The following is a 144,179-nucleotide window of genomic DNA, read 5'->3' as shown; positions in this document are numbered from 1 at the left end:
GTAGATATGAAGTTTATTGTGAGCTCTGAGCCCCTTTCAAAGCTTGACTTCATGGTGGGACTGTGAGCCTGGTTCCCGGAGTTGAAGAAGGTTTTCCAGTCCCATGAGAATGATTTCAAAAACAGCCCTACTGGCACTGAGGATGTTTGCCTCTGCCCATTATGAGGAGGAAACGATTTACCCAGATCCAGGCCTGGTCATGCTCCCTTCTCTGTCAAGAACAGGAGGCAGAGCTTGGAAGGGTGGAGCATATCCATTACCCAGCCATTTTCACATACTGTTCCCACACAGCGTTTGAAAATGTGTGCACTGTAACAGGTTGAATAACACTGGTGGTGTGACACTGTGTCCCTTCAGAATAATAAGCATGATATTTGAGGGGAATTTGCTACAGGCTGAAGCGGCTTAACAAATGGGGGCATATCCAGATGTGAAAATGCTGTGTGGCTTGGAACAGACGCCCAATTATATGGAGTATGAATTTAGATCTCCTTTCTGAAATTCCTGGTGGTCAATTTATTAGTCTCTTCTTACCAATAAACTATGCTATTCTATTCCAACCTTGGACTTCTAGGTAAATTCTGATCATTCATTCACTACACAACTATATATTGAGTACTTACCACATGCCAGGCATTGTGAGGAATTTACTGGATTTTGATTCTGATTCTGAAGAAAGGAGAGAAGACTGTTTTGTAAAAATTCAGAGGCCTTCTCCCTTCAAACATTATTTGTGAGGGAAGTGTGAATGTCCTCCCCAACCTCATATGGAGAAAATAATTTCATGCAGAATGGCTTCGTTCCGGTGTTCACTGGGCTCTTCATCTCATCTGGGGGCAGGCTCAGGAATGGGACTATTGCTATGGTAACTTGGCATTAACACACCTGAGCTCCATTGTGTCGCCCCCAAGTTACCTTTACAGCCAGCGTACATTTTCAGAACATGGGAAGCTTATTTTAATTTCCACACAGCCAGTTTGTAAAGTATTATCCAGGGCGCATAGACAAAGGGAGGGTCCTTTGGTTCTGAGGCTGAGGCTAAGCTGATGCTGTTTTCTAAGCTACAAGTATAGAATCAGGATCCAGACTATCGTTTCCTTTAATGGAAGATTTCACTTTCAAATCCCTTTTACATATGTTGTCTCACATTTTATTGCCATGTTTGTTAACCTCATGCTTAAGCAAATCAAAAAAGCAAAAAAATGACCCTACTTAACATTTATGCCTCACCATGTGAGGTAGGAATTAATATCCCTATTGCACACATGGAAGAAGTAAGACTCAGAGAATTTCCATGGTGTGTCCAGGGTCACATGGTTAGAAATGGTAGGATGAGGAATAAAACTAGGCCTTTAGTTTCCAAATCTGGTGTCTTTCTGTTATATCTCTACCGACTTCCAGTCTCTTGCAGCTTTTGTTGTTTTACAAAAATACAGATGTATACAAAAAAAAAAACAACCAGTTTGCGCTTTGCTTTCTTTAAAAAAATGGCTTTATTGAAGTATCTTATACATATATATTTCATAAAATTCACCCATTATAAGCATACAGTTGAATGATTTTTTAAAAATTTTCTGCAAGAGCTGTATTGAGATATAATTCATATACCATACAATTCACCCACTTAGAATGTACAACTGAATGGTTTTTAGTATATTCACAGAGCTGTGCGGCCATCACCACAATCAATTTGAGAACACTTTTATCACCTCGAAAAAAACCCTGTACCCTTTAGCTATCACCTCCCAGCCCTCCCATTCTCCACCTCACCCCCTAAGCAACCACTAGTCTACTTTCTGTCTCTACAGATTTCCCTGTTCTGGAGCTTTCGTGTAAATCGTATCATATAATATATGGTCTTCTGTGACTAGCTTCTTTCACTTAGTATAATGTTGTCAAGGTCCATCCGTGCTGAAGAATGTAACAGTACTTCATTCCTTTTTATGGCCAAATAATATTCCATTGTGTAGATATATACTGCCTTTTGTTGACCCATTCATCAGGCTATGGACATTTGGGCTGTTTCCACCTCTTGGCTATTACGAATAATATTGCTATGAATATTCGTGTACATGTTTTTGTGTGCATGTAAGTTTTCATTTTTCTAGGAATGAAATTGCTGGGTCAAATTTCATTCCTATATATCTAGGAAAAATTTTAAATTTCCATCAACAATAGGCGAGGGTTCCAGTTTCACCACACCCTCACCATCATTTGGTGTGCTTTGCTTTTTTCACTTAACATTATTTCTTAGATACATTGCTATATCCATGTGGTTGCCAGTTTAAATGGTTATATAGTGTTCCAAAGCAGCTAGCTTGACACTGTTTAAGCATTACGTTAAAGCTGAGGGTTTGTATTGTTTCCAGCTCTCTTCTAAGTAGTGGGAGGAGGCTCTGTATCACTTACTACTTTTTTTCCTTTAGTTTATTTCCTGGCGGTATGCTCTGAAGTGGAACAAAGGGCACACACAGCTCTTTGTTACTGCTTCCCAGATCTCCAGGTGTAAAATGCCACCTGGAGATCTCAAGCCTGCCTACTTCCCCATAACCTCTGTCAACATAACTCTTTATTGCTTTATTCCCGTGCGCTAATAATATAATATATAATAGAACTTTAGAGTTGTTTCTATTTGCATTTCTTTTGTTGTTGGTAAACTCATAATTTTTTTAACAGCCCTCAGTCAGTCTGAGTCCTTGATCCAAAGAGGCCAGGCAGTGCAGGAGAATCTACGGGTCAAAGCAAAGGGTCGCAGATGGAGCTGGGTTTGGAAACATGGGTTCAGTTATAGTCAATAAGGTGTTGTAGCCTCAGCCATAAATGAAAAGAATGCTGCTAGAATGCTGTGCTGACTTAGGCGGCTTCTTTTTCAAACTTTCCCTTCATTTGGCACCTCTCTTAGTTTGCCCCCTCCCTCTCCGACCTTTCCTACTCAGTCCCCTTTGACAGTTTCTTTGCTTTTACTTGCCTCTTAGAGATTGGTATTCCCCAGGATTTCATTCTTGGGATTCTTCTTTTTCCACTTAGTACTCTGGGCAATCTCATCCACTCCCATGGCAGTAATGACTCTGTAAATGCTGACCACTCCCCAGCATTTATCTCTAGCCTAGACTTTTCTCCTATGGTATCCAGATACACATATCTAACTTCCTACTGTACATCTCCATTTGAATGTCCCCTAGGCATCTCAAGTTCAGTATTTCCCCTTCCAACCAACTCCTCCTTTTCTCACATCTTTCTGATGGTGGCAATATCTACCCGATCACCCAAGTCAGAAACCTGAAAGTCACTCCAAACTCCTTCCCCACCCTACATATGCCTACATGTCTCTCAAGTGCACCTTCTTTTCTCCAAACCTATTACACTAATTTAATTCATGTTTTCATTAGTTCCTATTAGTTAGGGTTTTATTGGTCATAATTATGTCATTTTAGGAAGGAAAAAAAGATATACTGAATGGATACATGCGTGGAATGAAAGGAGGAACTGAGCAATCACTGGAAAGTCAGCTTCAGGGCTGTTCCAGGGACCTTGGCAGCAAGCAGGTGGCCCGTGGGCTATCTCTCGAGTAACTGCTATGAACGTGACTTGCTTCTGAAAATGCTTAGCCTCTGCCTCTCTCGGTTCAAAACACTAAATTTCTGGGAGAGTCTGAAGACCGGTGAACATCAAGAGGGTGGAGGCACTGAGTCCCTCACCCCTCACATGAGGGAAACACAGCTGCTGAAGGATACGTGAAGATGTATCGGAGGCAATTATCAGAGAAAAAGAGAGGGCATGAGATGGACAATCTTTCCAGAAGTTGTCTACTACATTGTCACAAGTTCAGGATTGTTCTTCCTGCTCTAGTCTTACCCTTCACCAACCCCCTTCTGCCAGAATGATCCTCCCAAATACAAGTCCGGGAGAAAAGAGAAGTCGTAGGGAAAGTATGGGCATGAAATCCTCATTCAGCACTTACTACGACTGGGACTTTTTTTTGTTTTTGTTTTTGTTTTTTGGCTGCGTTGGGTCTTCGTTGCTGCATGCAGGCTTTTCTCTAGTTGTGTTGAGTGGGGGCTACTCTTCGTTGCGGTGCTTGGGCTTCTCATGGCAGTGGCTTCTCTTGTTGCGGAGCACAGGCTCTAGGTGCACGGGCTTCAGTAGTTGTGGCTCACGGGCTTAGTTGCTCCACGGCATGTGGGATCTTCCTGGCCCAGGGCTTGAACCCGTGTCCCCTGCATCGGCAGGCGGATTCTTAACCACTGCACCAGCAGGGAAGCCCACGACTGGGACTTTGAGCAATAATAACTGTCATCTGTTTCAGTCCCTACTGTTTGCCAAAGCTGTGTAAGCACTTCACATATATTATTTCTTCTCCTTGTGACAACTTTACAAGGTGAATATTATAACTGCTGTGCAGGGGAGAGCAGCCAAGACAGCAGAGTAGAAAGGCCCTGAGCTCACCTCCTCTCACGAGCATACCAAAATCACAACGATCTGCAGAACAACCATCGATGAAAAAGACTGGAACCTACTAGAAAAGAACTTCTGCAAGTAAAGTTCATAAAGAAAGAGCCACAACGAGATGGGTAGGAGGGGCAAACTCGTGATATAGTTAAATCTTATACCCCCGAGGTGGGCGACTGACAAACCGGAAAATAAATATATTGCAGAGGCCTCCCACAGGAGTGAGAGTTCTGAGCCCCCTGTCAGGCTCCCCAGCCCAAGGGTCTGGCACCAGGAGGGTGAGCTCCCAGAGCATTTGGCTTTGAAGACCAGCGGGCCTTAATTGCAGGAGCCCCACAGGACTGGGGGAAATAGAGACTTCACTCTCAAAGGGCGCACACAAAATCTCCCACGCGCCAGGAACAAGGGCAAAACCGTCATCTGATAGGAACTTGGGTCGGACCTACCTGCTGGTGTTGGAGAGTCTCCTGGAGACGCGAGGTGCAGTGGGGGGCAGCTGCAGCTCAGGGGCATGGACACAGGTGGCAGACATATTGGGGGACGTTCAGCAGTGTGAGCACTGCTGCTGCTGGTGACTGCTAGCTTGGCCGGTTAGCACCAAGATGTAGCACCAGCCAACAGCCTGCAAGCGCCAGCGTTGGGACGCCTCAGGCCAAGCAACTAACTCAGGGACACAGTCCTACCCATCAGCAGACAGGCTGCCTTAAAGACTGAAGAGTCCACAGCCGCCTCTGGAAACGGCCCTAGACACAGCCCAGCCCACCAGAGGGTAAAGACCCAGCTCCAACCACCAGTGGACAGGCACCGGCCCCTCCACCAGGAAGCCTGCACAAGCCTCTAGACCCACCAGGAGGCAGACACCAGAAGCAGGAAAACCTCCACCTCACAATGCAGGCCAGATCCTACCTTGGGTCCAGCTGGGCCCCGGCCCTGCCCACTAGCAGGCCTACACAACCTTCGGGGTACCCTGGGCCCCATACCCAACTGTATCAGGAACCACCTCCCACCCCCAACCCAACCAATGAGCTGAAACGAGCTCTGGCATCCCTGGGCCCTGCAGCCGGACTCCAGGAAACAGCTCTGCCTGCCAGCAGTCCAGCACTAACCCCAGGATCTGGCGTCACCCACCAGTGGGGGGACAACAGCCCCAGAGTCTTTAGGACCCTGACTCCACCACCAGTGAGCCAGCACTAGCCTGGAGCCCGTGAGGGTTCCAGGACCAGCTACCTCATGACCAGGTCCCACAAAACAGTGGCCAGCACCATCTGTACAAGGCAGGGTCTGGCAGCCAACCAGACTAGGGGCTAACCAAGCCTACCAGACCGCCCACATAGTCAGCCCGCCACAACAGAAGGACCCACACAGCCCTCTTAGGGGGAACCCCTAGAGCATGCAGCTTGGGTGATGAGAGGGGAGTACGTGGCTGGGACGCAGAAGACACCTCCTACAGAGGGCCCCTTCTCCAAGGTCGAGAAATGTAACCAACTTACCGCATACGTAAAAATGCAAATAGCAACTTAGACAAAATGAGGTGGCAGAGGAATATGTTTCAGATGAAGGAACAAGAAAAAACCACAGAAGAAGAACTAAGTGAAGTGGAGCTAGGCAACCTATCTGAGAAAGAGTCCAGAGTAATGATCATAAAGATGACCCAAAAATGAAAATGCAGGATGGCCCCTTGATAAACAATTATTAGAAGTTTCAAGACAGCACCAACAGAGCATTAAACCAAGGGCAGGTCCCTTCTAAGTGGGGGGGCTTGTATGATTGCACGGGTTGAACACCCATGAAGTTGGCCCTGGGGTTAGCATTAATGTGCATAAGATATTTTGTACAGAATAGATGCCCTTTAAATTGTAGCTATAATAATTGTATTAGCTTCCTATTGCTGCTCTAATAAAATGACTACAGATTTAGTGGCTTAAACAATACAAATGTATTATCTCACAGTTCTGGAGTTGAGAAGTCCAAAGAGATTTTTATGGGGCTAAAATCAAAATGTCAGTAGGGCCACATTCCTTCTGGAAGCTGTAAAGGAGAATCCAGTTTCCTGCCTCTTCCGGTTTTAGAGGCCACTTACATTCCTTAGTTCATGGCCCCTTCCTCCATCCGCAAAGTCAGCTGCATAGTGTGCTCCAATCTCTCTCCTTTTCTGACCTCTGCTTCCTTTAGCACATTCCTTTCTCTGACTCGGACCCACTTGCCTTCCTCTTAGAAGGACCCTTGTGAATACATTGGACCCACCCAGATAATCCAGGAAATCTCCCCACCTCAAGATCCTTACCTCATCACATCTGTAAAGTCCCTTTTTTTCTTTCTTTTTAAAAGGAGGTTTTTATTTTTTTATTTATGAATTTATTTATTTATTTTTGGCTGCGTTGGGTGTTCGTTGCTCTGCGGGCTTTCTCTAGTTGCGGCGAGCGGGGGCTACTCTTCGTTGCGGTGTGTGGGCTTCTCATTGCAGTGGCTTCTCTTGTTGCAGAGCATGGGCTCTGCGGGCTTTCTCTAGTTGCGGCGAGCGGGGGCTACTCTTCGTTGCGGTGTGTGGGCTTCTCATTGCAGTGGCTTCTCTTGTTGCAGAGCATGGGCTCTAGGCGCACGGGCTTCAGTCGTTGTGGCTCGTGGGTTCTAGAGCGCAGGCTCAGTAGTTGTGGCGCATGGGCTTAGTTGCTCCATGGCATGTGGAATCTTCCCGGACCAGGGCTCAAACTCATGTCTCCTGCACTGGCAGGCAGATTCTTAACCACTGCGCCCACATCTGGGAAGCCCACATCTGTAAAGTCCCTTTTGCCATGTAAGGTAGCATATTCACAGGTTCCAGGAATTAGGATGTTCACATCCCTTTGGGGGACCACTATTCAGCCTACTACAATATGATTATTATTGTTATTATTATTTTGTCATCGTTGTGTTGCTCTCCTTTTTTAAAAAAAATTTATTGAAGTATAGTAGATTTACAATGTTATGTTAATTTCTGCTGTACCAGCAAAGTGATTCAGTGTGTGTGTGTATATATATATATATATATATATATTCTTTTTCTTTATGGTTTATCACAGGATATTGAATATAGTTCCCTGTGCTATAGAGTAGGACCTAGTTGTTTATCCATCCTATACATAATAGTTTGCACCTGCTAATCCCAAACTCCCAATCCTTCACTCTGCACCCCCCTGCCCTTGGCAACCACAAGTCTTTTCTCTATGTCTGTATGAGTCTGTTTTTGTTTTGTAGACGTGTTCATTTGTGTTGTATTTTAGATTCCACATATAAGTGATATCATATCATATTCGTCTTTTTCTTTCTGACTTACTTGGCTTAGTATGATAATCTCCAGATCCATCCATATTGCTCCAAATGGCATTATTTCATTCTTTTTAATGGCTGAGTAATGTTCCATTGTATGTATGTATATATATATATCTCACATCTTTTTAATCCATTCCTCTGTTGATGGACATTTAGGCTGTTTCCATGTCTTGGCTATTGTAAATAGTGCTGCTGTGAACATAGGGATGTATGTATATTTTCAAATTATAGTTTTGTTCGGACATATGCCCAGGAGTGGGATTGTTGGATCATATGGTAATTCTATTTTTAGTTTTTTAAGGAACCTCCATACCGTCCTCCATAGTGGCTGTATCAATTTACATTCCCACCAACAGTGCAAGAGGGTTCCCTTCTCTCCACAACCTCTCCAGCATTTGTTATTTATAGACTTTTTATTGTTGTCCGTTCTGACCGGTGTGAGGTGGTACCTGATTGTAGTTTTGATTTGAATTTCTCTAATAATTTGTTGCTCTCCTTTTTAAATCCTTCAGCAATTTCAGGATAAAGTCCAAACATTTGCAGCACATGGCAGCTCACTGTGATCTGACCCATGCGTATCTTTCTAGCTTCAACTCTACTCTCCCACGTGCACGGAACACTCCAGGAACATTGAACCACTTCTAATTCTTCAACTGCAACCTGCTCTCACTTACTGACCAGCCCCTTTCCTACTGTTATTTATGCACAGAATATGCTCACCCATTTCCCCTCTTCAACATCCTTCTTCCCTTTCAATTCTTTTTATTATTATTTTTCAACACTTAGCCCAGATTTTCTCCTTAGGAAATGTTCAATCTACCGCTTACCTTGAGTAAGTTATTTCACTTCTCTGTCTCAGGTTTTGTACCTAAACAATGAGAATAATAAAATAGTACTTACATTATTGTAAGGATCAAATGACATAATCCACAGAAAGCACTTAGCAGACTACTCGACAGATGGTAAGTACTCACAAATAAGTTATCTATAATTGTCATTATAAATATTTCTCCCAATGGGATTTAAGAGCTTCCTCCTCTGTCTTCTATTAGCAACCAGTACATAGAAGGCAGCAGTCTTTCCTATAATTGCCTGTTGATTTGAAAGTCTCTTCTGCTGTACTGACCATTCTTTGAGATCCAGGATCAATCGTTTATTTGCATATCCCTTGTATCTAACACAGGGTTTGTACCTATAGGTTAGCATTTACTGAGGCAAAATAGGGAAATAAGTCTTAGGAGGACACATGCTAATTCTATTCTCAGAATATTTCTGTAAAGCATTCGTTCCATTCTTATCTTCCTGAGATACCAGTCTGAAAATACTTCACTTGCCTAGCTTCAATTTAAATAAAAGTTCAGCCTTAACAAAACTGACCTTGTTACACCAAATTTCTTTTTGTCTTCCTTTGCTTTAGCCACTCCCTCCTTTTTTCTTTCTACTTCCTCCTGGTCAAAGTCATCTCTTTCTGTGTCATGATCCCATCTTTTTATTTATTTTTTTAAATTAGTGACAGTCTTTTTCTTAAGTTTGCTTTATTGCAAGCTCCCCAGAAAGCTGTGGAGTGTTACCCATAACAAGGGAAGTCCATCTTCCTTTCACCTTTTGTACTGCCCCTTCGCCTTTTGTTCTTCAGCCCTTTGAGTCACCTGGGTATCTGGAACCTTAACACGGAGTCAGTACACGCTCCCTGTCCCTGAAGTTTACGGTCATGCTAGAGTTAGACATGGGGCTAGAGTATTCCAGTCACAGACTCAGGAATTATTGTAAAGAACAAAGTGCTCCGTGAGCTCAGATTTGAGGAGGGTGTTGGGACTGTCTCATATATTCATGAAATTATGCTCACAGAACTCTGAATCCCATCCTTTCACCTGGAGGAGAGAAGCTGCATAGTTCAGTGGAAAGAGTGCTGACTTCAGATTCGGGACTTGGCTTTGAGCCCAGTTCTACCACTTACCTGGCTGGCTGCTCTTCTGGCAAATCACCAATATCTGCAAGCTTCTGGATCCTCAACTTGAGGGTAACACAAGACCACACCTACTGTGTCAGGTAGGTGTACATTTTAATTTTATTAATTAATTTATTTATTTTTGGCTGCTTTGGGTCTTTGTTGCTGTGTGCGGGCTTTCTCTAGTTGTGGCGAGCGGGGGCTACCGTTCGTTGTGGTGGGCGGGCTTCTCACTGCGGTGGCTTCTCTTGTTGAGGAGCACGGGCTCTAGGCGTGCGGGCTTCAGTAGTTGCGACACGCAGGCTCTAGGGACCGTGGACTTCGTTGCTCCGTGGCACGTGGGATCTTCCCAGACCAGGGATTCTTAACCACTGCGCCACCAGGGAAGTCCCTCTAGTCTTTAGCCTTTGTGAGCAATTGGGGGGCAGAGCCCGATGGCTGGCTCACCCAACATCTACTCCTAATCTGCTTATCTTTTTGTCTGCCTCCCCTTTAAATGCTAGGAAAACTAAATTCTCTTTTTCCAACCTCCTTTGCAGCTATTAGGACTGTGCGGAAAACCAGTTCTGGCCAGTGAGATATAAGCAAAGGTCTTTTTCTTTTCTCATAAAAGGGCCAGAGGGACTGGTGCAAACTATCTTGCCTTCATCCTGCCTTGAATACCAACGTGATGCTGGAGATGGAGTGGCACCATATTGTAACCATAAGGGAAACCCCCAAAGGATCAATGAGCCTCTCTCTAGATTTTTGTTATGTGAGAGAAATGAACCCCCACTAATTCAATTGCTGTTGTTGGGTTGTCTCTTACTTTTAGCTGGAAACATCCCTAAATAACTGATGAAGTAATAATATTTGTTGACCAGAAGAGGAAATTTCTTATTGAAATGATTTTAAATGCTTAGTTTAGTGTCAGAAACCTCTCCTTAAGAGGACTTTTATATATTATGTGCTCAATAATTAATATTAATCAAAGCAGATGTGCTCTGATTGAAGAAGGTAAGAGACTGTAGCGTGGACTCCCACCTTCTTTCCCCCAGATGACCCCTAAAACAACTGTTAGGAAGCTTGAAGACTTTTCTGGACAATAATCCACTCTCTAACACTGTTGATGGGAGTATAAATTGAAACAGCCTTTTTAGACACAATATGGCAGTTTGAGGGCAATTTCTATCATATTATTAAATTATGTAATTTTTGACTCAGCAGCTCCATTTCTAAGAATCTATCCTATAGAAATACTGAGTTTTTGTACAAAGATATATACACCTATATAATGTATAATGACATATATGCACCATTATAGTTTTACTGCCCTAAAAATGTATATATGGGGCTTCCCTGGTGGCACAGTGGTTGAGAGTCTGCCTGCCAATGCAGGGGACACGGGTTCGAGCCTCGGTCTGGGAAGATCCCACATGCCGCAGAGCAACTAGGCCCGTGAGCCACAATTACTGAGCCTGCGCATCTGGAGCCTGTGCTCCGCAACAAGAGAGGCCAAGACAGTGAGAGGCCCGCGCACCTCGATGAAGAGTGGCCCCTGCTCACCACAACTAGAGAAAGCCCTCGCACAGAAACGAAGACCCAACACAGCCAAAAATAAATAAAAATAATTAAATTTATTTAAAAAATGTATATATGATTCATTACAGAATTTCTTTAAGGTAAAAAAAGAAAAAAAAAAGAGACAAGTTAAATGTCCATTAAGAAACTGATCAATTGCTTTATAGCACCTTCATCCTCTGGTATATTCTGCAGCATTTGCTGATATTGAAAGATCTCCAAGATATACTAAAGGAATATATCTTTAACATATATATATATTTTAATGGATTAATTCTTTTTTTTAAATTTATTTATTTTTGGCTGTGTTGGGTCTTCATTGTTGCACGCTGGCTTTGTCTAGCTGTGGCGAGCGGGGGCTACTCTTCGTTGCAGTGTGTGGGCTTCTCATTGCGGTGGCTTCTCTTGTTGCAGAGCACAAGCTCTAGGCGTGCAGGCTTCAGTAGTTGTGGCACGCAGGCTCAGTAATTGTGGCGCACGGGATTAGTTGCTCCACGGAATGTGGGCTCTTCCCTGACCAGGGATCGAACCCGTGTCCCCTGCATTGGCAGGCAGATTCTCAACCACTGCGCCGCCAGGGAAGTCCCTCTAACAGAGTTCTTTTTCTCAAAGAACTTAAACATAATATGGTGAAGCTATAGAACTACACCATATTATAAAGTAGAATTTCTAAAGTGCTATAATAAAGACATTAAAACTGATTATGAGAGTCCAGAGAAAGGAATGATTGGCTCTATTCTAATTAGGGGGGACCTTAGAATATTTGACTGAGGTGAGAGCATATGTGTTGGGTCTTGAAACATAAATAAGATTGTGTCAGTCAGATATAGAGAGGAAAGAGAACAGGAAGAGCACCTTAGGCAGAGGGAAATAGCACAAGCAAAGACATGGGGGCATGAAAATGTATCTTTTATATGAGAAAAGGTGGCTGCCAGTGTCGATGTAATGTAAGTAAAGAGATCCAGCAGGAAATAAAATTGGGAAAGAAAGTTTGGGTAAAAGCATACAATATCTTGTATATTTCATGCTAAGTTGTTTATGTTTATAGGATATAGGGCATCAGCAGGAATTGGCTGGTAGATTGGGTCCACTGCCCTGCAGCTAGGATGGGGTAAAGAGGTATAGACCTCAGTCCAAGGGTCTGAGCCAGTATTCAGGAAGGATGGGCTCTAGCAAGGCAACACTCAGGAGTCTGCCGTTGGGGCTCCCAGGAGAGAAGCATGGCTGGGGGTGTACCAACAGCCAGTTAAGAACATCTACTGCCTTTTGGCTCAGAGCGGCTCTGCCCTTCCTGCTCAGCCTCTCTCTGGATGGCCAGAATGATTATAATTAAAAATCAGGCTTGGGGGTAGTGGGTGGGTGAAATGGGTGAAGAAAGTTAAAAGGTACAAACTTCCAGTTATAAAATAAACGTCATGGGGATATAATATACAGCATGCAACTACAGTTAATAATATGGTATCACATATTTGAAAGTTGCTAAGAGAGTAGATCTTAAAAGTTCTCATCAAAAGAAAAAGAAAGTATGTAACTATGTATGGTGACTGGATGTTAACTAGAATAATTGTGGTGATCATTTTGCAATACACACAAATATCAAATCATGATATTGTATACCTGAAACTAATATATTGCTGTATGTCAATTATATCTTATTTTTTTTAAATCAGGCTTTCTCATGCTTGGTGTCCTCTTTTAGGGTCACCTTCTCTAGACAGGAGAGATTTGTGGGGATCTCTGGTGAGAGTCTTTTTTCTTTCCTTCTCTTTATTCCCCCTGTTCTAGGAGCTGAGTAAGGAACTTGTAACTCTCTGATTACCTGTAATTCAATCAAGGAGTTGGTACTTTGGAATCACCCTAAAATCTCCTGACTCTAGTCTTCTAAGCTCCTGACCTTAAATTACTATCTTACTTTTTTCTCCAATGTTCTATTTGTGTTCCTGGTTGATTCCCAATTGTTCCAAAACTTATTGGTTTAATGGCTTAGCTCTGCAGTTCAACCTTACTCTGAACTTCAGCCTCAGAAACCTAAAAATAAGGGCTTGTCACCTAATATGGACTGAACTCAATATTCTTAAGCTACTAGTAATCTAATCAGGGATGCATGATTTATAAACATTAAATAAAGTGAAAGACTGGATAGAATTAAACTCCAAAATACATTAGTTGGTATAGAAAATGCACTAAAGTGTAGTGGAAAGAAAACTAAAGCCAGGACACCTGCGTATCTAGTCCTAGCTGTCACTAACTGGTTACAGGATTGGCCAAGTCTCTGAACCTCAACCATGAAATTGGATTCTATACTATTTAGAACTTAGAACTTTGTGACTAAGTGCTATGTGGGTGGAAAAAGAGAGAGAGAACTGTTTGGGTGGAATTTGTTGGGTAAGCCTCCCAAAGGAAGAAATGGAATTTAAGATGAGTCTTAAGGATGGGTGGGGTTTTTGAGTGGGAAGATACAAGTGAGCACATTTACCAAGTTAGAAGTAAAATCATTAATCAAGTAGGGAGGTAGGAATGAGTGGAGCGGTTTATAGCACAGCTAACATGCAGACCTGAACACAAGAGCTGGGAGGGCTGGATGGGCACAATATGGAGGGTGCTGGACATGAGACTGAGGATTAGGAGAGGATTCTTGGGGAGGGAAGAGTGGTCAGGGACCAGTGAGCAGGATGGTCAGGGACCAGTGTGCAGGATGGTTTGGAGGGGAGATTAGATGGTGACAGTGGTCCAGGTGTCAGTTAAGTAAGTTTGGACTAGAATAGCTGAGGTGTGAGCTGAGTGTGTTTTGAAATCTGAGAGGCGTTTTGAAGAAGAGATCAAATAAACAAGAAAAGAAGAGGAAGCAATCTTAGGTCACCACCAAGGGTGGAAGGGTATTTCTTAGGGGGAGGGTTGGTGTGCTGGGGAGTTTCATAGTTTCATTTTTAGACATGAACATGTCTGAATAGTTTTACTGGAAATCCTCTAAGATGAGCACATCTTTGTAGGCAGTTAGAAATGAGAATATGACTGTCAGGACCAGATACATAGAGTCTTTAAAATCATTCACACAGAGGCAGTAGTTGAAACCATAGAAGTGGATGCTGTGTATGAAGAAGAATATTACAAAGAGACAGACATACAGATAAGGTATTAGAAGACAAAAAAGGAACCATACTTTTTTTTAAACATCTTTATTGGAGTATAATTGCTTTACAATGGTGTGTTAGTTTCTGCTATATAACAAAGTGAATCAGCTATATGTATACATATATCCCCATATCCCCTCCCTCTTGTGTCTCCCTCCCACCCTCCCTATCCCACCCCTCTAGGTGGTCACAAAGCACCAAGCTGATCTCACTGTGCTATGCAGCTGCTTCCCACTAGCTATCTATTTTACATTCGGTAGTATATATATATATCAATGCTACTCTCTCACTTCCCTTTCCCCTCCCCGTGTCCTCAAGTCCATTCTCTATGTCTGCGTCTTTATTCCTGTCCTGTCCCTAGGGAACCATACATCTTTTACAATTCCCAGATATTCTAGTTTATCTTTCATTGTATTATTTACATCACTTATGGTACTCCTTTGACTTGTCTCACAAATCTCTTTTCATTTTTTGCATAAATGTTAACAATCTTTTCATCTCTGGGTACTTGTATTAGAAAAATAGGTTAACTTATACTTACACTCAAAGTCTCAGTTGCTGAAAAAGTCTTTCTCATTCCCTGTACATGTTTGTCACTTCTTTTTTTTTTAAATAAATTTATTTATTTATCTTGGTTGCGTTGGGTCTTCGTTGCTGTGCAGGGGCTTTCTCTAGTTGCAGCAAGCGAGGGTTACTCTTCATTGCTGTGTGTGGGCTTCTCATTACTGTGGCTTCTCTTGTTGCAGAGTACAGGCTCTAGGCATACAGGCTTCAGTAATTGTGGCACGTGGGCCCACTAGTTGTGGCTCACGGGCTCTAGAGCGCAGGCTCAATAGTTGTGGTGCACAGGCTCAACTGCTCCGTGGCATGTGGGATCTTCCGGACCAGGGATTGAACACGTGTCCCCTGTATTGGCAGGCGGATTCCCAACCACTGTGCCACAAGGGAAACCCCTGTTTGTCACTTCTACTCACATTTTATTGTCCAAAGAAAGTCATGTAGCCACATCAATCTTCCTAAGAGGTGGGAAGTGCAAAATTCCCATGTACATTAATGGAGAGAGAGAGTAAATGAACAGTTCTAACAATGACCGTGATAACAAACTTTTTTTCTTAGACTTATATCTACAACCATGTCTCCTCTACCGTTTTATGTATATCATCACTAAAATGTTCCTGGTATCAGCATTTTATAACCAGTGGTACCATAGCATAATTCCCATGTGAACAAGTTATTTCTGCTTCGGTTCTCTTTGTTTTCTCCTTATTTTGATGCTAAGCCGTCCTTTGGTTCTATGGTTGGCTCTTTTTCCCTTCCTTTCCCTATTCTTGGAACAAAAGAGATTCAAGAAAATGTTACACCCAGGTTCCTCAAAAAGATACAAGCAAGACTTCCCTGGTGGTGCAGTGGTTAAGAATCCGCCTGCCAATGCAGAGGGACACAGGTTCGATCCCTCGTCCAGGAAGATCCCACATGTCATGGAGCAGCTAAGCCCATGCGCCACAACTACTGAGCCTGTGCTCTAGAGCCCGTGTGCCACAACTACTGAGCCCGCGTGCCACAACTACTGAAGCCCACTTGCCTAGAGCCTGTTCTCTGCAACCAGAGAAGCCACCACAATGAGAGACCTGTGCACCGCAACAAAGAGTAACCCCCACTTGCCACAACTAGAGAAAGCCCACGTGCAGCAACAGAGACCCAGTGCAGCCAAAAATAAATAAAATAAATAAATTTTAAAAAAATTAAAAAAAAAAGATATATGCACCCCTATGTTCATTGCAGCACTATTTACAATAGCCAGGGCGTGAAAACAACCTAAATGTCCATCAACAGACGAATGAATAAAGAAGGTGTGGTATATATATACAATGGAACATTACTCAGCCATTAAAAAGAATGAAATAATGCCATTTGCAGCAACGTGGATGGAGCTAGAGATTATCATACTAGTGAAGTAGTCAGAAAAGACAAATATCATATGATATCACATATGTGGATCTAAAATATGACACAGAAGAACATATCTATGAAACAGAAACAGACACACAGATATAGAGACCAGACTTGCTGTTGCCAAGGGAGAGGAGAGGTGGGGGAGGGAAGAACTGGGCGTTTGGGATTAGCAGATGTAAACTATTATGTATAGGATGGATGAACAACAAGGTCCTACTGTATAGCACAGGGAACTATATTCAATATCCTGTGATAAACCATAATGGAAAAGAATATGAAAAAGAATATATATATATGTATAACTGAGTCACTTTGCTGTACAGCAGAAATTAAACACAACAGTGTAAATCAACCATCCTTCAATAAAATTTTTAAATATATATATAAAAAATAAAAGTCTTTTAAAAAAAAGGAAAAAAAGAAAATGCTACACCCATAATCAAAACAATCTTTACCCCTTTCTCTCCAGCCTGTGGTTCTGCTTCCTTCTTTCACAAGAATAATTCCTTCTCTCTGGGTCCTGCCACACTTCCTTTTTCTACTCACTCACTTCCGTATCACTCAGAGTTTAAGGCCGTCAAAGAGCAAAATAACCAGCTGATGAGTAATAGATATTACTCAGCTGATGCGTAATAGATATTACTCAGTCCACTATTTAGTCTGTCTGACATTAATTAGCGGGTTGCCCTGATTTTCAGTCTGTGCACATCCCATAAATTGCTGACTTGATTAATTCTGATCAGAATTAATCTTGTTTTCCATGAGAATCCCATAGAACGCTGTTTGAAACTCTAATATGATTATCAGTCTGCCTTGTCTCAGGGTTATTTTTGTACATGTATGCCCCCTCACTAAATTGTGACCTTCTTACAGATTAAGCTGTGATTTGCATGTAATAGATACTCAATAATTGTTAGCTTGCTGATGAATCCTGGAATTGACTGAATTGATCATTGGTTTTGGTAACATTTGGATATATCTTGATTCAGCAATGGACACTTATTAGACCCTTGCTCATGTCTAGGGAAAAAAGAATAGACATGGTTTTTCAATTGATGACCTCTCTACCCCTCACCTCTTATATTGAAGTGTAGTATTATTGTTTGTTTACAATTCATACCTACATGTACCTCCTAGAAGGCTTTGAAAAATAGGTGTATTAGGCAGTAAATTCATTTATTCACTTATTCATTCATTGATTTATTCAATAATCACTTAACGAGTGCCTATTATGAGCTAATAAGACATAGTGACCTCTTTCAAAATCTGGGAGAAAGTGGGAGACAGATAAGTAAAACAATTGCTGCAGTGTGATAAATGCTATGGCTTGGAGCAGTGGTCCCCAACCTTTTTGGCACCAGGGACCCGTTTCATGGAAGACAATTTTTCCATGGAGGGGCAGGGGGATGGTTCAAGCAATAATGCGAGCAATCGTTCAGGTAGTAACGGGAGCGATGGGGAGAGGCAGATGAAGATTTGCTGTCTTGCCAGCCGCTCACCTCCTGATGTGCGGCCTGGTTCCTAAAAGGCTGTGAACTGGTACCGGTCTGCAGCCCAGGGGTTGGGGACCGCTGGCTTAGAGGAAAAGCATCTAAATCAGACTGGGACTTCTTCGGAGATGGGACCCTTGAAACTAGCTTTGAGGTTAAGAGAAAGAAATAGCTAGGGAATTGGGGTAAAACGTGAGCTATTTATGAGAATTAAGCATGCCATGTGCCAACACTGAGATGGGAAATTAAATTACTTGCGCCAGAAACTGCTCAAGAAATTCAATATGACTGAAACGTAACATACAAGTTGAAGGATGGCCAGAGACAAAGCTAGAAAGATGAGCAGGTGACAGATCTTAAAAGGGCTTGTGTGCTAAACTAAGGAATTTTAATTTCAAAGCTATGGAACATGTCTGAACTCTCCCAGGCAAGTGGGATCTAGGATGTCATCCTGGGACTGTAGTTCCAGAAGCTGGGTCTGGTTATGGGTGGGGTGGGGCTTCCCTATAACGTACAGGAAATAGAGCTGAGAGGATTTGAAAGTGAAGGCCCGGGGGAAATCCCAGATTAATTCAAAGTTGAGAGGAAAAACCAGGAATAATTAATATGGGACATGAACCAGAGGTACTCAGACCGAGCAAAGAGGTCAAAAGAGAGGACCAGAGGCACAGCCTCGTGTGATTTCTTAAAGCCTCCTCTCTCCTTTCCAGGCTCCTTCAGACTTGGACCTGAGGTCCTTCAAGGATTTTAAACAGAAGAGTGATAGGAAGTGTTGCTCTCTTCTTAACTCTAGGCACGCAGCGTCTTGCGTGTCCTGTGAGCCTCGACCCACAGTAAGTCCTCAATAAGAATTTAGTAAAGTATATGAACTTGCTGCTAATTGTTGAGTACAGGAATGCTCTTGTTTAGATATTCATATGTTACATGAGTATAATGCCACGAGAAAACTGATTTCATACAAACCCAAGAACTCACTCTTCTCTTTGATTTATTTTAATAAATGTCAACTAAAATCATATTATTTATAAGCCATTCAAATGTGAAATGAACTTTTTTCAACAGTGTCTCAGACACACAAATTTAAACCATATGCACTAAGAAATAAAACAATAGAAAAGAAACCCCCAAAAGAAGAACCAAATAAAACATAAGAACAATATAACACAAGTATGACATATACACACTACTATATATAAAATAGATAACAAATGAGGACCTACTGTATATCACAGGGAACTCTACTCAAAGCTCTGTAATGAGCTATATGGGAAATCTAAATAAGAGTGGATGTATGTATTTGTATAACTGATTCACTTTGCTGTACACCTGAAACTAACACAACATTGTAAAACAACTATACTCCAATAAAAATAAAAACAAAAAACACAAGTAGTTTAGGAGTAATGTGGTGTAAGTGTCCATAACAATAGAGACAGTGGCTGAGATGATAGTCAAACATAAGTTTAAACCATACAAAGCTGCTCACGAATTTGTATACACGTATGTGTGAGTTACCAATTTTAACTGAAGATGAGTGGCTAAAGTTAATGGTGGAAATAACAGAAGCTGGAATCTCCTGGGGAGAAGCCTCACTATCCACCTGCCATTCTAAAGTCAGGGGGAATCAGGTAAGCTTTGGGCTGGTCCACCAGGACAGAAGGCTTGAAATACACGTAACAGTTGAACAGGGTGTGACCAGCCTGTACACATGTCACAATGGTGCCATCATGAGACAAGTCCATGTAACATAAAAAGCAAGGGAGGAAATACAGACTCCACGTACAGACTAAACTGCTAAAAGTTGCAGAGCCTCTTGCATTACCCTTTTTCCACAGCACAGAAAGCAAGTATATCTTGTGATGTGATGTGTACCATAAATTGGGTCAACAGACACTGTACTAGGATTTCAGTGATTTATATGAACTTTCTGTCTCAGGTTTCAGGATGATTCCCTCATATTTAACATTACCAGAGAGCAGAAAGCAGTACTCTTTCTCTGCAGTAGTCTCCCTTGTGGTATAATAACAATAATAATAACAACAGCAACAACAATTAAAAAGAAATATTTGGGGCTTCCCTGGTGGCGCAGTGGTTGAGAGTCTGCCTGCCAATGCAGGGAACACGGGTTCGTGCCCCGGTCCGGGAAGATCCCACATGCCGCGGAGCGGCTGGGCCCGTGAGCCATGGCCGCTGAGCCTGCGCGTCCAGAGCCTGTGCTCCGCAATGGGAGAGGCCACAACAGTGAGAGGCCCGTGTACAGCAAAAAACAAAAACAAAACAAACAAACAAAAAAAAATATTTGGTCTTTGTCCCCAGTTCCTGGCACACAGCTGCTTGGAGAGGTGAGTGTCTTTTATATGCTAGTGAAATGACTGGTGTTTGGAAGCCTGCAGAAATCTTCAGGATAGGGGTGGTGGCCAGAAAGACCAAGCCTTGATTAGAAGCTTGGAATTTTCAGCCTCAATCCCCAACCTCCAGGCAGGCGAGAGGGCTTAAGACTGAGTTCAATCACCAATGGCTGGTGATTTCATCAATCATGCCTACATAATGAAACCTTCCTAAAAACTCCTAAACAATGGGGTTTAGATAGCTCCCAAGTTGGTGAGCACATCGAGGTGCTGAGAGGGGCCTCAAACTCCATGGGGACAGAAGCTCCTGCCCTCCGGACACTTTTGGACTTGCGCTATGTACCCCTTCATCCGGCTGTTCATTTGTATCCTTTATAATAAATCAGTAAACAGAAGTAAAGTGATTTCCCGAGTTCTGCGAGCCATTCTAGCAAATTATTGAACCTGAGGAAAGGGTAGTGGGAAGCACTAATTTATAGCCGGTTGGTCAGAGACAGGTGATCTGATACTTGTGACTGGTGTCTGAAGTGAGGGCAGTCTTATGGGACTGAGCCCTGAAACCTGTGGGTCTGACACTAACTCCAGATATGTTAGTGTCAGAAGAGAACAAATCATAGGACACTCAGCTGGTGTCTAGAGGGTTGGTTGGTGTGAGGAAAAAACCCATACATTTCATGTCAGAAGTGTTATGAGTAAAAATAGCTCACCCTGATTAAATATACCTTTCTAATCTTACTATTCTATCTATTTGTTGAAAAGTTAATATCTAGCAGCATCACACAGGTTCTTTGTGTGCGTGTGTAATCATGAGAAGTTTGGAGTAAAGCTTTGGTAGATACAGAAGTGAATCTGAGGATTTTTTTTCCCTCAGACAATCCAGGTCTTGATTTAATGTTGCTCTGTTCCTTCTCCTCCACAGCCTTTATGTTCTTGAAGTAAATTTCAAGTTAACTTGCTGCTTTTGGAAATCAGTACCACCCCACCTCACTCAATTACCTCTTTACTTTGTTCTGCCAGATACTCCATTTCCTAACACATCCTCGAGACACTGGAGAGCCAAGGAATTGTTTTAAGCTTTGAAGACGTGGTAAAATTTGCCATGATTTTAGGGAGTCACTTAGACCAGAGGCTACGTAGAAGATGGATTTGAGGAAAGGGGCTCTGTGGTGTGATGCACAAAAGCACGAGTTCTGGAGGCAGCCAAACTGGGGTCCAAATCTAGCTTCCAACACTTATTGGCTGTATAACCTTGAACAAGTTACTTATTCTCTCCTAGATGGCATTCCTTTATCAAGGGTGACAGTAATGGTTTTCAATTAAGTCATTTTTACCAAGTGCTTAGTGTAAAGGCTGGCGCCTAGTAAGCGCTCACTAACGGCAACCATTCAGTTTAATTGCCGTGTTGTTCCATGAACTTTTTTCAGTTGGGTGGGGCAAACTTATATCAAAGGAACGTAGATCAAGCTGAGTTGATCTTTGACACACGTCTTTCTTTCAGTGCCCTTGAGACCCTATTCCCTCTAGACTTCCTCTTCTGGACTCATACCTCACTTGATGCCACGCACCCACACCACTCTTGTCCTGCCCTTCTAGAAAGAGTCCTTCATTAAAACTCATTCTGCCACATCAGATATTTTCCAGCTCTATCTACTAACTAATTCATTCAATATATTCAACAAATGTTTACTGAGTGCTTGCAACATGCTACGAGCTGGGGAAACAAAATGGAAGCAGTACAGCCTTTATACTCCAGTAATTCATATTCCAGTTATGTTATGATGCAAATAAATGCTATGATCAGATAGTCTCAGCTCCAGAATGAGAACCACTGGTGAATTTTTTAAAACTACAAGTTCTTTTTTTTTTTTTTAAGATTTTTAGAAATTTCATGTAATGTCTGAAACATTTATATTAACATATTTCCATACAAATAACCCAAAGAAAGTTTAATATTAGTTGTTTTTTTTCTTTGTTTGTTTTTTTACACTGCAGGTTCTTATTAGTCATCAATTTTATACACATCAGTGTATACATGTCAATCCCAATCACCCAAAACTATAAATTCTTAGGTCCTATCTAATTTAGTAAATCTGAGTGGGACTCAGATATACAAAATTTCTATAACTTCCTCAAGGATTTTACTGAATAGCCAGAGTAAGAAGAACAAAAATGTGAAAAGTGTGAAAAAGTGTGAAAAGATGACAACAGGGCTTCCTTGGTGGCGCAGTGGTTGAGAGTCCGCCTGCCGATGCAGGGGACTCGGGTTCGTGCCCCGGTCTGGGAAGATCCCACATGCCGCAGAGCGGCTGGGCCCGTGAGCCATGGCCGCTGAGCCTGCGCGTCCGGAGCCTGTGCTCCGCAACGGGAGAGGCCACAACGGTGAGAGGCCCGCGTACCGCAAAAAAAAAAAAAAAAAAAAAGATGACAACAATCTGGAAGTGTTGGGTGGACTTCATGTTGGAGGTTTAAATTGCATGCGTAAGGATAAGTAGTTTTTCAGGGGAAGAAGAGAATTCCAGGAAAAGGAAAAACATAAAGCCTAAACCTAAAGCCTTTGAATTTGAGTCCTATAATTTTTATTAATATTCTAGTAGAAAAGGGTTGTAAGACTCATTTATGAAAAAAATGTATGCACATTAGCTACAAATTTCTGGGGGGAAATGTCCTTACTTTTGTTCATCAATGCAGTTAACACATAGCATAGTAACCCTTTTGTATTCATGGTTAGTTTCTTCTGTAAATTATGAACCCTCTCGGCAGAGGAACATATGACTTAGTCTTTGTAACCCCACAAGTGGTGCACGGTAGGGTTCTCAATCCATGCTTGTTGAATGAATGATGATCTCTATGTCATGATCTCTTTTTCTGGCCACGCAGCACGGCATGTGGGATCCTAGTTCCCCAACCAGGGATTGAACTTGCACCCCCTGCATTTGAAGTGTGGACTCTTAACCACTGGACGGCCAGGGAAGTCCCTGTCATGATCTTAATAATAGGAATTTCAAGTCAAGCAGGAGAGGAGATGTTTGGGGGTAAGCCAACCTCTCAGTTCCATCTTGCAAAGCATGAAATTGATCACCTGTTCTTTGTCTATGGGTTGTGACCCTGTTTTGAAATATCCAAAATTTATACATTTATTTGACAAGAATTTATTGAGTTCCTATTATATATTAGGCACTCTACATACTTAATTTCAAAGACATATGAATTAATTTCTTGTTTTTTTGAGAAAGTATAAGTTAATATTAGGGAAGGGAGGTTTGCATTTAATGAATACCAATCATATGTACTTTATCTACATACCAGATCTATACACTATCATGTAATTTTTAGTCCTCCCATCAGTCTTGAAAATAATCTTCCCTCTACCACCACCATTTTTACAGGTAAGGAGATTGATGCTTGAAGGTGCAAGGTCCAAGATCATGGGGTTAATGGGTAGAAGCACCAGTATTTGGATGTGTTAGAAGGAGTGGAAGTTCCAGGGTGGAGAGACTTTCCCTTATCTCTAGGTAATGACCCAGATGAAAGGACTCTCCTCAAGTCAGAAAAGGCATCAGATGTTCTAGCTCAGTCCTAGCACAGTAGTTGACAATTAATAGGGAGGAATTCCCTTTAGTCAGACACTGAGTAGAGCATCTCAAATATTCTCTAACTCAGGCTGAAGGGAAGGTCCCCCCAGTTCCTTGCCCAAGCTCTTTGAGAAACTGAGGAAATACACCTAATAAAATCTGACTGTAGGGAGGCTATGAAAGCCCAAACGCAAGATTAGCCTGTTTGTGAGGACAGTAGTTATATCTCTGCCTGCCCAGTACTCCCCACACTTCAGGGCAAGCAGCCTCAGCAAGCAGGACTGTGTGGCTGGGGACAGGAGGCCTGAACTCAGTTGGTCAGTGTTAAAGCCCATGACCAGAGAGTGTCACTGGGAGCCACTGCAGGAGAAGAGAGCAGAGCCTTCGAGGCAGTGAAATTGAGAGATGGGCACCCTGGCTTCTGGGCATTTCATGAAGACCTGGGATGAGTGAGTCCACCCTAAGACTCTGCCTGGGAAGGAGAGACTTGGGAGCCAAGGTTCCTGATTTTGGACTGGGTACCATTTTGCTTCCTTAAAGTGACTTTGCATTGACTTGTTCTCATCCATTACATACTAGGTTGCTCTTATTGTTGTTGTTTTTAATCAAATCTGAGTTCTGCTGGTGTCTGTGTTCTATCCACATTTACTCGTATTTAGTGAAGTTGAAAATAAATACTTCAACAGGTATTTATTTGGCGAGACAGTATAGCAAAATGGCTAAAGTTTGCGCTCTGGAGCTAGAAGGGTTCAAATCCCCACTCTACCATTTACTATCTATACGTCCTTGGGCAAATTCCTTAACCTTGATTTCACTAAGTGTCAAGGGAGGAAAAAAAAAAAAAAGACAACAACCCAGAGGGAACTAAAGTACAGATTTTGGCCTTCTTATCAGTTTAGAGTTTGAGTTCTGCCTGTAGGCTGTAAGGTCACAAAATTTTTAAGCTGCTGAACATTCAATGAGAGTGTGCTTTAGATGGCATAACTAGAAGTGGAGCTCACAGCTGTGGTCCAAGGCAAGAGCCAGGGGCACAATAAATTGTTCTTAGGATTAAATGAGATGAATGTAAAGTGCTTAGGTCAATAATTCTCAATAAATGCTATCGATTATTACTATTATGGCTTTAAGCTCAGAAAGCATTATCACATGTATTTTCTCATTAGAATTACTTAGTGTTGACATAGAATGCAAGTTATGGATGCAAAAGTAGATAATAGTGAAACTGAGCAGGACCCTGTGTGGCTCCTGGACACAGAAGCCTTTCTGTGTCCCCCATTTCTTGTTTGTAGGGAATAGATTCCAGCCTCCATACCTTCCCTGAGTTCCAAAGGCCAGATTGAAGGAACCAGAGAAACTCATCAGGAGGCTAGGTTAAAGGAGTGCAAGCCCTGCACACACCCTGATCATTATCAGCAACCCTGCCCTTGAACCACTGCTAAAAAACTCCTCACCAAATCCCCCACCAGGTTGGGACACACAGTTTTTGAGGCATGAGTCTGCTATGCCCCCCTTTGCCTGGAAAATCAATAAAGCTATTCTTTCTAATACTTCACCCACAACTCTGTCTCCGAGATTCAATTCAGCACTAGTGCACAGGGGCCGAGTTTTTGGCATCAATAGGGGAAGAGAGAGATTGGTAAAGGGGAAATCCCTTCCTCTTTCTTTCTCTGGCACCTAATGTTAGATGAAGTTCATAAACTGTCCCAAAGCTCTGTGTCTCCTTTGTCCTCTTCCTCTTCCCTCCCAGTGGCTGTCAGCTCCCTTCTTCTTAACTTCATGGTTGGAATGTCCCAACGTGGGGCCTATGACCATCACTGCCCCCTTTCTGCTTCACTTAGTCATCAAATCTTTCTCTCCATCTTACTCAGAAAATACCTGAGCCCCTTTGAGGGCAGCAAAAGCACAGCCCACAGTGCTCACTCTTGAAGCAGGGCCTCTGTCTGGAGGAAATGCCCAGTGCAGGGGTGAGACCTGGGCGGAAACCTCAGTGCCACCTACAGAGTTTCGCCCTTACCCCTCACTTGAGGCATCTCCTGTTTGTGGCTGGGGAACTCCAGCTCAGTCATCTCTGAAGACATTTCAATTAAGAGCTTGAGCTTCTACCATGGTTCCTTTTGGTGGGGAGAGGTGGCTGAAGCAAGTGTCCCCACCCACACCCAACCTTTCAGGCTCATCTACTTGAACCTTCCCAAATTCTCTATCCTCTCAAAGAAAAGTATACCATCCCTATAAATCACCCAAATTAGTCAGATGACAGACTTAACCTTCAGAAGGGTGTACACATGCAACAGTTATATTTGGCATACTCTGTCCATAAAGTCCTCTAGTCACCAGTCACCTATTAAAGATTATCACCCCTATCAGCTTACTTCCCCTCCTACACTCCTGAGAATAGCACATGAAGAGACCGGCAGGTCTGGCTCAACCCCTTGCGAGGCAACTTAAAGCAAGGTTATCAAAAAGCTTAATTGGTAGAATATAATCAATAACTAGCATTAAATCAGTAGATAGACTGTTACAGCTGAAGATTCTCTGTGCCACCAAAGACCCTATCTTTTGAATGCCCTCCACTTCACTCATGGCTGTTGGCAAGATTAGGAATCTTTCTGCTGGAGCTTCTATCTGTGGCCTCTGCCAGTGGCCTCTGATCCACTTGTCCTCTAGCGCTTGTCTTGGACCACAGCTGTGGGCTCCACTTCTAAATCCTGCCATCTCAGGCACATTCGCAGTTGAGTATTCAGCAGCTTAAAAAATTTGTAACCCACAGTCTACCTGCAGAACACTCAAGCTCTAAACTGACAAGAAGTCCGAAATCTGTACTTTAGTTTCCTCACGGTCATTGTCTTTTTCTTCTCCCTGATCCAATATATTGACTCCACCTACCGTGGTTTCTTCCAGGAAATGGAACTGACTTGAGGGTTGGTGCCCTTGGAAGACTCTCCTCATCTCTTCTTCCTGTTGATTCAGGGAAACTCCATCCTGCCCAATGATGCTGCTCTAACAGGCTGGATAACGGCTGCCCAAAGATATCCCTGGAACCTGAAAATGTTGCCCTATTCGGAAAAGGTTTCTTTGCCGGTGTGATAAAGTTAAGGATCTTGAGGTGAGGAGATTATCCTGGGTTATGAGAGTGAGTCCTAAATTCAATCACAATTGTCCTCATAAAGAGAAGCAGGGGGATATTTGACACACAGAGAAGGTGATGTGAAGATAGAACAGAGAGATTTGAAGATTCTGGCCTTGAAAATCAGAGTGACACAGCACAGGCTCAGGAACGTTGGAAGCCATCGGAAGCTGGAAGAGGCACGGAACTGATTCTCCCATGCAGCCCGCTCCCACAGGGAAAGTGGCCCTGCTGGCCACCAGAACAGTGAGAGAATAATCTAGTCTCTGGGAGATTCTTTTAAGCCACCCAGCTCGTGGCAGTTTGTTATAGTAGCTACAGGAAACTAATACAGCAGCCGCGCGCAAAACATCTTCCTACTGCTTCTCACTCACTGCTGCATGTTCAGTTTAATTCAAGTAACTCTGATGACCACCCCTTCTTCCTCTCTTTTCCAGGAAAGGAAACCGTTTTTGCCAACAACATATGACATTTTCCAAGAATTTTTTAGAAAGTTTAGGCTTCTGGAATGTTACTTGCTCTTCTTTATTTTGTTTTACTCTAAATAATTAATGGAAAAGAAAGTATTGTAAAAACTAGTGTGCTTGGTATTCTCTCAACCAAACTCTCCATTAATTAACCAATATTTCTAAGATTTTCAGTATGATGATGGTCTTCAAAATGATGTCCTTAAGACTTTGCAAAATCCTGAAAAGTTTTCCTAGACACTGAAAGAAAAGTTAAGTTGACCAGTTTCTCTATATTTTTAGACAAAGCATGGCCATTTAACCTGTCTGGACCTTTGGACTCTCTTTAGTCTACATAGAAAGGGTCTTGAAGCCAGAAGACTGACAGATTGAAAAGAAATGGAAGAATCAATAAATTGTAGATCTTAATGAGATAATAGTAAAAGCCAAGGGATGAAGCTGGAGTGGAAAGAGGTGGTCAGAGGAGTTTAAGACTCGACATAATGTAAGGGTTGGAGCCATTGTGGGTGATGTCAAGGTCCCGAAGGAGAACTCAAGTAGCTTAAGTAAGGTGATGGCAAAGGGCATTGGTGTCAGGAGTTCGTGGAACTGGGAACTCAGGATGTTGGGTTGATCTTCTATATGGGAGCCGTTTGCCTAGGATGTGTGAATTTAGGGCAGAGAGAGGAGGGAGGAGTAAGAAGCACTGTGACCAGGATGAAAAAAGTCTCGGTAAATGAGGATGTTGAAGGATGCTAGATCGAGGGAGGCGGGGTGGGGGATTCAACAAGGGTTTTTAAATAACGTGAAATGAATTAGAGAAGTGAAACTAAGGAGAATTTTAAAAAAGACTGCTGAAATTGTGGTAAAGAGGTTATTAGTGAACTTCAAAAAAGCAGTTATCCCACAGTAAGAAAAACCAGTATTCTAGAGAATATCCTCTAAATCTTTCCCCCTTCCTTTGCATTTCTGAAGTGGTTCAGGCTTTTGCTGCCTTGTATGAAGATAGGTTTCCCTGACTCTAACTTCACTCCATTCCAGTCCAGATTACTACCACCAGACAAATCTTCCTTAAATGTATTATGAGTATGTCGCTCCTTTGGTCAAAACCCTACAGGCAAAGAGGCAAGTCAACTACCTAAAAGAAAGTGATCCAAGACCCTTCTTATTTACCTAAGACTGAGGAGTTTCCAGGAATACAGGACTTTCAGTGCTAAAACTGGGAAATTTCCCAGCAAATCAGGATGAGTCAGTAACCCAGAAAAAGAAGTCTCTATTATTATCCAAAGATCCAGTAAGTTAATAAAGCCCATTAGAATACTTCCTCATACAAGGCCCACATTACCAGTAAATTGAAGATCAAAACATAAACACAATGAAATCACAGACAACTGCCAACATCTTACAACTGCCTAGCTGCCATAATAGAATTTCCAAAGCAAAAGCTGAATCCCCAGAATCCAATTTACATTGTATATTACAATCTAGAACCATATTGCTGTTATCAGTCACAAGGTGTTTAGATCACTAAAAGTCCCACGTCCCAGGCAAACAGGGTTGATTAGTTACCCATGACGTTATTGGCTTTTTAAGAAAGCAAGAACAGAAGAGGAAAGGGAAATGTCTTTATTAATTTGTTTTCTCCGGATTTCCCATCAATCTGTGGTAGTTGTTCAGATTTCATCTTCTGTGAAGCCAAAGACTATTTCTATAAAGAGATTAATAGTAATGGTGTTGGGCTATTTAATGAAATAGAAAAAAAATAACCATAAACACTACAATCAAAATAAGGTAAATCAGGGCTTCCCTGGTGGCGCAGTGGTTGAGAGTCCGCCTGCCGTTGCAGGGGACGTGGGTTCGTGCCCCGGTCCGGGAAGATCCCACATGCCGCGGAGCGGCTGGGCCCGTGAGCCATGGCCGCTGAGCCTGCACGTCCGGAGCCTATGCTCTGCAACGGGAGAGGCCACACAGTGAGAGGCCCGTGTACCACAAATAAATAAATAAATAAAATAAGGTATATCTTACAAAACTAAACATACCCTTACCAGCACTCACACTCCCTGATATTTACTCAAATGAGTTGAAAACTGGTCTAGACAAAAACCTGCACAGAAATTTTTATAGCCATTTTATTTATAATTGCCAAAACTTGGAAGCAACCAAGATGTCCGTTAATAGGTGAATGTATAAATAAACTGTGGTACATCCATACAATGAAATATTATTCAGCAATAAAAAGAAATGAGCTATCATTCTGCAGAAAGATTTGGAGGAAACTAGAAAGCATATTGCTAAATGAAAGAAGTCAATCTCAAATGGCTGCAGGTGCATGATTCCAACTTTAAGACATTCTGGTAAAGGCAAAACTACAAAGACAGTAAAAAATCAGTGGTTGCCAGGAATTAGGGGGAAGGGAGGGATGAACAGGTGGAGCACAGGGGATTTTTAGGTCAGTGAAACTATTGCATGATTCTGTAACTCTGGATATATGTCATTATGTATTTCTCAAAACTCAGAGAATGTACAGCACAAAGAGTGAACCCTAATGTAAATTATGGACTTTAGTTAATAATAATGTATCAACATTGACTTACCTTTTTTAATAAACTTATTTTATTTATTTATTTTTGGCTGTGTTGGGTCTTCCTTGCTGTGGGTGGGCTTTCTCTAGTTGCGGCGAGCAGGGGCTACTCTTCATTGTGGCGTGCAGGCATCTCATTGCAGTGGCTTCTCTTGTTGCAGAGCACGGGCTCTAGGCGCGTGGGCTTCAGTAGTTGTGGCACGCAGGCTCAGTAGTTGTGGCTCACGGGCTCTAGAGCGCAGGCTCAGTAGTTGTGGTGCACGGGCTTAGTTACTCCACGGCATACGGGATCTTCTGGGACCAGAGCCCGAACCCGTCTCCCCTGCATTGGCAGGTGGATTCTTAACAACTGATCCACCAGGGAAGCCCAACATTGGCTTATTAATTGTAACAAATGTGCCACAATTATGCAAGATGTTAATAATAGGGGGGCCTGGGGCCAGGATGGGTGTGAGGCTGTATGTGGGAACTCTCTGTACATTCTGCTAAATTTTTCTGCAAACTTAAAGGGCTCAAAAAACAGTCTATTAATTTAAAACAAACAGGAATAATTGACTCCACCCCTCAAATGTAGAGTCAACTGGCTTATAATCAAATTGAATGCATTTTTTCCAGAATATTTTTTTCAGAATATTAAGGTGAAATCTGAGAATTTTACAATGGAATTATCCATAAAGTGGAAAAATCAAATTATGAAAGCATTACTGCAGTGTATTAAAAGTGAAACAATTGCAGACATAGAAAACAAACTTATGGCTACCAAAGGGGGGGGGCAGGGAGGGATAAATTAGGAGCTTGGGATTAACAACAACACACTACTATATATAAAATACAGTAGATAAACAACAAGTTCCTACTGTATAGCACAGGGAACTAGTCAATATCTTGTAATAATGTAAAATAAAAAAGAATCTGAAAAAGAATATATATGTGTATAACTGAATCACTTTGTTGTACACCTGAAACTAACACAACATTATAAATCAACTATACAGTACTTCAATTAAAAAAAAAATTTAAAAAACAACGTGAAACAATGTCATCATATTTAATGTCTTTTAAAGGACAAAATTATAAAATAAATGGTGAGAAATTTGGAAAAATAAATTTGCAACAAAATGATACTTGAAGGGTTGGAATCTTCATTGTAAAAGGAGATTTTATATTCTAATGAAGAAATAAGCAAACATTCTGATAGAAAAATAAGCAACGATTACGAACAGGGGATTCACAAAGAAAGAAATACAAATAGGCAATTAACATTCAAAGCATTCAAACTGAATAAGAATCAAAGAAATGAAAAAGAAATGCCAATATTCACTTATCTAGAGGGTGTAGGCACTGAGCACTGTCCTACACTGGTCGTTTTGGTATAAATGACTATGACTTTTCAAATTTTCAGCATACATCAAAAACCTTAAAATATGTATACTTTTTGACTAGTAGTTCCACTTCCAGGAATTTATTATTAGGAAATAATTCAGAGGAACTAGCAATGTACTACAATTCATACTGCAGTCTTAACTATAATAGGAAAAACTAATAGGAAATAATCTAAATCTAGGAGAGCAGTTAAATAAATGTTAGGATACCATACAAGGTAATATTGTAGTTATCGAAAATGTAATGAAATATTTTATAATTCATTGACATGAAAAGATCTCTACATCATACTGTCAAATTATAAAAAGTTTCAAAACAACTTGTATCAAATGAGCTCAGGTACACAAATTTGAGAGGCAGTGTTATGTAATGGGTCAAATCCAAGGCTTCAGCATCAGACAGACATGCACTCACAGCTCTGACATCTGCTGCTTATTGGCTGTGGAAGCTTGGACACATAATGTGACCCACCTAAGCCCTAGTTTCTCATCTGTAAATTCAGGATAATAACAGTATCTATCCCTTAGGTATGTTGTGAAAATTTAAGGAAACAACTTACACAAAGTTATCAGTAATGGCAAAGAAAATGGTCTGAAAAATTACTAAAATTTTAATAATAGTTGCCTTTTAAAAAATATTTATTTATTTATTTGGTTGCCCTCGGTGTTAGTTGCAGCAGGTGGGCTCCATAGTTGTGACATGCGAACTCTTAGTTACGGCATGCATGTGGGATCTAGTTCCCTGACCAGGGATTGCACCTGGGCCTCCTGCATTGGGAGCGTGGAGTCTTACTCACTGTGCCACCAGGGAAGTCCCAATAATAGTTGCCTTTGGATGGTGGGTTTTGGTGTGAATTATGACTTCTTTTATACTTTCCTGTATTTAATTAAAATATATATACATTACTCAAAAACCCAACAAAACCATTTTTTTATTACATGCAAAGAAAAATGACTAAAATATATCTATTATTTGAAATATTATAGCAAGGATGCATTTACTTATTACTTATGGAACTTTAAAAAACAAACTGCCAGGATATAGACTAAAATATCAAAAGCAATTAATCTCTGGATGATAGAATTCTAGATGACTTATTTCCTTTGGTATAATTTTTCTCTATTTTCTAAGCTCACACAATGCACAGATAGTACTTGTATAATAAAAAAAATAGAGAAAAAATAATTATGTAGATTATTCATCGATGTTGAAATAGCTTCACAAATAGATTACTAAGTGAAAAAAAACAAAAACTACCAAACAAAATGTAAATATGTACATACATAGTAAGAAACTAAAAGTGCATATACACCGAAATGTTAATAGTGCTTATCTTCTTTTTTAAAATTTTTATTGGAACATAGTTGATTTACAATGTTGTGTTAGTTTCTGCTGTACAGCAAAGCAAATCAGTTATACATATACATATATTCACTCTTCTTTTAGATTCCTTTCCCATATTGGTCATTACAGAGAATAGTGCTTATCTTTAAGTATTTGAATTATGGCTAAGTTTTGTTCCACATTGTATTTTGTGTTTTCAAATATCCTGCATTAGTCATTTATAAATTCTATAATGAGATAGAAATATTACTAAATAAATAAGAAAAGTTAGAAGCACATAAATGATAGAATAAGAGATTATTTGGGTTAGAACCCATAGGCTTTCATGTTAGAATATAAGAGCGTGTGCTAGAATAATAATGTGGCTCCTATAACTGGAACATAGAAGACAGTAAAAACCAAAACCAAAACCAAAAAACGTTCTCTGAATGTATGCAGAAAAGATAAGGTTAAAATTGTGATATTCTGATACTCACAGGCTAGGGTAAGTCCAACGCCTGTGCAGGCTGCCTGCCCTCCCAGAGATTTGCACCTAATATCACCGTGAACTAACAAAACTAAAAATTTTCAGCATTGGCATCTCTCTCCCCTAGGTCATTCACAGGTCTCCTTCATTCCTGGAGATTAAACATCTTTCCAGGGTCCTAGATTCATGCCATTTCTCCTGGTATTTCCAGCTCCTCACTCCTAAATTAAGTGAGGGCCAACTCTGCACAAGAAGACAGACTATTTTAGAGAAGGTATGTGCCTCACATTTGGCTTTGCATTTCTTCAAATCCAGGCTTCCGCTGATGAGACTGTTCTAGTCCCAGAAGCGAATGCAGACCAAGGCCAGATCCTGCTGCCACCACGAGGAATGGAGTTGCACCAATGTGCAGCTAGGTGCCTTTGTCGTCTCAGCCTTTTCTGCTGCCAGAAATAGTTCTCCATCTCTGCCTATTGGTAATCACCAGCTGAAGCTTCGAGCAAGATCCCTTCTCAACAAGAATCCCACCCATGAAATCCTACTTCTGAAATCTTGGTCCCCTGTATGACCACACCAGATGCTAATCACATACAGTTAGGTGAAAGCGGCCTGACCAGGATCCTGCATCATGCATGTGGCTGCACAAAGCTTCTCACCAGGCACATACACGAAGGACCCTTGGGGTAAATGCCCACTCTTTATTACCAGCTCATGCTGGCCCCAAATCCTATCAGGTCTCTTGCTCAGCAGCTGCGTGGGACGGTGTGGACTCCCCCACGGATACTTTTGACTTTCTGACTTAAGAGTGTCCCAGACACTAATCACAGGCATAGAAGAGGTGAAGAGATAAGAGCATTACAAGAGCAAAAAGCTAAGAGTCGCCAGAGATGACTGATGGGGAAAATATTCTCTCAGCCACTTTCATTTATAACAATTTCATTCCCGCGACAGAATCTCCCACAGAATCACCGTTTCTGTAAATTCTCCATTTCTGTTCTAGTCACTTGAGTTCTCTTTACTTTGGAAGGAAGGATGGAAACCTTGAGCTCCCCCTGGAGGTAGGAGTGTGCTAGTAAGAGTCTCCTTGGACTGTGGCTCCTGACTCACCCCACGCAGTTCCTCTTAGCAGCGACCTTAGTTAACTTGGTTGCTGACCTTTGCCCGTTTCCAGTCACCTTCTAGGTGACCTGTCTACAACTTCCACGACATCTGACTGGGGCCTCCATGCTCTTTGTATTTTAGCTACTCTAATCTTGATGATAGAAAGGGCCCCTTACCCAGCTGCACAAAGAGCACAGCTTGTTTCCCGGTCTTGTCTTCCATTCTCTTCTAATACAAACACTTTGTTAGGCGTATGATTCTACTTGACATCTCCCCAACGTGTTCCTTTCCTCTGTATCCTTATTACCCTTCATATTACCTAGAATTCTTTTCCTTACCCTCAGCCCTTATCTCCATTCTGAAAATCTTTTTCATCCCTTAAAAGCCCAAGTCCCAGGGCAGTTTCCCCATACCCACCTCTGAAATCCTGTAGAACTTGTTTATAATGCACTTATGTATGCTGCTTTGTATTTTAGTTATCTATGTATAGCTTATCTTACTGTATCCAACCAAATGCCCAGCATGATGACTAGTGTGCAGAAAATAAGCCTTAGATAAATGTTGAATTTTGTTGTTGAAGGATGATTTTGAAACCGTGCACTTCAGACTGGGACTTGAACCCATGCGGCCGGGACTCAAACCCAGCCAAAACCCACGGTCTTCCAACTGAGATCACACACCTGGTTTTAGGACTTAACGAAGCTCAGGTTCTTAATGTCTCAACACAGAAAGAATTCAGTGAGAGACAAAGTGATAGGTAAGAAGTGGATTTATTTAGAGAGAAACACTCCACAGACAGAGTGCGGGCCATCTCAGAAGGTGAGAAAGGCACCAGGGTATGGGGTTGTCATTTTTATAGGGGTGGGTAATTTCATAGGCTAATGAGTAGGAGGAGTATTCCAGCTATTTCAGGATTTCCAGGAATTGGGCCACTGCCCACTTTTTGATCCTTACGGTCGGCCTTAGAACTGTCATGGCGCCTGTGGGTGTGTCATTTAGCTTGCTGAGGTGTTACAATGAGCGTATACTGAGGCTTAATGTCTAGTGGAAGTCGACTCATCTGCCATCTTGGACCTATTGAGTTCTAATCAGTTTATGTTATGTCCTCGGGCTAGGTCATTCCTTCAAAGGTTGTGCCCTGCCCCCTTCCCTCCTGTTTCAATTTCAAACATCCCATTTGCAAAGAACAGAGATAATTGCACTTTTTTAAAAAAAAGAGGGGGGCTTCCCTGGTGGCGCAGTGGTTGGGAGTCCGCCTGCCGATGCTAGGGGACACGGGTTCGTGCCCCGGTCCGGGAGCATCCCACATGCCGCGGAGCGACTGCGCCCGTGAGCCATGGCCGCTGAGCCTGCACGTCCGGAGCCTGTGCTCCGCAACGGGAGAGGCCGCAACAGTGAGGGGCCCGCGTACCGCAAAAAAAAAAAAAAAAGAAAGAAAGAAAGAGGGGAAGAGAAAGAAGAGAAAAGGAATGAGAGATAAATGTCCTGAGAATCTGAGCCTCTTGTTGAAAGAGCATTGGATTGAACATCAGGGACCCTGGCTCTAGTCCCAAGTCAATAAACTAAATGACCACTAAACTATCCTCTAAAGAACCAAGGCAGTGGGTTATATGAACTCTATAGTTTACCACCATTCTGAAATTGTATGACCATCTCCCTATTTAGGCACACTGATAGCTAATTAAACAAGATATCATTCATTCAGATTCACCTACCACAGAGCCTAGCATAACATGTGTGCTAATAAATGGTATAATAGCTACTCTTTTTTTCGCACATAGTGGGAACATTCTGCAACATTCTCAATTTTAAGAAAGGGAAATTTTGCCTTTATCCACTGAAGATGGATGCATACAGGACTATGTGTCTGATAATATGGTAATAAAGAACCATACAACTTGTTTAATCAAAAATATTGCTGAAACATTTGTCTTCCCTCTGGATATGTACTTTATGGAAGAACTTTCAGTGGTTGGGTCTCTCATTAGGCTGAAATTGTTTTTCTTACCATTTTTTTCCTCTAAGTCTTGCCATATGTCATTTTAGGTAGAAGCTTCCATTCCAGCAAATAAATGGGAAACTGAAAAAGAGCTATGCCAAAACAAATTCTTAGTCAACCATGTCATAGTCTGGGAAGATGTGGAAAATCATTCGACAAGACTCTAAATGGTAAGCAAGAAAAGAGAAGGGTAACACTTGGAAGCCAATGAAAAATGGGAAAGAATTTTAAGAAGGTATGCCAGGAAAATAAACAGATTCTAAGGGATTAAACTAAGTTTCTGGAACTTAGGACGATTGCAGAAATTCAGATTAATACATGTACCAACAACTCTTTTATCAAGGATTTTATAGAAATGAGGAGATCTACCTATGGGACTTTTAGAGTTTGCTAAAGTTTAGTTCTTTTGATTTCTAAAAAGCTGATTAAATTTCAATATTTTATAATGATGTTTTCCTGACTTATTTAAGAGAATTCCAAACTACCCACTGTCCTGAAAATATGTAATGTTCTTTCAGTCCTCTGTGCCATCGTGGATGCTATCTCCTCCTCCTGGTGTCCTCCTTTCTCCCTCATCCTTCAAACCATATTTCAAATCTCTGTGAAGACATCCCAGACTCCAGTCAGCAAAGTACGTTGCTCCCACTGTCGTCCTACAGTCTTGGCTCAGAGCTCTATTATTTTCATAATCACTGGGGCTCTGGCTGGGTGAAGGCAGGTGCACTCAGTTGGCATCAGCATGGAAAGTGAGGAGGAAACTGATCAGGACAGCAGTACTCAATTACAAGAAGTTAGGGGCCTTACTTTACTGAGCATCTAATACTACATAATATGATCTGTTTATTTTTTTTTAAACTTTATGAAATGTTTTCTCCTGGTGCTGTTCTGAGTATATTCTGAGTGGCTCTTCATAGAAGCCAAATTGTGGGGAACAAAATCTTGAGGAGGAGGGTACTGACCCAGGAGGGTGGAGATAAAGAATGCTCAGTCTCAGAAGACTATAAGAAGCGAGGTCTAAGTTTACCCACTCCCACGTCTTCACTTAGTAATCCTCCTACAGTTCTTCAGATTTCAGCTTCCTTAGGAAAGTGTCTCATGCTCTTTCTGATGAGAACAATCATAGCATCTGTACCTCTCATTTACAGCATTTACCGTAATTATAAATCTATCTGTATATGAGATTCTTTGATGGGTATCTGTTCCTACCACTAGGCTCATGAGAGTAAGGCCTCATGTCTGGTTTTGTTCACCACTGTGTTGCAGGAAAGAGAGTGGGGCCAAGAGGATAGTCCGATCCCAGGTCTCAGGCGAGTCCCTGGGACAGCTGCTGAGTGTGGGTTCTTGGCTTCGTGCAGGAAAGAATTCAAGAGCGAGCCATAGTGAAGAGAAAGAAGGTTTATTCAGGGAGAAACACACTCTGTAGACAAAGTGTGGGCCATCTCAGAAGGTGAGAGAGGCACCAGGGTATGGGGTTGTCAGTTTTTACAGGGCTGGGTAATTTCATAGGCTAATGAGTGGGAGGGGTATTCCAGCTATTTGGGGGAAAGGGTGGGGATTTCCAGGAATTGGGCCAGTGCCCACTTTTTGACCTTTATGGTCTGCCTTGGAACTGTCATGGCACCTGTGGGTGTGTCATTTAGCTTGCTGATGTGTTACAATGAGCATATACTGAGGCTCAAGGTCTAGTGGAAATCGACTCATCCACCATCTTGGACCTACTTGGTTCTAATCAGTTTATGTCATGTGTCGGGCTACGTCATTCTTTTAGAGGTTGTACCCTGCCCCCTTCCTGTCTCAGTTGCACCCTAGGTCCTAGCACAGAGCCCGCCACATAATAGGATTTCAATATTTGTAGAGTAAATGAATATTTTTACATGAAAAGCAATAGGGTAAAGGGAGTTGAAACATAGATTTAAAGGGGCTGCTTAAAGTAACTTAGCATACTGCTAATAATCAGTGACAGAATCTTACACATATGAGGACTTGGTGAGAGGGCATGAGAGGCTTATTTCTTCCTAACTGTATATATGTTGATGTCTTTTCCAACTCTCTGACACCGACTGGGAGTCCAACAATTCAATTCAACTCTGACACTATCTACCTGGAGTTAGCATCAGATCCCACAAGTTAAAGGGCTCATCCCACAAGATTCGCCCCACTTTCAGATGCTGATTCCAAGTCCCAGGCCACTCATGCTTCTGACCCATTAGATATAAATCAAGGATTACCATGACCTCCTCCTCAAGCTCAATATTTTGCTAGAATGATTCACAGAACTTGGGGAGTCACTTTACTTACATTTACTGGTTTATAATAAAGGATATGAATGAACAGCCAGATGAAGTGGTACGTAGTGTGAGATCCAGAAGGGTCCCAGTGAAACAGGAGGGAAGGGGGCAAGACATAACTTTTAAAAGAATGACATAGCCATAGGACAACGATAAAATCTGGTTAGAACAAACTAGGTCCAAGATGGTGGACAGTTCGACTTCCAGTAGACATTGAACATATTCACATAATGAATACGTTCATTGTAATACATTAGCTAAATGACACAGTCACCAGTGCCATGACAGTCCTGAGGCCAACCATAAAAGGTCAAAAAGTGGGTGGTGGCCCAATTCCTAGAAATCCCCAACCCCTCCCCAAAATACTTGGAATAATCCTCCCACTCATCAGCCTATGAAATTACCCAGTCCCTAAAAACTAACCATCCCATATTTGGGGGCCTCTCACCTTCTGAGATGGCCCACACTCGGACTGTGGAGTGTGTTTCTCTCTAAATAAATCCACTTCTACTTATCACACTGTCTCTCACTGAATTCTTTCTACCATGAGACATGGAGAACCTGAGCTTCATTAAGTTCTGAGACCAGGTGTGTGATCTCAATTAAAAGACCATGGGTTCAAGTTCCAAATCTGAGTTGCAAGGTTTCACCAGTGCAGGAGCTTCTGTCCCTGTGCAGTTGGGTTTTGCCACCCTCCCAGCACCTTGATGTGCTCACCACTTCAGACCCCATCTGGACCCCATCATTTAGGGGTTTTTATGAAGGTTTCATTACATTGGCATGATGGATTACATCACTGGCCATTGGTGATTAAACTCTGTCTCCAGCCCCCTTTCCCCTTCCGGGAGGTGGGGCTGAAAATTCCATACTTCCAGTCAATGTTTGGTCTTATTGGACACCAGCCCCCATCTTGAAGCTATCTAGAGGCTTCCCAAGAGTGGCGTCATTAAAAGACACTCCTATCACCCTTATCACTCAGGAAATTCCAAGGGTCTTAGGAGCTATGCCAGGAACTGGGGATAAAAAATATATATATCCTTCTATGATACCACAGGGTGGGAATTAATTTAAGGGCATAAATTTAAGGGTATATACAGCTAATAAGTAGTTTGTAATTATAATGTTGGCAGAGTTGTTAACCAAGGTTTCAAAGGTAATAGTAAGTCATTTGGTTACACTTGTATTTCAACACAATTAATTTCCCATTAACTTCTTCACTGGGGAAATTCATGACATCAGCATGTCTTCACTCAGTAATTACAGCACTCCCCTCCCCACTTCATCTAGCCCCAATACCATCTTACTCTGAATCATTTATCTGATAATTAGATGTCTTAGACACTCTTGAGAATGTGTGGCTGAATTACATATTCTGGCACTATGATAGCTTTTCTAGGAAGAGAGGGGTGGATGCCCTTTAATAACCTTAGGCCCCATACAAGATTCATGAACTTAGGTCTAAACTTTCTTTACTTTTGCTATGCTCCAACATTTAATATATCAAAAGATACTTTCCAGTACAAACTATAACTAAGCTGATAATTTAAGGGGAAAAAACCAGACCTTGTCAATTTACACACTGCTGCTCAAAATTGTTGCTGACAGGGTAAGAGAAAGCAAATCATATACAACATACAGATTAAGACATTAAGTCATTCATTCCCTCAAGTTTATGTTGAATGCCTGACACTAGGCATGTAGGAGACCTCTATGATAAAATGAAAATAGGACGCCTAGAGGATGTGACGTGAACTCAAGCTACCAGCAAGAAGCTCCCAATCTTGATAGAACAAAAGATTATAGAACAAAATCTATAATTAAATACTAAGATAAAAGAAGCATTCTACAGAAATATGAGGGAAAGGCAAACAAATCAGATTGGGGATTAGGAAAGATTTCCCAGAAAGCTAAGTTTTGAAGGATGAGCTACATAAAAAGGATAAGGTAAAAAACAAACAAATAAAAAAGGGTAAGGTAAGAAGGAGAGAGTATTTTAAGCAAAAGGAAACATATATATGAAAGAGCTCACGACTTAATCAGTAAACTACAATTCATGACAGATCTTTACATAAAAACATTCAATCTATGAACATTAATAAATACAAAGCTCTGTTCCCAAGCGAAAGTACATCCATTCTTTCAGATATGCTGGAAGGAGTTAGTGGTCAGGTGAGGTAATTTTAGTCCTAGTCATGTCAAGTGACGTAAATGGATTTAGGCTAGTTCTAAATCCATTTTCATTAATTCCTTTGTTTGCAGGGTGGCAAATTCAAATGGCTACCATGAGTGAAGCTGGCAGGTCGGGGACTGAGGGGCTGAGGGGAGCTGTGTCCATAGACAGGGGCGGGCAGCCTGCGACATCAGCTGATTCTACCTCGCCAGAGGTAGCCTCAGCGCTGCCTAGCCTTGCTTCTCTCAAAGCAAACCAGAAACCTCCTACAACTTTGAAATTTGAAATATTGGTAACTAACTCAACATTTTTTTTTTTTTTTTTTTTTTGCGGTACGCGGGCCTCTCACTGTCGTGGCCTCTCCCGTTGCGGAGCACAGGCTCCGGATGCGCAGGCTCAGCGGCCATGGCTCACGGGCCCAGCCGCTCCGTGGCATGTGGGATCTTCCCGGACTGGGGCACGAACCCGTGTCCCCTGAATCGGCAGGTGGACTCTCAACCACTGTGCCACCAGGGAAGCCCGAACTCAACATTTTTAAATGTTATGCAGGCCAAACAATTTATGCAGTCCAAATTCAGTCTGCTGACCACCACTTTATGACCTTTGATCTTTGTATATTTGATATCTTTGCTCTTAGCTTCCAATTTTTCACAAAAACTACAAATGGTATTAACCCTTCATGTTCAGTAAGAACAAACGCAGCTAGAGTATCAACAGTGTTGGAAGGAAGAGACATACAGTTAGTATAGACAAAAACAGATGTAGTAAAAAATTGAAAGTGACAAACGTATGTACTTGTAGGATAAATTGTTCATTAATAATGACAATTCTGAAGGACAAGGATCCAATCATTCAATCATTCCTATACCGATGCCATCAGCAATAATGAGCAAAAAGAATGAAAAGTGACTGTCAGAATGAAAGGCTTTAACAAGTGTACACCTAGAAAAGGGAGATCAATGCCAAACGCCTAAATAAAGTTAATTCTGGACAAAGACCGCCGTGTGTTTAGGAACTTAAACACTGAACATGATAAAAATGCTGCTGTGAGAACTTCTGACACAGCCACAGTTAGGTTCCATAGTTTACGGATACTTTAGCTTCCAAGGAGTTTCCCACACTTGTAGCCATCACCAAGGAGGGGAATCACCTCTCCTGGAATATGTTCAACATAGTGGAAACTGGTCTATAGGAAAAGATAACTTACAGATTATTAGAAGGCAAGAGAAAAGAGCATGTCTGGTTTGTGATTTTAAAGACTAACTGGTTTTGTTAAAGCAAACATTGTAAATGTTTAAAAATCCAAATAGTTTAAAAAGATATTCAGTAGCAAACAAGTCTTTATTTTGCCCTAAACCCCCAGTTCTCCTCCTAGAGGTGACTACTATTAAGAGTTTCTTATATTTCATTTCATATTAGTCAGCACATATTATACATTTATTTCTGCAACTTTTTTCCCATTTAATATATTTTGGAGATTGTTTTATATTAATTCATATAGATATACCTTATTCATTTTAAAAGCTACATATAAAAATATTCCATAACTTATACAATCAACAATCCATAGATGAATTTATATTGTAGTCTTTCGCTATTACAAACCATTAAGTCTGTCAGTTTTGAAATCTTTAAAGAATCTTTTTGGTGGAACTGTATCCTAGGCCTGCAAGCTTAAACGTCTCTTAGTCCGTTTGGTCTTGGGAACAAGTGGACCTAAGAACAGCCATTGGGAAATGAATTTGTTCATAAGAAGAGAAGAATCTGTGTCTGGAAAGAGGGTAATGTGGCAGAATGATTAGCTAGGAAACTAAATTCAAAATTAGCAATATCCTAAAGGGCCTCATGTGATAACCTAAGGAATTTGACTTTATCCTGAAAGTTATTCAGAGCCACTAACTGGTTTTAAGCAGAATGGCTATGACATGGTTATAGTTATGTTTTAGAAACTTACTGTAAAAAGAATGAGGAGAATACGGTGGAACCAGAAAAGAAGTAGGGAGGCCAGGAGAACTATATAAGTAACTCAGGAAATAATTTATGATGATTTTAACTAAGTGATGGCAGTGGACTGAAGAGGAGGGGTATGATATTAGAGAACTATTAATGGAGTAAAACTACAGTACTTTGGACTGACTGCACAAGGGTGTGATTGAATGGGCAGAATCTAAGATGAATACCAGGTTTCTGGATTGGCCCACTCAGTGGATGGTATTAGTCACCAAGGCAAGAGGAGCAAGTAAACGGAGAAGGATGTTCAGTGAGTTTTGAACATTTGACATTGACCTTCTGGAGCATGTAGGTGGTTATGTCAAATAAGTAGTAGAACATATAGGTCTGAAGCTCAACAAGAGCGCTACACACCAATAGCCGTTATCAGCATATATTCCATAGTTGAAACTATGAGAATGGAGTAGGTCAACTAAGGGTTACATATTTGTTGATAGAACAAAAGGAAGAGATGATGGGATCTTAAGGAAAGGAGACATTTAGGTGGTAGGTGGAAGAAAAGAAGCCAAGGAAAGCAGTTTAAAAAAAAAAGGCCTTCAATGAACATTCAAAAATTAAATAAAAGTGACATAACATGGGACTTCCCTGGTGGCCCAGTGGTTGGGAGTCTGCCTGCCAATGCAGGGGACACAGATTCGAGTCCTGGTCTGGGACGAGTCCACATGCTATGGAGCAACTAAGCCCGTGTGCCACAACTACTGAGCCTGAGCTCTAGAGCCTGAGAGTCACAACTACTGAGCCCACGTGCCAAAAAACCCAAAAAAACAAACCAACAGAAAAACTGACATAACAAAGAACTTGAATATTGGCATAATAAAGGATTCAAATAATTTTATCTTGCTTGAAATTCACAACAACCCCACGGTATTTAAAGCAGATGTTACTATCAGAGTCCCATTTTAGAGGCGACTTAAGCTGATTTAGATGACTAGCCCACGATTTCACAGTTGTTGGTTTTTTTTTTCAATTAATAGGACTCATTACTTTTATTTTTTTATTTATTTTTGGCTGTGTCGCTGTGCATGGGTCTTCATTGCTGTGCACGCAGGCTTTCTCTAGTTGCGACGAGCAGGGGCTACTCTTCCTTGCGGTGCATGGGCTTCTCATTGCGGTGGTTTCTCTTGTTGTGGAGCACGGGCTCTAAGCATGCAGGCTTCAGTAGTTGTGGCACGTGGGCTCAGTAGTTGTGGCACACGGGCTTAGCTGCTCCGTGGCATGTGGGATCTTCCCAGACCAGGAATCGAACCCATGTACCCTGCATTGGCAGGTGGATTCTTAACCACTGTGCCACCAGGAAGTCCCAATTTCACAGTTTTTAAATAGTAGAGCTGGAACTATAACAGGTCTTTTATAGATCTTCATTCCACCATGCTGACTCTAAGTTGCTTATGATTCATAGATATACAGACTAGCAAAACCAGGAAAGCAGATGTGGGAAAGAGATGATGCTAGTACATTATCAACCTCCCTCAATAACCCCGATTCCCAAGTTTTTTATACAGTAGGAATTTAAGGCTCGGAGAAGTTTACAAAGACACTGTGGGCCTTCCCTGGTGGCGCAGTGGTTAAGAATCCACCTGCCAATGCAGGGGACACGGTGCGAGCCCTCGTCCAGGAAGATCCCACATGCCGTGGAGCAACTAAGCCCATGCGTCACAACTACTGAGCCTGTGCTTTAGAGCCCGTGAGCCACAACTACTGAAGCCACCGCAATGAGAAGCCCGCGCACCTCAACGAAGAGTAGTTCCCGCTTGCCGCAACTAAAGAAAGCCTGCATGCAGCAACGAAGACCCAACGCAGCCAAAAATAAATAAATTAAATAAGTAAATTTATAAAAATATATATATATATTAAAAAAAAAGACGCTGTGGACTAAGGATGCCATACCAGTAAACAAAGGATATTGTGTCCATCAGGCCATCATGTTACAGCCCCCCTCCCCACGCTGAAGGTGAGGCCTGAGGGAACTTTGGATGGGAAACAGCCGAATACTGGCCCTAGACAGCTAAGGTGAATATCAAAGGAACGATTTCAATGAGCCAGACTCTTGCACCTTCCCACAAATAGAAAAGTTCTAAATTCTTAACTTGAGATGTCTGGTTTTCTTTAATTAACAGTAACCTTTTGATGTTCCAATTACCTGGTTTTTGTTGCAAAACTCCTATATATCCTGGCTCTTCCCTTACCTCTTCAGAGCAGTCCCTCAGAGCTATCTGAGAGGCTGACTCGGAGGCTTGAAGTCCTCAGAATGTCCGCCGAATAAAACATAATCTTCAACTTTTAGATTGTACATATTTTTTTTAAGTTGACAACACTGATACTGCGCAGGGCCCTGTGGCACTCCTGGGCACAAAGCCTTTCTCTGTCCTCCATTTCTTTGATTATAGGGAACAGCCTTCATTCAGCCTCCATGACCTTCCTTGAGTTCCAATGGCAGATTCAGGCAGTTGCTAATTAGGGAAGGGAGGGGATGCAGACCAGGGAGAAACAAACAGTCAAGAGTAGCCTTGGGGCAAGGTCCTGTTTCACCATCAATAGAACACACAAAAATATCTTTGAGTTATTTTGCAGATGTTGAAACCCCCTCTAGGTGAGAGAAGTTAAGGATTCATGATGGTATGCTGCCCACAAATATGTAGACCCCAGACCAGTTGGACTTGAAGGTTGATGATGCTGACTCCTACTTACCTCACCACCAACCCATGAGAAGAATGCATGACTATTACTACCTTGATCCTTATCGCATACGCCTGACCACGAGCCCCGACTGTAAGACCTCTCCCTGTTCCCCAGGGAGGGGAGCACAGTTCTTGAGGCACTAGCCTACTGTGCTCCCCCTTTGCCTGGCAAAGTAATAAAGCTATCCTTTTCTACTTCACCCCAAACTCTGTCTCCGAGATTTGATTCAGCATTAGCACCTTACCTTAAAACTCCAATTCTTATCAAAAATTACCTAAAACTCCAATCCTTTAGCATTCACAAGCAAAAAGGCATTAACGGTTTGCATACAAATATATGTGCTCAGAACATAAACTAAATAGCATCTTTTCTATATTATAATCAGTACAGCACAAACTATGGGACTTCTTAAGGCCTTGTTCTACCCCACACAATGTTCTTTATTTCATGCAAATGTACTGGCCATGGGAGATACCCTGTGTTGTTTTCACTAGCATGACATGAATGAGTGATAGAGATAAGTAAACCATCTCCTTATGCAACAGGGAAGAGCCAATTCTGACTCCATGTTGGATCAGTTTCTTTTACTTTAACCTTTGCTTTTCGTTGCTTTTGTTATTATAATCACTGTCTATAGCTGTAAGAATACATAATGGCCTGTCACAGGGAACCCTACCCCTCTCCCTGACTGTTAAACTAAAGTGTCTTTGTTCAGCTCACAGAAAGATATTCTGACCCTGCCCACCTGTGAATGGCTGCAGAAAAGAAGAAATTAACACATCTCCTCCCTGATGCAGGCCTTGCGAGATGTTTTGTAAGATAAATAGCCTTTTTACTTTACTTCCTCACCTCCTCCCCTTCTCTGTTCTATAAAAGAAACTGGCATCCAGGCCCCTATAAGATGGCTTTGGGGGGACCCTAGTCTGCCATCTTCTCGGTCTGCAGTCTTTCTGAATAAAGTCGCTATTCTTTGCCTCAACACCTCATCTACTGATTTATTTGCCGGTTGTGCAGAGAATAGGGGGAGCTTGGACTCGGTAATACCTATAAAGATATTAACACAGCATTATTATTATGGACCTGCAAAAGCTTAGAAATACTTTCACTATAATCCACCCTGTGATAGTGAAAATTGTTTCCCTGGAATTTGACCTGAAGGAACAGAACTTGGTCATCAAGTTTCAGCACAGATCTTGTGGAAATGAAACAGGAGGGAAGGGGGCAGGGCACAGCCTTTAAAAGAATGACATAGCTGTTGAGGATATGACATAAACTGGTTAGAATCGGTTCGGTCCAAGATGTCAGAAGATTTGACTTTCAGTAGAAGTCAAATTGAGCCTCATTATACACTCATTGTAATACATTAGCATGCTAAGTGACACACCCACAGGTGCCATAATAGTTCCCAGGCCGACAATAAAAGGCCAGAAAAGTGGGCGGTGGCCCAAATTCTGGAAATCCCCGCCCCTTCTCCAAAATACTTAGAATAATCCTCTCACTCGTTAGACTATGAAATTATGCAGCCCATAAAAACTAACCACCCATATTTCTGGGCCTCTTACCCTTCTGAGATAGCCCACACTCTGTCTGTGGCGTGTGCTTTTCCCAGGGCTGCTCTCGCCTTTTGAGACGGACTGCATTCTGTCTATGGAATTTGTATCTCTCTAAATAAATCCACTTCTTATCTATCACTTTGCCTCTTGCTGAATTCCTTCTGCACTGAGACATAAAGAACCTGAGCTTCATTAAGTCCTGAGACCAGGTGTGCGATTTCCATTAAAAGACAGTGGGTGTGGGCTTCTCTGGTGGCGCAGTGGTTGAGAGTCCGCCTGCCGATGCAGGGGACACGAATTCGTGCCCAGTCCGGGAGGATCCCGCATGCCGTGGAGCGGCTGGGCCCGTGAGCCATGGCCGCTGAGCCTGCGCGTCCGGAGCCTGTGCTCCGCAACGGGAGAGGCCACAAGAGTGAGAGGCCCGCGTACCGCCAAAACAAAAAAACCATAATAAGATACCATTACATACCCACCAAAATGGCTAAAATTAAAAAGACTGACAATACCAAGTGCTGAGAAGGATGTAGAGTAAATGCAACTCTCATACATTGCTAGTGGCAATAAAAATATGGTACAACCACTTTGAAAATGGTTTGATAGTTTCTTATAAAGACAAACATACATTTACCACATAACCAAGAATTCCACTCCTAGGCATTCATCCAAGGAAAATCAAAACATACGTCCACACAAAAACTTGTCCGTAAATATTTATAGAAGCCTTATTCATAATAGCCCCAAAGTATAAACAGCCCAATTGTCTATCAACAGGTATATGGATAAACAAATTATTATGTATCCATACAATGAAATACATACTCAGCAATAAAAAGGAATGAAGTACATATGCATGCAACGACACTGCTGAATCTCAAGAAGTATGTATGTGTAAAAGACTACATACTGTGTGGTTCCATTTATATAAAATTCTAGCAAATGTAAACTAATCTATAGCAACAGGAAACAAATCAGTGTTTGCATAGGATGGAGGTAGAGGAGGAAAATGAGTGCAGAGGGGTGCTAGGGAACTTTTGGGATAATGGAGAATTCTATATCTTGGTGGCAAGGGTTACACTGGTGTCAAAACTCATTGAACGGTATACTTTAAATAAATGCAGTTTATTATATATAAATTATACCTCAATAAAGTATAAGAGATACTATGCATGCCAGGTGCAATGTTAGGGCCTTGTGGAACACACAGATGATTAGATATTACAGTTCCCTAGGCTTCCCAGCAGAAAATGAAATGTGCATAGGGTTCAGTAAAGATAGAAGTTTGTTTTCTTTATACTGTCCCTCCTAATTCACCTATCCAACAAATATTTTTTGAAGTCCAATTACATGCCAGGCATTTGGCTCAAAGTTAGAAGTTTACAAAGTCATGTAAACAATCTTCACAAGGTCCCTGACCTCCCGGAGCCTCCAGTTTCAAGGGGGAAATGGCAATGTGAACTACAATCTACAATGATGATTTCTGTGATTGGGAGAATATAGGATGTCAGTGAAGTGCATTTGTGTGGTTAGCGATGACTGCCTGGAACAGTTAACATCTAAGCTCATGTTGAAAGAGTGAGTTTTAGTTAACCAAAACAAAGCTACCTGTCACCCCAGAAATGTCATCCCTTTCAGTATCAACAGTGACATACAATTTTTTTGTGTATACTGTTTTGGATTAATGCTTCCCCAACTAACCAGTTTTTCAAAAAGTTTTTCAAAATTGGGGGTAATTTATCCATGCTTTTAGTTTAATACCAAAAATGTACATGGGTGTTAACCAAAACCCTAGTGGTTCATGACTGAAGTCCTCACCCAACTTTGCATAACTATGTATATAGTTGATTTACAATACTTCGGGTGTATAGCAAAGCAATTCAGTTATACATATATACATCTATTCTTTTTCCGATTTCTTTTCTTTATAGATTATTATAAGGTATTGAATATAGCTCCCTGTGCTATACAGTAGGTCCTTGTTGTTTATCTATTTTATATATAGTAGTCTGTATCGTTAATCCCAAATTCCAAATTTATCCCTCCCCCGCAGTTTATATGCTAAACCTCATTTTATATAGTTTAATTGCAGATTTACACATTACTTACTGTGAAATAATCTGATACAATTAATTACACCGTCAAATCAGAAAAAAAAAAGAAAGTAATAGTCTGCATTTGAGATATAGTAAAAGTAACCTTATTAAATCTATTTCTTCCTCTATAAGAGAGTGGGGAGTGGTTCCTAATGAAGAACCCTACCCTCAGGTGTTTGGAAATCTGAGGGATGGTTTTGTCACAATGACTGGGAGAGCTATTTGCATTCAGAGGTTAAGGCCAGGGGTGCTAAATGCCCTGCAATGCTCAGGACAGTCTCCCACATACCAAAATCACTCTGCCCTCAACGCTAATAGCATCTGCATTGAGAAATACCATTAGAAGGTCTCCAATGGCCTTTCCAGATCTAAAAGTTTTTTAGTGAATTCTAGTCATTCATTTCCACTGGTATTGCTTTATTATTCTAAATATCAAATAAAATAAGCAGACAACATCAGCCTACTAGGCATCTGTGATGATTAATCTTACGTGTCAGCTTGGCTTGACAATAGTACTCAGATACACAGTCAAACGTTATTCTGGATTAAACATGTGAAGGTGTTTTGGATGAGATTAACATTTAAATCAGTGGACTTTGAGTAAAGCAGATTGTTCTCCATAATGCAGGTAGGCTTCATCCAATCAGTTGAAGGCCTGAATAGAACAAAAAATGACCACCCACAAGAGAGAGAAAATTCTGCCAGCAGATGGCCTTTGAACTTGAACTGTAGATTTTGAACTTTCCAGCCTTCATAACTGAGTGAACCAATTCCTTTAAACACCACCCCTCATACACACACACACACACACACACACACACACACACACACACACCTACTGCTTTTGTTTCTCTGGAGGACGCTCACAAATATAGCATCCTTGTTCTTTGTCATAAGATTTAGGAAATGTGGAATGGATAAATGAAGTTAAGGGAAATTATCACGTTTACCCTAGATATGGATGGCCATGGTCTCATTAAGTGCACACCTCAAATCTGAAATATTTCAAGTATTTGAGTTCTAGACTGCCCTTGAGCATTTTACAGAGAATGTTTTCCTCTACACTTTTAAACTCATGGGCACTTCGAGGAGTGTAATCCATATGTTTCTGATTCATTTACACTTAACTCATCAAAATCTCTTTTCACAGTTGTCAATCTGAGCTTTCTGAATGCTTTAGCTCTATCAAGTCTTTGTTCTAAGAACCAGAAGTCACCTTTTGCTCAAAGAAATGAAATAAAGTCAGAACCCAAGTTGGAGTAAAATTCGAAATGTACAATTTGTTTTAATTTAATTTTTAAAAATTTTTGGCTGCGTTGGGTCTTTGTTGCTGTGCACGGGTTTTCTATAGTTGCAGTCAGCAGGGGCTACTCTTTGTTGCGGTGCGTGGGCTTCTCACTGCAGTGGCTTCTCTTGCTGCGGAGCATGGACTCTAGGTGCACAGGCTTCAGTAGTTGTGGCTCTCAGGCTCTGGAGTGCAGGCTCAGTAGTTGTGGCGCATGCGCTTAGTTACTCCACAGCATGTGGGATCTTCCCGGACCAGGGCTCGAACCTGTGTCCCCTGCACTGGCAGGCAGATTCTTAACCACTGCGCCACCAGGGAAGCCCAAAAGGTACAATTTTTAAATTAGTTCTTACCCCCTTTTTAAAATCACATTTATTTTTGCTTATCACATCTTCACTAAGCAAAAACTGCCTTGTATCTAAAGCCTATTGAAGGTTCTCAGGCATATTTTTAAATATACACAGATCTTCAAAAGAAGCAAGTAATTTTTGTATCAAGCATATTTACATTAAGTATATTTCTTTTCTTGCCTTGGTTATATATACTGATGGTGGACTGTTCAGTGAATCCAAGGATACGCTGTTCTAGAGGCTGTTTTTTGTTGTTTTTTGTTCCCAAGTGCTCATGTTTTTTGCAAAGTCCATGTAATTTAATCTATGTAATTACCTTTTCAACACAAAAACTTCCGTGATGTTGTCTTATTCCAACAAAAATAGCACTATCTGATCCAACAGATTAACACTCCTGAGGCATCATACAATAACAAGCCAATGTGGGCATGGGAAAAAGGAAAATGAAATATTGGCAAAGAAATTAGAAATACAATTTTGCACTTCTACGGTGCTAACTCACATTTTTAACTTAAACATCAGATCTCAGGACTGTTTGGGCACTGACTAACTTATAGATAGTAGTGAATTTCTTAAGGCTGATTAACAGTCTTTCAGACAATTTAAAGATTATAAATGTTAAAAAAAAAACAACTCCTGTTTCTCTGGCTTTGATAGCTAAACTTTTATTTCAGAATTGTGCATTTATCTCTAATATTCCAGACTCTAAGATAATGACAGTTAATTAACCTGGCAATAATTGTAGTTTATTTTTCAGAGAATTAAGCACACAATATGAACCACGTGCCAGACAAAACCTGGTCTTCAAACAGCAAGGTACTTAATGCTTAAAATCAAAATTAGATACAGAGGTGGTTTTTTTCAGAAAGTGAATGAGAATTGGGCTATTTAAAATTAATTCATTTAGCTGATTGCTTTTTAAATTAAAATAACCTTTTTTTCTCAATCCCAAAGTAATACATGCTTATTACCAAAAACACAGAGAAGTAGAAAGAAAGAAATAAAGGATATACTCAGGTCCACCCACCCAGAGATAAACATGTTGACATTTCAGTGGGAAGCCATATGGTGCAGAGATGAACTCAGGTTCCAGCCTTAGGCTGTGTGCATTCAAACCTAGCTCCACCACTTACCACCTCTGTGAGCTAGTAATTTAATTTCTCTGTCTCATCTTCCTCATCTGCAAAATAGAGGTTCAAGGATGTGGTGAAGATTATGAGATAAATCATGCAATGTCCCTGGCATATAGCAAACTTTCAATGAATGTTAACTCTTTGTTCAACTTTCTAGATTCTTTTTGTCTTAGCATTTTCATCCAGGGACATCGCTGGGTTTGATTTACATTTGAAAAGAGCACTGAGTGTCTCAGAAGATAGTCACTGAAGATAGTTATAATCAGTAGTGTCTCAGAAGATAGTTATAATCAAAATATGTTTTTCTTCATACTTCTTTTTTATTTTATAAGGGGAAAATTGTAGATAAAATCTTGCTATTCCTAAAATCAAGGCTGGTGATTTTAAAGCACAAGCAAGCTTTTCTTTCATAAAACAAAACAAATTTATCATTCAACAATTTTTCATGCAATAACAAATATTTCAAGCTCTTCCACACAGATTGTCTCATTTAATGCTCATACAAAACTCTTTTGAAAGCACAAGACATTAGAATTATCTCCATTTTTTGAGCTAACTCTTCCCTTAGATTAATGATAGGTCATTGTCATTTCCACTTGCCCTTGAAGACTATATTTAGATATGGGGAGAAGTAAAATTACATGTCTCTCTGCTCAACACTAAAAGTTAAAAAGTCCACCTGCTTTTCCTCCCTTTTTTCTTATTTAGAGATACCACCACTCAGGAAGTCAGCCAAACTATAAACCTGTCACTCTATGGCCCTCTCTCTTCATCCCTCACAGTCCATGAATTACAGAGTCCAGTTGATTATATTTCTTAAATACCTCTGGAAACAACCCTTTACTTTGCACCTTCATTGGCACTGTCTGAGTTCAGGTCTGCAGTGTTGCAGTGGCCTTGGAGTTCCCCTCCCTGCCTCCAGTGTTACCTGCTGATATCTGCCAAAGGGAAAACTCTTCTTTGACCACCCATTACCCACAGACTAATGGCAGAAGGCTTTTCATAATCCGGCCCCTTCCCAACTAACAAGATACCTATTTATAAACCATCTACCCAAGTATTAACATTATGCTGTGAAATATACCTCTCCAAGACTAAAATACGAATATCCACTCTTTAGGGCACTCCCTTCCTGTTATCAAGGAAACCAGAAGGTTGAACTAGCGATCATAAGGTAGTACTTGGTAAGCAAAGTCACTGCATAATCACGAGGGAGATTTTATTCTGGCTATAATTGATCCCAATACACTTTCCTTTATCCACAATAGAGTGTGCTTTTCCAGTGTTTGGAATACAGTATTTGCATCCACTGTGTTGTCTCTGTCTCTCAGACTCTATTAGGAAAGACTGATAAAAATGTATTTTCCTAGCTAATTCCCACCTCTTTATGAAGCCTTCTCGTATTTCCACCCAGTTAAAATTACATATTCCCCTGCCCATCCTATCCTAGTCCCGTATTCAGTGTTGGGTATTTCTACTATAGGACTCGTTAGTATTTTTATCACTATAGTTATTTATGAAGGTTGCTTTCTCCTAGAAAGCTGCGAGTGTTAGTGATAAAAAGGACTAGCACTTGGGTCAACCAGATGTGGGTCTGAATTCTGATTCTCCCACTTACTTGTTGAGTGGCCTTTGCCTAGTCCCTTAACGTCTCTGAGCTACTGTTCCCTCATCCATAAAGTGTAGATAATATAGTACTAGCTTCACAGAGTTATTGAGAGAATTAAAAGACAAACTGCATGGAAAACAATTTTCACAGTACTGGATGCATGGAAAACACTCAATAAAGTCAATCTTACTGATCATCTTTGCATTCAGCATGGCAGTGAGGAATCCTGTGACTAGGATGGGATCGGTTATACAGCCTTGCTTTTACTTTTAGTGGTTTATCGATTTGGGAAAGCAAGAGCATTTTCCCTTTTAAAACATTTTGTCCATCATTGAGTGAAGAGACTTTCTCAGACAGTTAGAAATATTCATTTGGTTTACCTCTGTCTTCTTACCAGACTGTAAGTTACTAGAGGAGAGGCAAGATGTTTTGTTTTGTTTTTGTTTTTTTTTTTTGTTTTTGAATCCCCAGAAACTAGAAAGTACCTGGCACATAGCAGGTCCTTAAAAATATGTTTACTGAATGAATAGATAAATTTCTAGAAGCTGTTCATAAGACAGTTCTGAGTTTATCATCTAGACCAGTGGTTCTCAAAGGTGGTCCTTGAATCAGCTGCTCGGGCATCACCTTGAGTTTGTTAGAAGTGCACACGAAGGGACCCCACCTCAACATAGCATATCAGAGGTTCTGGGGTGGAGCACAGCCAACTGTGACTTAACAAGCTATCCAGCTGCTTTTATGCCTGTTACAGTTTGAGAACCACTGACCAGATAGTTAACACCATTCTATAAATCTCAAAAACATTATGCCAAACAAAAGACATCAGAGACAAAAGAATTATTCCTTTCACATGAAGTTCTAGAATAGGCAAAACCAATATAAGGTGAAAGAAACCGGAATACTAGTTGCCCTGGAGGGTGGGGTAAGGAGTCGGGGTAGGGATTCAAACAGAAAAAGGCATGAGGAAAGCAGATGGCATGGGTTTATGCCTATGTCAAAACTCATCAAACTGTTTACTGAAGACCTGTGCATTTTTCTGTATTTAAATGCAATGCCAACAAAAAATTAAAGTAATGCCCTTTGAATTCTTTCTGTATAAGTCTTATCAGCAGGAGATCTATTTTTACATTGCAATCTTAAGATGATCTGCAAGGTCCTGCATGATCTGACCCCCTACCTACATTTTCTAGCCTTATCTGTCACCACTGCTTCTGTCACTTTTTCAGTCTTTCATCAACATTGACCTTTCACTTTCCCAATGGCATGTATTTCTATCCTGCTCCAGGGCCTTTGCACAGGTTGTTACTACTCCCTTGAATGTTTCTCATTCTTCCTTTTTACCTGGTTAACTCCCATTCTTCTTTGGTTCTCATTTTTTTGTCTGTTCCTCAGGGAAACCCTACCAAATCTCACTTTGTTGTATGTCCATGGAAACTTTTGTAGGGTTGCTGTGTACACTTGTTCAGGTTGTTCATCTTAACAATGGTGCCCAGCTGAGGTAATAGTGGCTAAAATCCAATTTGTACTCTACTTACAAAGACTTACACATGGAGCAGGGCTGTGTTGCCTGGAAAAGGGCTGCCTTTTTCTAATTCATCAAAGGCATAGTCTGCTTGCCAAGCTGTGCCTACTTTAGGTTGCTTCTGTCTATTGAAGTGCCCCTTAAAATATAGCACAAAGATACTACACAGGCTAGCAGCAGCCCTGGCCTTGTACTTCCTCTTCATAGTATTTCACAGTTGTAATTTTACATTTATTTGTGTGATTATTTGGTTAATATTTATTTCCCCCACTAGACAGTAAGCTCTAGTTTTGCTTATCAAGTATTTCCAGCACCTAGAACAGTGCTTGGCACAGAGTGAGTACTCAGTAAATATTTATGAAACGCATGAGACATTTTTTACTGCTGGAAGAATATTATGCTTTTTGAAGGTAGAGTCTGTATCTTATTTTCCCTTTTTCCCTCCTCCCCCACTCCACCCCTTACAATTACCTTACTGCTTTGCACATAAATGGCATTCAGTAAATTCCTCCTGATTGATTTAAAAATGTTCAAAGAAGCCATAGATGTTCTATTCACAGAAAAGTGGATCTGTAAGCATATGATTACACACTGCCTGGGTGATGATGAACAGCTGCTATTTATGAAGCAGAAGAGACAAAAATCGTTGAATGAATGAGAAATAGACTTCAATTGAAATGATAAGGATTTAATTTAGCTTTTGAAACTCATTTCCTGATATGAAGTTTACAAGATACTAGAAGACAATACAAAGTGAGGCTGTGAATTTTCTTTTTCTTTAAAAATACATGATCTTTGAGAGTTTCCCAAGATAGATCAACTACTTGTTTAAGGGCTAAGGGGTATTTCTTTTTTTAAAAAAAATAAATTTATTTATTTTTGGCTGCACTGGATCTTTGTTGCTGCGTGTGGGCTTTCTCTATTTGTGGCGAGCGGGGGCTACTCTTTGTTGTGGTGTGTGGGCTTCTCATTGCGGTGGCTTCTCTTGCTGCAGAGCACGGGCTCTAGGCATACAGGCTTCAGTAGTTGTGGCATGCGGGTTCAGTAGTTGTGGCTCACGGGCCGTAGAGCGCAGGCTTAGTAGTTGTGGCACACGGGCTTAGTTGCTCCGCGGCATGTGGGATCTTCCCGGACCAGGGCTTGAACCTGTGTCCCCTGCATTGGCAGGCGGATTCTTAACCATTGCACCGTGAGGGAAGCCCTAAGGGATATTTCTGACTTGCATTCTCAACAATCTAAGATAGACTTTTTTTTTAAATAAGGTTTTTCGTAGGGGATAATTTTACAGAACTGTTGCAAAGTTTCTCTCATTAACATCTTACATCACCATGGTACATTTGCCAAAATTAAGAAATTGAAACACATAACTATTAACTAAACTCCAGACTTTATTTGGATTTCCCATTTCTCCAGTTATGTCCTCTTTCTGTCTCAAGTGAGACAGCTTTTTGATGTTCTTCAGTGGTGTATAAAAGATTGGGTACTCTAAATATCAAGCTCTGAATAGAAATCCATAAATCTAGAGTGGCCTGTGTCCTTCATCTTGAGGCAAAAGTACTTTCCAATCAACCAGACTTGAATATGATCCCTAGCTCTGCCACTTTGAAAAGCTGTGTGCCTTTGGGCAAATCGTTTAATTACACTAAGCAATGGTTTCCACATTTGTAAAATGGAGGTGGTAAGACCTCTCCAACTGCGATGGTTTCTGAAATCTTTCACAGTAAGGGAATTCAGTGTTGAAAAACATGACTTTTGGGCTTCCCTGGTGGCGCAGCGGTTGAGAGTCCGCCTGCCGATGCAGGGGACACGGGTTCGTGCCCCGGTCCGGGAAGATCCCACGTGCCACGGAGCGGCTGGGCCCGTGAGCCATGGCTGCTGAGCCTGGGCGTATGGAGCCTGTGCTCCGCAACGGGAGAGGCCACAACAGTGAGAGGCCCGCGTACCGCAAAAATACAAAAAAAAACAAAAAACTTATGACTTTTTATAGGTAACTAATCTTTTGCATTTATTAAACTAATACCATAAAAATATCACTCTAAATAGCATACCTGTGATGTTTTATATATGTTAAATTAGAAGAGGGCTGGGGGGAGGGATAAATTGGGAGATTGGGATTGACATATAACACTACTCTATATAAAATAGATAACTAATAAAGACCGACCATATAGCACAGGGCACTCTACTCAATACTCTGTAATGACCTATATGGGAAAACTATCTAAAAAAGAGTGGATATATGTATATGTATAACTGATTCACTTTGCTGTATACATAAAACTAATGCAACACTGTAAATCAACTATACTCCAAAAAAATTAAAAAAAAAAAAGAGGGCTCAGAGGATCCTGACTAAAGACTCCTTAACCAAACTTTAGTCAGGCTCCTATGAGCCCTGTTCTCAACTAGACCTTATCCTTCGACCTGCCTCGTTCAGTTGTAGCAAGAATTCTGCTAAGTCAGTTTAGAAAGAATCCTCCACCTTTGATACCTGATAACCCTGGCAAGTCAGTTTAGGAAGAATCCCCCTACGCTTGAGGTCTCCTCTAATAAATTTCCATCCATCAACCCCCCTGTAGGGGTGGAAAGACTTTCCCTCTATCGTCCTATGTTTGAAAGCTGTATCTATGAAATAAACCAAAAACAAGCTAGTTAACAGGAGAAAATGTTTACAAATTTATTTATTTTTAATATTGTATGCACAGGAGCATTGCCAGGGGAAAAAAGTGAATATCAAAAAAAGCAGCGATATTTGAGAGTTTACATCATCTCAGTAGGGAAAGGGGAAAGAGGATGTATGCCGCTTAGAGGAGAGTAATGTTTTGGAAAGATGAATGGGCCCATAGAATAGAAGGGAGACAATGGTCATCTGTGACAAATTTTCTCTGGATGTGGTGTTGAGTTCTGACTTCTAGTCTCCTCTTCCATGATAAGAGTCAATCTTCCCTGGTTGATGAAACTGCTGGAGAGGTGATATATGAGAGTTGAGTTCCTTCTGGAGGATCTATCTTTAGGCAGATAAGTGGAGCTCAGAGAAGTCTGTGTTTCAGGTGCCTTCAGCTCAAAATAATTAGTATGCCAGACTACAATTCTGCAGCCTGTGGAACAAAAACCACATTGACAGAAAGATAGACAAGATGAAAAGGCAGAGGGCTATGTACCAGATGAAGGAACAAGATAAAACCCCAGAAAAACAACTAAATGAAGTGGAGATAGGCAGCCTTCCAGAAAAAGAATTCTGAATAATGATAGTGAAGATGATCCAGGACCTCGGAAAAAGAATGGAGGCAAACATTGAGAAGATGCAAGAAATGTTCAACAAAGATCTAGAAGAATTAAAGAACAAACACCTAGAAGAATTAAAGAACAAACAGAGATGAACAATACAATAACTGAAATGAAAAATACACTGGAAGGAATCAATAGGAGAATAACTGAGGCAGAAGAACGGATAAGTGACCTGGAAGACAGAATGGTGGAATTCACTGCACAGAACAGAATAAAGAAAAAAGAATGAAAAAAAATGAAGACAGTTTCAGAGACCTCTGGAACAACATTAAATGCAAAAACATTCACATTATACGGGGTCCCAGAAGGAGAAGAGAGAGAGGAAGGACCCAAGAAAATATTTGAAGAGATAATAGTTGAAAACTTCCCTAACATGGGAAAGGAAATAGCCACCCAAGTCCAAGAAGCACAGATAGTCCCAGGCAGGATAAACTCAAGGAGAAACACACCAAGACACATAGTAATCAAATTGACAAAAATTAAAGGCAAAAAAAAAGTATTGAAAGCAACAAGGGAAAAATGACAAATAACGTAAAAGGGAACTCCCATAAGGTCAACAGCTGATTTCTCAGAGAAACTGTACAAGCCAGAAGGGAGTGGCATGATATACTTAAAGTGATGAAAGGGAAGAACGTACAACCAAGATTACTCTACCAGCAAGGATCTCATTCAGATTCGAAGGAGAAATCAAAATCTTTACAGACAAGCAAAAGCTAAGAGAATTCAGCACCACCAAACCAGCTCTACAACAAATGATAAAGGAACCTCTCTAAGTAGGAAACACAAGAAAAGAAAAGGACCTACAAAACAAACCCATAACAATTAAGAAAATGGTAATAGGAACATACATATTGATAGTTACCTTAAACATGAATGTATTAAATGCTCCAACCAAAAGACACAGGCTTGCTGAATGGATACAAAAATAAGACCCATATATATGCTGTCTACAAGAGACCCACTTCAGACCTAGTGACACATACAGACTGAAAGTGAGGAGACAGAAAAAGTTATTCCATGCAAATGGAAATCAAAAGAAAGCTGGAGTAGCAATACTCATATCAGATAAAATAGACTTTAAAATAAAGACTGTTACAAGAGACAAGGAAGGACACTACATAATGATCAAGGGGTCAATCCAAGAAGAAGATATAACAATTATAAATATATATGCACCCAAAATAGCAGCACGTCAATACATAAGGCAACTGCTAAAGGCTATAAAAATGGAAATATATAGTAACACAATAATAGTGGGGGACTTTAACACCTCACTTACACCCATGGACAGATCATCCAACAGAAAATTAATAAGGAAACGCAAGCTTTAAATGACACAATAGACCAGATAGATTTGATTGATATTTACAGGACATTTCATCCAAAAACAGCAGATTATGCTTTCTTCTCAAGTGTGCATGGAACATTCTCCAGGATAGATCACATCTTGGGTCGCAAGTCAAGCCTTAGTAAATTTAAGAAAATTGAAATCATATCAAGCATTTTTTCTGACCACAATGCTAAGAGATTAGAAATCAATTACAGGGAAAAAAATGTAAAAAACACAAACACTTGGAGGCTAAACGATATGTTACTAAATAACCAAGATATCATTGAAGATATCATAGAGGAAATAAAAAAATAGCTAGAGTCAAATTACAATGAAAACACGATGATCCGAAACCTATGGGATGCAGCAAAAGCAGTTCTAAGAGGGAAGTTTATAGCTATACAAGCCTACCTCAAGAAACAAGAAAAATCTCATAAACAATCTAACCTTACACCTAAAGGAACTACAGAAAGGGGAACAAACAAAACCCAAAGTTAGTAGAAGAAAAGAAACCATAAAGATCAGAGCAGAAATAAATGAAACAGAAACAAAGAAAACAATAGCAAAGATCAATAAAACTAAAAGCTGGTTCTTTGAGAAGATAAACAAAATTGATATCCCATTAGCCAGACTCACCAAGAAAAAGAGGGAGAGGACTCAACTCAATAAAATTACAAATGAAAAAGGAGGAGTTACAACAGACACCACACAAATACAAAGCATACTAAGAGACTACTACAAGCAACTCTATGCCAATAAAATGGACAACCTGGAAGAAATGGACAAATTCATAGAAAGGTATAACCTTCCAAGGCTGAACCAGGAAGAAATAGAAAATATGAACAGACCGATCACAAGTAATGAAATTGAAGCTGTGATTAAAAATCTTCCAACAAACAAAAGCCCAGGACCAGATGGCTTCACAGGCAAATTATATCAAACATTTAGAGAGGAACTAACACCCATCCTTCTCAAACTCTTCCAAAAAATTGAAGAGGAAGGAACACTCCCAAACTCATTCTATGAGGCCACCATCACCCTGATAGCAAAAGCAGACAAAGATACTACAAAAAAAGAAAATTACAAACCAATATCACTGATGAACATAGATGCAGAAATCCTCAACAAAATACTAGCAAACAGAATCCAACAGCACATTAAAAGGATCATACACCATGATCAAGTGAGATTTATCCCAGGGATGCAAGAATTCTTCAATATACACAAATTAATCAATGTGATACACCATATTAACAAATTGAAGAAGAAAAACCATATGATCATCTCAATAGATGCAGAAAAAGCTTTTGACACAATTCAACACCAATTTATGATAAAAACTCTCCAGAAAGTGGGTATAGAGGGAACCTACCTCAACATAATAAAGGCCATATGTGACAAACCCACATCCAACATCATTCTCAATGGTGAAAAACTGAAACCATTTCCTCTAAGATCAGGAACAAGACAAGGATGTCCACTCTCACCACTATTATTCAACATAGTTTTTGGAAGTTTTAGCCACAGCAATCAGAGAAGAAAAAGAAATACAAATCAGAAAAGAAGAAGTAAAACTGTCACTGTCTGCATATGACATGATACTATACATAGAGAATCCTAAAGATGTCACCAGAAAACTACTAGAGCTAGTCAATGAATTTGGTAAAGTTGCAGGATACAAAATTAATGCACAGAAATCTCTTGTATTCCTATACACTAATGATGAAAAACCTGAAAGAGAAATTAAAGAAACACTCCCATTTACCATTGCAACAAAAAGAATAAAATACCTAGGAATAAACCTACCTAGGGAGAAAAAAGACCTGTATGTAGAAAATTATAAGACACTGATGAAAGAAATTAAAGGTGATACAAACAGATGGAGAGATACACCATGTTCTTGGATTGGAAGAATCAATATTGTGAAAATGACTATACTACCCGAAGCAATCTACAGATTCAATGCAATCCCTATCAAATTACCAATGGCATTTTTTTACAGAACTAGAACAAAAAATCTTAAAATTGGTATGGAGACACAAAAGACCCTGAATAGCCAAAGCAGTCTTGAGGGAAAATATGGAGCTGGAGTAATCAGACTCCCTGACTTCAGACTATACTACAAAGCTACAGTAATCAAGACAATATGTCACTGGTACAAAAACAGAAGCATAGATCAATGGAACAGGATAGAAAGCCCTGAGATAAACCCATGCACCTATGGTCAACTAATCCATGACAAAGGAGGCAAGGATATACAATGGAGAAAAGACAGCCTCTTCAATAAGTGGTTCTGGGAAAAATGGACAGCCACATGTAAAAGAATGAAATTAGTATGAAATTAATACCATACACAAAAATAAACTCAAAATGGATTAGAGACCTAAATGTAAGACTGTACACTATAAAACTCTTAAAGGAAAACATAGGAAGAACACTCTTTGATATAAATCACAGCAATAGCTTTTTTGATCCATCTCCTAGAGTAATGGAAATAAAAACAAAAATAAACAAATGGGACCTAATGAAACTTAAAACCTTTTGCAAAGCTTTTGCAAAATCATAGGAAACTACAAACAATATGAAAAGACAACCCTCAAAATGGGAGAAAATATTTGCAAACAAACAACTGACAAATGATTAATCTCCAAAATATATAAACAGCTCATGCAGCTCAATATTAAAAACAAACAAACAACCCAATCAAAAAATGGGCAGAAGACCTGAATAGACACTTCTCCAAAGAAGATACACAGATTGCCAACAAACACATGAAAGGATGCTCAACATCACTAATTATTAGAGAAATGCAAAGCAAAACTACAATGAGGTATCACCTCACACCAGTTTGAATGGGCATCATCAGAAAATCTACAAATAATAAATGCTGGAGAGGATGTGGAGAAGAGGGAATCCTCTTGCACTGTTGGTGGGAATGTAAATTGATACAGCCACTATGGAGAACAGTAAGGAGGTTCCTTTAAAAATTAAAACTAGAACTACCATATGACCCAGCAATCCCACTACTGGGCACATACCCAGAGAAAAACATAATTCAAAAAGAGACATGCACCCCAATGTTCATTGCAGCACTATTTACAATAGCCAGGACATGGAATCAACCTAAATGCCCATTGACAGATGAATGGATAAAGAAGATGTGGTACATACATACAACAGAATATTACTCAGCCATAAAGAGGAAAGAAATTGGGTCATTTGTAGAGACGTGCATGTATCTAGAGACTTATACAGAGAGAAAATCAGAAAGAGAAAAACAGATATCGTATATTAACGCATATATGTGGAACGTAGAAAAATTGTTCAGATGAACTGGTTTGCAGGGCAGAAATAGAGACACAGATATAGAGAACAAACGTATGGACTCCAAGGGGGGAAAGTGGAGGGGTGGTGGTGTAATGGATTGGGAGATTGGGATTGACATATATACAGTAATATGTATAAAAGTGATAACTAATAAGAACCTGTTGTATAAAAAAATAAAATAAAATAAATCAATATTCCAAAGCAGCATACTGCAGGTGGCATGTCCTGAACTCTTTCACCTCCCACCCCGCCACTCTTCTCTTTGATTATAAATCCCCACCTATCCTTGCTGTATTCAGAGTTGAGCCCTATCTCTCTCTCCTACTGTGATAGTCTTGACACTTATTACAATAGTCCTAAGGTTCCTTACTGTTTTAACAAGTGTCAGAATAATTTTTTAACATTAGCAATAATGAACATTAACTAATTTCCATTTATTATCCCTGACTCATCAGACAAATTTTTAAAATATCTCTCCTAGTTTTAATAAAACTAAAATATTTTTTGAAATATATTTGCTTTGTTATGGATAACATGCATGCTGAAAGGCACTTTCCTTCCATATGTCCTTTATCCAAATGTTCAGCACTTTTCTGATTTTATTAGTAGAAGGTGACTCCCACTGATCCCAGATACACAGAGTAATTTGGATTGGAAACGCTTTAGTTAATTATCCTTTATTTGTAGAACTATATTCACAAACATCCTTATCAACAGATAAGTGGGGTATGTTTGTCTCTGTCCGTGAAAACGTCGTACCAAAGCACATCTTACTTTCTCAGTGGTGATTCCATACCAGTCTCATCTCTCTCTCACCAACTGAGGAGTGCTTAGCAGCGCCTGGCAACTAGGAGTTCAACAAACAAGGGCAATTACTATTATTAAGATATGAACTTTAATTTTTTCAGCTTCGCTATTTTTCCTGAGTCTTCATTGCAAAAACTTCTTATTCTGCCCTGCGTTTGCTTTACCTTCCCTTACTCATTCTCAACTGACTTCTCTCCTTATCCCCAAGAGTGACTTGCAATCTGCAGTTAATGAAACAGAGATAATGGTATTCTCTGTGTTAAGGCATCATGCAGAAGTAGTTCTAATACACTAGAATTTTATCGTGGGTCACTCTATACTGTTTATCCAATGGGTGATGTAATGAGGTCTAAAAGACAAAAAAATAATATCAAGTAAGTGATCAAGAAGTATTAGGTGCCTTCCCAAAGCTTCATTTTTACAGATGAGGTCCAGAAATATGTTGTCACAGCTAAGTTCCAAAAAAGGGGGAGGGAGGGGGAACTGGCTTTTATTTCTTGTCATAGTTCTCCTTTTCTGGGTTATTCATTTGGTTATGTGTCTTAATCACCCATCTAACAAATCCACGAGGCTCACCCGTGTATTTGGCACCTGTCAACCGCCCAGATACGGTAACACAGCAAACATTTTGGTGAAGCATAACAGTTTGTTGCCTTCCCCTAGAATTTTATTGTATCTGGTGTGCCAAAAAATATTGTCCGTCATTTGTCTCACAGTCGCATACATGCTTGGAGATGACCATTGACTCTTAGGCCTTGTCGTTCAGGGCCTTGATAATCCTTTAACAGGTAAAAGAAGCACTCTGGAATGTAACCCATTGGAGTCTAGAATTATAATTTTAGTATATTCCTACCTAAACCCTACCCAATATTGGTACCAATTGGACGAGGATAAACATTCATCGCAATAAACATTCACTAGAATAAATATTCATCAAGAAACTAGGAGGCATTCAGGGATTATGATTTTGTAGCGTTTAGAAATCCATCCCGGACTACGGAAACCCGGTGGAAGACTACCTGGTTCACAAACAAGATTTCAAAGAGGAGGGGCTTGGAGGAGGCGGGTCTGGACAACCAAGCGCGAGAATACGCCCCAGCGCATGCGCACCCATTAGCGGGTAACTCCCATTTGCTAGGTAGGGGAGGAAAGTGAGAAGCAGTCTACAATTTAAAAATTTCTCTTCGCAACCGAAAATTAGATTGTGATCAGATCCGTGAATAATATGAGAGCGTTATTCTCCGAGTTCAAGATTAAGGACCCTTGGCATACACCGCTAAATCAAGAGGTGACTTCTCGTCTCGTCCCCCGTCTCCTGGGACATTGATAGGCTAGTCCATTCCACAGACTTTCGAGTCCTTGCAGCGGGTCGGGGATCGAAGGATTGGGCCAATAGCGGCTGAAACGTCTTTGGAAGGAGGAAGGGGGTGAGGGGGCATCCCTCTGAGTTCCGCCTCTCCTTTTTCGAGGCGGTCGTGGGGAAGGGGGACGTACGAAATATTGCCCTCGAAAGCCAAGGATCACACCTCTCCGTGCAAACTGCCGGGAGGGCGGCGGGAAAAGGGCAAGACGGGAGTCGGGAAAGGGAAGGATCCAGGAAGCCGCGCGGGAGGGCGCGCGCGCGCGCCCCTTTTTCAGCAGTGTGGCGGGGTCGCACGCACGCCCGCCTCGGCGGCTGGGCGCGGTTTGCGACAGTGGGGGGAGTGGTGGAGGTGGCGGCGGCAGTGGCAACTTTGCGGCAAGCTCCGGACGGGCTTGCTTGACGGCGGTGTGGCGGAGGCCCCGCCCTAGGCGGCAGGAACCTGGAGGGAGGCGGAGGAATATGTCCGAGAGGGAAGTGTCTACAGCGCCGGCGGGAACAGACATGCCTGCGGCCAAGAAGCAGAAGCTGAGCAGCGACGAGAACAGCAACCCGGACCTCTCTGGAGACGAGAATGTGAGTGCAGCGCTGAGCAGTCCGGACGGGACTTTGGAGTGAAAGTTTCAAATTCTTTTTAAACTGTAGGCGCGGGGGCGGGCAGGCGGCTGTGGGGGGAGGGAGAGGTGTCACCCTCTACTCAGGAAAACGCGGGCGTGGAGGAGAACATCGAACTTGTTTCTACGGGGATTTTGAGCTGCGGCCGAGAGCGAGCGGAAACTTGACGAAGGAGAGTGGTTTTAGAGAGAGCGTGGTGGTGGAGGTCAGAGGGCTCTGAGATCTTTTTGCGTGCATGCGGAGTGTCTGGGCCTTTAGGCAGATTTTGGGAGAGTGCGGATCTGAGATTCCAGTAGTTTAAAAGGCAAGTTAGAGGTTTTTCTAAGACAGTTGGAAGGAGGGGCCAGCATGTGTTAATGGACTTTTAAAAAGGAATTTAGGGTCCGTGTCACTCGTAGACCCTTACCGACTGTCCAGGATGGGAAGATTAGCTCTTAGACGTAAGAGATTTCGGTGACTCTTTTAAAGGGGCTTTTGTGTCCGTTCCTGTCTTGTGCGTGGAGAAGGGGCGTGCCTGACAGTCGGCTTCTCTTCGGGAGGAGGAAAATTGAGAGGGTCGTCTACTGACTTGGAGGGGGAAACGACCCTTGAGGAAGGAATGAGAAGGGACAGTTACTCTTTTGTAAGTTTTCACTAAGATAAAGGGGATGACCTGGAAGATTTTAGGCCGCTGTGGTCAGGGTAGATGTCTTTAGGTGTGGGCTCGTGGCTTCGCATGTGTAAGGTGTTTTGGAATCAGATTTTTTTTTTTTTTAACTCTTAAATGGATCTTGGTAATGCTCTAGTTCGTCCCAACAGTTGATCCCCGTGTTTTTAGGTGAGACGCCAGTAATGACCGAACTGACATTAATTTTCAGTTTCATGCTTTAAGTTTATATCCCATAAGGTCAGCAAAATGTCTTCACAGTTCACTCAACGAATTACTACTCTGAAATGTGAACCCTCCGAGGTAACAACATCTGATTATCTTTTTTAAACCTTTAAAGTGTTATAGGAAGGTGGTGTAAGTTGTTCTTTTTCTCAGTTTAGCTAGTTTTAAGAATAGATGTTGTACCTTACACACCCAGTTCCTAAGTTCTACATCACTGCATCACCGACTGAAGCATGTATATGGCATGGTGTCAAGACCAGAATTTTCACTGAACAGATGGGAAAGAATTCTTTTTGCAGATAGAAGAAAGATATTTGGCAGATTGTCTGTTTGTGGGATTTGGACTTGAAATTTCTGGAAGGCTTAGGTGTTGAATGTTACTTTAAATCTGTTTTTTTCCTGTTTGTGCTTCCCAATCTTATTATATATTGGGATCTAACATGTTTGACCCTCTTCATTCCAGCCCTTGGTGTCTGTTTTATTTCCACCCCTTCTTAAATTTCTCTAGGCAGATTAGGTTAGTGACTAGGAGCACAAACTGGATCTCTTAGGTTAAAATCCCCACTCTACTGCTTACCGGTTGCTTGATCTTGAGCAAGGTGCTTGACCTAGTTGCCTTAGATTCTTATCTTAAAAATGGGGATAATAACGGTATTTACCTCATGGGATGTTTGTGAGGATTAAATGAGATAATATAGGTAAAGTGCTGAAAAGAGTGCCTGCCCCTTAATAAGTACCATACAAGTGTTAATTACTATTACTTCTTTTGTAATCACATTGTCTAGACTTATGTTTCTGGCCCTTCCACATATTAATCAGGCTGAAATGTAATGAAAATATCAATAACCTATTAGACTGAGGAAAATTTCAGGGAACCAAATAAATTGAAAGGTTATTTTCTTTTTACAGACCCTTAAGAGGAATGTACTCCTTGATGCATACTAAAGCTATTCAGAACTAGATGATTGGACTAAGCCGTTGTTTTGGTTCCTCCATTTGGCTGGGACTTTTAACCTTTATTGTGCTTTGGACACCTTAATAAATCCTGTGAAACCTTCTCAGAATAATAGTTTCAAATGTATAAAATACAATATATAAGATTACAAACAAAATCAGTGATAAAATTATAAAAAAAGTTACAGAATTTTAAAAAACAAATTTAAGATTTGTTTTAATAAAGTGCTTTAATATCAAGTGCTTCTTTATTAGCACATTAAGTAACTAGGTCTGCAGTGACTCTGATAGTTATGATGGGCATAGACAATTTTTGAGATCTGCAACGACTATAATGTGATATAAAAATACCTGATTTCATTGGTGAGAAAGTCACAGCTACAGTAACATTAGCATGTATGCTGCCTGCATTATAATAGAAGGAAGTAATAGATTTCACTTAAAGATAGTGAAAATTAAAATGCAACTTTAAATTTATTTATGTATTTGTTTATTTTGCCGCTTAAGTTCACAGGTCCTTTGAATTTCATCCAGGGACCCAGATCTAGGACATAGGTTAAGGGAAGCGAGTAGAGAACTCTGTATAAAAATGAGTTCAGAAAAAGCTAACAAGGGCAGGTGGTTTTACTCTTGAGGGAGCCAAATAACGACAGGAAGGCCAAAAGCAAGTGGAGGAAAGAATGTGGTGTTTTTGAGTTGGAGTGAAGGTAGTCTGAGCGCTTGCTACGGTTAAGGTGAATCAAAGAATTGAAAGGACATTAAAATTTTTTTCAATTGAGGTATAATTGATTAATAACATTATATTATTTCAGATGCACAATATAATGATTCGATATTTGTATACATTGCAAAATGATCAGCACAATAAATCTAGTTAACATCCGACCTATTTTAAGTTTGTTTTATATGTATCTGCCATTCTATTAACTTTTTAATATGACTGTAGAGTAGTTAGCTTATGGAAGAATACTAATAGTTGTCTGGTACTGAGATCAGAAGGCTGAATCTGGAGACATGTCTTTTGCTTAAGCAGCCTGTGGCAAGATTAAGGGCCAAATTACTATCCCTGTTTCCTTGTTGAGCAAATGCAGATGGTAGTGCCATATATGTTGCATAGTACCATTCTGTATTTTGAGGAGGGGCCAAGATGGAAGTCAGTTTGTACACATATTAGATACTTAGGAAAGGTTTGAATTTAAAGATAAAATGAAAGCATTGTGACTGTATTTCATTTCCATTTGACTGTTTGATTTCCATTTGGTCTTGATTTGCCTGTTTGAGGAGATGGGTAAATTAAGTGGTTAAAAGTTTATACACATACACACACACGCATACACATACATGTAATGTGCCCCAATTATTAACAATGTTTTGTGGGGCTTCTTGATTAGCAGTTGAATTTTTAGAATGGAAAGAAGAATTTTCCAGACTAGGAAGAAGCTAGTGAATAAATGTCTAACCGTTTTATCATTTCATTTCTCTAGTGTTGAAAGATAATTTTCAGAAAAAGAATAAATTTTCAGAAACATTTTATTTTACTCATATGAGGGAACTGGGCAAGTGTAAGTCAAATGGTACAAATGTATATGGATTAAAGGAATGTAGAGATGAAATTGCAAATGGAGACAAAAACTTTTCTTCAGCGTGAAAGGGAAGACAGTTTGAACCTCTACCTTTGGATTATGCACAGTGTAAGAGATGTAAGATTGTTCAAAGGCAGTGAAGGGGGTTAGAATCTGATAACACGGAGGAGCGTGCAGTAGTTACATAGTTTTCCAGTGAAACACAAAATTGTTTTCTACACTAGGTTTTAACTGTGTAAATACAACTGAAAGGTAGGGAGAAATAGAGATTAACAGTGATTTCAGGACTTCCCCAGTGGTCCATTGGGTAAGAATCTGCACTTCCCTTGCGGGGGTCCAGGTTTAGTTTCTGGTCAAGGAACTAGATCCCACCTGCATGCCGCAACTAAGACCCCGGGCAGCCTAAATAAATAAGTAAATATATATTAAAACAACAACAACAAAAAAACCCCCAGTGATTTCAACCTAGGAACTGAACTCTAAAGTTTTACATTTCTATATCTATAAAAGCTGATTATATTTACATTAAATTACAGTCTAGATATTGAGCATTACTATGTGCCATCTATCCACTTCATTCTCTTTCACCCTAGATAACCAGTATATTTTAGAATGATTTGTGTATTTTTTTTTAAAGCGTTCCATTTTGGTAGGAACCATTCGTTTTGAAAAACCACCCCTAAGAACTACTGTATAATACCATATAGTTTTTAAGGAATTAATATGAATTTTTAATATACTTTCTGATACTCCAGTTAATTTTTAATGTTCTGTAATATCATAAAACCAACTTTAGGAAGCAGTAATTTAAAAATAACCTCTAAGACAATGGTTCCTAATATGTGTTCTCATAGGTGTTAATAGGCACTCCATGAAAAAAAGGCTTCCTCTGGAATGAATTTAGTAACTACTGCCCTAAGGTGATATAGGTTTAAATAAATCTCTTTATTCCAAGGAACACTTTGGAATATGTAATCAAAGGAGGTAGTGAAATCCTCTTCTCAGAGTAGAGGACCATTAATATAGCTTGTGGACTGGAGACAAGGTATAAGTTAGGTGAGTTTTCAAGGTTTCCTGCAGTCATTTCTACATTTGGAAGGATTTTACTTTACAGTGAGTTTCTGGAGCTCTATTATATGATTATTTTAGAGCTATGAGTCAGATTTCACTTGTATATAGCACATAACATGTAGAACCTAAAAAAATTCTAAATGGTTTAAGTGTTATAAATAAGCAGAGTTTGAATGATAATCAGGATTTTCATCTAAAGTAGGAAGCACTAACACTGTAGCCTCAAACGGCCACCCACTCCCATGCTCCAAACTGAGCAGCAGTCAAATGAATTATGAAGACATGTAGGTCAGTCAGATTTAGGAGTCATAGCTTTTGGTTTTGAATACCAGCAGCCCTAACCAGCAAGACACCATTTAGGCTCTCTAAGCAACACTTCCTTATCTAACAGTACCTTGTATGAAGAGCAGTAAAGATGAAGTGAGGCAATGTAGTAAAGTGGCTGGCACAGACCAGTGCCTTATTATTTAAAGGCAGTATTATTCTTACCATTAGCATCATCATGGTTAGCTTTTTTGTTTATATTTTTGCTGAAATATCAAATATCCACAAATCCTAATGTGTTTGTGTTTTATTTTTATTTGGAGACAAGAATAAATTTCTTCATTTCTTGCAGGATTTATTAATTCTTTTAGGCCAGTCAGTAGCTACCCAGTATGAACTCATTTCCTAAGTACAGTATTGCTGTTTCATATAATTTTTTCTGATTTGCTGCTCATAGGATGATGCTGTCAGTATAGAAAGTGGTACAAACACTGAACGCCCTGATACACCTACAAATACGCCAAACGCGCCTGGAAGGAAAAGTTGGGGGAAGGGAAAATGGAAGTCAAAGAAATGCAAATATTCTTTCAAATGTGTAAATAGTCTCAAGGTATGTACAGAAAGACACAGTCTATGTGCTGAATGATGGGCTCCAGAGTTATTTCTCAGTGGTAAACATTTTATGCTCAAGATATTCGGTCAAGTTAAAAATATTATAAAATTATAATAATCTGAAGTTTTGTTTGTAGGGCAGACTGCATAGTTATTATAATCCATTCCACATTTGTTTAGCTTTTTTTTGTTTGTTTTACATTAAATGAGTAGTACCTAGTATTGCATCTGGTTTTTCTTTACTGTTTTTATTGATTTTGAGAAATGTTACTCTTCATATTTTGGTAAAACTTAAAAGCATAAGCCACTTTCTGGTACCTGTTACTGAAAAAAACTGAATGTGACTCATTAACTTTGAGTTAGCATAAATTGAAACAGATGTCTTTGTGCAGTCTTTAAAAATATAACTCTTTTATTTGTAATTGTTTTCAAAGAAAAAGGTAGAAACTAAAAATTTTTTTGAATATTCAATATTTGGAAAAAATAGGTTGGAGTTATTTAGATTACTACCTTCCTCAATAGTGTTTTTATTTTTAAAAAGGATTACTGGTATTTACTTTAAATGTTTTACATGTATTCATTTCCTGTTTTTTAAATTTGGGGGTGTTTTTCCTGTGCTGAGCAAAAATATACATTATGTTATCTTATACATATGTTAGATAGATTCTTTTAAAAATATCTAAATATACTTTAAAGTCTTCGGAAAGCATAAGAAGCTATGGCTTTATGGAAATTATTTTCCTGTCTATGTAGCAAAATGCCTTGCTCAGTGTGTCAAATTATATTGTCTTAAAAGGAGGGAAATTAATCTCAGTGGTTGTTATTTTTTTTTTTTCCTTCTTCTAAAGCAAAGTGTCCATTGTAGTTTCATGTTAATATTTAGGTATATTAACCTATTTTTTACGTAGTATATCTGGAAGGTGGTTTTAACTGCCATTTGGATATTTTGATTAAATATTTCCAAAGCCTAAAGCTATGGCTTTTTGAAGGATAAGAAATAAATGTTGTTATACTTTAAAAGTGAAATCAGTGCCTTAAAGTGAATATGAAAGTTACTACTAAACACCAGGAGATTGCCAGTATAATTAAGGCTGAAAAATAACTTTGTGAACAAAACTGAATACTTGTAGCACAGGGAACTCTGCTCAATATTCTGTGGTGGCCTAAATGGGAAAAGAATTTGAAAAAGCTGCATATGTATGGCTGAATCACTTTGCTGTGCACCTGAAACTAATACAACATTGTTAATCAACTCTACTCCAATGTAAAATAAAAATTTAAAAAAACCTGAATACTTGTTTTTTGTACATCTCCTTATAGCCTCCTGGTAACTGTGAAGTTACAGCCCACTGCCTCCCCTGGCCCCCACTGTTCAAGTATTCTTGTTCATTATAAAACTTCTTGGGTTGTTTTTCTTTTAGGACCCAAATTCAAGGTTACTTAAAGTTGTTTCTATAGAACTGTAGAAAGCAGTGATTTGAATGGAGTCTGATATGCTTCACTGTACGAGGGAAATTAAACCTAATAAAATTTAATGAGTACTGGAGAAACTATATTAACTGTTAGGTTATTTGTTATTTCAGAAAAATAAATTGTGTCCTTATGTCGTAAGGGATTAAATGCCTTTGCCACAATTACCCATTTTATTTTGATTCAGAAGCATGCAGTTGGGTTTAAGGATATAGAAGGCAACTATCAAAGTATTTTCATTGATGAGTACTTGTTACCTAACCTTTGATTTAAATCTTTAATTGTTATAAAGCTTTATCATGCGCCGGTATTTTAAAATGTGAAAACTGGACTAACAGATACCTTTTAAGTGTCAAAAGTCAGTTTATGTATGATATATAAAACTGCAACTTGCATTTTGGAAAAAAGTTATAATGGGAATGGTCAGTTTAGTACCATTTTTTGGTCTCTAAAATATATTAATTTTTCTTATTTCTTGGTTATTTTATAGGAAGATCATAATCAGCCATTGTTTGGAGTTCAGTTTAACTGGCACAGTAAAGAAGGAGATCCATTAGTGTTTGCAACTGTAGGAAGCAACAGAGTGAGTGTTAAGGGGACTGTTTGGCATTTGGCTTACCAGAGTGTGGTGTTAATATAACATTGAAGTGTAATGATTTTGAAGTAAACTTTGTATAGGTGGTTTGACAATATTGTTCCTTTATGTAAAAGTGAAGCATTCTAGAAACTGACAAAATTAAAAGTAATATTCATGACTGAAAATATATCTTAATTTCATATATACTCCCAATTGTTCATGAAACAGGTTTCTATTTACATTTTGTACTCATAAATATTTTGTTTTGAGTGGCTGAAAAAATTGACCTTGCTTGTTAGAAGTGACTGTGATAGTTGTTTGTCAATTTAGGGTAAGAAGTCTGTTTCTTTTTTGTTTGTTTTTGGGGTTTTTTTTGTTATTTCTTAAAAATAATAAACATAATTAGTTGCTCTCTGTAAATGGAAGGCGTAAATCCAGTGGATTTATGTAATAGTTACTGAAAATATTTTAATTATATGCAGTAAACATTTGTTTTGAATTGTTTTTAGGAAGCCAGAGTATCTTGAACTGAGAGAATGCATAGAAAAAACCATGCTGGGCATGTTTTGATGTAAATGATTAAACTTTTTAGTTAAACCTGGGGCTGAAAAAGTGGATTGCACACACTTGTTTATTTCCATTCACTTCTAAATAAATGGGAAAAAGGAAGATTCCCTAGTGCTTACCAGGGAGAATCAGGAGTTTTCTGTTAAGCTGAAATCACTTCGGAAAAATTGTCCTCCTGATAAGTCTTTACTGTATTAGCTGACATTCTGCTTATTCATTAGTACTGTACTAGGAGTTATGAGAAGTAACAGAGAAACAGATTGGCGTATTTGGAAAAAGAAAGACGGAGGAAGTTGACTACTTGGTATGGATTGACAATAAACAAAGTCACTTTCTTTACCTTTAGCACAAGAGCGTAGGGGAAGGAGGTGAATCTGAGAGGTGTTCCATAAATTGTTACTTTAATTGAGTGAAATTAAATTTATGCTTCTTTAGTAATTGTGCTAAGCTTTTTAGAGAAATAAAAGACCATGATTTTTAATGCACGCCGTTTCCTATATTTGTTTGCTGTTTTAGTGTTAGTATTCTGTTCTCAATCAAAACTAACTTGGGAGTTGTCAGCTGAGTATTTTTCAAATGTCAGCATATTTCCAAGCTTTTTTCCTTTTTTATTCTGGAAGTTTGAGGATCATACAAACACACATGCATCTATTCTGGGCTAGAACTTTGCTATTCCTGTTTTCTAAAAAGTAAAATTTGGCTTTAAGTAATTTCCTGGAAGTCTTTAAGGAAGTTTTAATTAAATTTAAGGCTCTGTTGCTTTTACTGGTCATTGAAGTTCTGAAAATTTGAAACTCTATACTCAAGTTGATAACCTGGGATAACAGCTTTTTTTGGTGTTTAGCCAAATGTAGGTTGTGATATGTAGCTTGAAAACAACAATGCAGAGGGAAATTGATGTAGTTTGAAGAAGAGATTAAGGTTATTTTTTCCGAAAATTGGGAACATAATCCATTAATTCATTTGTATCCACTTTTCAGACATCACTATAAGCCTGATTATACTTCACTAACTTCACCATCATATTAGTATAATTAGAATTAGTATAGTTTGTGCTCCAGTATGCTCATTGTAATGTTCCAGGCTTTCTAACCAAAAGAATCCCTGTTCTCATTTAAAATGACATTGAATTATACGTTACTGAATTATAAAAAGGTCTGCTGTTTGGACTTCTTTTTTTAAAAAAAGAAAGAAAATAAAGCAAAATAATCTCTTAAGACAACCTAGTTAGCATCCATATAAGGAATTTTTTTTAGAATATTAATGTAGCGATTATCTTGTTAATAGGTGATGATAGATGATTTAAAGGATCTTTATAGAGTTCTTATAGACTCTTATTAAGATTAATAACAGGTTATTGCTAACATGACTAAGCTGTAAGAAGAATGGAAAGAAATTTATAAAAAATATAGTATTATAGAGTAAGCCCTCTGTATCTGTGGGTTCCACATCCACAGATTCAAACAAGTGTGGATCAGAAATATTCAGAAAAGAAAATTCCAGAAAGTTCCAAAAAGCAGAACTGGAATTTGCTTCGTGCTGGCACCTATTTATATAGCATTTACATTGTATTAGATGTCATAGTGGTCTAGAGATGACTTAAAGTATATGGGAGGATGTGTGACGCTATATGCGTACACTATGCCATTTTATATAAGCAACTTGAGCATCCTCAGATTTTGGTATCTGTGGGGAGTTCTGGAAGCAATCCCCGGCAGATACCAAGGGACAACTGTACATAATTGAATAAAGTGTATATATTATTAATTTTAGAATATGTGACGAAAAGGCCACTGTACATCAGAAAGTTAATATTTGATGAGCAATGTCCATGAGAAACTTATTAGGCAAATTTTAGATTTTCTTTTTTTTTTTAATTTAATTAATTTATTTATTCATTTTTGGCTGTGTTGGGTCTTCGTTGCTGCACGTGGGCTTTCTCTAGTTGTGGCGAGGAGGGGCTATTCTTCGTTGCGGTGCGCGGGCTTCTTATTGCAGTGGCTTCTCTTGTTGCAGAGCACCGGCTCTAGGCACATGGGCTTCAGTACTTGTGGCACACGGGCTTCAGTACTTGTGGCTCGCAGGCTCTAGAGCGCAGGCTCAGTAGTTGTAGCGCACGGGCTTTGTTGATCCGTGGCATGTGGGATCTTCCTGGACCAGGGCTCGAACCTGTGTCCCCTGCATTGGCAGGCGGATTCTTAACCACTGTGCCACCAGGGAAGTCCTAGATTTTCTTATATGTAATTAATAATGTTCTAAAACTATCCAAAGACTTTAAAGCTTTAAAAGAGGATAAACCACGGGAATTCCCTGATGGTCCAGTGGTTGGGACTCCCTGCCATAGGTCTGGGTTCATTCCCTGGTCAGGGAACTGGGATCCTGCAAGCCTTGTGGTGCAGCCAAAAAAAAAAAAAAGATAAACTACAATTTTAGGGAGTAGTTATACTTTACTGTGAGGCATTCAACTTTATTTACTTGGAAGAGTTGGTGCAATTACATGGATGAGATAAAAGTTGAAAACATTGGAAATAGAAACCATTATTATTACTGTAGTATTTAATATATTCTGAAAATTATGTAATGCATTAGGCTTTATAATAGCTTCCTTAAGTTTAAAGGAGCTCTTTTAAAGCAGTAGTTTCTGTAGCATCTTTGAGATACATTTGTGACTAAAATATGTTCAAAAGCTGAAGAGTGTGTTTCTACATTTGAGATAAAATTTACTGTATTTTTGTTTTCATTAGGTTACCTTATATGAATGTCACTCACAAGGAGAAATCCGGTTGTTGCAATCTTATGTGGATGCTGATGTATCCTTTCCTGGGTTTTCCATATTGTTGGCTAAAGAAATTGACTTTCAATAAGTACCCCAAAACTTTTGGAAATTAGTTCTCTAAAGTTATATTGTCCTTTCTTAACTTTAACCAATGCTATCTTTCACTGTCACCCAAAAGATTCCTAGTATCTAGTTTTCCTGATTCCTAGAAAGCCATTGTAGGGTGGATATGAAGGAGGACAGTGTGGGTATCTGGAGATGAGCATTGGAAATCCTGTAATAGAAAATGAAAGCAGAAACTTCCTGTTTCTTTGACCTTGCTTGGAATTTTATCATTTCAGGGCAGTTATATTGGTGAACTTGGGTTAATCAGAAGCTGTGCCTGGCAGTCATACCAAGTATTTGGTCATCAAAGCCTACAGAGAAAAAATAAACATGTGCAGTTTGTTTAGGAAATACTGTAAAACATGGGTTTATAAAGAAAAAGCTTTAAAAAGCCAAAGGGTACAACAGTCAGAGCTTGGTGATAAGATTTCTTCCAGATCCATTTGAAAAAGCTAGCAAATAAGAAAAAACAGGAACATTTAGTCTTCCCTTAGGTGATAAGAAAAAAAGTAACCTGTAGCCGTACTGGGAAGGTCTCACACAGGAAAAGGTGGAAAACTGAATAGTTATTGATCTTTATCTAGAGGCACGTAGAGTTACTGAGACAGAGCCAGGATCAGCAAATTAGAGCCTATAGAGCTGGCCACCTGTTTTTTGTTTGTTTGTTTGTTTTTGCAGTACGAGGGCCTCTCACTGTTGTGGCCTCTCCTGTTGTGGAGCACAGGCTCCGGATGCGCAGGCTCAGCGGCCATGGCTCATGGGCCCAGCCGCTCCGCAGCATGTGGGATCTTCCCGGACCAGGGCACGAACCTGTGTCCCCTGCATCGGCAGGCGGACTCTCAACCACTGCACCACCAGGGAAGCCCCTGGCCACCTATTTTGTAAATAAATTTTTATTTGGGACACAGCCATGCCCATTCATTTACACATTGGCTATGTCTGCTAAAAAGACAGGTAAATAGTTATGCAAACAGCAAAATAGTAATCAAAACTGAGTGGAAGGACTGGATTTGTTTCATCATTTGGTATAGATTTTAGACCTAAAATCTCCATTGGTTAAACCTGGTAGTGTAAAGAAAAATGGGAACTTCTTTGTTAAAAACTTCAGCAGTTCTTTGGAGGTTTTTGTGTATAGTATTGTGATCATTGATGTGTTTACTTTTCAAAAACAAATTATACTTCTTAACTGGCATTTCTTAGGCTGATGAGAACTTTTACACTTGTGCATGGACATATGATAGCAATACAAGCCATCCTCTGCTAGCTGTAGCTGGATCTAGAGGCATAATTAGGATAATTAATCCCATAACAATGCAGTGCATAAAGGTGGGTTTTCTTGTTAAATTATAGATCTGCTTTTTTTTTTGAATGCACACCTGCAAAAGCTTGTCATGTTGAATTTAAAACAGAGTCAATGTCTGTGCAATTTCTAATTTGGTTTGTACTTTGCCTATTGCTTCATTTAGACAAGTCTTTTGAGACCTTTGTCACATTTGGGTAATGCAAATTAAGGAATAAGTGAGAAAATTTTATCATTTGAACTATTTTCTTTTAAAATAATTTCTGTCCTTTTGTCTTGCTTTAGTCTGAGAGGCTTTAAATGAACAATAAGAAAAGAGTGAGCTCATTTTCCAAAATCCCCTAAATAGGGGGTGTAGAGTCAAGAGCACCTTGTAAAGAACTGAAAAGTGAAGCCTTGGAAGTTGATACTAAAAAAATTTCACAAATCACATTAACCTTGGGGGTACATTAGAATCACCTGATAATCGTTTAAACCCTTGCTGTGGCTCAGAATATCTGCAAATGGGACTTGAACATCTTTTATTTTTCCTTCAAGTTGGATGCTTTTAATATGCAGCCAAGGTTGAGAACCACTATTTCAAGTGAAACTATTTTTCCATTCTCCTAAGATTAATGAAAAAGAATTTATTGATTTTTATATGGAAGTTGAAGAAATGTTTTAAATTTATTATAGCACTATGTTGGCCATGGAAATGCTATCAATGAGCTGAAATTCCATCCAAGAGATCCAAATCTTCTCCTGTCAGTAAGTAAAGGTAAGAGAAGCAAATGTTTCTTTAGTTCGATTATTTGGGAGTGAGTATTTTATTTTAGGGACAAACTGTTCTAAGGAAAAAAGCCAAATTTAAAAAGAAGTAAGTTTTAGAAAAATCTTAGCCTACATTAGCATCTCCAAACCAAGAATTGGAGGGTGGGACCTTGAAATACACTGTTAACATACGATGTAAATAAAATAATTGGTACTGAGGATTAAATGTGTATTACCCTTATTTACCATATTGCATTATGATAGTTTTAGAACTTTATGTGCAATTGAATTTTCATATTAAGCTTCATTAATTTTAAGTGGCAGATCACCAAAGTTATGACATTTTTAATAGTTTGAAGGTAGTTTTGCAAATCATCTTACCATTCTTTCCAATCATGTAGTAAGAAATAATGCATCTGAAGATCGATATTGCTTTCTTTTGACTCTCTCTATGTAAAACTTTTGTTTTATAAAGGACTCCCTGTAGAATTCCTTAAAATGCTAAGTTATCCAGTGTAAGCTCTTTGAAATTTTTCCCTTATTTATAAAGAGAAAGCATTGCTTTGCTCTGTATGGCTGTGTCGGCATTATAAGTTTATTCTGGGTTCAGACAGTGCTCTTAATCATTCTTAATCATTTCTGAGCTCTCTAAAATGATTTGGGTTGTTCTTATCTCTACATTCTGTTTTCGATTGCCCTTTCTCGTTTCATTTCTACATTATTATTCTAGTCAAGTTTATTCTTTTAAACTTGTCACACTGATAACCTAACCCCCACAGTCTGCTCATATTAAAAGATGTTCTCAAATTAAAACTCTTACATGAAACATGTTTCAGTATGATTTTTCTTTAACTATCAGGCTTGTTTAGAAATAGACACCTAAGAAGAGAGCTAATAACTTTTTCTCTTCTTTTAATAACATTAGCTGGGCTCAGGTATTCCTTTACAAGTAACATAGGCCATAATGTGTTACTTGTTCTTAGTGTCACAACTTTTTAACCCTGTTCTTCCCCCACTGTGTCAGTAAGAGCATTTTTCAGACAGCTTTTCAAAATGAATAGGAATTTTTCCATAAGTAATGCTCAAGGAAGGAAAAGACAACCTATAGAAAAGGAAAAAATATTTGCAAATTATGTATCTAATAAGGGACTTGTAACAAGAGGTCATACAGCTCAGTAATAAAAAGACAACCAGATTAAAAACAGCCAAAGGTTTTGAATAGACATCTTTCCAAAGAACTTGCACAAATGTCCAATAAGCACATAGAAAGGCACTCAGCATTATTAATCATTAGGGAAATGCAAATCAAAAACACAGTGATACAGGCGAATTCTATCAAACATTTAGAGAAGAGCTAACACCTATCCTTCTCATACTCTTCCAAAATATAGCAGAGGGAGGAACACTCCCAAACTCATTCTACAAGGCCACCAATCATCCTGATACCAAAACCAAAGATGTCACAACAAAAGAAAACTACAGGCCAATATCTCTGATGAACAAAGATGCAAAAATCCTCAACAAAATACTAGCAGACAGAATCCAACAGCACATTAAAAGGATTATACACCATGATCAAGTGGGGTTTATCCCAGGAATGCAAGAATTCTTCAATATACACAAATCAATCAATGTGATACACCATATTAACAAATTGAAGGAGAGAAACCATATGATAATCTCAATAGATGCAGAAAAAGCTTTTGGGTTTGACAAAATTCAACATGCATTTATGATAAAAATTCTCCAGAAAGTGGGCATAGAGGGAACCTACCTCAACATAATAAAGGCCATATATGACAAACCCACATCCAACATCATTCTCAATGGTGAAAAACTGAAACCATTTCCTCTAAGATCAGGAACAAGATAAGGTTGCCCAGTCTCACCACTATTATTCAACATAGTTTTTGGAAGTTTTAGCCACAGCAATCAGAAGAAAAAGAAATATAAATCAGAAAAGAAGAAGTAAAACTGTCACTGTTTGCAGATCACATGATACTATACATAGAGAATCCTAAAGATGCTACCAGAAAACTACTAGAGCTAATCAATGAATTTGGTAGAGTAGCAGGATACAGAATTAATGCACAGAAATCTCTTGCATTCCTATACACTAATGATGAAAAATCTGAAAGAGAAATTAAGGAAACACTCCCATTTACCATTGCAACAAAAAGAATAAAATAACCTAGGAATAAACCTACCTAAGGAGACAAAAGAACTGTATGTGTAAAACTGTAAGACACCGATGAAAGAAAGATGACACAAACAGGTGGAGAGATATCCTATGTTCTTGGATTGGAAGAATCAACATTGTGAAAATGACTATACTACCCAAAGCAATCTACAGATTCAGTGCAATCCCTATCAAACTAACAATGGCATTTTTCACAGAACTAGAACAATAAATTTCTGAATTTGTATGGAAACAAAAAAGACCCCAAATAGCCGAAGCAATCTTGAGAAAGCAAACTGGAGCTGGAGGAATCAGGCTCCCTGACTTCAGATTGTACTACAAAGCTACAGTAATCAAGACAGTATGGTACTGGCACAAAAACAGAAATATAGATCAATGGAACAGGATAGAAAGCCCAGGGATAAACCCACGCACCTATGGTTACTTTATCTTTGATAAAGGAGGCAAGAACATATAATGGGGAAAAGACAGCCTCTTCAATAAGTGGTGCTGGGAAAACTGGGCAGCTACATGTAAAAGAATGAAATTAGAACACTGCCTAACACCATACACAAAAATAAACTCAAAATGGATTAAAGACCTAAATGTAAGGCCAGACACTATAAAACTCTAGAGGAAAACATAGGCAGAACACTATGACGTAAATCACAGCAAGATCCTTTTTGACCCACCTCCTAGCGAAATGGAAATAAAAACAAAAATAAACAAATGGGACCTAATGAAACAGAAGCTTTTGCACAGCAAAGGAAGCCATAAACAAGACGAAAAGACAACCCTTAGAATGGGAGAAAATATTTGCAAGGGAGAAAATATTTGCAAACGAAATAACTTACAAAGGATTAATCTCCAAAATATCCAAGCAGCTCATGCAGCTCAATATCAAAAAAACCCAACCCAATCCAAAAGTGGGCAGAAGACCTAAATAGACATTTCTCCAAAGAAGATACACAGATTGCCAACAAACACATGAAAGGATTCTCAGCATCGCTAATCATTAGAGAAATGCAAGTCAAAATTACAATGAGGTATCACCTCAAACCGGTCAGTATGGCCATCATCAAAAAATCTACAAACAATAAATGCTGGAGAGGGTGTGGAGAAAAGGGAACCCTCTTGCACTGTTGGTGCGAATGTAAATTGATACAGTCACTCTGGAGAACAGTATGGATATTTCCTAAAAAACTAAAAATAGAACTACCATATGACCCAGCAATCCCACTACTGGGCATATACCCTGAGAAAACCATAATTCAAAAAGAGTCATGTACCACAATGTTCATTGCAACACTGTTTACAATAGCAAGGACATGGAAGCAACCTAAGTGTCCGTCGACAGATGAATGGATAAAGAAGATGTGGCACGTATATACAATGGAATATTACTCAGACATAAAAAGAAACGAAATTGAGTTATTTGTAGTGAGGTGGATGGACCTAGAGTCTGTCATACAAAGTGAGGTAAGTCAGAAAGAGAAAAACATACCGTATGCTAACACATATATATGGAATCTAAAAAAAAAAAAAGGTTCTGATGAACCTAGAGCAGGACAGGAATAAAGAAACAGATGTAGAGAATGGACTTGAGGACACGGGGAGGGGGAAGAGTAAGCTGGGATGAAGTGGGAGAGTAGCATTGACATATGTACACTGCCAAATGTAAAATAGATAGCTAGTGGGAAGCAGCTGCAAGGCACAGGGAGATCAGCTCGGTGCTTTGCGACCACCTAGAGGGGTGGGATAGGGAGGGTGGGAGGGAGACGCAAGAGGAAGGGGATATGGGGCCATACGTATGCATATAGCTGATTCACTTTGTTTTATAGCAGAAACTAACACAACACTGAAAAGCAATTATACTCCAATAAAGATGTTAATAAAAAAATACCACTTCATGCCTACTAGGATGACTGTAATCAAAAAGACAATAAAATATGTTGATTAGGATATGGAGCAATTGGAACCCCCCTCATCCATTGCTGGTGGGAATGTAAAATGTAAGGACATTGGAAAACAGTCTGGCAGTCCAAAAATGTTGAACATAGAATTACCACTCCTAGGTGTGTATGTCTTCAAGAAAAATGAAAATATGTCTGCACAAAAACTTGGACACAAATTGGAATCAAGAAATCATTTTTGTAGCAATGTTAATTTCCACTACTAACACAATATATTACTGCCTCTTAGTGTTACCTATGTAATATGTCAATATTCATGTGCAGTATGGACATTGCTATATTTCAAGCTATATTTATGAGTATTGCTGTCTATTTTATTGCTGATGTTTAGTGGAAAATTAGATTGCTCAAATTACAGTTAATAGCATGTTTGTAAGGTCTATAATACTCTAAAATTATGTCACTGTGAATGTTTCAATCCTATTTTGGGATTTACTATAGAAATCTTATAATTTGTCCTCTTCAGTTTGTAAATGTGGATATGGTAGAGAGAAAAGCTAGTACCTTGTTCTATGGCATATGCAATAATCAAATTTAGGACCAGAGAAATATTTCTTTCTTATCTTGAAAGTATGAGCTCATACCTAGTTAAATCTACAGGTGATATAAATATTTTAAGTTCCTATATGGTATGGATTCCTCCTTAATCTTTACTGTGAGTAAGCTTAGTCCAAACTTTGGTAGCTTTTTCTTCTTTAAAGAGCTTTTGAAAGTCCACAGTAAATGAATGATAAAAGTTCATATTAATTTTTTTATGTCTGTACTAGATCATGCTTTACGATTATGGAATATCCAAACGGACACTCTGGTGGCAATATTTGGAGGTGTAGAAGGGCACAGAGATGAAGTTCTAAGTGCTGTAAGTTGAAAGCTACAGGGCAGTGACCTTCAGGTGTACAAAGCTGTGAACAATACCCATAGAACTCTTTCCTTGTAAGAAAGCATGTGGTTTGTTTCACCTAGTCTGGCAGACAGTTATTTCATTTACTTGTGACAGAGAAGGTTTTAACTTACAGATGAAGAAGTAAAGCAAAAAGCCTCTTTGTGTTTTATCTGTACTCTGCCTGGATTCTCATGAACAAATACTATGAACTTGTTCTTTTCCTTTTTTAATCTAAAATCACCAAGTTAACTTTTGTTGTTTCTCAGTTATTAAAGGAAAAGGTTAACCTACTTGGCAATTAAGAAACTTTTTCATCTTTTATTTGAAGTTGAAATATAAGTTACTCATTTCTAGGAAGTGTTGTTCACACTGAGTTTTAGATAACTCTTCCCTTTGATGGCATGATGTTATCTTTATACTTATGTATTATAATCTATTGATCTATTGTAATGATATAAATGTTTTTAGTCAAGTTTCAGATTTTTATGTTATTTCAGATTTACTTGTGTTTCGTGTAGAGCTTACTTATTTAGTAGTCTTATAGCTCATTTCTTTTCTTTTTTTTTAAAACTATTTAAAGGGGCACCATATTTTGAAGCATGTGACATTTTAATTGGAGGTACTAACTATTCCTATAGTTAGGGTTTGTATACTTTTGTGAGAATTATACCTACCTTAAAGGATTTTCTAGAACTTGCAACTTGGATTTTCTAGAAGTTGCAATAGCAATCTCCACCTGGTTCTATGTGTGAAAAGACTACTGTCCTTCGTTAAAGACTAATGAGAGCTCCTGGCTCTAAGGGTGTCTTGTTGCTGTTGACAGTGAGGTTATTAGGAAAAGAGCAGCTACAAGACTTGTGGATTCAATAAACACCAAACCTAAAGTTCTCAGGCTGTGTAAAACAATGTTCATGATTAATTTAAAGGTTGGATTAACAGAATATCTAGTTTAGTGAGGAAAATACTCTCCTTAAATAGAACTCTCTACTGTTATTTCTCTGAATGAGAGCAGGAGTCTGTATCTCTTCTCTGTAACAATAGGAGTTCACTGCTAGAAGGATTGATGTGTGAGATTTTCCTTAACAAATGTATGTACCATGTGCTAAATTAAATATCATCTCTGTGCCTCAGTGTCTCATCTATGTAACGAGGTGGAATAAGGTTATAATGGATGATCTGTTAGGAGCTTAGTAAAAATTAGTAAACAGCAAATGAAAAAGTTTAAATATGGTATTTCCTTTTTTAGACATTTTTTCCTTTATTCTTTTAAAAAGTGAACTCTAAAACCAAGGTACCTGAAGTCTTGTGACTTAGGTGTACAAATAAAGTAAAATTTCAATTGTTTAAGGACTCATAATTTCACATACAGATGTCAGTTTCATTGCTTGATCAGGGTTAGACAAAGAAAAGTAACATAACCATTTAGGTTTTTGTGTCATAGAATAATTGTTTTACCTCATCATTCAATTCATCTTCAAAATCAAGCAAAGGAAATATTTGAATAAAGATAATTGAATAGATAAAATTAAATTCAGTTTACTTTTTTGCCTTCCGTATTGTATAAGCTCATATACTGTGGTGGTGACACATCAGTTAAAATAAATCTCAAAAGCAGTAAAAACTTTGTGGCTTATGGCCTACATATATGAAACCCAAAATGTTAGTATGGTGGTTTGAAATACAATTTTCACAATACTGGACATCAGATGAAAATTAGATAGCATAATTTGGGGAAATAATTTATATATTTAATTTAAGCTTTTCTGTTTTACATACAGGATTATGATCTTTTGGGTGAAAAAATAATGTCCTGTGGTATGGATCACTCTCTTAAACTTTGGAGGATCAATTCAAAGAGAATGATGAATGCAATTAAGGAATCTTATGATTATAATCCAAATAAAACTAACAGGTAACAGTTGTAGTGCTTAAAACAATTTGCTATCTCATGCTGTTGAATAGCGTTTCACTTTTTCCAAAATTATTGTATAAGTCTCCAACACTGATTTTAGAATCCCCTTTTAATAACTTTAAGGTATAACTTACATGCCATAAAATTCACTGATTTTAAATGGAAGGCCTTTATTTTTGTCTATATGTTTGTGGCTTATTTTTCAAAATCCCTTTCAGTTGTATTTTTATCTTAATTTAGTAGCACATTTCACTTATTTTTATTTAGGTATGCATGTGCTAATGTTATTAGCACTGCTTGTCAATACTCTAAGTTCTAATTCAAGACAGTAATGGAAGAGCTTTATTTTCAGTCCTTAAATTTCATATGCCTTGAAACTATTATATTGATTATGTTTCTAAGAAAATAAATTATTTGAAAACTCACACATCTGTGGAAGATGATTGTATAAACAGAAGAAGTAAATCATAATTTTAAATTGGGTTCTTAGCTTTAATTCATGATAAAATAATGCTTTCCTTTAAGTGATACTCACTTCATTAAATGGAGAAAATTCAAAAGCAGGAGATTTGAACCAAGGGGAGGGACTAGCTGTGGGAACTTGGCAGTTTTCTTAGTATAGTTTTGAAAAACCTCAACTCTTAATTCATTTACTATCTTTTTCAGAATCTTATCAAGCTATTATTAACACTTTCACTGTGACTATCATATGTTTGTAAATGTTAACTTTGTTTGCACTTTTCATTTTAGCAGAGTTAATTTTCTGGTTATCAAGCCAGATTATTAATAGATTGGTAGTTGAATTTGTAATTATCAGTAAATATTTTAATAGACATGCATCAGATCTCAAGCCTCTAAGAATTAGTATGACTTTCGATTTTTATTTTAAAACACCAGGGCTTAGTGTAATATTCAGTTTATGTTTTTATATTTTCTAGAGCTCTGAAATAAATAGAAGTTATACTTTACAGCTTACAGAAAATAACAGTGAATTATGCTGATCTTCTTGAGAGAGGTTTAACCATAGATTATAATACATATTTGGCTGAAAAGTAATTAATAAAATTATAGCAGTTAAGAATTTATATCAGATCATTAATAGCGTTTTAATGTTTTAATAAAGAAAAAATCCAGGAGTTCCCTGGTGGCCTGGTGGTTAGGATTCCAGGCTTTCACTGTCGTGGCCTAGGTTCAATCCCTGGTTGAGGAACTGAGATCCTGCAAACCGCAAAAAAAAAAAAAAAAGAAAAAAAGAAAAGAAAAGATCCTAGAATTTGAATTGGAAAGAGTATTTGAAATGATTCAGCCCAACATCCTTTTTACATATGAGGGAAAAGCAAAGAGAGGACATGTGAGTTGCCCAAGACACAACTAATTCATGGTATATGATACTTCTGCAGTTACTTCAGTTTAAAAACTGAATCAGGGGCTTCCCTGGTGGCGCAGTGGTTGAGAATCTGCCTGCCAATGCAGGGGACACGGGTTTGAGAACTGGTCCGGGAGGATCCCACATGCCGTGGAGCAAGTAAGCCCGTGAGCCACAACAGCTGAGCCTGCACTCTAGAGCCCACGAGCCACAACTACTGAGCCCGTGTGCCACAATGCCTGATGCCCACACACCTAGAGCCCGTGCTCCGCAACAAAAGGAGCCACCACAATGAGAAGCCCATGCACTGCAATGAAGAGTAGCCTCTGCTCATCGCAACCAGAGAAGAGCCCGCGTACAGCAGCGAAGACCCAATGCAGCCAAAAATAAAATAAAAATAAATAAATAAAACTGAATCACTTACTAGATTAGAAATATTAGGTATACATTTAATTAACTTCAGAATTGGTAGCAACTTCTCTAGTTTATGGTCTTCTCACAAATATCTTTAAGGAAAAGTTGCGCCATATTTTACTTTTCTAAATACAGGAGAAGTTCTAACTAATAAATGTCAAATTGTTGTCAGATATCATCTTCAGAAATTGTTCTAGGAAGGATTCTCACCTAACTTTACCTTTAGCAGACTTTGAAATGATGTCATTGTTCCTAAAAGATAATTATCTTTTGAAATAATCTAGATGTGTTTACTTTCATAGACCATTAATGCTTAATTTTAGAGGATTGAGTAGGTAGCTTAGTATTTTCTATGAGAAATTTCCAGCTCTGTAATCAAGTGTCTTTGGTTATTGGTTAGATAGCCAGAATTGAAGTGATTAATTTTGGCCTATATGTAGTAAGGCAGGAAGCTGCAATTTTTATAAATGAAATTTCATAGGATGAATACAAAATTCAGTTGAGAGCTAATAATGGAGTAAATGTAGAAACAAAAATGAAATGAGATTTTAGCTCTGAGTAAACAGATAAGAAGGTATTTAGTTTTGTAGAAACAAAGAAGAATTAGTATTCATATATTTTATTTTTCAAAGTTTTATAAATCCAAAAAGGAAAATTAGTGAGCTTTTGCTACACGTTTTTCTCTTAACTTTTGATATTTCCATTTCAGGCCATTTATTTCTCAGAAAATTCATTTTCCTGACTTTTCTACCAGAGACATACATAGAAATTATGTCGATTGTGTGCGATGGTTAGGTGATTTGATACTTTCCAAGGTATGGTAACTGCTGTTAAGCTGTATTTCCATTGTTTGTGTGAGTTGGAACTTTGCAGGGAGCACAGTTTTTTATGCAGTTGGTAAATTGGATAACAGATGGGAAATTGCTTTTTTTTTTTTTTAAGTCTTATGATAACTTTGAAAGATTTGGAAATTTGTTTTAGGCATAAAACATCCTGATGAATTATAATTTGTGTTCCAATAAGATGAAAAATGTTACCTTGCAAGTTGATACTGTTCTCTGATATCCAGTGTTACTGTAAAATAACCAATATCTAAAGCCAGTAGTGTGGTTGTTTTTTGTTGTTGTTAATGTTTGTGTTCATTTCAGTAAACTTACATGTACAAAAACAGATGGATGGAGTTGGTTCATGGGATGTAGTTTGCCAACCCCTGCTCTAGTATGTTGATACATATGTTTATATATATATATTTTACTGATAATTTAGAGAAGTTGGTGGTGATGTCATCTGAACATTTAGGATTGTCAAATTTGGAGAAACTGCTATCTAGTTTCTTTTCTTGATACAGGTTTCAGGGCATTTCACATTTTCTTGGGCAGAGCCTGATTTATTTTTTCCTTGGCCATGAGGGTATAGTTTTACCTTTCTATTTTTTAACTTTTGATCTTGAAATTAGATTCACAGGAAGTTTCAAAGACAGTTCAGAGAGGTCCCATATTGCCCTTCACCCAATTTCCCCCATTGGTTATTACATCTTACATAGCTATAATACAATATCAAATCCAGGAAATTGACATTGTACAATGTGCGTGTGTAGTTCTATGTCATTTTATCACATGTGATTTTGTCATTTCAAGAATGTTATGGTATGGGACCTTTTAAGATTTTTTTTTTCACTCAGTGTAATGCCATCCAAGTTGTTGTGTGTATCAATAGGTCTCCCTTTTTACTGCTGAGTAGTATCCCATGGAATGGGTGTACCACAGTTTATTTAACCTTATGCATCTATTGTAGGATATTTTGATCCTTTCTAGTTTGGGCCTATTACAAATAAAGCTGCTATTGAACAATCGTGTATAGGTTTTTGTGTGGACTTACTTAAGTTTTCACTTCTCTAGGATAAATGCCTAGAAGAGCAATTGCTAGGTCATGGTTAAGTTCGTTTAGTTTTTTAAGAACCTGCCAAACTATTTTCCAGAGTGGCCGTGCCATTTTACATTCCCACCAGCAATGTATGAAAGATCCAGTGTCTTCGAATCTTCGCCGGCATTTGGTATTGTCACTATTTTTTATTTTAGCTGTTCTGATAGGTGTGTAGTGATACATCATCGTGGTCTTAATTTGCATTTCCCTGATGGTTAGTGGTGTTGAACATCTTTTTCATGTGCTTATTTACCATCCATATATCCTTTCAATGATGTCTCTTCATATCTTCTCATTTTCTGATTGGATTGGTTTTTGTTTTGTTTTGTTTTTTACTGTGTTGAGTTTTGAGAGTTCTTCATATATTCTAAATATAAATCCTATGTCAGATAAATAGTTTGCAAATATTTTCTTCCAGTCTGTAGCTTGTCTTTTCATCCTCTTAACAGGGTCTTTTACAAATGTTTTTAATTTTGATAAAGTTCAATTAATTTATTGATTTTTTTAAAAAATTATTATTTTATGGATCATGCTTTTGATATTGTGTTTAAACGCTCTTCACTGAGCCCTAGGTCCTAAAGATTTTCTCCTGTGTTTCCTTCAAAAAGTATTGTAATGGTTTATGTTAAATTTAGTGGTCCATTTTAAGTTAATTTTTGTATGAGGTTTAGGTAGAAAGTTCATTTTTTGCCTATAGTTATCCAGTTGTTCCAGCTCCATTTGTTGAAAGCCTATCTTTCCTCCTTTGAATTGCTTTTGTACTTTTTTCAAAATTGTTTGGCCATACTTGTATGAGGCTGATTCTGGTTTTTCTATTCTGTTCCCTCTACCAGTACTACATACACAGGCTCGGTTACTCTAGCTCTATAATTAGTCTTGGAGTTGGTAGAGTGATTTCTTCCACTTTATTCTTTTTCAGTATTATTTTAGCTATTCTAGTTGCTTTGTCTTTCCATATAAATTTTAGAATAATCTTGTCTACATTTACTAAAAATCTCGCTGGGCTTTTTTTTGGGGGGCAGGGAGATTTTGATTGGAATTGTGTTAAACCTGTATATCAGTTTGGTGGGGAATTAATATCTTTACTCTGCTTAGTCTTCTGGTCCTTGACTATGGTATGTCTCTCCATTTAGAGTGACTGTAATAAATGGTATTTCTGATTTCCATTTCTTTGTGTTCATTGCTAGTAGATAGAAATAAATTGATTTTTGTGTATTAATCTTGAATCCTTCAATCTGTTTGAACTACTTATAGTTCAGGAAGGTTTTTGTTTGTTTTTGGTTAATTACATGGGATTTTCTACATAGATCATAATTTCATCTGCAAATAAGGACAGTTTTTATATCTTCCTTTCTGAACTGTATTTTTCTTAATTTCCTTTTCTTGTCTTATTTCACTGGTAAGCTTCTAGTCCTGTGTTGAATAGCTGTGTTAAGAGCAGACATCCTAGGCTTGTTTCTGATGTTAAAGGGGAAAAGAATTCAGTCTTTCACAATTTTGTAGATGTTCTTTATCAAGTTGAGAGCTTTCCTTCTGCCTAATTTTTTCAGAGTTTTATCATGAATGGGTGTTAAATTTTGTCAAATGCTTCTTCTGCATCAACTGATATGATCACTGGTTTTTCTTTTTTAGCCTGTTAATGCAGTGGATTGCACTGATTGTTTCTGAATATTGTATCACTGGAATAAGCTTACTTGGTCTTGCTGTATAATTCTTTTTATATGTTACTGAATTCTATTTGATAATATTTTGTTAAAGATTTTATATGTATTAATGAGATATGATATTGGTCTGAAGTTTTCTTATTTATATTGCCTTTGTCTGGTTTTGGTATCAATAATACTGTCCCCTAGGCCTAGAAATTTTTGAGGAGGAGTTTAAAAATTAAACACTCAGTTTCCTTAAAAGTGAAAAGGTTATTCGAATGAACTGTTTCATATTGAGTGAATTGTGGTAGTTTGTGCTATTTGAGGAGTTGATCCATTCCATCTAGTATAAAATTTATGTGTGGAGAGTTGTTTGTAGTATTCTCTTATTATCCTTTTGATATCTGCAAGGTCTCTAGTGATAGCCCCTGTTTCATTCCTGAAGTTAGTAATTTATATCTTCTCTTCTGTCAGTCTTTTTAAGGGTTTGTCAAATTTTCTTCTGTTATCTCCTGTCTTCCTTCTTTCCTTTAGTTTGCCGTGAGTTGTTTTTGTTCTTCTATTTTTACGACGGGAGCTTAGATTATTTAGTTGAGACTTTTCTGATGTAAGCATTTAGTGCTATAAATTTCCCTGTCAGCACTGCTTTAGCTTCATCTCACAAAAATTTTGATATGAAGTGTGTTGTGTAGTTTCTAGGTGCTAGGAAATTTTCTTGTTGTCGTTCTCTTATTGATTCTAGTTTGATTCCATTTTGGTCAGAATATACTCTTTATGATTTTGATTCTTTTAAATTTTTTGAGATTTGTTTTATGACCCTGTTTTGGGTATGTTCCATGGGAGCTTGAAAAGAATGTATATTCTGCTGTTCAGTGGAGTGTTCTATAAATGTCAGTTAGATCCTGTCAGTTGACAGTGTGGTTGAATTCTTCTATGTCTTTGTTGATTTTCTGTCCACTGTTTTGTCTAATAATTAATAAATTATTGAGAAATAAGTGTTGAAGTCTTCAACTATAATTGTGGCTTTTTCCCTTTCTCCTTTTAGTTCTGTTACATTTTGCAGCTCTGTTGGTTGGTGTATACACATTTGGTATTGCTTTGTCTTGGTAGCTTGACCCTCTTATCATTATGTAAGGTCCATCTCTGTCTCTGGTAAAGTTTTTGCTTGATGGATCCTTTGTCTTACAGTAGTAGAGCCATTCCTGCTTTCCTTTAATTAATGGTATATCTTTTTCAAACCTCTGTTGTTGTCGTTTATTTATTTTTGACTGCCTCTGGTCTTGGTTGCTGTGCCTGGGCTTTTTCTAGTTGCAGCGAATGGGGGCTCCTCTTCATTGCAGTGCATGGGCTTCTCTTTGCAGAGGCTTCTTTTGTTGCAGAGCATGGGCTCTAGGGTGTATGGGCTTCAGTAGTTGTGGCACATGGGCTCAGTAGTTGTGGCTCACGGGTTCTAGAGTGCAGGCTCAGTAGTTGTGGCGCACGGGCTTAGTTGCTCTGCAGCATGTGGGATCTTCCCGGACCAGGGCTCGAACCTGTGTTCTCTGCATTGGCAGGTGGATTCTTAACCACTGCACCACCAGGCAAGTCCCATCTTTTTCAAACCTTTTACCTTTAATCTACCTGTATTGTTACACCTGAAGTGAGTTTCTTTTTTTTTTTTGCGGTACGCGGGCCTCTCACTGTTGTGGCCTCTCCCGTTGCGGAGCACAGGCTCCAGACACTCAGGCTCAGCAGCCATGGCTCACAGGCCCAGCCGCTCCGCAGCATGTGGGATCCTCCCGGACCGGGTCACAAACCCGTGTCCCCTGCATCGGCAGGCGGACTCTCAACCACTGCGCCACCAGGGAAGCCCCGAAGTGAGTTTCTTAACGATAGCATATAGTTGGGTCATATTTTTTTAATTCACTTTGCCAAACTGTCTTTTAGCTAGTATATTCAGACCATTTATATTTGAGCCTTAACTTACCAATTATTACATTATGTTTACTATTTAATTTTTTTTCATTCTTTTCATTTCTCTGGGTTTTTTCGCTTATGTGCACATACTTTAGAATTCCAATTTGATGTATCTATACTACTTTTGAGTATATTTCTTTGTGTAGCTTTTTTGGCATTTGCTCTGGGTGTTACTATATATATATATATATATATATATATATATATATGTATATATGTATGTATATGATATATATGTGATCAGTCAGTATATCAGCATTTTACCACTTCAAGTGAAGTATAGGAAGCTTACCTCTCTCTTTCTCCTCCACTTATAGTTGTCTCAAATATTCCCTTTACAATTGAGAACTTCATCAAAGAGTATTACAATTTTTGCTTCAACTGCCAAACAGAATTTTAAAACTCAAGAAGAAGAAGAATGTTGTGTTTACTCATTATGCTTTTTCTGTTGTTCATTCCTCCTTTCTGATATTCCAAGATTCCTTCTTATATCATTTCCTTTCTGTTCATCAAACTTCCTGTAGCCATTCTTTTAGAATGGTGACAAATTCTTTTAGTTTTTCTTAGTCTGAGGATGTCCTCATTTCCCCTTCATTCCTGAAGCATATATTCACTGAATATAGGATTTTGTGTTGATGGTTCTTTTCTTTAAACATTTGAAAAATGTTGTTCCCCCTCTTTCTGGTCTCTGTCATTTGTAATGAGACATCTGCCATCATTGAATTGTTTTTTTTCCTATAGGTAAGGTGTTCTTTCTGTCTTAACTGCTTTCGGGATTTTTTTTTCTTTGTCTTTAGTTTTCAGAAGTTTGAATGCGATATGCCTGATATTGATTTCTTTGAGTTTATCTTTTTTGGCGTTCACTCACCATCTCTAATCTAGTAGGTTTGTCTTTGGGGACATAATTTGTCCCAAAATTGGGAACTTTTCAGCCATTATTCAGATTCTTATTTAGCCCCACTTTCTTCCCCCTCTCCTTTAGGAACTCTAATGATGTGAATATTATGTTTTTTGTTTGGTCCCTGAGACGCTGTTATTTAGTAAGTCTGTTTTCTTTCGTTCAAATTGGGTAATTTCTATGTTCTAACTTTAAATTTACTGACTCTTTCATCTCTCTTTTTTTGCTGGTGAGCCCTTCAGTTGTTTTTTATTTTAGCTATAGTTTTTTTAGTTCTAAAATTTACATGTGATTCTTATCTTTTATTTCTTTGCTGAGACTTTTTTTATTGTTTTAAATGTGTTTGTAATTTCACATTGAAGCATTTTTATGGTAGCTGCTTTAAAATCCTTGTCAGATAGTTCTAACATCTATGTCATCTCAGTGTTGGTACCTCTTGATAATCTTTTCTCATTAAAGTTGAGATTTTTACATTTCTTGGTATGACAAGTGAATTTTGATTAAGATATCGATATTTTGGTTACTGTTACAAAACTCTGGATCTTACTGATATTTAAGCAGGCTTCCTTTGATAAATTTTCAGCTGGGGAAGGGGAGTGCTGCTTCATTATTGGCAGGTGGCAAGGGAAGTTCAGGTTCCCCACTTGGTTGACTTGGTGATTTTGTCTCTTTACTACTGGGGTGGGAGTTCAGGCTTTTCAGTGGGCCTCAGGTGATAGCACCCTGGCAAGAGGGGTTGGGAGGCCTCAGTACTGCTCCCCGAGTGTCTCCACTGACACTGAGAGTGGTGGGTGGTTGTGAACATTCTGACTCTCTGCTAGGCTTCCTCTAATACCACCCCAGGCAGAGGGTGAGGAGGAGAGTCACCTCATTACCATGAGGGGTAGGGAGGAGTCAGGGTGTTACGTACTTGAAGTGTTTAGTTATCACCTGAGAAGGGACCCCACTGGGACTTTGCTGGTCTACATGTGTGGATGGGTCCACTGTTTTTTCTGTGGTATTAAGGGTTTACCTAAAAATTTTCTCTCATGCTAGGTTGCCACTTTCCTGGTCCTTTGCAGAGAGTAGGCTTTTGTTGGGGCTTTTTTTTTTTTTTTTTTTTTTTTCTTAACTTGTTAGCTTTGTTGAGTTGCTACCTTCTCTAGCATCCAGTCTGGGATACATAAAGAGGCAAAAGAAAACCAAGCAACTCAATGTTCTTCATGTCCCAGGGCCCCTAACCAGTCTGCCTCCTCCCTAGCCTTCAGACTTTTAAGCTGTACTTAACGAGATAAATAGGAAAAAGTACCTCTACTTCATCTGTTTTGGAAGCAGAATTAAAAAAGGAGTAGCTCTAAAATTTCTGCTCTTAGAACTTAATCAGATAATAGGAAAGGATTTCTGCATTTTAGGTGGGAAGCTGAACTGAATATTGGTGGTCTCAAATCTGGCTCCACATCAGAACTATTGGGAGGACATTGTAAAAATAGATTCCTAGGCTTCATCCCCAGATATTCTAAATCTGGCATAAGGACCTGGGAATTTGTAATGTTTAAAAACTCTCTAGATGATTTTCTAGTACAGCCATCCATCAGTGAGATTATTTAGTTCTCCATGAGGGAACTCTATTGATTAAGGATCCTTTACCAATACAGTCAGTAGGAAGCACTTGAAGAAGTATTTTACAATTCTGCTGCTTTGGCCTCCCCTCTCAGAGTTTGTGATCAGTAGGGTTGGGGTCAAGATGAGTATTTAAAGAAAGCTGTACAGTCTATATCAATCCAATTGTGTACTTAGTTAAGAGTCATCAGCCTAGGTGATCTCTAAGACACTTTATAATGAAGAACTTGTGTAACAGATCCATATCCCTGGGATTTTATATAATCCAAAAAGGGCAGAGAAGAAAAAAAGCATACTGTCCACTCCCTAATCTCCATGTGACCCCACAGAGCTACCACATGTGGTTGTTAGGCTGTGTCCTGTAAAGTTCCAGGAGGCATTCTTCGCCTACACCGGGATTTCTCAATCCTGGCCCTGTGGAAGTTGGGTAAGACAATTCTTTTTTGTGGGAGGAGCTGTTCTGTGCATTGCAAAGTGTTCAGCATCTCTGGCTTCTATTAACTAGAAGCCAGAGACATTGCCAAATATCCCTTAGCAAGCAAACCACACAGGAATATAAATAGTGCCCTCTGTTTTGCATTTTTTCCTCCCATTCTATTCTTTACCACTTGCTGCTTAAATAGAATGTATATAAAGGTTCAGTGTTGCAGGATAGGAAGGTGTAACTCAGCCTATTTTAATCCCATCCCCTTATCAGTGTCTTGATATTGAACCACTGCTTTTATTGCCTTCTGTATAATCTGACCTCTAAGGCCCCTTCTATGAATTCATTAGCTTTCCTATGACATCTCTTGAGCACCTATCATGTAGTGCAGACAGGAGGATTAATAGTTAACCAGATATAAAGGGAACCACGGGGGTTTAGAAGTGGAATGGGGAAAGATGAAACTAGCGAAGTAAGCAGGGGCCATATTGAAGAGCTGTGTATTCTAATACAGTGTTTGTAATTTTACCTTTGCTATAAAATACTTCAAGTCTCTGGATGCTGAAGTATCTAAAGCTGAATTTGTTTTGGTTTGGAAGGGAAATTGTGACTTCAAAAATGAATATTCTAGACAGTGTAATGCTTTTGTATTGTTAAAATCTGTTGATAATCAGACTTCTTGTCTGTAAGTGTGGATACTGACTCTGTAAATATAAATGAATGTATATCGCTGGACTCAGTAGATGGATAACCAGGTTCTAAGAGCTGTGAGTTCTGAAATGATAGTAGAGAAAAAGCTTTGTTTTTAATGTTTAAAATTCAGTTCTTTGATTAACATTTCTTTTTTTCTCATTTCTGTCTTTTTTAAAGTCTTGTGAAAATGCCATTGTATGCTGGAAACCTGGCAAAATGGAAGATGATATAGATAAAATTAAACCCAGTGAGTCTAATGTGACTATTCTTGGGCGATTTGATTACAGCCAGTGTGACATTTGGTACATGAGGTTTTCTATGGATTTCTGGCAAAAGGTAGCAACATATTTTTACATTTTGAAATTATTTGACTTAAAACCATGGCAATTTTAGTTTTCCCTGTAGTGTATCTGTATTCTATTACCTCTAAGTTTAAGCTACCTTGATTTTTTTGTATTAATTGCTTTGGCCTTTGATGTTATTTATTCTACCCTTGTGGCTCTGCACACCATCTGCAGTGCTTATTATAAATGAAATTGACAGGTGTCAATGGTGGCAGTTAGGTGTTTACTTTCCGTAACATCTGTTACTAAGATTTAATGTTTTGGATTAGAGTGTTAATCTTTTTATATAGAAAACCAACATGGAAGATAGAGACAAAATATTAGTTATCTAAAATTTTTTCAAAATTTGGTGTTAGAATTTTGTGATAAATTACTTGGGTATTTATTTCTATATGAAAGCTTTGGAAATTTCCTATGGCTTTTACTACAGTTCTTTAAGGCAGAATAAAGAGTACATGCTAACTATGTAAATAAATTGTAAAGTTCTTCGTAAATTTACAAAATAACCTCCTTATTTTACTCAAGACATCTTTGTGATGCATTAGTTGCTCTTATCCTCATTTACACAATATAAGAAATATAAGATGCAAAGAAATAACCAAGAGCGTTGCCATAGGCTGGAGCTGAGGCTTTTCTGAAATAAGAAAGATGTCTTAGGATTGTTTGAAATCTTTATAGCTTGTTTTAATAATTTGATTTGTTTTTAATATGTTTATACAGATGCTTGCATTGGGCAATCAGGTTGGCAAACTTTATGTTTGGGATTTAGAAGTAGAAGATCCTCATAAAGCCAAGTAAGTGTTTAGAAATTCCTCTTCATAATTTCTGACTTTTCCTCCAAAGCGTTATGTCAGCATAGAGGAAGTAATTGATACCTGCAATGCCAACCTTAAATCATTTGTAACATTTACATTCTCAGAGTATTGTAAAGTATTTCTTTTTTATTCTAATAATGATTGTTTTTCCCAAGTACTTTGGTAATAAGTTATTTCTCTTTTTTTAATATAAGTTATATAGTACCTCTTGGATTTAAAGTATACCCAAATTTTATGAAATTTGAGATTGGGCTCTTAGTGAACTGTATTCTGTTTTCAAGTGCTTTCTATATGACTTGGAACATCTATTCATTTTCTGACTCATTGTTTTAAGTTAGATACTGACAGCATTATATATGCATGGTATTTAACCTGTTGTCATGTTTTCTCCCTAGATGCACAACACTGACTCATCATAAATGTGGTGCTGCTATTCGACAAACCAGTTTTAGCAGGGATAGCAGCATTCTTATAGCTGTTTGTGATGATGCCAGTATTTGGCGCTGGGACCGACTTCGATAAAATACTTTTTCTCAATCAAAATTAGAGTGTGTTTTCTGTGTACAGTAGAACTAACGTATCTTGCTAGTAAGGGCACATAGAGCATTTAGAGTTGTCTTTCAGCATTCAATCAAGCTGAGCTGAATGTAGTGATGTTTACATTGTTTACACTCTTTGTACTGTCTCCTGCTCAGACTCTACTGCTTTTAATAAAAATTTATTTTTGTAAAGCTGTGTTGTATTTTAGTTTATTTTGTTTTGTTCATTGTGATGAAAAGAAATGTTGAAAGTAATAAAATTACACCGTATCTTTTTGCAGTGATTATTATTGTTTTATTTGTGTAACTGGAGAAAGCTATATAATATAGTGATTAAGTATAAGCTCTAGAACAAACTGAATTTTAATCTTGGCTCTGCCACTAACTGACCTTGGGTAAGTAAAAGGATCAAGTGATTTAATACATGTGAAGCAATTAGAACAGTACTTGACTACACTAAACCCTTACCTTTATTGGAAATTGTATTTCCTATGGTTTTATATTTCTTAATGATTTCTTCTATAATAATTTTGTAATAAGTAAATTCTATAAGAGTTGTGACATGTAATGTTTTAATAACCTATCTTTATAGTTAAAAAATATTATTGGGCTTCCCTCGTGGCGCAGTGGTTGAGGGTCCGCCTGCCGATGCAGGGGACACAGGTTCGTGCCCCAGTCCGGGAGGATCCCACATGCCGCGGAGCGGCTGGGCCCGTGAGCCATGACCGCTGGGCCTGCGCGTCCGGAGCCTATGCTCTTCAGCGGGAGAGGCCACAGCGGTGAGAGGCCTGCGTACCGCAAAAAAAAAAAATATATATATATATATATATATATATATTATTGCCATTCGATTTACAACTTGGTCATTAGTAATCTTAGTGGAAATACTATCAGTAGAGCAAGGGAGGAGAGGACAAAGAAGCTTAAATGCAGTGGGTTGAAAAATGAAAGAAATGGGGAGTATGTTTGTATATTGAGTTATTGCCCCCTTTTCTAGAAGTGTATTGGTTAAGAGAAATAAGTAAATTGAGGATATCATAGGGTTGAAAGTAGTTGGTGGGTTTTCCTGGTGGCACAGTGGTTAAGAATCTGCCTGCCAGTGCAGGGGACGTGGGTTTGAGCCCTGGGCCGGGAAGATCCCACATGCCGTGGATCAACTAAGCCCGTGCACCACAACTACTGAGCCTGAACTCTAGAGCCTCTGAGCCACAACTACCGAGCCTGCGTGTCACAACTACTGAAGCCCGTGCGCCTAGAGCCCGTGCTCCGCAACAAGAGAAGCCACCACAATGAGAAGCCCACGCACAACAACAAAGAGGAGTAGCCCCCGCTCGCCACAACTAGAGGAAGCCCACGCGCAGCAACAAAGACCCAATGCAGCCATCAATCAATCAATAAAAATTTATTTTAAAAAAAGTAGTTGGTGATTTTTGTCCCAAACATAGGGTGCTTTGTGCACAGTGGCAAGAACAGAATTAAAGGGACTTCCGTGGTGGCGCAGTGGTTAACCTGTTGTGATTTGTAGAAAATGACTATCATTTTGGAATTGAACTGGTGGATTTCTAAAGAGATTCTTGGTGTTTTGTGGTTATTTTCTGATGCAGAGCAAGACTTCAGATGAATAAAAGCAGACTCATTTCACCTTCCTTGCTTCAGTTACTCCAGGCTGATGTGAAATGTAAAACAGGTGATTTCTGTTACGTTTTGTGTAATGAGTGAGTGTGTATTTGTGTTTAATTCTAAAACCATTTAATCATGGGTTGTCAAAATCATTGTGAGTAATGTATAGCACTCTATTGGCCATTATTTGATTATTTTGATGCAAAATTACTTCTTAAACCACTAAAATTTTGTATAAAAAATGTTTATCATTCTGAAAGACTGATTGCAAATCAAGGTTTTAATAATCCCAGTTCTGAGTAGCTACCTATGTTGCTGTATTGTTTCCCTCAAATCCCTGAAAATAGCTGGCTGCAACAGGGTTTGTAACTCTTGGAAGTCAAAACCCTTTGTGAAGGGCCTTCTAAAATAATTTATTACCTTTGCCTTAAAATGTGAGCTCCTAGTAGACAGGAGACAATCACTCATTTATAAACTTAATTGGCCAGGTGTGCAAAGCATTGCATTAATTAGGTCCCTGTATAAACCTGTGCCGTGCAATGGTTCCCAGATGCTGGTCAGTGGAAAGAGTGAGTGCAGCAGAATCATTAGCATATGACTGATCTCTGGGCCCCAACCTGAGAGATTTGAATTCAGTATTTTTTTAAAAACTCACCCAGATGATTCTGCTGCACAGATTATGCTTATCTTAACCCAGCCCCATACAACTTTCCACAGTCATTTGAAACTTCCTCTCTGTGGCTAACTAGTACCTCTCAAACTCATGTTCAAGGCTACTGGTGGGAGTGGTGGAGAATTCTTAATAGTTCTTCTGTCTGTTGGGTCACCTCTGTGTCTGGGATTTAGCATTGTTTCTGTCCCAGTTCTCAGATTGGGGCCTGATTCAGCTTCCTGCCAGGCCTCCCCTCTTTCTACGGCCTTTCTCTGTAGTCTTCTGGGCCACAACCAAGATCAGGACATCCAAGAGAGACAGCTGTGAACAGACTGGGACTTGACAGGGACTGTTCAAGACCCCACATAGACTGGAGTCTTTTCTTCCTGGCCAGGGCCCCTCACTTAGCCAATGCCCTTTTCTCTTTTCTTCTGGTGGCCTTGCCAGGCTTTGGCAGATGCTTTCCAGGTAGCTAAGCTGTTTTCTGTATTCACATTGTAGGGGCTCAGTTAAATGTCCTCTGGAAAGAGTTTCTACGTTTCCCAGTTACTGCCTTTTTTCCACTTCCCTTCATAATATCTCTGGTAGAAACTCATTTTAGTATCCCACTGAAATGCATGCACTGTTGTTGTTTTCCTGTTATGAAATCAGTGCCAGAGTAAGAGTTATTGAAACACAGAAGTGTTTCCTTCTGTTTTTAATCTCAATCTCAACACACTGGCTCACAGTAGGCACTCAGTGGGATGTTGAATGAATGAAAAATGAGCTAAGAAATCTTTTCTTAAATGAATTTCTGATGGGTTTCGGGCATATGGACTACAAACACACACACACTGTGAATAGAGAGATGAACACCACTAAGCCTTACGTAAAGCTGTCCTGGGAAAAGGGAAGATTTGTGCCTTATTGGCCTTGATATTCTTAACCCCTAGCACATACAGTTCCTGGCTTCTTATAATATTTTCTTTAGTAGTGTTTTCCAAATTCTAACATGCATCAGAATCATCTGGAAGGTTTGTTAAATCACGCCTCGCTGTGCCCCATCCCAGAGTATCTGATTCAGTAGGTTTGGGGTGGGGCACAGAGAATCTGCATTTTTAACAAGTTCATGGGTCTGTTGATGACACTGGCCCAAGGACCATACTTTGAAGACCACTGAATTTTCAATAGTAGTAGCTATACTAGTAGTTGAGTACTGACCATTTTATTCCCTACCAAGGAACTATGCTAAGTTCCTTATATGAGTGATTTTATTTACCATTCAACAACTCATGAAGTATAAATTATTGTCCCAATTTTACAGAGGAGGAATCTGAGGACTAAAGCTGTTAAATACCTTGCCCAGTGTCGTAAGTGGCAGGGCTGAGATTTGAACTAATTTCTAACTGCAGGGTCCCTGTTTATAGCCATGGTGATAGTCGAAATAGTTTATGTGTCTTAAGTAAATACCTGACAATGTGCAGGGCAGTAACTTCTCAGATGGATGACCAGTCATATCTGCCCCCAGCCAGCCACTAAACATAAGCTCTGAGAGCAAGGGGCCTGATCATCCTTATTTCTTGTTTTATCTCTAGAGCCTAGAAACAAGCTCTCACATAGTAAGTGCACAATAAATGGATAATTGTCAAAAAAAAAATAGTGCATATTTAAAGTATCTAGTTTTGAGAAAAAACCCTTTTGTGAATGAAGGAGGAACATGTTCACATGTACAGACTGAGTGTTCAGATTCTTGAGTTGAGCTGGCGGGTATTCTTTCCAGCTTAAGACCTCTGCAGAGCTCCAGTATGTAAGAGATTATACAGGTCAGTGTTTCTCAAAGTGGTTCCTGGACCAGCAGCATCAGCATCTCTTGGCAACTTGCCTAAGGGCTGTCAGACTTAAAGTACAGGATACGAAATTAAATTTGATATTTCAGATAATAATGCAATACTTGGGACATACTTAAAACTAAAAATTATTCACCATTTAACTGAAATTCACATTTAAGATATACGGGGCATCGTGTATTTTATTTGGCAACCCTAACTTCTTAGAAATTAAAATTCTCAGCCCTACTCCAGACCTACTGAAAAACTCAGGTGAGGCCCAGCCATAAGTGTTTTAACGTACCCTACAGGTGATTCTGACAAAGTTTGAAAACCACTGCCTTAGGTAGTGCCTGTTTACCTAAAGCAGGGCTCAGCCAAATCTGGCCAGCTGTCTGTTCTTGTGGGGTTTTTTTTTTTTTTGGCTGCGTTGGGTCTTAGTTGCGGCACGTGGGATCTTCACTGCAGGATCTTTCGTTGCAGCACGCGGGCTCTTTGTTGCAGTGCGCGGGCTTCTCTAGTTGTGGCGCACGGGCTCCAGAGCACATGGGCTCAGTAGTTGCAGTGCACGGGGTCAGTGGTTGTGGTGTGTGGGCTCTCTAGCTGCGGCACATGGGCTCAGTAGTTGTGACACACGGGCTCTCTAGTTGTGGTTCATGGGCTCTAGAGCACGTGGGCTCAGTAATTGTGGCACGTGGGCTTAGTTGCCCAGCAGCATGTGGGATCTTAGTTTCCTGACCAGGGATTGAACCCATGTCCCCTGTATTGGAAGGTGGATTCTTAACCACTGGACTACCAGGGAAGTCCCCGTCTGTTCTTGTTAATAAAGTTTTTAGGACAGAGCCACAGCCATTCCTTTTACTTATTTTACTTATTCTTTTATGTATGTACTTATTAAGTTTCCTGCCCTCTTGGAATTTTTATTCTAGTTGTGGGTGGTTAATTATATCTTCAGCTATAATTAACAATGAAGCCAGCTAAAACTGGCTTAAACAATAAAGGAATATATTATCTTGCATAACCAGAAGTACAGAAGTAGGGCAGTCTCCCAGGGTGGTTGGTTCTACAATTCTTCGTGTTATAAAGGCATGTCAGCACAGAGACCTTACGGCTTAGGAAGCCCAAAACATGTACTATCTGGCCTTTTACAGAAAACATTTGCTTGACCCTGACCTAAAGAGAACTTTCTCTGTTTATAGAACATGTTCTCAGCTTTCTCTAACAGGTGCTGGAAGCTGGGACAGGACAGACACAGAGGTTCTGAATGTGGAAAAGCCCCTTCTCCTGGGCTTCCCCATAGGCATTGCTGTGGTCTTTAGCTCCTTGTGGGGAACGTGGAGGGGAAGGTGGCAGAGGAGAGACTGGTGAGCCGATAAAGGAGAGTGCCTAGCGCCCAGAACACCTAGTTGTGTGCACCCCCTGCTGGAAAGTTGGCAGAATTCAGTATCATAGAACATTTATTCAACAAACGTGTAGAGAGGATCTACTGTATGCCAGGTACTTGGGAGCAAACAGAGTCCCGTTCTTTTTTTTTTTTTTTCAGAGTCCCGTTCTTGAAGAGCTCACAATCAAGAAGAGTCAGGCTCCCTAATTAGATGTTTATACTATCTAGTCAAGTGTCAACCGCAGATGTATTTAATGATCATTGATAGACTTTCATTCATTCAGTAAATAACTATGAAATGCTTACTAGCGGGTAGATGCTGGGCTTGGCACTGGAGATACAGTAGCAAACAAAACAGACATGGTCCCTGCCCTCTCGGAGCTTATATTCTAGTAAGAGTTGTGTTAATTATAACATCAGCCATAAATAACAACAAAGTCAATTAAAATTGCCTTAAGCAATAGAAAAAAATACATTATTTTGCATGACCGTAAGTACAGAGGTAGGACATTGGCTCCAGGGCTGGTTGGTTTAACAGCATAAGACATTAATAAAGACTCAAGTTATTTTCATCTCTTTGCTCTTCCTGAGTGTGCTTTTTTTCTTAGGTTGTTCTCAGGTTGTTTCAAGATGATTGCTACAACTCTAGGTGTCACTTTCAGATATATCAATGTAGAGGGAGAAAGTGACCATCTTTTCGTGTGACTTTCTTAAGACCAAGAAACTTTTCTCAGAAGCCCCCAGCAGACTTCCTCCCAAGTGCCACTGACCAGAATTGGGTTATGGGACTGATCCTAAACCAATCACTACCAAGGGAATGGAAATTTGTTGATTAGATTAAGCAGGGTCTTCTTCTGGGGCTCCTGAGTCTCATGGAGGAGGGGTGCCTTCCTGAACAAAATTGGGGTTAACAAGAAGGGGGGAAATGGATATTAAATAGATAACTACCGGTATTTGTTACAGGGAAGGAAAATTAATAAAATGTAATCACAGACAGTGAAAGAACTACACAGAAGTTAGCTTTTGCTGCATAACAAAACATCTCAAATTTATTTATCTCATGATTCTATTTGGGCTGAGCTCAGCTGAGTGGTTCTTCTGGTCTTGACTGGGTTCATTCATGTGTTTGGTAGTCAGGTAGCTCCGCTCCGGGGGTTTGACTGGTTGTTGGCTGAGGCAATGGGGCCAGGTGTCTCTCATTATCCAGCAAGCTATCCTTGGCTTGTTCCTGTGGTAGACTGGCAAAGTTCCAAGGACTAGAGAAGCCACTTGCAAATATTTTTGAGCCCTGGGCATGGAAATGGCACAACATCACTTCTGTTGCATTCTTTTGGTCAAATCAAGTAAGAAGGCCACGAGGGTAAAGAAACAGAGTCCATCTGGAAAGTCACACTGCAAGGTCATGGACACAGGGAGAGGAAGGATTTGTGTTATTTCTGCAATCTACCACAGATGATAAGATGAGTAACGGGAGAAAGCCATTCAGATCTCCCTTCAAGACAGAACTATCATTTCGAAAGTTTCAAATCACCAATATGTCTTTTTCTGAGCTGAAATTCTTGTACCGTATGATTGTTATTGATTTTCTGACAGCATTGGTTAGAAGAGGATTTTAGCTATCTACACTTCCTCTTCCTTTTCTCCCATCTTCCTCTTTTTAAATTTATTTTATTGAAGTATAGTTGATTTACAATGTTGTGTTAATTTCTGCTGTACAGCAAAGTGATTAAGTTATACATACATGCATACATATATATGTATATTCTTTTTCATACTCTTTTCCATTGTTCTTCCATCTTCTTAATGTAGTTAAATAATTTCTAGTTAACCCACATTTGGAGTTTTTATTAAGATAGTGTTGGGAGGCTAAATAATGCCCTTCCCAAATAGTCAGGACCTGTGAATGTTACTTCACATGGCAAAAGAGATTTTACCAATATGATTAAGCTAAGGATCTTGAGATATGGAGATTATTTTTAATTATTTCGTTAGACTTTAAATGCAATTACAAATATCCTTATAAAAGGGAAGGAGAGTGATATCTGACAGAGAAGGCAAGGAGAGGACTGAAGCAAGATGCTACACTGCTGACTTTGGAGATGGAATAAGCCAAGAACTCAGCTCTAGAATCTGGAAGAGGCAAGAAAACAGATTCTCCCCTAGAGCATCTGGAAGAAGTGCAGCCCTCATGGCAACTTGTTTGCAGCCAGGTGAAACTGATTTCAGACTTCTGAATGTGTGCTGTTTTAAGCCACGAAATTTGTGGCATTTTGTTACAGCAGCCATACGGAACAAATACATTCATGTAAATATTGTTCTGTACTAAGTCATTTTATTGGCACTGGCCTAAATAATGGCCCCTTTTTCGGCTTTAGTTTGAATATCTGACTTAGGCTAAGTCTTCATCCATCCAGCAGCTCCATGAAACACCTCTCTGTATAACTTTGCATGTTGTCATACATGTCAAATAATCTATTCTTTTTTTTTGAGGATTCCTGAATTGGGTGCTCTTTGCATTATTTCCTGGGACTTCTTTTTGCCATTACCTTTGAAATTCTATCACTCTCCTTAGTGGAATCTCTTGTGTTCTGAATCTTGTCTCATGTCGCCTCTTTATTGGTTTATTCGCTTGTTTGGAAGGAGCACATCCAGTAACTTACTGAGAAAGGACATATGGAAGGTAATTTTTTTTTCTTAGACTTTGCAGGTCTGAAAATATCTTTGGTTTGCCCTTTACTTGATTGTAATTTTGGCTGGATATTGAATTCGATATAGGAAATAATTTACACTCAGAATTTTGAAGGCACCTTTCCTTTGTCTTTCAGTGTTCAGTGTTGCTACACAGAGGTCAATTCACTTTGGCCTGCAATCATTGTACATAATTTTTTCTTTTAGCTTCATGGAATCTCTATTAGGTTCCATATTCTGAAATTGCATGAGGATGAGCCTTGGTGTGGGTTTTTTATTCATATTGCTGGGTAGTCCGTGAGCCTCTTCTTTCTGGAGACTCATGTTCTACAGTTCTGGGATTTTTTTTTTTTTAAAGAAAATAGTATTTATTTGACAATTTATTGTCCAGTGTTTTCTTTATTCTCTCAGGAATTCCCACTAGGTCAAATATTGAACCTCTTGTATTGATCTTCTAATTTTATCTTTTTTCTCTTCATTTCCCTCTCTTTCTTTCCCTCACTTCTCTGGGAGAGTTCCTTGACCTTTTCTTACAACACTTCTAAACTCTAAAAACTGTCTTTTCAGCCCTCATATTTTCAAGTTCCATGGGTTCTTTCTTGTTCTCTGATTTTCCTTTTATAGCATTCAATTTTTGTTTCAATGACACACTCTATTTCTCTCTCTGGATAATACCTACAGCGTTTTATTTTTTTTGCTCCTTGTACTGTTTTGTTTCTGCTGAATTCATTCCCCTGCCCCTGCTGCCCCGACTATTTATTTGCCTTGGTCTTTCTCTTTCATGATAGTGACTTTCCTCAAATGTGTGTTGATCCTTAGTAGCATGTTCCATTTACAAGCAAAAAATGTGGGGAATTCCATGATGGTCCAGTGGTTAGGACTCTGCAGGGGACGTGGGTTCAATCCCTGGGCGGGGATCTAAGATCCCATAAGCTGCACAGCACGGCCAAAAAAAAAAAGCAAAAAACTGTGAGGAGGCTGTTACTTGTGAATAGCATGTTTCACTATTATTAGGCAGCCTGTCAGTTTTGTCACTGGAGATTTCAAGATATCTGTAGCTCTGGGGTGTTCACTTTTTCCTGAGAAGGATGCTTCAGTCTCCTACCTGGCAAATATGAGCCTTGATGTTATTGTTGTGGAGGAGGCGGAAGACTTTCATGTAATCCCCCTGTTCCCACTCCAGCACTACCCACTTGCTCATAGGTACTTTTGCATGAGTTTTTTTTTTTTTTGATACTATTGTAAATGGTACTGATTTTAATTAATTAATTAATTAATTTCTTTTAAAGTGAAAGAAGGTTTATTCAGGGAGATACATACTCCACAGACAGTGTGGGCCATCTCAGAAGGTGAGAGGCCAAATGGTACTGATTTTAAAAATAGTTTTCTTGAAATATAATTCACATACCATACAATTCATTCAAGATGTATAATTCAGTGGTTTTTAGTATATTCACAGATATGTGCAAACATCACTAGTGTCAATTTCAGATCATTTTCATCACCTCAAAAAGTCTAGGGGAGGGGGAATAGGGCAATTGTTCAACAGGCATAGAGTTTCAGTTTTACAAGATCAGAAAATCCTAGAGATCTGCTGCACAACAAGGTGATATAGTTAATACTACTGTACTGTACACTTAAAAAATAGTTAAGATGGTTAAAAAAAAACCATACTCTTTAGCTATCTATCACCCCCATCTCCACATCCTCACCTACCCCAGCCCTAAGCAATCACTAATCTACTTTCCGTCTCTATAGATTTCTCTATTCTAAATATTTCATATGGGTGGAATCATATATAATAACATATGAATAATTTTCCATTGTATGATATACCACATTTTGTTTATCCATTCATCCATTGATGGACATTTGTCTCCACCTTTCGGTATTATGAATAATGTTGCTATAATCATTCATATACAAGTTTTTGTGTGAACATCTGTTTTCATTTCTCTTGAGTATATACCTAGGAGTAGAATCACAGGGTCATATGGTGGCTTTATGTTTATTTTATTTATTTTTTTATAATCTTTATTGGAGTATAATTGCTTCACAATGCTGTGTTAGTTTCTGTTGTTCTGGATACAAGTCCCTTATCAGATCTATGGTTTGCAAATATTTTCTCCCATTCTGTGGTTGTCTCTTCGCTTTTTTGACGGTTTCCTTGGAAGCACTAGAGTTTTTAATTTTTATGAAGTTCAGATGATCTATTTTTTTCTCTTTTTTGCTTATGTTTTTGGTGTCATATCTAAGAATCCTTTGCCAAATCCAAAGTCATGAAGATTTATCCCTATGTTTTCTTCAAAGAGTTTTATAGTTTTAGTTTTTACATTTAGACCTTTGATCAATTTTGAGTTAATTTTTATATATGGCATGAGGCTTTTCTTTTGCATGTGGCTATCCAGTTGTCTCGGAATCTTTGTTGAAAAGACTCTTCTTTCCCCCATTGAATGGTCTTGGCACCCGTGTTGAAAATTCAGCGGACCGTAGATGATATAATTTATTTCTGGACTCTTAATTCTATTCCATTGATTTACATATTTATTTCTGTCTCAATACTACACTGTCTTCATTATCATTGCTTTGCAATAACTTTTGAAATTGAGAAGTGTTAATCATCTTAGTTTGTTCTTTTCTTTTTTTTCCCAAGATTGTTTTGGCTATTCTGGGTCTCCCTTCTTATACATTTTAGAATCAAGTTGTCAATTTCTACAAAAAGTCAGCTGAGATTCTGATAGTGCATTGAATTGATAGACCAATTTAGGGAATACTGCCATCTTAACAATGTTAAGTCTGCAGACCCATGAACATGGGATGTTTTTCCATTTACTCAGATCCTTAATTTCTTATTTTTTATAGTTTCCAGAGTATGAGTTTTATGATTTCCTTCTTAAATTTATTCCTAAGTATTTATTTTTTGGTGCTATTATTAATGGAATTGTCTTCATATTTTTATTTTTGGATTGTTCATTCTAAGTGTTTAGAAATACAACTGAATTTTGTATATTGATCTGGTATCTTACAACCTTGCTGAATTGTTTATTACTTCTAATAGTTTTTAGTGGATTCCCTAGGATTTTCTCTATGCAAGCTCATGTCACAAATAGAGATAGTTTTATTTCTTAATTTCCAATCTGGATGCCTTTTCTTTTTCTTGCCTCATTGCTTTGGCTGGAACCTCCAGTACAATGTTGAATAGAAGTGCCTGGAGAAGACATCTTTGTTTTGTTACTGATCTTAGGAGGAAAGCATACAACTTTCACCATTAAGTATGATGTTAGCTGTGGGATTTTTATAGATGCTCTTTATCAGGTTGAGGAAGTTCCCTTCTATTCTTGGTTAATTGAATTTTTTTTTTTAATCATGAAAGGGTTTTGTATTATTACATGAGTTTTTAAAAAGTGACCCTCATCCCTTATGGATGACTTAATAAGAGATATCCCTCTCTGCATGGATGATATAGAAAAAGGCACCCCCATCCTCCAAGTGGATGTTTTAGAAAAGCCACCCCCACTTTGGGTGGCACAGTACTACGTTAGTGTGTTTGAGTAGGTGAGCAAAATGCTCCTCTCTCACCTGGGCACTCTTATTCAGGACCTAATCTGTACATGGTGGCCTTGCTCCACGACCATTTTTTTTTCAGTATCTGGTTTCCTAGTGCCTGGGGCCTCTCTGATTCACTTTTTTTCCAGAGATTTCATACCAATGGCTGAGGTGTTGATGAGAGTCAGACACAAAATCTTACATCAGTTTTAAGCAATCTACATGTTTCAGTCTACTGCCTTACCCCTGCCTTCTGTGGCTCCTGGTGTCTCCAATTCCTGAACTTCTCTGGTACTTATTACCTTTCTCTATAGGTACTTGAGTTTGACCTTCTTCTGCTCTGCTAAGTCACTTGTCTTTCTTCTATCCACTTTCCACTGATATCTTTGTGATTTGGAGTTATAGATATCACTTAGGTCAAAGAAGATAGAGTTTGTGCTCTTATTTCTTTCTGCTTTTTCTTAATTGTATTTTTAAATTTTTTAAAATTTAATTTTATACAGCAGGTTCTTGTTAGTTATCATTTTATACACATCAGTGTATACATGTCAACCCCAATTGCCCAATTCATCACACCCCCACTCCCCCCCCCCCCCCACGGCTTTCCCCCCTTGGTGTCCATATGTTTGTCCTCTACATCTGTGTCTCAATGTCCGCCCTGCAAACCGGTTCATCTGTACCATTTTTCTAGGTTCCACATATATGCGTTAATATATGATATTTGTTTTTCTCTTTCTGACTTACTTCACTCTGCATGACAGTCTCTAGATCCATCCACGTCTCAACAAATGACCCAATTTCGTTCCTTTTTATGGCTGAATAATATTCCATTGTATATATGTACCACATCTTCCTTATCCATTCGTCTGTCGATGGGCATTTAGGTTGCTTCCATGACCTGGCTATGGTAAATAGTGCTGCAATGAACATTGGGGTGCATGTGTCTTTTTGAATTACGGTTTTCTCTGGGTATATGCCCAGTAGTGGGATTGCTGGATCATATGGTAATTCTATTTTTAGTTTTTTAAGGAACCTCCACACTGTTCTCCATAGTGACTGTATCAATTTAAATTCCCACCAACAGTGCAAGAGGGTTCCCTTTTCTTCACACCCTCTCCAGCATTTGTTGTTTTTCTGATGATGCCCATTCTAACTGGTGTGACGTGATACCTCATTGTAGTTTTGATTTGCATTTCTCTAATAATTAGTGATGTTGAGCAGTCTTTTATGTACTTCTTGGCCATCTGTATGTCTTTTTTTTTTTTTTTTTGTGGTACGTGGGCTTCTCACTGTTGTGGCCTCTCCCATTGTGGAGCACAGGCTCCAGATGTGCAGGCTCAGCGGCCATGGCTCACAGGCCCAGCCACTCCACGGCATGTGGAATCTTCCCGGACAGGGGCACGAACCCGTGTCCCCTGCATGAGCAGGCGGACTCTCAACCACTGCGCCACTGAAGCCCCTGTATGTCTTCTTTGGAGAAATGTCTATTTAGGTCTTCTGCCCATTTTTGGATTGGGTTGTTTGTTTTTTTAATATTGAGCTGCATGAGCTGTTTTTATATTTTGGAGATTAATTCTTTGTTGATTTGTTTGCAAATATCCTCTTCCATTCTGAGGGCTGTCTTCTCATCTTGTTTATGGTTTCCTTTGCTGTGCAAAAGCTTTTAAGTTTCATTAGGTCCCATTTGTTTATTTTTGTTTTTATTTCCATTACTCTAGGAGGTGGATCAAAAAAGATCTTGCTGTGATTTATGTCAAAGAATGTTCTTCCTATGTTTTCCTCTAAAAGTTTTGTAGTGTCTGGTCTTACATTTAGGTCCCTAATTCATTTTGAGTTTATTTTTGTGTATGGTGTTAGGGAGTGTTCTAATTTCATTCTTTTACATGTAGCTGTCCATTTTTCCCAGCACCACTTATTGAAGAGACTGTCTTTTCTCCATTGTATATCCTTGCCTCCTTTGTCATAGATTACTTGACCATAGGTGTGTGGGTTTATCTCTGGGCTTTCTATCTTGTTCCATTGATCTATGTTTCTGTTTTTGTGCCAGTACCTTATTGTCTTGATTACTGTGGCTTTGTAGTATAGTCTGAAGTCAGGGAATCTGATTCCTCCAGCTCCGTTTTTCTCCCTCAAGACTGCTTTGGCTATTTGGGGTCTTTTGTGTCTCCATACAAATTGTAAGATTTTTTTGTTCTAGTTCTGTAAAAAATGCCATTGGTAATTTGATAGGGATTGCATTGAATCTGTAGATTGCTTTGGGTAGTATAGTCATTTTCACAATATTGATTCTTCCAATCCAAGAACATGGTATATCTCTCCATCTGTTGGTATCATCTTTAACTTCTTTCATCAGTGTCTTATAGTTTTCTGCATACAGGTCTTTTGTCTCCCTAGGTAGATTTATTCCTAGGTATTTTATTCTTTTTGTTGCAATGGTAAATGGGAGTGTTTCCTTAATTTCTCTTTCAGATTTTTCATCATTAGTGTATAGGAATGCAAGAGATTCCTGTGCATTAATTTTGTATCCTGAAACTTTACCAAATTCATTGATTAGCTCTAGTACTTTTCTGGTGGCATCTTTAGGATTCTCTATATATAGTATCATGTCATCTGCAAACAGTGCCAGTTTTACTTCTTCTTTTCCAATTTGTATTCCTTTTATTTCTTTTTCTTCTCTGATTTCCATGGCTAGGACTTCCAAAACTATGTTGAATAGTAGTGGTGAGACTGGACATCCTTGTCTTGTTCCTGATCTTAGAGGAAATGCTTTCAGTTTTTCACTATTGAGAATGATGTTTGCTGTGCGTTTGTCATACATGGCCTTTATTATGTTGAGGTAGGTTCCCCCTATGCCCACTTTCTGGAGAGTTTTTATCATAAATGGTGTTGAATTTTGTCAAAAGCTTTTTCTGCATCTATTGAGATGCTCATATGGTTTTTACTCTTCAATTTGTTAATATGGTGTATCACATTGATTGATTTGCGTATATTGAAGAATCCTTGCATCCCTGGGATAAATCCCACTTGATCATAGGGTATGATCCTTTTAATGTGTTGTTGGATTCTGTTTGCTAGTATTTTGTTGAGGATTTTTGCATGTGTATTCATGAGTGATATTGGTCTGTAATTTTCTTTTTTTATAGTATCTTTGTCTGGTTTTGGTATCTTTTTAATTGTATTTGTCTCACCTTTTAAAAAATTATTTATTTGTTTATTTATTTATTTATTTATTGGCTGTGTTGGGTCTTTGTTGCTGTACTTGGGCTTTTCTCTAGTTTCGGAGAGTGGGGGCTACTCTTTGTCGCAGTGCACAGGCTTCTCATTGCAGTGGCTTCTCTTGTTGCTGAACATGGGCTCTGGGTGAGCGGGCTTCAGTAGTTGTGGCGCGCAGGCTCTAGACTGCAGGCTCAGTCGTTGTGGCTCACGGGCTTAGTTACTCTGAGGCATGTGGGATCTTCCTGGACCAGGGATAGGAACTGTGTCCCCTGCATTGGCAGGGGGATTCTTAACCACTGCACCACCAGGGATGTCCCTGTGCTTTTATTTCTTGTTCTCCTTGTTTTGGAGAGGAAACTTTCCTTAGGTGAAGAGAAAAAATATTTTTGCTCTTGAAATCAGAATTCAATGCCCTCATTCTAGAAGTGTGAAAACCTAATGCCTATAAGGATAAAATAAATTACTTCATCCCTAGGCTAGTTAATGGAAGAGTCAAAACCAGTATTCAGTTCGTGATTCCCTGGCCAAAACTGAACTATGATTTGTTCTTTCTCCACAGAAGCAAATGTAGTCTGAGAGCTGGTAGGTACCTTTGAGGTCCTAGGTAAATTTTCCCAAGTTTTCCATGAATCTCCTTAACAATACAAGTGGATTTCAGCTTTGGTTAAAATATCAATGTGAATGGGAGAATTCACTATTCTATATCTACCTATTCTTATTTCAGAGAGCTCTGATTATGGGAGACATATTTTCCTCTGAAACGCTTTTCTTCACTTCCATACATTGTATCTATTTCTGCTCTCTTTAGTTACAAAGAACTTTTGTATTTAAAAATAATATAGTTTGGTGAATAGAAGTCTGGCTTTCATAGTCTGGAGAAAGGATACTAAACTCACTGCCTCCAATTCTTTGTCCAACCTGAAGAAAATATTTGAGCCAGTTGGGAGGATGTAAAAAATTTCCAGGTGAATATTACAGGCAGATAAAACAAGTTGCATAAGCACAGAAAGGTGGAAAAATACAAGTTGCTCAGAGAATACAAATACATAGAATACATAGTTACAGTATGTAAAGGAAAAATCCCTGTCTTCTTCCCATGTTTCTCCTTTACTCTCACACTACTACTGTACTCACAATACTTCTAAAACCAGATGTGTGTGGGTTTTCCCTACACTGAGCAATTCTGTGACACCAGCTTGGTGTCCTACAATTGAACTCAATCCTGACACTGTCAACCTGGAGACAGCACCTGGAGATAGCATCAGATCCCACAGGTTAAGGGCTCAGTCCCACAAGACTGCCCCTACTTCAGTTGCCAACTGCAAGTAGTTAAGTGCCCAGGTTACCTACAACTTCTGTCCAACACAGCTATAATTGGAGGTTCCCATGACCTCCCCCCCTTAGATTTGATTATTGGCTAGAACAACTCACAGAACTCAGGGAAACATGTTTACCAATTTATTAAAGGATATGATAAAGGATACAGATGAACCATCAGATGAACAGATACATAGGCAAGGTCTGGGAGTGCAGGAGCTTCTCTCCTGGTGGAGTTGGGGTGCATCACCCTTCTGGTACGTGGATGTGTTCATCAAGCTGGAAGCTCTCCAGACCTCATACTCTTGGGATTTTATGGATGCTTCCTCATGTAGTCGTGATCAATTAACTCCATCTCTAGCCCCTCTCCCCTCTCTACAGAATGTGGGGAGGGGCTGAAAATCCCAAGCTTCTAATCAGGCTTCATCTTTCTGGTGACCAGCCCCCATCTAGGAGCCACCCAGAAGCCCACCAGCGTCCCCTCATTAGAACAAAAGATGCTCTTATCACTTGGGAATGTACAGGGGTTTCAGGAGCCCTGTGTCAGGTACATGAGGCAGAGACCAATATATTTATTTACTATTTCATAGTAAGGTGGGTATGAAGACATGAAAAGTAGTCAGGAAAAGTAATAATGCTAAATGCTAACAGTTTATTAAGCTATATTCTGGCTACTACTTAGTACTTTACATGTAATAACCTTCATTACAACCTTATTATTATCCTGTTTTACAGAGGGGGAAAAGGAGGCATGGTAGTGTTAGGGTAACTGGCCTAATATTATACAGCTAATAAATGACGGAGATGGGCTCTGAATCCAGGCAGTTTGTCTGCCCCTCATGAAATGGTCTCATAATGAGTGGCCTTTTTATTTTGAAGATTCTGGGACTTCTTAGGTAGAAAGTTGGAGACATTGGTAGGAAGATCCTCTTCTATCTATTCATCTTTGGCTTTCTCAAAGGAGTATCTGAGACAAGATAGGTGGTCCAAGTTTATGGAGCCAGAGTGGAGACCAGAGGACTGTTCCAACATTCTGATCTTCCACATATAACCTGGGGTTAGGAGGACAGACTTGCTGGTGGCTGGTGGACTAAGCTCAGATATTTCAAGTTGGGCAGAGACCTTCAGGGAGGAGATATCTTACCTTCCTATCAAGAGGAAAGGGAACTGAAGCTGTGAAAGGGAGAATGAGTACTGTTGGCAGTCAGTACTTGATGCCAGTTCTTCTTTTCTGCAAATGCATAGAGGAAAAAAAGACATTTTACAATTAAACAGCCATTAGTTAAGTACTGCCAGGTTCTAAGTGGTTGTTTATAAATTCATCTGAGCCTCACAGCAACCCTAGGGGACAGGCACAATTATTATTCTTATTTTACAAATGGCGCAATTAAAGCACGAAGATATTATATAACTTGCTTAGTGTTGTTTGTTTTCGGCAAATAAATGGAGGTGTGAGGCTGGAAAGAACTACAATAAAGTTGTCATTAAGTACAAAACAGCTGATTAAAAAATCAGTACTTTTCAGCTACTGTGTAGCAGAAAGAACCCTGGATTTGAATCAGGATTTGGATTCAAGCCCCATCCGTGAGTGCTGTGTAAAGATTTGGGGCTGGGCAATTTTCTCGCCTACAAAATGCAGATAATAATACTTACCTCCTAGAGTTTTTGTAAGGATCTAGCGAAATGACTGTAAAAGCGCACTGTAATCTCTAAAATGTTAGACAAACGTGAGAAACTTTTCCTCCCGGCTCTGGATTCGTAAATTTGGGATACGGACTACCAATCCCAACAGGCAAATCCTCCGCGTTCCCTTCCCGGAAACCGGCGCAGGCCCTTCTGGGACTTGTAGTTTTATACGGGATCTGGCCCGCCTTTCCCGTTTAGTAAGGGCGGTGCGGTGTGAGCCCCGGAAGTACTCGTCGCCTGAGAGGCGTTGTGGTTAGGAAGGCGAGGTTAGAGGTCGCGGGTGCAGAAAGCGTTCCTGCCGCTGGCCTATTCGCTATGTAGCGGAGGGGTAGGCACCCTCCGCCACGTTCTGGAAGGTTCTTGGGCTCGACTAGGGCAGTAGACCCAGGATTTCTAGTCCCCGGCTTCGGGTCCTTGCCGGCTGAGCGGAGCCGCCGCCGCCATGTTTGGCTGCTTGGTGGCGGGGAGGCTGGTGAGGATGGGGCCGGGTGGTCTCAGGGAGGGGGCAGGACGCCGAGGGCGAGGCCCCGGGAAGGGGAGGGTGCGTCGGTGCGCGGGATGCGGGGAAGCCCCCTCACGTCTAGTTGACTGCTGAGAGTGTGAGGGTGGGCAGTGGGACGCTGGGATGTTCGCTCTCCTTTCCCCACAGCTCTTTTCAGAGTTGCAGTCACACCATTAGCTGCCGTTTATCGAGTGTGCATTATCCTAGGCAATGCACGCCTTTTGTCTGTTCCTAGTCATCTCAGCCATCTATGTAGCGCTTATTTGGCACTGCAAACTTAACCGTAACTCGTGAGATGGTGGTTCTCATTCTCATTTTGCAGTTGAGGAACTAAAGCTCATTTGGCAGTATAAATAGTCTCCAGAGCTCATAAAGTGAGTTCGAGGTAAATGTGGTGTTTGAATCTAGTCTGTAGCGTCCTGTTTGTCGAAGATGAAGGTACTCGGGCAAAGTATAACTGCTGGGTCCTTTTGGAAGGGCCGTAATAAAAATATGCTTAACGTAATTGGAAATGGGCTGATAGAAACGCCTGAAACTTAAAGCGTGAGCGATATCTGTGATGACCCCAGAAGGAGCGTGAGCAGTGAATTTCCTTATTGGTAAAAAGAGATAACCTTCCTTGATGAATTGTTAGGTAAATGAGTTAAGTACCTGGGATTGTTCCGGAAGAATCTGGAGGGTGAATCTTGCTTGCCTCCGTAGAAGCCACTCAGAAATCCATTTCAGACCTGATTCCTTTCACCTAGAATTCTTTTTCTTTATTTTTTTCTCCCTGCTTTATTAAATGTTGCAGCCCCTTTGTTGAATTTTTTCATCAATTTTTGATAATGTAGTGTGTACACAGTTCTAAGGAACCACAGAGATAAATTGGAGATGGCTATCCTCAGAAGATTTATTGTCTGTCCCTTGAATGACTGGGAGGCCCCTTTTGGTGATGGTGGTGATTGATAATACTGGTGGGATAATTTTGTATTGCTTCTGCTCCGGATAGGAAGAATGAAAGGACCAGCCTGGGATTGAGTGTGGGACGAATTTCGTTAACGAATAACATTTAAAATGTGTGTGTTTTTCTAAAGAATAGAAAGGCCCTATGGAATCCGTGTTGTCTACTAATTTGGAAGGAATTTAGTTATAGCAGTGCCTGTGTCTATTTACCTAACACCTAACCTACATAATGGATATACAGTAGGGATTCCTTCATGACAAGATTTTCTTTGACGGTGTTTGATTTTTTAATTCTGGAGTATTTGAACATGTTAATCAAAATGAAGGGCAAATAGACCTAGCGATGCCTCAACGTTTAACTACATTATTCTTTGACTAGAAAAATTCACCAAATCTAAAGTTATGGACTCAGTAAAAGATGTACCCTTTTTCCTGAGGTCGAGGATTAGAGTGTCATAATACAGATTAACAGAATGTCTGGTGCCTTTGATAGAGTTGACATTTAAGAAATATTTATTTTACCTGATGATTATTTCAAGACTTGTAGATACCATGATTTTATGTGCCTTTTAAGATTATGCATGCCAAAAACTGGTAAAATTGAATTTAATACTGATAGGCATTTTGGTTTCTATTTATGTTCTTTCTTCCTTTGTTTTATTCTCTGTATTTAAACTGGAGGGTTTAATAATTTGGGGGTTACAAATAGTTTTCAGTGAGTAGGCAAAATGACAAATAATGAATCTGCAAATAATGAGGATTGACTGTAATAACTTCTGAATTGCTTACCCATTTTAATTACCCGAGGTTCTTTACCTTCAAACTAGAAGATAAAGCTTTGGTGGCATGGTGTTTTGAACAACCTTTCATTTTTATAACATTCTGAAGCTGTAGTGATTTATTTATGTAAGTAAAATCCTTTCAGGGCACCTCTGAAATAATTTAGTTATGTTTTTGAAAGATTACATTCATTAAGTCATTTTAAGGCTAAATGTATATTTTTAGATTTTTCTATTAAAATAAGCACTCTTTTTGGTGTATTTGGTAATTCCATAATTAGAGTATCAGATTGATCCAATGTTATACTTGATATAATGACTATAATTGACTATATTTGGTAACAGAGCTTACAGCAATACTAAAAGGGCTATAGAAACTTATCAAACTATTTCACTAAGGCGAGTTTCTTATATTCTAGGTGCAAACAGCTGCACAGCAAGTGGCAGAGGATAAGTTTGTTTTTGACTTGCCTGATTATGAAAATATCAACCATGTTGTGGTTTTTATGCTGGGAACAGTCCCATTTCCTGAGGGAATGGGAGGATCTGTCTACTTTTCCTATCCTGATTCAAATGGAATGCCAGTTTGGCAACTCCTAGGATTTGTCACAAATGGGAAACCAAGTGCCATCTTCAAAATTTCAGGTCTTAAATCTGGTAAGAATAATATATTAAAACAGTTTCATAATTAAACTTTTTTCTTAAATAGCATAACACAGAATGTGGCTTTTTTTACTTTTCATTATATTTTTCTGATTGCTGAAGTAATATGTAACATTATTTAAAAAAAAAAAAAAATCAGGGACTTCCCTGGCAGTCCAGTAGTTAAGACTCCATGCTTCCACTGCAGAGGGCACAGGTTCCATCCCTGGTCAGGGAACTAAGATCCTGCATGCTGTGAGCATGGCACGGCCGGAAAAAAAACAATCAGATGGTACTGACACATTTGAAAAATGGTAAGTGAAGAGACCTTACACTTACACTCCCATCCATCCTCTGCCTCTGGAGAGAACCACTCACTGTGGTTTTCTTTGTATGCTATATACCTTTGTAAAGGGATTTTTCTGAATTAGTGGGTGTTTTAATAAAAATGAGAGGAATCTTCTCATAATTTGTAATATGCACATCAGTGTTTAAATAAACAGATAAACCAAGGAGACTTGTATAGGAAATACAGTGAGAGTCCTTTTTTTCTACGAAGATCTTTTGAGCTCTTAGATTTGATTACCCCTTCAGTGTTCTTCTGTTGGTTGTATTGACATTGCAGGTGTTAGGTCTTACAGGGACAATCCTTGCTTTGATGCTTGAAGTATTTTGTTTAGAAATTGAGAATGATACTAGGTAGCATTTACTCCCATTGAATATCTGGTTCCTTTGAAAGTCTAGATAAAAACAGACATGAAAAGTCTTAGATTATAAATATGTGTTCTCCTGGAAATAGTCTGTAAAGTCCAAGGCAAAGTTATATTTAGGTAACATGTTTATATATTTAACAAACATTTTGGTATCTACTATAATGATTAAGTTCTTGCCTGAGATCACTCATATTCTTACAAAGGAAGATAGTTCTATGGACCAGTATTTAGAAGGGTGAAAAGTAATTGCGGATGTTTGTACAAAGTGCTGAGAGAGAATAGGTAAGGGACAATTAACTCTTAAGTAGGTTGGGGAAAATTTCTGGGAGATGATATTGGACCTTTTGAGAAGGTAAGTAGGAGTTTGTCAGGCCTGTGAGAGGCCTATTGGGCATCCTTTTCTAGGTAGAGGTAATATGGGTATAATGATGAAAGTTTGAAATCGTGATATGCTCAGAACGGCACAAGGTATAGTGTATAGGATAGGCAGGCACGGATCATGAAAAGCTGAAAAGCTTATGTATCACACTGACTCATTTGAATTTAATAGGCTAACAATTTTTAACATGCTTAGATCACAGACCTATTTGATAGTGTCATAAAAAGTATGTGTAATATAGTATAAACATAATGTAAATACTAAAAAATTTGCATGTACTCTGAAGCCCATCCATGTGTCCCTCCCCATAAAGAACTGTCCCTGTATGTGTAGAGGAGCCAGTGAACAATTTCAAGTAAGGGAATGATATGATCAAATTTAATTTTTATCCTGAGGACTGTGAAGAATGAACTGGAGCAGTTCTGGCCAGATGATGAACTGTTAGCTGCTGTTATTTATGTAGTTGGAATTCTACAAGAAGAAATGGGAAAGAGTAATATTTAAAGCTAAAAATTGTTGAGATTGATGATAAATACTAATCTCTAGATTTAAGAACCAGGACAGATTCTTACAGTCCTTCTCAGTGGGGGTTCACTGAGATAATTATCCCTAATCCCTAAGGCAGTGGTTCTTAAAGCATGAGTCCCTGACCAGCAGCATCAGCATTAACTGGAAACTTGTTAGAAATGCAAATTTGTGGTAGGACCCCAGACCTACTGAATCAAAAAACTTGGATGGAATCCAAGCATTTAAATAGGTTCCCTAGGTGTTTTTGTTGCCTTCTGAAGTTTGAGAATCATTGTCCTAGGGCATCCACCGTATGTGGATACTTGTACATATAGCATGGTATTAGTTCTGAATAGTCTTTGGGAGAATTAAGAAAATAGTCATTATCAAATCACTTTTTCTCTTTTCTGTAGCTGCGCCTAAATAGAAAAAATAAGTAGAAGAAAAATGTGGACAACTCAATACACTTTAGTGAAGTTAAATATATAGAGAAAGTAATAAAGACACCAGAGAGAGAAAACAAGTCATTAATAACTGAACAGCAATGAGTCAGTTTAGCATATTTATCAACAGCATGAATAGAGGTCAAAAGTCAATAGATGAGTATCTTCAAAGTGCCAAGGAAAAATAAAATAACACTCAAAGCTATCATTGTAAAGTGAAGGAGAAATAAATGTTTTCATGTGGAGATGTAGAGTTTACTACTAATAGACCATTACTGAAAGAACTACTGAAGGTAGTTGTACTTTAATAGGAAGGAACTGAATCCCTGAATGTAGAAGGGTATGCCAGACTCAAAGTTAGCAAAGAAATTGGTAAACAAATATACAAATCAGGACAACCTGATTACATAAAACAATACAATAAATAAATGCACAAGAATTAAATACTGTACTGGAAAACAGTGCATATGACAGGAGGGGTAGTGATCTGAGTAAGCTTTCTGAGGTCCTGTGGTTTAGAAAGAGTAATAAAATTGATTCTACTTTCAAGTAATCCTGTTAAAATTTTAAGGAAAACTTAAAAAAAAAGAAAGAAAAAGACGGAAAAATACATGGTATGTGAAAAACAAAGTGAGATGGTAGAAATAATTTCACATATATCAGTTATCAAAATAAATCTAAACCTACTAAACTTAACAGAGAGAGCATGGAGACTCCAGGATGGGATTTTTTTAATTTAAGGCAGCAAACTAATAATTATAGTGATGTTTATCAGTAACATGTCTAACACAAGGAACCTCCCAAAAAGCTGTCATAGGTGTGTTTTAGAAAAATGGGACTAAGGCAAAAGCATTATCAAGGATTAAGAGGTTCATTCCCTAGGAATGAAATAATTCACTAGGAAGACTTAAATATTTCTCGGAAAAAGTGAATGTCATGAATTTGTGTGTATATAAAACATAACTTCAAATATATAAAAAAATTGACTTTACAATGATAAGTGGACAACCTTACAATCAATATTTTTTTTTTTTGCGATACGCGGGCCTCTCACTGTTGTGGCCTCTCCCGTTGTGGAGCACAGGCTCCGGACGCGCAGGCTCAGCAGCCATGGCTCACAGGCCTAGCCGCTCCGCGGCATGTGGGATCTTCCCAGACCGGGGCACGAACCTGTGTCCCCTGCATCGGCAGGTGGACTCTCAACCACTGCGCCACCAGGAAAGCCCTCTATGTATTCTTGATACAAGTTATTTATAAGATATGTGATTTGACATGTTTTTCTAGTTTTTGGATTGTCTTTTCTCTTTATGGTGTCTTTTATAGAGCATATGTTTTTGTGTGTTTTTTTGTTTTGTTTTTCTGCAGACATCTTGTTTATTGATTTGTTCCCTTGCATCTTTTTAAAAATTATTTTATTGAAGTATAGTTGATTTACTTAGAGCATGTTTTTAATTTCAGTGAAGTTCAGTTTTTCAGTTTGTTCTTCTCTGGATTGTGCTTTTAGTGTTGTGTCTAAGAAATCTTTGCCTAACCCAAGGTTACAAAAGTGTTCTCCTAGATGGTTTTAGTTTTAGATTTTACATTTGTATCTGGGATCCAATTTGAATGAATTTTCGTATTTAGTGCGAGGTATGGATTGAAGTTCGAATTTTTTTTTTTTTGCAAGTGGATATCAAACTGTTCCAATACCATTTGTTGAAAAGAGAAAGTAATGTATAGATGTTTATATGAATATATATTGATTTAAAAATGAAAGAGAAATGGAAATAGATACTGTTATACAGTTTTTTAATCAAATTACTAGTTGGAAAGCATGCTAGAAAATTAAATGGATACTGGTAGATATTAATAGTCATAAGCGATATAGGCAGAGGAGCAACTAACTTGGGACAAGAGAGAGAGATTTTTGGTTTGGGTGTGAGGAACCTTTGGAACATGATAGCGATGCCTTAAACATAAAGTGGTGGGTTTTGTTTGTATAGCAATAGGCTAGTAGCCAGCCAACTATTAACCTTTGCATAGTGGGACAGTGCAGGCTTATTTTGTACCCAGACTCATAGGCATTGATTAAGATTAATATTGGCCACCATCTAGTATACCAGGACCCACTGGTTGTTTTTGGAGACATACTAATTAAATTGTCAATTTAATTGTCCTTACCTTACCTTACCTTCTCTTCTCTTTGCTCTAGCTTTGCCAACATTTTGAGTAGGGAAAGGGGTGCAACATCTCTTTTTCATTTATGATCATCACTATATTCCGTGAAGGAGATGCCTTGGAAATAGTGAAAAGTGCTTTCTTCTGTCATTTTTGCACTGCCTTCAGCTGTCTTTTCCCTTTTCTCTGTGACACCCAAAACGTTGGGGGCAGTGGGCATAACATTCTGAGATCATAAAAACCCAGACATTTCCTTATTGTGTTATCTCATCCAATCTGGAGAAAATTCAGCAATCAAAAATGAGTTAATACAGTTGCTCTAACCAAAACTTTAACAATAATAATTACTCAGTGACATATTTTCTGTGGAGTTAGCTAAAACAGTCCAAAATCCAGTCCCAGAGTAATACTTAATCCATTATGGGAAAATGGATTTATTTCCATTATGATAAAAGTAATTCTTTTATTCTCCTGCCTTTTAAAAAATAAATTATTTCTCATCATTTTCATTATAACATGGCTTTTGATAGCTTTTATCTATGAAAACAAAATGAAATTTCAAGGCAGTATTTTTAATGAGCAAAGCACAATGCTTTATTAAAGGAAAAACAGCTTAAAATATTTAGAGACTTATTGATTATCAACATTAAACAAATGATAAAATGCTGTTAAAATGTTTTGGGTGGTTCTTTCCTAGTGTGTTTGGAAAATGCGCTTTTCGGATGTTTAAAGTATTAGAATTCTTAATTTATACAGAGAAGATTAGACTTTTTATTCATATTAGGGAATTTTGTATTATTGAAATATAAGAATAGGTGGACTTGTAATGGATTTATATTTTTGAACCTTTGAGATGCCCTTTATAAGTTTTATTACATTGAGCAAACCTAGCTAACTAGCATATCAGGGTGGAAGAGAGACTTGCTGAAGTAACTTTAGGCAGTTGTGATTGAACTGAGAATTTATTAAGTAAGAAATCTAGAAGAATTTTACGGGAGTAGGGAGGGTAGACGGTTAGTTGAAGTGAAGCAAATTTCATGTTAAACTTTGGCAGTGTTTGGTTCTCTGCTGGTTGATGAACAGATTTCTTAATTTTGCACAGAAAGGTTTTGGTCAGAGAGAGAGAATTGCTCTCTTGAGAGAATTGCAGTTGGTAGGACATCTTAAAACAAGGTACTGTGAGTTTTATTTTGTTTGAGAGAAGATTCTTTGTAGCTCTTGGGTTCTGAAAAGGAGTTATACGATGAATATACTTTTCGGCTGATGATGGAACAATCTGGGGTGATGGTTGAGAATTAGGATGGGACTAAACTTGAAAATATAGAAGGGAGGGTTTGATGTTAAGAAACGAGAAGAAACTTCCCTTCTTCCTTCCTCCCTCCATGGGATCTAGAAATCCTAAAAAAAGGCAAATAAATAAAAGGCACAAGCTTAGATACAGTTTGGTGGTTAGAGACTTGGGGAAGTTTAAATGAGTCTCTTGCAATTTTTATCTTTAGATGCTGTGCTTGGTGTTTAGTGCGGAAGAGACATTTAATCAAAAACTTAGTAAAAATCATGAAATACTGGCAGTATTATATAAAGAGATTCTTTGCTTTACAGAAATTGTATGCAAACTCAAATTAGCACATAAAAGGGAATATTAACAAAACTAAAATTTGTATGGAACTTATATTTTAAAAAGTGGGTAATTATATGTCTTTTGCTATATCATGATTTTTAAGTTGTCTGTTTACATTGTGAATGCTTGGGAAATATACTAGAAATTACTGTAGACATTTCCATTAAACAAGTTACAGAAGAAAAAAATACTTGCTTATGTAAAGACTTTGTTGTATATCAACTTCATTCTTAGCACATACATTTCAAATTGATGACTGCTTTCACTTAGGGTCTCCGTATCTGTGTATGAATATTAAGATCACTCCAAGACAGTATTCAAAGGAAGCAGGTTACTGAGCTGAGATAATTGAAAGTGGCTCTATAGAAGATTAGACTGGAGCATGAACCTGAAGTATGAATAGGTTTGGATGGGATGGAAGTGGGAGGATGGGAATTGCATTTGGAAATCATCAGTCATGAAAGTAGTAGTATACACTGCATCTTCAAGTGACAGTGAGGAGGAGACTTTTAAAGGTAGCTTGATAGACTTCTATTTGGGACGTGTGGGGCGAGGGGTAAGGTTTAAAGGTAAAGTGGAGCTGTTGTGTGCTGGTTATGCTATGGGGGGTTTACTTTTTTTTCTGGTAGGCAAGTGTTTGAGCAAGAGAATGATACTTTAAAAAAATGATGTTTTAGTAAAATCATTGTCTAGGATGGGTTGGAGAATCTTGTTGAGATTAGAGCCAGAGCAGCCAATTAGGAAGATTTTATAATGTTTGAAGGATGAAGGAAAGGGTAACATTGAATATCTGCTCATGCAATGCATTGTACTAGGCTTTCATGTGTATTATATATTTAATCTTTATTATTAGCTTCTGGTTTTCAAGAGACTGGATGTCAGAGAAATTAAATATTTTGCTAGCATTTGGTGTTGTCATACAATTGATTTTTGTATATTGACTTTGTATCCTGGAGGATGAAGGAAGAGGTAACACATTGAATATCTTGCTAAACTCCCTTATTAATAGTTCTAGTTGCATCCTAGAATTTTCTGTATAGATGATCGTAACATCTATGAAAAAGACTTTCATAGATTGGAAAGACTTTCTTTCCAATTTTTTGCCAAATTTTATGTCTTTTATTTCTTTTTATTGCCTTATTGCATTGCCCAGCCCTTTGAGCATCATGTTGAATAGAAGTAGTAAGGGTGCAGTGAGGCAAGAAAAAGAAAAGAAACATAACAGTTGTTCTCTCTTCCTCTGTTTTATGAGTGTCTAAGATTGAAAATGAATTGCCCCTTTCATCAATATGAAATACCATTTATTATGGTAATGCTTCTGTCTTGAAGTCTACTTTGTCCAAAATTTATGTAGCTTCTCCAGTGTTCTTTCTCTCCAGTGACATGCTGTATTTTTCCTGTATTTTTACTTTGAGATAAATCTGTGTATCTCTTGTAAACAGTGTATAGTTAGGTGCTGCCTTTTTTTTTGACCTCTGTCTCTGCCTTTTAAATGAGGTGGTTAGACCATTAATATTCAATGTTACTGACATGGTTAGGTTTAAGTTTTTATATTGGGTTTTTTTTTTCCGCCTTCTTTTGGATCGAGTATTTTTAAAATCCATATTTCTTCTATTGGGTTTTTACTTTTACCTTTGCATTTTTTTTAGTGGTTCCTCTATGGATTATTATATGAATCGTTAACTTTTTACACTGTACCATGAATTAATATTAACAAAATAAACATCTGTATTTGACAACTATGAACCTGGATTTGGTCATTTTTATTGCATGTCATCTCCACTTTTCCTTGCTATGTCAGCCCACTTAGTGAAATTCTGAATATAAATGAAAACTTTAGGGCAAAAATCACATTTTAGTAATTTATTTTGAATTAAAAATATTTATCTCCCTTCTCATCACCTTCATACTGAAGTTAAACATTGCATCTCTTAGTAGCATGTGGGAGAATCAGATATGTGTAATAGGAAGCCAAAAGATCTCTTATAAATACTCTACATTTTTTCCCCAAAGTTCAGAATTTTCACATCCTTCAGAGTTGAATAGCAGAGGCAAAAGGATTATTTGCTCGCCTTTGCTTTGTCTTAATCTCATCCAGAGAAACATTTCATGGTTTGTACTGGGAATTTTCTCAGTGGACTGCATCTTTCATTTTCTTAATGAAGTCTTTTGGGAGATAGGCTGCTTTTTTGATGTATGTCCATTTTTGATGTATGTCCATCTCATTAACACAAAAGGTATCTGTAATTAGAATTAGAAACTCATTTTCCACATAATTTTAGGATTTCTTTCTAGTTCTATGATATTAAGTATTATCAGGTCTCACAGTACTTTTTGAATTTTTTTCACAGTAATTTCGGAAAGTTTTTCTTAAAATTTCTTACCTGAGTTCTGAAGTTGATATCTAGCCTTAATAGCATTATTAAACTGTAAGATGCACAAAAAAAACTCAGCATTCATATAGTAGGTCAGCTGAGTGCTGGTGTTCACTTACAACAACTTAAACATCTGTTAAAACCTGTTATATATGAATAATGAGATGCCAGGTAATGTTAACATGAGCACACTATCTTTTAAATTAAGGTTTAAATTTTTAATTCTGAACTCGGAAGGTGGAAGCAGTTTCTTTTACCAAAAATATGTAACTGAAAGAATTTATATTATTCATATTTATACATGTTTATATGCATATGTCTGTCAAAGGTAATTATTTGTAGAGTTCATATCCTATTTGAAGGGTTTGTTTAAGCCACATCCACATATTCTTTCATACACATACTTAGGTTCAACTTAAAACCTTCCTTTTCTCTGTAGGTTAACTATTTTAAAGTGTTTCAAGATACAATGAGGAAATGGCTCAATGCCTCAGTCAGGGAGAATTCCAGTGACATCTACAGTGGAGAATTATGTGGAGAATGGGCAACGGAAGAGGCCAAGATTGGAAGAGCAGGTGGGGGAGTAGGACATTAGGTCAGATATAATAAAAACACTTATGTGGAACTTAAATACTTTTTTGTGTGTCTTTAGCACTTTAGTATGTGACTGTACTTAATAGAAGAATAAGAAATAGTTGATTAAATTACCTGTGCTATAAAGAGGGATTATATATTTATATGAATAAAATAGAGTAATGAATGCGGTAGAATTTTGTAGAATACTCTTGTTATGAGAAAAGGCTGATACTTTGTGTTTTAGGCACCTGAACTATGCACCTTATATTGGGGTTTTACCTTTTTTTTGTTTTTTATTTTTTTGGCCAGGGCCCTACTGTGAGGTAGTGTTAGTTTGGAATGAAATTCTAAAAGTATCACTTTTGATACTTAAAAAAATTTTTGCATTAGGGAATTAGAGCAACTTTATTTTGAAATAATTTTAAAATTAGAGAAAAATTACAAGAATAGTGTAAAGAATTTTTTATATTCTCCCATATTCATTAATTTCATTACTCTTTATCATTCTCTGGATATTTTTTTTTCCTGAAACTTTTGAGAGTAAGTTGTAGATATCATACCCCCTTACTCCTAAATACATCAGCATACATTTCCTAGAACAAGGATATTCTTTTATAATCACAGTATAATGATCAAATTCAACAAATTTAACATTAATACAATACCTTGTCTGATATACATTCTACATTAAAGTTTTGCCAGTTTTCCCAATAATGCCTTTTATAGCAGTTTCCTGCTCCCTCCATCTAGGGTCCAGTCAGTATTGTACATTGCATTTAATTGTCACACTTCTTTAGTCTTTAATCTGACACATTGCTCAGCCTTTCTTTGTCTTTCATGGCAGTGACATTAAAAATATCTATGAAAAGAAGGCTTAGCACCAAAAAGGAATTTTTAAGAAATGTTAAAATTAGAGTTTGTCATAAATCATCACTTAACTTTCTTCTTTACAGTTCTGCTCTTTTCTTTTTGGGTTTGCTGCCATATTTTAATGTCATTGCTTTGGCTTCTACACATGACATATACAGTCTCTCATTTTATCTAGCTCAGTTGCCAAGAAGAAACTTTTAAACTTATTCTAGTTTAGTTTTCATTTTAAGATTGGGTTGAGCTTGTCAAGGGGATTAGAAAGGACAAAACAACACCTCAAGATACTACTATTAGTCTGTTTGCATGCGGTGGAACTAGAGCCAGAATGGGAACCTTTTACTTCCTGATGTTTCTTGATTTCCTTTCTTGAATGGCTTATTGTGAAGTAAGTAATGAATAAAAAGCAGTTAAGAGTTCATACTACAGAATTTGGTGTAAACAGGTAGGATAATGGACGGGAATGAGCATGAACCTTGGAGTTTGCTAGACCCGTTTGAATCCCAGTGATACTCATGACTAGCTGGGTAGTCTTGACCAAGTTCTTTAAGCCTTAGAAGAGAATCCAGGTAAAACGGGGATAATAATACCTACAGTGCATGTGTTTTGCGGAGCATTAGAGATAATGCAAAATGCATAATAGTGCCTGGCACGTAGTTGGTGCTCAAAGAATGGTTATTACGTTTTTATAAAATCATAGAAAGACAGCTCTAGGAGGGATCTTAAAAATCACCCGGATAATGAAATCTATTCAGAAAGGTTAAGTAATTGTTACTGACTTATTAGAGTGTAAGCTCCTTGAGAGTAGGGACTGTTTGTGTATCTTTTACCTTGTGTTCTTTAGAGTGTATAGAGCACAGTGATGGACTTTAGATACTTGGTAAATATTGATAGTTTAAATACATTTCAGACAAACAAATTCTAGACATATTACAATGTCAGGTAAGTTATTTTTGTCTGGTTTAAAGTACTTATTATTGATAGACCTTTGGAAGTCACATAGCTCTTAGAATATGCATGAGTAAAAAATGTAATTTCAGGCTTGTCAGGCTATCAATAGAAATAAAGCAGAGGTTTTAAGGATATATATATATATATATATATATACACATATATATGATTTTTATATTCAATACTAAGAGGATTTTCAGCAGGCATAATTAAGTTGTTTTTCTGTAGCTTTTTAGCATATGTCATGTTCAAATGCCACTTTAGTGAATTGCTTATTTTTGGCATAACAGTTTTCTTTAGTCTTCATCCCTGCTGCTATGCACACCAAAAGTATCTTAACCAGTGGACTCACTTTTAGTTTTTTGGTTTCTTTTTGGGGGCACTTATAACTCTTAGAAAGATTGATATTTCATGAGTTTTATTCTTCTGTAGAGGTCTTCCAGAGAAAACATTTACTTATATATTTTTTAAACTCATTCTATCTTGCAGTTACCATATGGGTCCACTGGACCATTTTATAAATTTAATGTGCATTTGAGGATATTAGTGATCTTATTTTGTCTATATCTTGAAACATTTTGCTGTTTCATCCAAGGAATTATTTCATCATTTCTCATTAATTCTCAACTATGGAAGAAAAGAAAGGCTGAAACAATAAGAAAAAGGAAAATTGATGGAATTACTTGAAGCAGAGGTTGGCAAACATTTTTGTAAAGCTTAAGATAGTAAATATTCTAGGCTTTGTGTACTACATATGGCCTCTGTGACATATTCTTCTTTAAACAACCTTAAAAATGTGAAAACTATTGTATGACCTATCCTAGGTCATACAAAAACAGGTTATGGGCCAGATTTAGCATGTGCACCTTAGTTTGCTATTGCCTTATCCTATGGTTTTCATATTGCATTGTCCAAAGGATTATGTCATGTTTCAAGAAGTATAAAAGGAGACTGGAGACACCATCTTCATTGTCTGCTTTTTGCTTTCATTGGACAGAATTAGGAATTAATAATTTTTCATATTTTGTTCATGATGGCAAAGAGAAGAAAACTGACAGGGGAACAAGTTTCACAATTTTGTGTGAATCAGAAAATGAATACAGGGACTTCCCTGGTGGCACAGTGGTTAAGAATCTGCCTGCCAATTCAGGGGACACGGGTTGGAGCCCTGGTCTGGGAAGATCCCACATGCTGCGGAGGAACTAAGCCCGTGAGCCACAACTACTGAGCCTGTGCTCTAGAGCCCGCGAGCCACAACTACTGAGCCCGTGTGCCACAAGTACTGAAGCCTGCGTGCCTAGAGCCCATGCTCTGCAACAAGAGAAGCCACTGCAGTGAGAAACCTGCACACCACAACGAAGAGTAGTACCCACTCGCCGCAACTAGAGAAAGCCCGTGCGCAGCAATGAAGACCCAACACAGCCAAAAATAAATAAATAAATTTATTAAAGAAAATGAATACAGTGAGGCAGATAGCAGCATTCTAGACTCATGATGGTGGTGAAGTTGATCATATAAGCAAAATCTCAAGATTGAATCTTCAGATGATGGTCTCTTAGGTGAATTTTCTCAAATAAAAAAATGGATGATTGAACAGTATATTTCTAAGGGCCAAAAGAAAATATGGTATTCTTATCCATTTAGTCATTCAGCAAGGAGGAATTAATCACGTAGTATTTTGTGACAAAATCTTGGACATGTGGTAAAAGGATGTGTGCTGGTATTCTTTCATCTCTTACGTTTGGTCTCCAAATTTGACTGGATACAGTTTGTAAGTGGGCATTGCTGAAAGTGGGTGTGTATACAAAGGTGATGAGAAGATAATGTAGAAATGAATGAAACTAATTGGATTGATTATTCTAAATAATGTTTATAAGTCTAAAAATGACAATGTTTTGCAAATTACAGATCAAAGAGGGTGGCCATTCTTTCTTCAATAAATTATGAGCCATTAAAATTTTCAAAATTTCAAGGTTTCACGTATTGCACTTTGACAATGCAGCTGCCAGAAGAAAGACCAGAAGTGATGATAAGCTTGAATCTATTAGAGATCCACATTTATTAGTGACATTTGAGGAACAGTTGTATTCAGAGAACGTGGCCCATTTTGGCTATTTATAACTTAAAAACCAGGCAAGTGTGGGAAATCTGGAATGGATGTTTGAGTTTGCTGTACTTTAGTACTTACGAAAATTCTAATAAAGTTTTTTAATATCTCTTCATTCTTTTGAACATTTTTTGTGAAATGAAGTGTATATAGTTTTAAAAAGAGTCACACCCAGATAGTAAATGATGATGACTGCTTTTCCTTGTATACTGACAGTAAAGCACTAGTTTCCTATAGGATTTTCTCCTCTGAGTTGTGTTAGGCTAGTGAAGAGGGATACTTTGAGAAACAACCTTAAAAGATTTGCTGCTTCTTTTACTATTGGAATGTTACTGAGAACTTTTTGTAATATATGTTTTTTTTAAAGACCAGGTGAGATGTTTTACTTTCCCTGCTGTTTTTGTTTTTTAATTTTTTGGTTATAAGACTCAGTATAACTGATCATGTTTATCTTTTTACTTTGGCTGTCAAGAATTCATATCCAAAATTAAACACTCACTGTAAGTTTGTACATTATGTTCCAATGTTTCTTTCCAATATTTTATGGTTTGCAAACAAGAACCTTTGTACTTGGAGGGTACCAATTACTGTATCAAGCCCGTTTTGAGAATAAGATTGACTAAAGGAATGGTTTAACTGCACAGTGGATTTCTTTGAAAATATAGATTAAAGATTACTGAAGACTGAGGGTTTTTTTGTTTTTCCCATCTTAAGTTGTCTTAGTCCCAGAGAGCTTTAAAATGAAAGAGTCAGAATATTTCCTTAGCCCCAGTTTTTACAACAGATCTTAGAGAGTTTTCCTTAGGGCTTCACTTATTTGCCAAGAGCTTGTGTGTGATAAAGGATGGAGGTTAGAGATGACAGGGCTTTCTGCTTGGGCCGATCACTCTCTGGGTAGTTACAACTAAGGCAGTAGTAGGTTGTATTGAACTACTTTCGTTGATTGAGATCATTGGAGCCTGTTATACAGGCAAATAGCAGTACATTTTCTGGACTTAGCATAATTCTAGGCTTAAAACAATTAAAAGGATGGAGTAAGGAACTCCAGAAGTTCATCCCTCCATAAAAGCAACAACAGCAAAAACTGGCAAAAACTCTCAGAATCAACTTTTTCAGGACTCTGGAAACTAACCAAAGGCTTGTCACAACCAGAAAAGAAAAAAACACTGAATCTCTGTAAGAATGGTGAGCTTTGTGGTAGTTAATCTACCCTGCTCCCAACCCTTGTTCCTCAGCTCAGTGGTAGCCTTGAAAATAACAGACCATGTTCTTGGTACTGGTACTGATACCAGAGGGAGGAGAATGGACCTTATTCACAATTAATTGTAATTAACTTGTTCTGTGGTTCCCTGGAAGACTGATTTAAAAGGCTCACCTTTATCTCTTTTAACTTGGAACTCTTCCACTGCTAAAATGACTTTCTGCATATGTTTGTCAAAAATGTTTACAGGTAAATGTATTAGTCACTGCTGCCTGAGGCAGTGACAACAGTTGGGGCAAATAACAGACTAACCAAAAAGCTTGGAAGGAAAGGCTGGGAATAAGATACTTTGGGGAACAAGGGTTTTGAAATTCTCCTGGGGATTCCTGGGAATCTAAAAGACCACATGGGTGTCCAGGGCTGTGCACATGCTTGGGAAAGACCTAAGAAGGTTCTAAGCTCTTCCTGCTGGCTGACCTTGAAGGCATGAGTATTTTTTAAAATATATTTATTTATTTATTTATGGCTGCATTGGGTCTTTGTTGCTGTGCAGGGGCTTTCTCTAGTTGTGGCGAGCGGGGGCTACTCCTTGTAGTGGTGCGCGGGCTTCTCATTGCAGTGGCTTCTCTTTTTGCAGAGCACAGGCTCTAGGCGTGCAGCCTTCAGTAGTTGTGGCATGTGGGCTTCAGTAGTTGTGGCACACAGGCTTAGTTGCTCCGCGGCATGTGGGATCTTCCCGGACCAGGGCTCGAACCCGTGTCCCCTGCACTGGCAGGCGGATTCTTAATCACTGTACCACAAGGGAAGCCCGAAGGCATGAGCATTGAAGGCATGTCTCAACACACAAAGCCCACCTGCAAACACTGGGAGAATTTTTTGGTTCCAGGCTTCTAAGGAAATCTCTTTCCATTCACTAGCTAACCACTAACCTAATAGAGACTTCAGTGGTCACAAATGACAAAAAATACAGACTTTATAGTATTAGTTCAGAAAAATCATTAAACAAGGAAACAGCCACAATAAACAGTATCAATAAACCCTAAGGAGAGGTGAAATATCTGATTGCTGGAGTTGCCACATTATTCAATATCCAGTTTTCAACAAAATGCTATGAAGCATGCAAGAAACAAGGCCCTTTCACAGAAGAAATGAATAGAAACTGTTCCTAAGAAGTATAGACATTGGACCTAATAGTCAAAGACTTTAAGGAAGCTGTCTCAAATATTCTTGAAGAGCTAAAGGAAATCAGGAGAATGATGTATCATCAAATAGAAGATACCAATAGAAAAAAATTTTTAAGGAAATAAGTTATGGACTGGAAAAGTACAGTAACTGAAATGAAAATTTGACTAGAGGGTTTCAGAAGCAGATTTGAGTAGGTGCAAAAAAGAATCAGTGAATTTGAAGATAGGTAAAATACCTAATTTGAAGAGCAGAAAGGAAAAAGAATGAAAAATGAACAGAGCCTTAGAGACCTGTGAGACACCATCAGGCATGCCAACATATGCATAATGGGAGTCCCAGAAGAAGAGGAGAGAAGGGGTAGAAAGAATATTTGAAGAAATAATTGCCCTAAAACTCTAAATTTGATGAAAAACATTAATCTGCACACTTACGTAGCTCAACAAACTCAAGTAGGATAAACTTCACTCCAAGACATGATAAACTGCCAAAGACAGAGCATCTTGAAAGTGGCAGGAGAAGCAGCTCATCACATACAAGGGTCCTTACTAGATTATGGCTGATTTCTCATCAGAAACATTTAGACCAGAGGCAGTGGGATGACATATTTAAAGTACTGAAAGAAAAAAGGTCAATCAAGAATTATCTAGCCATCAGAAATGGAGAAATGAAGACATTCCCAGATAAACAGAAATTGGAATAGTGGCTAGAGGACTTACCCTATTGGAAATGCTAAAGGGAGTCCTTCAGGCTGAAATGAGAGGACCTGGGATAGTAATTCGAATTCATGTTAAGTAAAAAAGAACACAGCTAAAGGTGACTATACAGGTAATTATGAAAGCCTTAATACATACTTTGTAACTTTGCTTTTTTTCCTATCTGATATAAAAGACAATGGCATAAAACAAAAACTCTTAAGTCTGCTTATGGGCATACTAGGTATAAAGATGTAATTAGTGACAACAATATAAGGGAGAGAAGCAGTTACATAGGAGCAAAAGTTTTTGTATACTATTGAAATTAAATTGGTATTAATCCAAACTAGAGTTGTTCTATTTTAAGATGTTAATTGTAATCACCAGTGCAACCATTTAAAGATTATAATAAAAAATATATATATAATAAAGGAAATGATAAGGGAATTAAAATGGTACACTGGCAAGTATCTATTTAACATGAAATTCAGCCCTTCAATTGAAAGGTAGAGATTTTCAGAATGGATTAAAAAACATGGTACAGCTATTGATTCAAAGATATAAATTGGTTGAAAGTAAAGGATGAAAAAAATTATGCAAACCGAAACCAAAGGGTCAATCTATCAAAAAGATACAATTACAAACTTTTGTGTACCTAATAGAGCCTCATGAAGCAGAAGTAGAGTTGAAAGGAGAAATAATCAGTTCAACAATAATAGTTGGAAACTTCAATACCTTACTTTCAGCATGGACAGAACAACTAGACAGAGGATCATCAAGGAAACAGAAGACTTGAAAAACACTGTAAACCAACTAGACCTAATAGACTTATGTAGAACATTCTATGCAACAAAAGCAGAATATACATTCTTCTCAAGTGCCTATGGAACATTTCCTTGAATAGCTGTATGTTAGGCCACAAAACAAGTCTTAGTATATTTTAAAAGATTGAAATCATGCAAAGTATCTTCTCCGACCACATTGATAGAAATTAGAAGTAACAGAAGTAAACCTGGAAAATTCACAAATATGTGGAAATTAAGTAAAACAAATAATTTCAAAATACCAAAAATATCTTAAACCAGTCATGTTTAGTGAAGTGTGTGTATTTTTAAAGCACAGAAAAATACAGTTATGTTTGTATTCATATGCTTGAAAATTTAATGAGTCTTGATACTTGCAGTAAGTGTTCTAGTTATTAGGGATGTGTGTTGTCCTAGAGTTCTGTAGTATTTGTTTAGACATAGTCATATAAAAAGCAGATAAATCAAAAATCTATTCATTGTATGATTTTTTTTCTTAGACTAACTTTTCTGATTATGTCTTATGTGGATTAATAAAACTGGTCTATTTTTTCATGTATAAGTTAGCTGACACTTAGAGGCTCAGATATATCAAATATACATTTGATATATTTTATATATTTATGATGTATTATATATTTTACTTGTAAATAAATATATTGTAAAGGCGAAAATTACTATTTTCCGAATAAGCTGCAAATTCCTTTATTGCTTATTTGATAACATCATCAGGTGTTGAGTGGGGTGATTTATGACATTTAGTAAAATATGCCATGTCGTTATCAGTATTAATGGCAATGAAATCTCTTTCTTTAGTGGAATAATCAAAATATTAAAACTAATTCTAAAAATTTTTTTAAATATCCTTCCCTCAGAGTTAGCATTGAGAATCTGTTATCTAGTTTATGCTCATTTATGTTTCTCTTATTCTCTTAGTTTCCATTTCTAGCTGCAATAATTTTGTAAGTTTTAGAAAAGTAACAGCTATTTTTCTGGTGAGGAAAATTTTGGTTTTCTTAATTATTTGTTAATACGGTAAAAGCTAGGCATCCTTTTACATTTATCTGAGAAGAGACAAACTTTCATGTAACAGAACTTTTTAGTGCATATAGATCAGAGGCTCTTCACATATTTATATTTTATTATTATTATTATTATTTTTTAATTTATTTTTTGCGGTACACGGGCCTCTCACTGTTGTGGCCTCTCCCGTTGCGGAGCACAGGCTCCGGACGCACAGGCTCAGCGGCCATGGCTCACAGGCGCAGTTGCTCCGCGGCATGTGGGATCTTCCCGGACCGAAGCACGAATCCGTGTCCCCTGCATTGGCAGGTGGACTCTCAACCACTGCGCCACCAGGGAAGCCCCACATATTTATAAAGGAATTTGTGTGTATACAAGTTAAATTTAAAATATGTGGCACATGTTAATTTTTTTCAGGAGAAGGAAGCCAGCACCCTTTTGGAGCCATGAATATTGTCCGAACTCCATCTGTTGCTCAGATTGGAATTTCAGTGGAATTATTGGACAGTCTGGCTCAGCAGACTCCTGTAGGTAATGCTGCTGTGTCTTCAGTTGACTCATTTACACAGGTAATGGAATGTACATTTCATTATTTTCTAAAATAATTTAAAAATCACATTCTGTACTTTAGAAATTAGCTTGGTGGTAGAATTTATGTAAAAATGAAGGTAAACACATATGATACAAGTTATTGGCTTCCATGAATATTTTCAGTTTGTCTTCGTCTCTATAGGTATTTTAAAATTTATAAATGCTTTAGTGAGACTTAAGTTTTTATAGTGATAAAATAGCTCAAAGTGATTTTTTAAAATGGGTTTAAATATTAACTTTTCTTCTTTTCCTCCCACAATTAGTATGCTAGGCTGTGAGTATACAGTTGTAAACCTGATGAGCAAGATCCTTGTCCTCGTGGAGCTTAAAGTGACACAATTCCATAAGGGTTGACTTTTAACCTGTCTGGCAGAGGCCTGAAGGGGAGAATGATCTAGGCAGAGTTATAGCTATTACAAAGGCCCTGTTATGTTTGAAGAATAAAGTGAAACTTTGTGTCTGGGGTAGAGTGAACGAGGGTGAGAGATGGGAGATGAGGTTGGAGATTATGGGGGAGGTGGCTGCAGGATAAATCATATGCGACCTCATTGGCTTTTGTAAAGACTTTGGCTTATATTCTGTTTGGAAGAGAAAACATAAGAGAGTTTTGAGCAGGAGAGTAATATGATCTAACTTACATTTTTAAAGGATCACTTTTGCATCTTTGGAGAGAAATTGTAGTGAGGCAGAGAGGGAAGGAGGAAGATCAGTTAGGAGGCTCTTGTGAAAATCTAGGTGAGAGATTTTAATGACTTGAACCAGGAAGTATGGGGAAGTAGAAATGGAGGTGATGAAAAGTAGTTGATTTCTGGAGATAATTTGAAGATGGGGCCAATGGTGTTTCATGGTGTGGATCACATGTGAGGTCTGAGATACAGACATCAACTATGGCTCCAAGGGTGTTGGATCCAGGAACAAGAACACAGGAATATTGTGAAAAGAACAAGTATGGGCTGGGAGTGGAATCAGGAGTTGAATTTTGATTGTACTATGTTTGGGATGCCTGTTAGATATCCAGCTGGAGAAGACAAGCTTAGAGTTCAAGAGAAGTAAAAATTTGGGAGTCATCAGTGTAGAGGTGGTATTTAAAGTTGAGAAGGGGATGTGATCACTGAGAAGTAACTGTAAATAAAAAAATTGGCCAGTGACAGAGCTTGGGGCCATTTCAAAGTTGAGACGCTTAAAGAGATAAGGAGAAATGAAAGGAGCAGCCTGAAGTAGGAGGAGACCCAAAAAGTGCGGTTTTGGAAGCCAAGCGAAGACTGGATTTTAAGAAGGAAGAAGTGATCAGTAGTATTCACTGCTGATGGGTCAAGTAAGATGAAGGCTAAGAATTAACCATTGGATTCAGCAAGGTAAAAGTTATTAAAGATTTTGACAAGAGTTCATAGAGGTGGAAAGGGGTGTTTGCAGCGAGGTTGAGTGAATTGGAGAGGAGGAAATGGAAACAGTGAATATAGATGACTCTTGACGAGTGTTGTCATAAAGGACAGCAGGTGAATGGTCTGGTTGCTTGAGGGGGCTATGGGGACAAGGAATTTTTTTTCTTTCTGTTTTTAATCGGTGATATTATATCATGTTTGACAGGAATGAAGCATTAGTGAGAGAAAAATTGATGATGCAGGCGAGTGGGGAGGCTTGTGAAAGTGGTGTCCTCGAGTAGGAAATAAGACCGTATTGGGAGGTTTTCGATAGGATAATGGACAGTGTTTATAGTAATGGATATATGGGCACAGACAGACACAGGAGGTTGGTAAATGTGCTGATGAGAAGTTGTGCAAGTTCTCTCTCGATTCCTTCTCTTTGCTCAGTGAAATAGGAAGCAAGGTCATCAGCTAAGGTTGAGGGGAAAAGAAGTATTGGAAATCTAAACCGAAAGGATTATTAAACAAGTCCTGTAGGAGAGGAGGAGGGTGAATGGACTAGGGAAACCTTCTGGGCTTGCTAGGAAGCACATTTTTGAGGATTGTGGCCATGAATTTAAGCGCCGACTTGTCATATGATCTCTTGAGAATGGGCCAAATTAAAGAATGGCAGAATCTGGGTGTTAAAAATTTTGTCAGTAATTAAAAAAATAAACTATACTGAAAAAAGCAAGTTGTAAAACAATACTTATAGTGTCCCATATAGATTGTATTTGAAAAATGTCTGGAAAATACATGACAAAGTGATGTTATCCCTGGGGAGGGGCAAGAAGACTTTTTACTCTATAATTATAAGTTATTTGAGCTTTTTAATGATGCATATGTATTTTATTAAATGTTTTATTATGAAATATTTTAATATATAGAAAAGTGCATTCCACAAATATTTATTGTATACCTATTGTGTGCGAGGCATTTTTTAAGAACAAACAGATAAAAATAGGTAGACAAAATAAAATAATACCCATCCTTACAGAGCTCTCTTTATAGTGGGGTATATTTGAAGACTTCCATGTGTCTTCCACCTAGATTTAACTGTTACATTTTGCTATATTTGCTACTAATTAAAAAATTATATAAAGTGTTACAGATACAGCCCACTGCTCTCTGCTTCTCTTCTTCCCTTTCCTCTCCAGGTAGCTACTCTTCTAACTTTATATATCTTTCCTATCTGTATTTCAGTACGTAAAAAAATCTTCCATTTTTGTTCACAAAACATGTATAGTACTATTTGTATATGTGTTTTTAAACGTGTTTCTAATTTATGCTCTTAGTTATTCTTACTTCACTTTAGTTTTTATCAGTAGTACATGGTTTAGAAAGTCAAATAGTTTTACATGTAAAACAGCTGTCCTCTATTATACCTTTTATATTCTGCTTTATTCTGCCTCTCAGCAGCAGTCACTTTCAACCTCCCCCTCATTTTTTTTCCCTCCTTCTTCTTGTATTTATTTCCATGTGTCAGAAGAAACTTGATTAATCTTTCTTTATTAATTTATTTATTATAGGTATTTTCCATTGACTTACCGATACATAACATGATTTAGCTCTCTTAATCCACTGTTCTCCAAAATACACAGATATCTTTTCTCCCCACCTTTCCAATATAGATTTTCATTAAGTTAGTATTCAAAGTTTTCAGTATTATGACCTGGTAAATGTTTTTCAAAACTGAGCCATGTGTAGTGCTATGATTATATTTCTTGTTTTGTATAACTTTTCATTTATCCTGGTTAATAAATTTCTCATTTTTTTCCTTTGCATGGATTTCTGTATTTCCATTTCTAATAATTTATGCCCAAACTCTGCCAATTGTAAATTCCCATTCAATATATTTAAATATAGCAATTTAAAATTTGTCTTGGAAACATTTCTCTTGGAACTCTCTTTTTTGTTCTACTGTGGACTGATTATTCTCTGGGTCTGTTGCATAGCTGTTGTTAAGGTATTGTTTTCTTTCACCATTACTCCAGAAATTCCTTTTATTTCTCTTCTGTGTTGAATCCCTTTTTTTCTGGTTCTTCTATTTTTACTTCTTGTTATTTACCCTTTCATATGTTTTTAAAATGGATATAAATGTTTGTATCATACTGCACAAACTTCTACAACTTACTGTTGTTCACTCAGCATTATTTTTAAAGATTTATCTGTGTTGATACATGGAATCGATTTAGTTTGTTTTAATTGTCATATGTCATATGTACGAATGAGCCGCAGTTTGTTTTTCCTTTCCAATGGTAGATGTTTTTATACATTCTTAGTAATATTTGTCAGACCTTAAATTTTTGCCAAACTTGAAGGTGAAATTAGAATATTACTATCGTTTTGGGGGTTTTTTTTGGACTGTTGGTGAAGTTGAGCATCGTTTCAGATTTTTGGCCTGCATTTGTATTTTCTTTTATAGGAATTGACTGTTTATATAATTTTCCCCAATTTTCTGTTGTATTATTTTTGGCACTTTTTAATTTTAGCTTTTTGGGAAAAGGCCTTTATGTGTTCTGGATAATAATCCTTTGTTGTATATGTTGTAAATTTTTTCTCCTACCATGTCTTTTAGTATTGTTTATGGTGTCTTTTGCATACAGACATATTTTTCTGTAGACAAATTTTATCAGTTGTTTCCTTTATGATTTGTGGGTTTTTTGTATTTGAGAAATTCTTCCCTATGCCTATATGTAAAGATGTTATGTTCTCTTATAGTTCTTAAGGCTTTTAATGTTTTACTTTTTGAATTGTGTTTGTATGTGGTATGGGAAGGGATCTAAACTCATTTTCCCCCCTATGGAAAACTAGTTGTTCTAGTCCCATTAAATGAATAGTTAGTCCACATTTTTTTTTATTCTGAATAATAGCATCTTTGTTATATATCATGTGTCACATATGCTTAGGTTTGTTCCTGGGCTCTCTCTTTTATTCCAGTTAGTTTATTTGCCTGTCCCTTTGCCAGGAAAAATCTTAATATCTGGAAGGCCAAGTCCCTCCTCCTAGTCATCAAAATAGGCTTAGGTATTTTTCATAATAATTTTAGTATCAGCTTGTCAAGTGCCATGAAAAATCTTGTTGGAATTTAGTTGAAAATTACATTGGATATATAGGTTTAATGTGCCTTTATCACATTAAGTATTCCCATCCGTGAACATATTGTATCTTTCCACTCGACATGGTATATAAGTCCTTTCATTTGTTTTCTTTCTTATCTCAAGACAGTCTTAAAATATTTTCCACAAAAGTCTTACTATTAGCTTGTCTTAGCATTTCCCCTAGGTATCTTACAGACTTTGTTTCTGTCATGAATTGGATCTTCTTAAAGTTACATTTAAAAATTTTTCTTGCTTGTATGGAGGGTTGCTGTTGATTTTTTTTCTCCTGGTACTGATCTTTTAGTTAGTGATCTTATTGGTTCAACTCTGATATTGGTTCAAGTACCCTGACAGTAGAGTCTCTTGGACTAAACTACCTCGATATTATTAAATAAACCAAAACCCTAATAAGATGTTTCTTCCATGTAGAAAAGAGACAGCAAGAACCTTCATGGCTAGTTTTATGTTTTGGAAAAAGTGATGTTGGGAAGATTATTTTTGAGTGAATAAAAGGTAGTATTATTGTTAGTAGTTCATTAATTTTGGGGTTTAGTGCTTAAACCCATTTGATTCTCAAGAAATGTGAATCAGTTTACTTCTTGCTTCGACAAAGGAGTCTTGGAGGATGTTAGTGGATTTGCTCATTTGAGGGGCAGTGAGAATGAACAGACCAGGAAATAGAAATGAAATAGTGTTACCTTTCTCTTCTTTGTAATTGATGGTGAGTAACCAGTTGTTCCTTTTTTATACTTAAGTTTTTATCTTTCTGGTAAGAAAAAGACTTCTTGGATATGGTTACTATTTTATATGAGAAAATAGGTTGATTTGATGAGGGTGGTATTTGAGGAGAGGGGCATCTCCAAAGGTGGAGATAAAAGAAGATATTTTGAATGAAAAAACATTTTTTCTTTTTTTTTTCCCAAAATGAATATGTTATAAACTTTAAAATATTTGATAATCATAGAAATTATTTGAGATATAAAGAAAGTACTAAAGGCAGATTGTTATGATTTTGTGGCATAATGTCATTTTATGACTTGCCTTAATGTTCAGCATTAGATTGTCTCAGAACTCACAGTCCTTAAACCAAGTTAATATGACAACATTTTTAATTAAAAATATTAAGGTCTAAATGGAGTATTTAGTATAATCCATTAATCTATTTATTATTAACTTTTAGTTCACACAAAAGATGTTAGACAACTTCTACAATTTTGCTTCATCATTTGCTGTCTCTCAGGCCCAGATGACACCAAGTCCATCTGAAATGTTCATTCCGGCAAATGTGGTTCTGAAATGGTATGGGGCATTTTGTAGCTCTCATATTAAGGCTTCTAGTAACCTACAAAAAATGTGTGTTTTTTGCTTGTGAATGTACTTCTTCTTTGACATTTAAACATATTCTTTTATTGTGGACATCAGAATACATTAACATTTGCATGCAATTAAATATGTATTTTAGAGTTCACATTAGGAATAATTTTTACCCCAAATAATATTTTGTTATATAGTAGCCATTTTGGCTTTATAAAGACAGGAAAATAAAATTGCTTATGTTTTAGGGACCACAATTAAGGTCTGTACATTTTTTTATATTTTGAATTGTAAGTACTGTATATGAGGCTTGAAATATCAATGAACATTTTTTTCATAAGTAGAAAGTCTTGATCTAAAATAAACATGTATGAAACATCAGAGTGGTTTATACTGCACCCTGTACATGAATCTATTTCTTCAGCTTTTCTATGTTTCTGTTTTATAGATATTTCTTTTCACTTTGAATATCCCAGTGTTGGGGAGATACATAAGGAGAGTTTGCTGAGAAGTGGTAGCATGGTATAGCATGGATTGTACTAGAATGTATTAGGTTTGAGCTTTGTAATAATGTAGCTATGTGACCTTGAGCAAATTATTCTCATCTATGAAATGAGGGAGAAGGAATTAGATTTCATTTTTTCTTAGGTCCCTTCTAGCTCTCAGATTTGCAAAAGATAAAAAAATTAATAAAATTTATTATGATTTGTGCTTTCTGATACAGCCAGTTAAATCACTATGCTTGCTGTCTTTTATAAATTAATAATTAAACTCCCAGATTAACTTTTAACTTTCTAAGTTTTTAATCTTAGCATTTTAGAAATGACATGTAAAGTTATTTGCTTTTTGATGAGTCATTTGTCACATTATGAAAGATTCTAATTAAATTTCTTATAAATATGTTTTTCTTTTGTAGGTATGAAAACTTTCAAAGACGACTAGCACAGAACCCTCTCTTTTGGAAAACATAATTTGAATAAAATAATTTTTAATGGATTCTGAAATTTGTCATGTTTTGAAGATAATCATTCTATTTGAAAGCATGAAGTCAAAAGGATCATGAAACCTAAGTTTAAAAACTGCTTAGTGACTATGAAGGTTAATTAAAATCTTTATAAAAAATTAAAAACATTGAAATATGAGAATATGTTCATCATTAATGACTTTTTTCCCTTAAGCTGGAAATATTCAGAGGCAAAACATTTTGTTTTGGCTATGATTCAGTTTTTACTTAAAAATAAAGCATAGTCACAATATTGTGCCAAATGCATTGCATTTATAATCTTTCATTTATATTTACAGTG

General features: G+C 38.3%; 2 protein-coding genes across 7 annotated transcripts; both read left to right on the top strand.

Moving 5' to 3' along the window:
* Positions 1-64,809: 64,809 nt before the first annotated feature.
* On the top strand, positions 64,810-98,368 carry EED (embryonic ectoderm development). Of its 5 annotated transcripts, none has more exons than XM_019948757.3 (13): positions 64,820-65,581; positions 70,821-70,973; positions 72,936-73,028; positions 76,334-76,399; positions 77,671-77,796; positions 78,446-78,527; positions 83,440-83,531; positions 85,334-85,467; positions 87,957-88,062; positions 89,226-89,300; positions 96,564-96,722; positions 97,451-97,524; positions 97,941-98,276. In XM_019948757.3, the coding sequence occupies exons 1-13, from the start codon at positions 65,468-65,470 to the stop codon at positions 98,065-98,067; spliced, it is 1,401 nt and encodes a 466-aa protein (XP_019804316.1). In that variant the 5' UTR covers positions 64,820-65,467; the 3' UTR covers positions 98,068-98,276. The 5 variants fall into 5 exon arrangements, with proteins under 5 accessions (XP_073664440.1, XP_019804319.1, XP_019804316.1 ...); XM_019948758.3 differs by lacking the exon at positions 64,820-65,581 and adding an exon at positions 65,778-66,569 and having other exon boundaries at positions 97,941-98,368; XM_019948759.3 differs by lacking the exon at positions 89,226-89,300 and having other exon boundaries at positions 64,827-65,581.
* A 17,910-nt stretch (positions 98,369-116,278) lies between these two features.
* On the top strand, positions 116,279-143,871 carry HIKESHI (heat shock protein nuclear import factor hikeshi). 2 transcript variants are annotated; one of them, XM_004319589.4, is made up of 5 exons: positions 116,279-116,470; positions 118,644-118,881; positions 136,884-137,035; positions 142,742-142,860; positions 143,792-143,871. In XM_004319589.4, the coding sequence occupies exons 1-5, from the start codon at positions 116,441-116,443 to the stop codon at positions 143,844-143,846; spliced, it is 594 nt and encodes a 197-aa protein (XP_004319637.1). In that variant the 5' UTR covers positions 116,279-116,440; the 3' UTR covers positions 143,847-143,871. The 2 variants fall into 2 exon arrangements, with proteins under 2 accessions (XP_004319637.1, XP_073664439.1); XM_073808338.1 differs by lacking the exon at positions 116,279-116,470 and adding an exon at positions 127,501-127,636 and having other exon boundaries at positions 118,701-118,881.
* The last annotated feature ends 308 nt before the right edge of the window (positions 143,872-144,179 follow it).

This window comes from Tursiops truncatus, chromosome 8 (assembly GCF_011762595.2).
Source record: "Tursiops truncatus isolate mTurTru1 chromosome 8, mTurTru1.mat.Y, whole genome shotgun sequence".
NCBI classification, from domain to species: domain Eukaryota; kingdom Metazoa; phylum Chordata; class Mammalia; order Artiodactyla; family Delphinidae; genus Tursiops; species Tursiops truncatus.
Note: the sequence above shows the minus strand (reverse complement) of the source record. Positions and strands in the feature narration are given on the sequence as shown.

Coding starts and splice junctions, on each gene's coding strand:
- EED (XM_019948757.3), top strand. CDS start 65,468: ATGTCCGAGAGGGAAGTGTCTACAGCGCCGGCGGGAACAGACATGCCT. Junction 70,974..72,935: donor AATGTGTAAATAGTCTCAAG/GTATGTACAGAA, acceptor GTTATTTTATAG/GAAGATCATAATCAGCCATT. Junction 78,528..83,439: donor TCTCCTGTCAGTAAGTAAAG/GTAAGAGAAGCA, acceptor TGTCTGTACTAG/ATCATGCTTTACGATTATGG.
- HIKESHI (XM_004319589.4), top strand. CDS start 116,441: ATGTTTGGCTGCTTGGTGGCGGGGAGGCTG. Junction 118,882..136,883: donor AATTTCAGGTCTTAAATCTG/GTAAGAATAATA, acceptor AATTTTTTTCAG/GAGAAGGAAGCCAGCACCCT. Junction 137,036..142,741: donor CAGTTGACTCATTTACACAG/GTAATGGAATGT, acceptor ATTAACTTTTAG/TTCACACAAAAGATGTTAGA.